Below are 144,179 nucleotides of genomic sequence, written 5' to 3' on the forward strand. Positions count from 1 at the left end.
CTCTTTTTAAATGGTGGTGGGGTCTATATCTTATCTTGGTAGGGATATTAAAACACCACAGTGGGTTATATAACACGTGCAAACACATGATGTTTTTTTGGTTTGATTGCACTATTTTTATCCCCCTTTTTCTTTCTGGGTTGACAGTGGCCAATGATGAGAAGTGAGGAATCAGGCGAGTACCAGTCTGTCAGATCCTCCCCTTTGGTGTTGCTTCCGTGAGGCACTGTCAACCTCCCCTGCCCCTTTTTTCTTCACAATTGGAGAACACAGGGAGGTGTTAGAGTGGTGGTGGACTTCTTAGACACACACATATAGTTATGACAGTTGATTTAGGCAGTGACAACGTGCAGCACATTCAGACAGAAGTTGTAAATATTCCCTCTATCTGAATAAACAAAAGAATACTTGGTCTTTAACCAAAGAGTGTAAGAAGGGGCAGGCCATTGCTGATGATTTAAGCTAATCATGTTGCCTAGTGTCTTGTGTACTTCCCTCCAGTAGGAGTGTACATGTGGGCGGGTTCATGCAAGGTGAGTGAAGTCCGCATGCGGGGCATCACATTTACGGCAGTTGTGTGGTTTGGGGGGGTCTATTCTGTGGACTCTAGCAAAGCAGGGAAAAGTGGCGCGCAGTGTAGAGTGAATCCGCAATAGCACAAACTTATCCTTAAACGTGGCATCGTGCAATCGAGATATGTCATCTGTGTCAAAAGCATGCCATCAGGGAACAGCTTGCCAATTTTAGTAATGTCAAATTTAGTGAAAGTGCGTTGTATGAGTCTCTCACCTGTGATCGGTAGCCATCAGACGTTCGGGAATGGGAGAGCTGTAGAATAAAGGATAGGCGTGTTTGTGATTCGCCTGAGTTTCGCCCAGGCCCAGCTGGTAGTGGAGACCGTTTGAATGTCATTCGAGTCTCGGGGAAGGCCCTTGGGGAGAATGATAGCCAGTGTCTCAGGAAGGACAAGATCAGATTCCGGTCGTAAGTAAGAGATTCTGGCATCAGGGTGATACCACACCTGTGCGTATCTGCACTGAGCAACTAAAAATATAGCTGTAAGTCGGGGACTCCATATCCCCCTCTGTCTTAGGGAAGAGTCAGAACCTGCCAGCGAACCCGGGCCCGCTTGTCACCCCAGACCAAATGTATCAAATGTGAACGGAGTGTGAGAAAAAACTATGTGGGAGGGGGATAGGAATGTTATCAAAAAGATATCTTGATAAGAGCCACCCGGCCGACTATGGAAAGGCACAGTCTGAGCCACTTGTCAGTTTACGCCTCCGGGGCATGTACAGCCTGGCCGTAGTTGAGGCGGATGATCTGCTCAGTGTCAAGGTGTATGTGTATACCCAGATATTTTATGGATTCTGTGCACCACTCTAGTGGGAACTACCCAGGCCTTTTCAGTGTCAAGTAGTATAGCGGCAGCCGGCACCTCAGGGCTTATCCTGTGAAGGGTGGAGAATAATGTTCATAAATTGAATGCTGTGGAGCGGTGGGGGACAAAACCCGATTGGGCATGGGAAATTATGAATTCCATTAGCAGGGACTCGAAAGAACCGTGGCCAGAATTCTGTAGTCAAGATTCCCTAGCGAAAGGTGCCTGTATGAGCCACAAAGCAGCGGGTCTTTATCGGGTTTTGGGTAAGTGTGGGCGTAAAATCCGTTTCGCGGGTGAATTTGTGGATTTTTGACGATTTTGCGATCCGCGAATCGCGCGAATGTACCCAATAATCCGCAAATTCGCAAGCAACGAATTATTTTGCTTGCTCGCGCTTGAAAAATACAATATCGCACCCGTGGCGTTGACTTACCGTGATTCTGAGTCCACCGAGTTTTTTTTTGTTCCCGATTTTTGCGTGTGCTGCGCCATTTTCGATCTTGCTGCGTGATCGCCCGAGAGTTTTTAGAACGCAATTATGTTATCGCGGCTTGCCATCTTGCACGGCGAGAGTTTGACAACGCGAGTATGTCATAAAGGCCGCGACGGCGCGCAGCTGACTTCCGGCGGGAGGTTTGAACAGCTCACGGTCCCAAAATTGCAAAAATTGCAATTCTGCACAAGAAATCCACCGCAGGAAGCATAAACCTTGTGAAAATGATGATTTTGATCAGAATAACTCCTCAGATTGACATTTGGCTGCACTTTTTGGTGCAGGAGTCCATTTTTTGGGGTGGGGTGGGAGGAAGGAAGTGCCCCAGAGTCTCCAACTTCCTGTTCCTGTCCAGCAGGCTCCTCCCAATGCTTTGTCCATGTCCTGGTCACTTTTCATTTGGCAGTGGAGCTGGAAGGATTACTTTTTGTGGCTGCTTTTGGATATTTGTATTTGAGGACTTTTTGAGTTTGGATCACTTTTGGACTTGAGATTTTACAAGTAAGTTAGTGTTGTTTGTTTGGGGCATTGCAGTTGAGGCAACTCCAGTTCTAAAACTTTTTTCACAACTTTAACAAAATATATATTGTGGTGGGTAGCTAGCCACAGTATCCAGTAGGCCCAGGGTTAGTCATGGGTGCATGATACAACTGTTTCTGTGATTTTTTTTTTACTTAATTCTCATTTATGTCATCAAATTTTAGCTCACTGTTATATGTTATTTTTTTTTAATTTTGGGGTGCCTCTAAAGCCTCACTAGCCAGTAGGCCCAGGGGTAGTGAGTGGTGCATGGACCAAGTCTTTCTGTGGGGTGTCTTGAATTTAAACATCATTGAGGGCATGGATGGCATTGGATTGTGGTGATTTTTATGTGTTTTTTTATTTTTCGGGGTGTTGTGGGGACTGGCCATGTGGGTGGGGGCCATTTTGAGGGCTGGTACAGACAGGGCCTAGCTGGCCATGTGGTGAGGGTCAAGGGACCATTTTGAAGGCAGGCAGTGTGCTCAGGCCTGCACCCATTTTGCCTTGCTTTCATCCATTATGCCCAGGGGTACTCAGTGGTGCATAGACCAAGTCTTTCTGTGGGGTGTCTTGAATGTAAACATCATTGAGGGCATGGATGGCATTGGATTGTGGTGATTTATATGTGTTTTTCGATTTTTTGGGGTGTTGTTGTGGCCTGGCCGCGTGGGTGGGGGCCATTTTGAGGGCTGGTACAAGCAGGGCCTCGCCATGTTGTGGAGGTCAAGGGGCCATTTTGAAGGCAGGCAGTGTGCTCATGCCTGCACCCATTTTGCTTTGCTTTCATCCATTATGCCCAGGGGTACTCAGTGGTGCATGGACCAAGTCTTTCCGTGGGGTGTCTTGAATGTAAACATCATTGAGGGCATGGATGGCATTGGATTGTGGTGATTTTTTTTATGTGTTTTTCGATTTTTTGGGGTGTTGTTGGGGCCTGGCCATGTGGGTGGGGGCCATTTTGAGGGCTGGTACAGGCAGGGCCTGGCCATGTGGTGGGGGTCAAGGGGCCATTTTGAAGGCAGGCAGTGTGCTCAGGCCTGCACCCATGTTGCCTTGCTTTCATCCATTATGCCCAGGGGTACTCAGTGGTGCATGGACTAAGTCTTTCTGTGAGGTGTCTTGAATGTAAACATCATTGATGGCATGGATGGCATTGGATTGTGGTGATTTTTATGTGTTTTTCGATTTTTTGGGGTGTTGTTGGGGCCTGGTCATGTGGGTGGGGGCCATTTTGAGGGCTGGTACAGGCAGGGCCTGGCCCTGTGGTGGGGGTCAAGGGGCCATTTTGAAGGCAGGCAGTGTGCTCAGGCCTGCACCCATTTTGCCTTTCTTTCATCCATTATGCCCAGGGGAACTCAGTGGTGCATGGACCAAATCTTTCTGTTGGGTGTCTTGAATGTAAACATCATTGAGGGCATGGATGGCATTGGATTGTGGTGATTTAGATGTGTTTTTCGATTTTTTGGGGTGTTGTTGGGGCCAGGCCATGTTGGTGGGGGTCAAGGGGCCATTTTGCATGGACCAAGTTCTGTAAGGTGTCTTGAATGTAAACATCATTGAGGGCATGGATGGCATTGGATTGTGGTGATTTTTATGTGTTTTTTGACTTTTTGGGGTGTATAACTGATGTTCCTCTGGCTTCCATTGCTTTTAGGTGCACAAGAGAACCACCAGTGCCAGGAAGAAGTCCTGCAGCGGTGTGTGCAGCACAACGTCACGTGACATCACGTGTGGCCACAGACAAGACAACTCTGCAACTCGTGCAACTGCGGCCTGCTGTTCTGACATCTCAAGAAGATGGCACCAAAGAAAGTTGGCCGTAGCGCCTCAGCGAAAAAAGTTTCCAGTGCCACTGCCAGTAAGAAGGAGCAGAAGAAGCAAGTGGCACCACCTACCAAGGAGACTGGTGTGCCCACTGACACCTTTTTTGGGGGGAAAAAAACTACGCCTGCAGCAGTGTCCGCCGGGGACCAAGCTGGAAGCAGCACCTCCGCTTCATTGGGCTCAGTGCCACCACGCAAACTTAGGTCCAAGACCATGAGTGCTGCTGCGGCAGCCACTTTGATTGTTCAATCACCATCGACCAGTGATGTTGGCTCATCACAAGAAAGTACCATCCAGTGAACGCCGGGTGTAACTCAGCTGACGAGTGTTCAACAACCACAGCCGCAACAACAACCACACGTGCAACTAGTCAGACGAGGATTTCGCGATTTCGCGATTTGCAAAAAAATCACGAAATCGGCCGTTTTGTAAAAATGCCGCGATTTTTACAAAACGGCCCGCGAAATTTGAAAAATGTGAATCCATGCTGGGATTTATTTCTGCGTTCTCGATGGCACAGAAATGTTAAATGTGGGGAAACATTTTGCTCGTAATCTCTTGGTCTTCCTTCCATAATAGATAGTAGTATATTGCCCTCAAGTGGTTATTTATGGAATTACGCAGCAGATTATTCTGAGAGGAGTTTAAAAAGTGCTCAGACCTGGAAACGAAGCACACTGCGGCCAGCGAGGGACAACAGCACCAGCCAGAGAAAAAGGACAGGACAAGGGGGCTTTGGAAGTGGCAGGTTCATGATGTAAATCTTTGAGGCAGGAGGGGGCACAACTCATGAGGGAATGAGCACAGACATTCAGTGGCATAACAAAGCTTGGGGGGCCCCCTGCAAAGTAATCGGAGGGGGCCCCCTCACCCATGGACCCAGTCAGGAGCTGCCAGGCTAGGGGCTCGCTGTCCATGTACTGTGCTGGTGGGGACCCCTGGTGCTCAGGGACCCGCGCCACAGGGGCTCCTTGGGCTTATGTTACACCACTGAGTAGAGTGAGGTCAGGTAATGAGAGGAATGAGGTAGAGAAAGGTGTAAGAAAGATGGGGAGTGACGAAACAGAGAAATGGCTGAAAGAGAGATAGAAAACAAGATAAGGTTGTAGCGAGAAAAACAAAGCAATAAAGAGTTGAGGTAAAAATAGAGATGAGATTCTATTAGAAGAGAAGTAGATGGGGAGAGATACAGGGAAGTCAGGCTGAAAACGAGCAGCATGTCACAGAAAGAGGAATGAGGTAGAGAGAGTTGAGGTAGAGAGAATTGAGAGTGACAGATCAAGATGTAATCACAGAGCGATGGTGAAAAGGTCAAGGTCATAGAGAGGCTGAAGGAGTTAAAGTCGATTGCGGTATATTGAGAGAGAAAGGCGAGGTAGAGAACGCTAAAATAGAGAGGTGGAGAGGATGAAGGTACATAGAGAAAGAAAGAGAGAGGTTAAGGAGAGTGTTAAGGAGAGGAGAGGTGAGGTGAACTGAGGCGAGAGAAGTGACACAGATAGATTCATTATCAATCGGATAGTCACCATCTGCTTGAGAGTGCAAGGGTTAAGGGTTGCAGGCCAGACATGCAAACTAAGGGGCAGATTGTTTTATTTTTTAGCACAGCAACCAAAGTTACTAGCACTGCATTACACACGGGAAGAAAGCACCCTAGAGCTATATTCACAAAACAATTGCCTATTGCTGGTGCACATACAGGCTGCCTAACGCAGTGCACATCCTTTGAGCATGCTGCTGTCTCGCATTGATTTGCATTGAAAGCACCCATTTTCCAGTACAAAACTCTATACATAGACCGTTCTTAACAATTCCACACATTATCTGTGTGCTATGCTGTGCAGCACACATTAAATGTGTTTAATGTTTAGAGAAATTAATATATTTTTTCATGTTAGCATATGCTTCAAGGAGGTGTTAAGTTTTTTTGTATGCAAAGCGGACCTGCTTTTTAAACTTCAAAACGTCTTGGCAAAAACTATTATGAACTCATTTAAAAGGAATGAAGACCTCAGGGTCTCTGGCAAATTTGTTTTTGACGACGATCCCAGGAGGTGACATGAATATGGTATGTATGTTCCATATGAGACATCAGCCTACTGGGATGCTGACACTGTCGGTGATGTTGCAAGGCGTATTGCATTGGAGAGACCATATTAGGCACTCTAGTGAAGTGTGGGGCCATATAGTAACAAGAATTTATGATCCCCCACATTAAACTGTATAATTCTCCCCACACTGCAAGAATCATTGGGCGTCTATTACTGTTGCCGTGAATCCACTGTGAAAAGGGAGGCACGGGCCCTGGAGACTCAGAGAGTTCCGAAATGCAATATGTGCAGGCCAACACCAGCAAGAGACCTGTCCAATGGCCTCATGCACTAATGCACTAAAAGTGGCTCAGAGCCAAATGAGGGAAGTGATCCAGGAGAAAAAGTCTGGTATGCACCAATACACGGTTGACGGCCGGGGCCCCGGGCCGCACCATTTTGAACTTGACTCTCAGGGGCCCCGGGCCGCACCATTTCGAAGCATAGTGGTAGGGTGAGCGAGGGGATCGAGAGTAGAAGGCAAGGGTTAAGGTTGTCCGGCATGGCAAGAGTAGGACCGGACGTATGTTAAATCTACATTTCAATCAAACCAAACAAAGTGTCTACATTGTAAATAAACCAAATATACATAGCTTTGTGCTGTTAAATAACTAAAAAAACAAAGATATATGTGTTTGTTGTAGGAAAAATGGCCAAATAAAATGCCGCAAAATTGCTGCTAAATTTCCATATTTGTGCCGCTAAATTTTCATTTTTGTGCCGCTAAATTTGCTAATCCATGCCGCTATATTCTGGGGGGTCTGACTAGTACAAGCGCAAGTACATGGGCAAGGAGAGGCGCAAGTAGAGGCGGAAGTAGAGCCGCAAGGAGAGGCGCAAGTAGTGCCGCAAGGAGAGGCACAAGTAGATGCGCAAGTAGAGGCGCAAGGAGAGGCGCATGGACAGGTGCATGGAGAGGTGCAACGAGAGGTTCATGGAGCGGCACAACTGCCTACAACGCTTGTTCCTCCAGAAGTAGGGGCACATCAGGAAATTGATATTCAAGAGGAGGTGTCATCCGAGGAAGCAACTCATCCTGATGATGATTATCCATTGTCTTCCAGATCCCCAGTAAGAAAAAGGTCAAGGAGGGATACTACTTCTACTACAAGTTCTTCTTCAAGCCCCCTTCCTTCTGATGACCTTGATCATGATTGGAACCCAGCCATGCAGTCTGAGAGTGAGTCACGCCATGAGCCGACAAAGGTAGCTATGCCTAAAAGGAAGGCTCCCGCAAAGCTTCCACTTATTGGTGATGACGACGAACAAGAAGTGGTGTCTTCAGCTGCTGATGAACAGTCTGACGATGACCCAGTCATCACAGTCATCACTCTAACCCCAGCAGGCATGCAGCAGACAGACATTTTCACCCTAGCCCGAATGGCTGCTGAGCGGGATATGGGCGGCGTGGCACTGGTACCACCACCGTTAACTACAACTCCAACACGACCTACAGCTCACATCTTTTTTAGTCAGAAGGGCCGGCATGGACCTCCATCCAGCTCGACCTCAAGTAGTGGTACTGTAAGTGAACAACAGAAACGAATTCAGCCACGCACATCCTCCACTTCATCTGGCATTGAAAGTCAAAGTAGCACCTCCACCTTCAGCAGACATCACCAGTCCCCAGTTTGGGACTTCTTTACTGTTAGCCAAAGGTCGGAAAACATGGTTTTTGTTCGATTTGTAAAGTATTAGTTAGTCGGGGTAAGCTTGGTACCAACTATGGTACCGGAGGCCAGAGAGGTCATCTCAAGCAACACCACACTATCATTTGGGAAGCACACATGAGGAAGATCGAGGAAGGCAAAAGAAAAACAAATCCAAATGTATCCCTTGATATTGCATCTGATGATGACGAGAGGCTGATCGTGCAGGGGGGAAGTAAAGAAGCGACAGACATTTTTTCTGGTACACCCAGTTCTGCTGGCAGCAGCACCGCAGTGGTATCACCCACACCCTCTACCCCTGCAACATCTATGAGGCACACTAAGAGTGTGGGAGAGACACCTATGCAAAAAACTACATCAATGGGCCTAACTGGTTTGAAGACGTCATCATCATCATCATCAGGTAAAATGATCCAGCCCACCATTCGACAAATGTTGTGGTCGGAGACGCCATTTGAACGCAACCACCCAACGGTACGTCTGTATAACGCAAAGCTGGCTAAAATGCTAGCGCTGGACCTTCTCCCTTTTTCTTTCGTGGAAGGGGTGGGGTTTCTAGAATTAGTGGCAACAGTCTGCCCTAAATGGAAGGTTCCTAGCCGGTCCTATTTTGCCAGAGTTGCGGTTCCAGCACTACATCAAGATGTGCTGGAGGTGATTGGGGCAGCTTTGCAGAAGAGTGCTGTTCACACTATCCACTTGACAACAGACATGTGGACCAGTTGCCAAGCCCTTGATTATATTGTGCATCACTGCACACTGGGTCTCTTTTGCAGGGTCTTTGGCAGGGGTTAGAGACAAGTCAAGTGCAGTTGTTGACCTGGACACAGTTTTTCAAGCTACTCGGAAACATGCAACATTAGCCATGTTTGCCATGGAGAAAACTCATACTGCAAAAAACATTTTGGAGGAGTTTAACAGTAAGGTCTCTGAATGGCTGCAACCAAGAAATGGCATAGTTGGTTATGTTTCCACGGATAATGGCAGTAATATAGTTAAGGCCGTGCAGGAGGGTCAATATTTCAGAGTGCCGTGTTTGGCGCACTGTATAAACCTGGTTGTGCAAGATTTCTTGAAAACTGAAAACACAGTGAAAAAAAAACTGACCACCTGTCGAAAAATCTGCACACATTTCAGCCATTCTTTTAAGGCCCGGAAGGAGCTGAGGAGCATTCAACATGAACGTAAAGTGCCAGTCAAAGGACTCATCCAGGAGGTGGCAACACGTTGGAACTCAACCTTTTACATGCTTGAGCGTCTGTCTGAGCAGTGCATGGTAATCAATGACTATGTCTTTAAACTAGGTTCTGATCATAAAGACAAGAGGCTAGAGTTGGAGGAATGGAAGCTAGTTAAAAGCCTGACAGACATGCTTCGTCCTTTTGAGGTCTTCACGCGTGAAGTCAGCAGGAAAGACTGTTCTTTGAGCAAAGCTATCCCATTGTTGGTCATGCTACAGCACCAACTGAAGGACGTGTCTTCAACGTTCAGAGATGATGTTGGAAAGCAAGATGCATATCGGTTGGCGGAGAACTTATTAAGCTGCCTAGTTGCCAATGAAAGGCTTCAAAACATACATACAGAACAACATTACACTTGTGCCACTATTATGGATCCACGGTACAAAAAGGCAGTGGTCAGCAAAGCATTCATTCCTTTTGATGAAGCAGATGTTTCAAAGTACAAACACTGGCTAGCTGTGTCAGCCAGTCGGTTCGAAAAAGATCAGCAGAAAATTCAAGGAGCCGTCAGAAGTCCAACTGAATCAGCAGGCCATCCAGCGTCAAGTTCCACTTCTGAATCTGTGGGCGAACGGAGTCACTTTCCCTCACAGCCGTTAACGACACCAGCAGCAACCGTATCATCATCCTCACCTGCACCAGGCCCAGCCATAATATTGTCGGACACGGATTGGCTAACTCATAAAGGGTTTCTTTGTTCCAGTGCTGAGAAGGCCACAGATGGTACGCAAAGTGGAGCAACCGTGGAGAACCTTGAGTTGATGGTGCAGGCCTATTTGGATGAGCTAACACAGGTCTTTGCTAATACGAACCCGTTGCTGTATTGGTACAGGAAAATGAATCTATGGCCACTGATCACCAACCTGGCTATAAATTATTTGTCTTGCCCACTCGCAAGCGTGTCTTCTGAACGTGTTTTCAGTGCTGCTGGTGCCATTGTAACTTCATAAAGGACCCGCCTCCCGGCCAAAAATGTGGAGAGGTTAACAACACTGATCAAGATGAATCAGCACTTCATACCACCAGATTACAAAATACGTGAATCCACGCACGCAGGAAGAAGAGGACACCGACTTAGGTGACGGAAGTTCTTCTCTGTTACCTGACCTACTCCTGTCTCAATTCATGGAGTTTGAGGACGAGCTCTACTTCCCTGACACCGAGCCCTGAAAATGACTTCCTTTTTTTCGTCCTTATTCACTTTTATTCCTGTGTGTCTTTCTTTGTTTTGCAACTTTTACCACAACAAAACTCTAATCACCTAATCACAATAAGTCCATCAGCAGCACTGTCTTCATCCTATATTCCTTATTGATTTGAAGGTGCCTCAGTCTGCATTCCTGAGGTTCACAAGTTCACAACTCAATCATGCTCCTTTATACTCCTCCTCCAGACTCCACCTATCCATTTCCCTCAAGGCAGATGGATGGATTACGACGAGTCCCCTCAAGTGGGACTGAAATTACTGACTGACTATCATGCTTGCTGATTGCTGACAGAGTTACTTCTGATATTGACAGGAGAGGCTGCCCCGTGGGCCCTCACTTTCTGAAGAAGATGCGGACAAAAAGTAGAGCAGGTAATGAATAATTGAGAAGATGGCATGCAGTGGACAGCAATGGCTCTGATGAAACCAATTGCTGTTTGTTTTTTGTGCATGAAATGATGATTCATATGTCTTGTCTTAGTTATTATTTAATCTTTCACACAGTAATTGTACCTCATGTCAACAACTCTGTTTTTTTTTAACTTTATTTGATTAAAATTGTTCTTCAAATTCAGGGGCCACTATATTGCATTTCACAAAATATGTAAAATGACCTTGGAGCGGACTCACTTGCCAATATACCATGATGATTGATTAAATAATTTATCTTTTTTCTTTACAGTCACTCACTGGGATGGATGGATCATCAGCGTCGATTTACGGAAGAACAATGGCCAATTCTTGAGTGGCAAACAGGTAAACCAGTCTACAACAACTACTACAGCAGGTCTACATGTCTGTCCATTCGTGGTATGTATTGGTCGAGGGTGAGGCAGTGTACTGTTGTTGTTATGCCAGGCAGAGTCCATTCCAGAAAGCAGTTCATGTAAAATTGGGGCTATGTGGCTTGCTGCATACAATTAGATATGCTTTGTCTGTCTGACAAAGAGCCTAGGTATGCTACATCAGGTTGCTTCACTCAGTGGTGCCTGCCTTGACCCTCTGCATGGCACTACCTCAAGCTTGGGCCAAACATCCGTTATATTTGCAAAACTGGCTGTTTTTCGGTATTTTGCAAATCTCCCGAAAGTATCGAAAAATCGCAAATTCTTGACCAGAACGGATTTTTGGGACATGCTTGCGGCAGGGCCATGCAGACGGTCAAGGCAGGCACCACTGAGTGAAGCATCCTCCTGATGTAGCATATCTAGGCTCTTTGACACAGACAGACAAAACATATCTACGGTTTAGGGTTCAGTAAGTGCGATTTACTAGGGTTTTTGGGATTTAGTTGGTATGGTTCACGCTGATTCTAGGGCTCGGGCCCGATGCAGGCTCATTCATAATGATGTTGACAATGTTTTAGGGGGGTTTGGTGTTCTTTGGTCCAGAATTGGCAGAATTTTGCCCTCTTTGGGTGTTTTGTGGGCGCGTGTGTTTGGGTGAAAGCTAAGTGAAAACTAGTCGTAGACCTTCTTCTTCTTCTTCTTCTTCTTCAAAGAGCGCAGTGGTTCGATTTTGTTCTGCCTTGCTGAGATTCTTGTGAATCACTGGAACAAGTGACTGTCCAGGTGAGTTTCAAGAGGATCGAAGTAGTGGAAGTGCTGAAAACAGCAATGTTTTGTGAACAGCGCAATTTGCCATGTTTTGAATATACCAGTATTGCATGTTTTTGAGGGGCTGTTTGGGGGGCTTCTAGGGTTTTGGGGTCTGGGAGCACTGCTGGCACAGTCTAATGTTGATTGCACTTGTTTTTCAGGAAATACATGGTGGAAAAGGGGGAGTTAGGGCCCAGCTGCAGAGCGTATTTGGACTGAATTGAAGGTAGGCCCATTTTTGCTATTTGCCGGTTTGGGGGTGTTCTGCTTTTTGGCGGGTGGCTGCAGGGGTCTGGGGGCATAGCTCGGAAGGTCTAATATCGGATAAAAGTGTTTTGGATAAAATCCATGGTGAAAAAGTTTTTGCGTTTTTGCTCACTTGCCTGTCTTTGGGGTGCTGTTTGGGGGGCTTCTAGGTTTTTGTGGGTGGGTTTTGGGGTCTGTGAGCACTGCTGGCACAGTCTAATGTTGATTGCATTTGTTTTTCAGAAAATCCATGGTGGAAAAGGGGAGTTAGGGCCCGAAATTTGCTAATTCTCACTTTTTGTGGTTTTGCTTTTTGGCTGTTTGGGGGTGTTAAACTTATTTCCGCCTGGGTTGACGGGTCTGGGGGCATTGCTGTGAATGTCTAATACCGGATAAAACTGGTTTGGAGAAAATCGGAGGTGAAAAAGTTTTTCTATTTTCAGGCATTTCGCTCACTTTAGAGTTTTCGGGGCCTGTTTGGGGGGGTTCCTGGTGTTTGGGGGGATTGGGGGGTCTTGGAGCAACGTTGGGTATGGGTAGTTTTGATTGCAAGTGGTTTGAAGAAAATCCTTTGTGGTAAAGGTGAGTTAGGGCCTAGTTGCAGAGCTCGCATGGAGTGATTTTGGATTGAGGCCAAAATAATTCTAAGTGCCCATTTTTGTATTTTTGCTTTTTGGCTGTTTTGGGGTCTTCTACTTGTTTTCGCCTGGGTTGACGGTCTGGGGGCATTGCTGGGAAGGTCTACTACAGGATAAAAGTATTTTGGATAAAATCCGTGGTGAAAAAGTTTTTCACTTTGCAGAGTTTTCGCTCACTTTCGTGTTTTCGGGGGCCTGCTTGGGGGGGTTCCTGGTGTTTGGGGGTCTTGGGGGTTCTTGGAGCAACGCTGGGTATGGATACTTTTGATTGCAAGTGGTTTGAAGAAAATCCATGGTGGCAAAGGGGAGTTAGGGCCTAGCTGCAGAGCGCGCACGGAGTGATTTTGGAAATGTGCCTAAAAATTTCTGTCCCCATTTTTTTATTTTTGCTTTTTGGCTGTTTGTGGGTCTTCTACTTGTTTTCGCCTGGGTTGACGGGTCTGGGGGCATTGCTGGGAAGGTCTCATACCGGATAAAAGTGTTTTGGATAAAATCCGTGGTGAAAATGTTTTTCACTTTACAGAGTTTTCGCTCACTTTCGTGTTTCGGGGGCCTGCTTGGGGGGGTTCCTGGTGTTTGGGGGGTTGTGGGGTCTTAGAGCAACGCTGGGTATGGATACTTTTGATTGCAAGTGGTTTGAAGAAACTCCATGGTGGCAAAGGGGAGTTAGGGCCATGCTGCAGAGCGCGCACGGAGTGATTTTGGAATGAGGCCTAAATATTTCTAAGTGTGAGTTTCTCCAGTTTTGCTTTTTGCCTGTTTGGGGGTCTTCTACTTTTTTTCGCTTGGGTTGACGGGTATGTGGGCATTGCTGGGAAGGTCTAATACTGGATAAAAGTGGTTTGGAGAAAATCCTTGGTGAAAAGCGTTTTGGCACTTTTTTAACTTAGGGCTCGTTAGGGTTAGCAGCAGTATTGCATGTGTTTGGGGGTGTTCTACATTTTTGCAACTGGTTTATGGGGTCTTAGAGCACTCTTGGGAATATGTAATTTTGGTTGCAAGTGGTTTGAAGAAAATCCATGGTGGGAAAGGGGGGATTTAGCCTAGTTAAAGAAAGCGTTTGGCACTATTCTTAACGTAGGGCTCGTTAGGGTTAGCAGTATTGTATTGCATGTGTTTGGGGGTGTTCTAGATTTTTACGACTGGGTGGGGTCTTGGAAAACTTGTTGGAATGTCTAATTTTGATTGCAAGTGGTTTGAAGAAAATCCATGGTGGGAAAGGGGGGTTTTGGACATACTTCTGAGTGCGTTTTGGCACGATTTGAAATTAGGCCTCTGCGAGGTAGCAGCAGTATTCTGCACGTTTTTGGGAGGGTAATGTGGGGTGTTCTAGATTTTGGGGATTGTCATCTCTGAAAGTGAAAGTGTAATTTTTGCACTGCACAGCGTGCCTTATATATTTTTTTCTCCGAGGTGTATTTATCACTTACTGTTGTGTTTTTCCATCATCAATTACAGGCAGGCTTTTACCCTGTGCCATCGATGTACTACTCAGGCTTACAATTAGCGATCCGCAAATCCGCATCAGGCAGGCAGTGGACAGGAGCATCGGATCAGACGGAGCATCCGATGGAATGAAGGAGTACCGCGAATAAGAGGAATGGCTGGATGCATCATCTTCACAAATTCAACGGGACAACTACAAAAAACAGTAACACTTTCCAAAATTCTCCTTATCTTTTAATTGATATTCTTGTGAACTTGAACTTACTTCTACGAGTGTAACTCTGTGCGTTTATTTGATCTGTGCTTCAAATTCATCCCTCCAGCTATTTGATACGTCTTTGCTATGTTTAACACTAATTTAATGTTCTAAGTGTTTATTCTCTCTGAGGGCAGAGAGGCTAGTGAAATTGCGTAATGACTGCAGCGCTGCATTGTCAACTTGTTTCTTCGTAGTTACTAGTAAGTTGCAGTAAGTAGTAGTACTACTTTTCAGTAACCTAACCATCCATATAGTAAACAACTTCTGGCATGCAGTAGTGCACTTCCCTTATGTCCCTTTAAAGGTTTATCAATATCTTCAAATCCAAAGATTTGTTTCTCTTCATTTGTTGTTTGACTGTCCATGGTGTGTTTTTTTTTCTTCCTACCAAACTTTCCCAAAAACCCCCATTCCAATCCAATTTTCAAACCCTAACCTTCTTCCCCCGGGCTGTGTGGTATTTCATTGAGGTGTGAATGACAACAACAATAAATTCCACACACTTGCTGGGGAGGATAAGGTCATAGCAACAAGAGGTTCATGTGCACCATCGTGGATTGATAAGAACATCCTCCTCCTACACGACGAGAACAATCAAATGCGTAATGCTTACCTTACGTTGGCACTGCCTAGGCTACAATTTAGGGCACTATTCTGTACCGTACTATCTATTGTACTGTTTCTAATGCTACGCTCAGGCCACTCAATGTTTAATTTCCTCCTTTTTTCATATGGTGATACTGCCAGTGTGTACCACAACTGCTACCAGCACAACAATGATATTGCATCCGTCGAGGATTCAAGTCAACAACCAACCTTAACCACCATTTGCAATGCAGCCAGCCCTGGGGCTACCCCGATTCTCAAACACGAATCACAGGTAAGATAAGCATATTGGAGAGGTAGTAGAATAATGGGCTAGGAGGACTAAGTTGGGAGGAGAGCAGAGACTGACAGTACTACTAGTAAAGTACAGTAGTAGGGCTACTAAATGTACTAACTCGATTACTTGCATTTTGGTACATTTCAGGACTAGATGTTTCATTCATGCTGGTAAGTTTGAAGAAAACAAACGTCCAGTAACCACCGCCAACCCCCACACAAAATAATATATGAACGTGTTGATCCAGCGCTCCTAATGAAAAACTGTCTCACCAACGCTACCTAACTTCACAATACTCACCAATAATCAAGAATCACTTACCAAGGCCCATAACTAATGAGACAATTTTTGAGCGACTGAATCATGTGACCTAATTGAACAGAACTATTCACAAAACTATTTACACATTTATATACAACTGCAGTTTATCATTTCTTACCATGGTTTTAAAACACTTATTATTTAATTAAGTCACTAAAGGCAAATGGATCAACTGATGGTAACAAGACCATGAATAAACAAGACCAGTTTGTTGTTTCAAAATCTTATTTATTAACTATTTATTCAAAGAAAGAGCATTTTTTGATTAAATCTTTATTCATCAGTGATTTATTAGCAGCCTTTTATTGAGGTAAAGCATATTAGACTGGCAATTTCAAAGCAAAATCAGTTAGCATGATTTAAATAAAATAAACAGTTTCCATCCCCTAAGAACTATTTATTTATTTATTTTATTTATTTATTTTATATACTTATAAAGCGCCAGACTAGACTCCCGAAGGGGTATCTCTGCGCTATTGCTGTACCACGAGATTGTGCTAGTTACGAGAGCATGATTATTAAGGAGTGCCGAAACTGAAGGGTAATTTATTTATCGGGATATAGGTAAGTCTTTAAATTCTTCCGAAAACACAGATGACTGGAGATTGATCTGAGTTCTGGGGGCAAGGAATTCCAGAGTATTGGGCCGGCATAAGCTAATGCACGGCCACCTTGTCTGGTTTTTTTTTACTCTTGGTGTCTGTAGGAGCTGCTGATGACTGGAGCGCAGAGAACGCCCCGGGATGTAGGGCTGAAAGATCTTAGTCATGTACTTCGGGCCCTCCCCTATCCTGCTCTTATGAATTGTGCATAGGGTCTTAAATTGGACTCGCTTCCTCACTGGAAGCCAGTGGAGTCTCTTCAGCAGGGGGTTTGAAGGAGTCCTAGCTGGAACATTCAGGACAATCCTTGCCGCTGTGTTTTGGATTACTTGCAATTTACTGAGCTGCTCCTCGTTTGCTCCGAGGAGCAGCCCATTGCAGTAATCCACCCTGCTGATGACCAGAGCCTGCACGAGCGTTTTTCTGTGATGGTCTGGTATATAGGGGAAGACTCGTCTCAGCATCCCGATAGCCCGGAAACAGGTACCAGCCACCTGATTGACATGTCCCTTGAAGGTAAGTTGCTGGTCAAAAAGCACTCCCAGGTTCCTAACGGAACTCTTGGGGGTGGGGACAGGGCCAAGCTCCGCGGGCCACCAGTCAGATGACCAATATGTTGCTGCTTGCCCGAAACACATTACCTCCGTTTTCCCCACATTGCACTGCAGACAGTTAGTTGACATCCAGTCTGCAATGGCTCTCATACCATCTGCAAAAGATCTTTTTATTGCAGATGTGAGAGTTTTAAACGGGAAAAGGAGTTGGGTGTCGTCAGCATACGACACCGGGGTGAACCCGAAAGATCTAGCCAGGTTGGCTAGGGGTGCCACATACACATTGAAGAGTGTAGGACTAAGGCATGAGCCTTGTGGCACTCCCTTATTGAGCTCCCTTAGTGTGGATTTGTGGGAGCCCAGCCTAACTTCTTGGACACGACCAGTCAGAAAGCTCTTCATCCAGGTCAGAGCCTCTCCCTCCACACCCACCTCACCTAGGCGGTCAAGGAGCACCGTGTGAGACACCGTATCGAAAGCGGCGGAAAGGTCCAACAGCACCAGAATCAGGGAGCTGCCCTCATCCAGTGCCATTCTGATGTTGTTGGTCACTGTTTGAAGGGCTGATTCTGTGCTGTGGTTAGGCCTGAAACCAGATTGTGAGTGGTCCAGGCCATCCGTCGCTTCCAGATGTTGAGAGAGATAGGTGTTCACATGTCTCTCTGTAACCTTACCCAGGTGAGGCAGGAGGGAGATCGGTCGTAGATTGGAGAGGTCAGTCCAAGGAGAAGATGCCTTTTTCCTGATCGGGTTCACCACTGCCCTTTTCCAATCTGCAGGGACCTGGCCTTTAGTTAGGGAGATGTTAATCACATCCAACATGTGCGGGCCCAGAATAGAGATCATGGGGCCGACCATTTTGGTTGGAATAAGGTCATTAGGCGACCCAGATTTAATGTGGCTGCAGAGTGAAAGGAGCTCTGTGTTGGTGATCGGAGGAAAGGATGAAAGGGTGGATTTGTTACCAGATACCGGTGTTTGAGGATAAAGATGGCCTGTGTTGGAGGTTTTTATAGCATCATTAGCAGCCACTATTTTTTCGTAGATGTTCTTTATTTTATCCTCAAAGTATCTCGAGACTTCATCACATAGGTCTTGTGAAAAATCCTCGGAGCTGTTTCCCTGTCTAAAACTCACTTCACCTAAAAAGAAATAGTCATTAAGTCTGTTATCCTTACGTGCTCCAACAAGTCCTTCAGCACGTCATGCCCTTCAGGAATCGGAAAGCGAGAAGCGCCCTCCTGCCCACGGGGGCAATTTTTATACCTTTCTGTCTAACTAATCTCACTAAAAAGTATATTTTTCTCTGCCATCCAGTGTTCTTATTGGCTGACTGATGTCAGCTCATATGGTGTCATCATCTTTCTCGAAGCCTAAATCAAACTTTTCTTAGAGACCATTGTCTCTTATTCACAAGTCACGCAGCTTCCTCAAAATGAAACGTTTTGCAAATCACAGTCTGTTACTTCCTTAGCTTGGCAATCTTTGCCGGTTCCCGTCCTTGATTTAGTCCTTCCAAGAGCACGTATAATACAATTTTCAATTGGGTTTCAAATATTTTCAACATGATAAAAGTTTCCATGCAGGACTCTTGCTTTCTCTGGACAGGATTCGACAACACCATCTTTAAAATGCTAGGCCTTAAGCCTCTCTCTTGGAAACTAGTATTCAAACAAACACAGGACATTAATTAATTAGGGAATTAGGATTCATTCTGTTACCCACCCCCTATGCTAAATATTAACCCATTAATTAATGTTACCTAGCTGAAGCACATAAAGCAGCATTTATATTTACTTTCTTCTTTTAGGCCACAGGATCCTCCTCGAGCTTATGCCACATAAAGACAAAAAGACATAACATAAGCACACACAAATAAGCACATGCCATTAGTTAAATGGCCGCATTTAATTCTGACAAAGACATAGACAAGGTTAGTTTATTATTTTTCACGTACTTGCAGTTGCAACATAGAGCACATATGTTAGTTCCTTATGTCGTGTATGCATTTTAAACTAAGTTGATTAGTGCATTTCATTTCATGCTTATTAATACGGTTATAATATTATGAAAGTTTAACTTTGCGAGTCAGAATAAAATATTATTCTGAACCTCGCTCCATCAACTCCCTCATCTGGTGATTTCAAAATCACCAAACTACACCCAAAATGTTAGCAAAAATGTTAACCCTTGAACATGTTTTGACACTCACTGTATTAGTGTTTCTTTTTTTTTTTCTTTTTTTTTTTATATAAATATTTTTTTATTTTCTTTCGCTTTTTCTGTTAATTACAATGCAGCATTTACAGTACAGAATTTTCACGCCGTTATACGTACATATACAGTACAACCAGCTGTATACCCATAACAAAGCCAAAATTATGAAAAAATGGAAAACATAGAGATTGAAAAACAAAACAGATCAAGACATAATCTAGAAAGAAATTTTTTTATGTCTTGCTACTCTTCCACTCTTCTATGGGGCGCCAAATCTTACCACCCAATGATCTTGCCCTTCTGCCTTTCCTATCGTAAATGGCTTTCTCCAGATTATATATGTGTAAAATCTTTGCCATCCATATCTGAAACGTCGGTGCAGATTTGTCTTTCCAAGCTTTCGCGATAATAAGTCTAAAAACTGCTGTGGCCACAAACAAAAATTCTGGATGAATATTGTTATCACCTATACTGGTGCCTAATATAATCAAATCGTCCGTTAATTTCACTTTTAGCCCCAAAGATTTCTCCAGAAATACCTCTATTGCCGCCTTTAAAGTAAAAAGTTGTGGACACTGTGAAAACATATGGGTAATATTAGCCCTCGATGAGTTGCAACGAGGGCAAGTTATTCCAGTGCTACCCCCCCATTGTGCAATTCTAGCTGGTGTGTGGTATAATGAAAAGATAGTCTTATAGTGTTGGGTTTGTAAAGTAGCTGAACAAAGTATGGTTCTTCCTAAGTCTAATGAAGCTTGCAAAGCTTCCGGGTGGGCCCTTACTTGTTCCACCCATTTGTTGCTATATTTCTCCCTATCATCAGATTTGTATGCCTGTAATTCTATATAAATTTGCCTAATTGATCCCCTTAAACTACTCCCTAAATAATCCATAATCCTACAACTTGTCATTCCTACTGGACCCCCCTGTTTTTTATGAAAGTAACTTCTAATTTGTAAATATTTAAAGAAATTGTTCCCAGGTACATTGAATCTATGTTGAATTTCTTGAAATAGTAGGAAACCCCCTTCAACATCCAACAAGTCCCCTAATTTCTTAATTCCTCTACCATCCCACTCTTTCATAACAGCATCCCAAAATATTTCTGTTGGGAGATCGACATTCAAATATAGCCTCAGGTATCTATTATATCTTCCTAAACCTATCTTCTTCATAATGGCCCTCCAAATGTTGTATACTGCGCCCAAAGTCTTGAATCTTGTATGTTTAAAATAAGTGAAATCTACTGTAGTGACTAGAGCGTTCTCTGCCCTTTCCCCCAGTAGTGCTTTATAAACATTCTCTATACCTGCCCCCTCCTCTTGATGATCACTGCCTCCTAAAAGTCCTTTGGAATATTGCAAGACTGCCGCCCAATAGTAAAATCTGAAATCCGGTGCCCCCCAACCCCCCTTCTCCCTTGGTAATGTCAAAAATCTATAGGCTCTTCGTGTCTTCCCTTGTGCCCAGATTAATCTATTCAGTGTTGCTTCTAACTTATTAAACCACGTGCCATCAAATAATAGAGGGATTGCCCTAAACAAATAGAGGAATTTAGGGAAAGTAACCATTTTGATGAAATTAATACGGCCCATTAGTGTCAGATGTAAATTGTTAACCCTCTCCAAATTTATCTTAACCTTCCCTAGCAGTGGCTCCATATTAATCTCTACCAGTTTTCCTAACTCCGCGGACACCCTAACTCCCAAATATGTTGCTTCCGGGACTACTCTTGCATCTACAAATGTAGAGTATCTATTCTGAACTATCTGTGTCTTCCCTCTGTTTATTGAATACCCTGAGAACACGCCAAATTTCCTCGCCTCCTGTTCAATTTCGGATAACGCTCCCGCCGGTGCTGATGTTATAATAGCCACGTCATCTGCATAAGCAAATAATTTAAAATCTTTCTCATGCATTGTAACTGGAGGGATCTTATAATTAGCTGATAATCTTCTCAGGAACGGATCCAGGTAAATGGCAAACAGCAGGGGGGAGGCTGGACATCCCTGTCTAGTCCCCCGCCCGATCTGCACTGTCTTTGAGTAGGATTTATTAATTCTTATCCTAGCAGTAGGTTGTCTATAAAGTGCCTGTATTGCTGCAATGAATCCCTTACCTATTCCTACCCATTCCATCGCTTTCCATAAGTAAGCCCAAGAGACCCTGTCGAAGGCCTTCTCGGCGTCCAGAAAGATCGCTGCGACAGGATCTCCAGAGACCTCAGCTGCATCTAAGACAGTGATCATCTGCCTGGTATGTTGGGTGGTCCCTTTACCAGGTATAAACCCATGTTGTTCCGGGGAAACCACTTTCTCTATGACCTTGCTCAGCCTATTGGCTAAAGCCTTAGCAAATATCTTAACATCAGCGTTTAGTAGAGTAATTGGCCTATATGAACCTGGTTCTGTTGGTGGTTTATCCTTTTTTAAGATCACTATAATGTCTGCGTTGGCCCATGACTGTGGAATAATTCTACCTCCCTGTGCCAGACAACAGATTGCCCACAAATCTTTACCTATAACATCCCAAAAGGTTTTGTAAAACTCTGCAGGTATCTGGTCCTGTCCTGTTGCTTTACCCGATGGCAAGTTAACTACTGCATCTCTTAACTCCTGAAGCGTTAACACCTCGTCTAATTTGTCCCTGTCCTCAATACTAAGCTCTGTCTGTGGTCTTTGTGTTAGATACTCCATACTTTAATCCTCTATATCTCCAGTGATTGCATCTTGTTTGTATAAAGCCTCATAAAACCTCCTAAACACCTCCTGTACATCCTCCACTTTATTTACAATTGTCCCAGTGCTATCCCTGACTTCTTTTATCCCCCTGCTGCTAGCGTTTGTCTAGTTCTAATTGCCAGGAGGTGCCCAACCCTCTCGTTGAATTCGTAGCACTTCTCCTTTTTTGCTAGGTAATTCCTAGCTAGCTTCTGTGCTAATCTAACCCCTGTTTCTGCTTTTTGTGCTTCCAAATCCAGTAATATCTGTTCAAAGGGTTCATGGTTACTTATTGCCTCGACTAGAGCCTCTTCCAGTGCCAAGAGGGTTCTGATCTCCTCTTCAGTTTTCTCCTTTTCTCCTCTATTTCTTGCAATTGTATAGCTTAATGTCTCCCCTCTAATGCCTGCCTTAAAGCTATCCCATACCACATCCGCCGAAGCTGAATACCTATTGATATCCCAGAATTGTATTATCCATGCTTTCATTCTTGTAATATACTCCTCCTCCTTCAGCAACCCTCGTTCGAATGTCCATGTAGATCTTGTTCTTTCTTTATTTTGAGAGGTTTGAATACTTAAGACCAGTGGATTATGATCTGATACTATTCTGGGGAGCCGTTCTATTCTGGAGCTCCCTACGAGCGAACTAGAAATGAAAATGTAATCCAATCTTGCTATAGATTTGTGTGGGGCAGAATAAAAGGTGCTACCTGTACCCAGTGGATTCGTTTCCACCCAAATGTCACTTAATGCATTATGACGAGCAAGATTTTGTACTGTTCTGCATATCTTTTTCTTCCTTCCAGTGTATCTCCCCCCTTTCCTATCGAGAAGACCATTTAAACCATTAATATTAAAATCGCCACAACATATCACAGGTTCTGGCCATAATGCTAATTCTCTATCCACAAATTCAAATACATCGGGTTCATCGTCATTTGGGCCATACAATGAGATAAGTGTGTATCTTCCTGCAGATGTTTCCAACTCAAGCATTACCCATCTCCCATCACCATCTTCCTTTTTCCTTTTAACTTTCGTGCTACCTCTCCTTGCCAACACTGCAACTCCCTTACATCTTTCTTCCTGACCTGTGTAGGCAAGAACCTCAAAACCCATTTGTTCCAACAGGTACTTATCCTTAACAGCTACGTGTGTTTCCTGTAAACAAATTATATCGATTTTCCAGAAACGTAGTAAAGCACCCAGTTTTTGCCTTTTTTCCCTGTTATTTAGGCCACAGATATTCATCGTGATTATCCTAGTTTCCATGTAACATATTTTTCATTTTCCAACATTTCAATTGTCCATACCCACTGCTTCCCGCAATTTCTCTCTTCGTGATGATTTTTTTTACAAAACTGTACTGTATTACTGCTCCAACCAACACCCGTGTTCCCCCCCGCCACCCTCCCCTTTTGTAGCCCCCCTCCCAGACTGCTGACCCACCCCCCCCACGACAGGCAAATAGGTCACTCCTGACCTATGCGTGTCCGCTGTGCATTGCAGCGTCGCCCCCCTCTCCTCCCCTTCCAAAAAAAAAAACTACTACTCCTGACAAAATCCTACCACCCAGGCACTTAAGTGGCATCACCACTTTCTCTTTACCACTCTTTGCTTTTTTATCTTTTTTTATCTTTTTTACCTTTTTCCCCCGCTTTACTGATACACCCCCTTGATTACAACCTTCTAGTTCCCCCTTTCTCTTTTAGCTCTTCTAGATATTCTCCAGCCTTAATCTCTGAGAAAAACATTCTGACTCTACCACCTAGAATGACTTTTAGTTTTGCTGGAAACATAAGATATGCCTCAGCGCCTTGAGTCTGAAATGCTGATATCAATTGTCTGAGCCTCCACCGCCTCTCAACAGTAACATGGCAGAAGTCAGGTCTTGCGAAGAATGTGATTCCCTCCACTGTCTTCTTAGAGTCAGGTCTGGCTTTCTCCATCAGTTCTTGTCTCGCCAGGAAATTTCCAAAGAATACTAGCATGGCCCTTGGCAATACCCCCTCCTCTCTTCTTTTCTTTGCCGTGAGCGGAAACCTGTGAGCTCTCTGCACCTCGTGCTCCCATTGCCATGGCGCCTCTGGGAAGGCACCTTTCAGCAGCTTAATAACGAAGCCTCTGGGGTCTTGCCCCTCTGCCCCTTCCTCTATTCCAAGGAGTCTGGCGTTATTGCGCCTCTGGCGATTCTCCAAATCTTCCACCTTCCATTGAAGGTCCTCCACTATTTTCATCTGCTCCTCTTTACTTGCCTGCCAGTCAGTAACTTCCTCCTCTATTCTGCCCATCCTTTCTTCAACACCTATGACTCTTTCTTCCACTTCCTCACATTTTTTGTTTATTTTCCTGATAGATGCTTGGATTTTTTTGGTGTCATGCCGGGCCCTCCTACTTTCAGTTCTAGCTTCCGTTTGTATTTGCTTTAATGTTGAAAATATCATATCCAGCTTCCCACCCTCACTCTGAGTGTCTTGCCCGTCTTCCTTGTAGAAATTGGAGGTAGCAGAGTAGTCCCATAACAGCTTTTTGTGAGTGTTTTTAAGCAAGCTTATAGGGGAGCCTAATTTTCTGACTGTCTGCTTGCGTTTTTTTTCGTGTTCCTCTCCCTTTGGAGCCTCCTGTGCCGCCGGAGCTAGAGCATGAGTCTACAGATTCTCTTTCCTCTTCGCTGCTTGTTATCGTGGAGTCTGATTCTTCGGGGACAGAGAAAAATCTATCCCCTTCTGCACCCTCGACACCCTCTGCATCTTCTGTGAAATCAGTGTCTAACTGTTCTTTTTGCCCTCGCCGTGGTCTGGGGCTCATAGCCATGTCCTTTTGTGTATTTTTCCCAGATTGTGCTTGCTCCTCTAAGATCTCACCCTCCACCTCCTGAATCGCTTGTAACATTGGGTCTGTGCTCAATGCCTCCGTCATTCCAACCCCACCAGCAGAATCTCTCACCTCATTTTCCGCTTCTGTGTGCTCTGAGTCTCTCTCAACGGTAATCGCCCAGCTTGCCGCTTGGTGTTCCGTGGGAAGCGTAAGCTCCGTTTGTGCTGGTTGCCTGGTTACCCCTCCGCTTGCGTCCTCGAGGACGCTACTCCCAGGACCGGCTGCCGGCAGGATTGCTGTGTTTGGTAATGCCGCTGTGTCTGCTCCTGAAGCCGCTGAAACAACTGTGCCCAGGGGTGCTTTAACACTGAAGACTTCTATCAAGGAGGGCTGACGGAAGGTGAGGTCACCTTTCTTTTTCTCCACTGTAACTCTTCCCGCTTGGCTGTTGTTGCCGCTGCGAATATCTATATTCAATTTGGGTTCCTTTTCTTTTTCGGCGGCTTTTTCGTTCTTCTCCATTTTCTGCTGCTGAGCCCTGGAAGCCGTCGAGGTCGTGGGTGTTGAGCGTTTGCTGGGGGGTGGCATTTTTGTTTTGGGTATGGTGCCGGTCCTTCCTGGATCCTTCTGACACGTTTCTTTAGATGAACCGAGATTCGAGGACTGTTTATCTTTCCCTCGATTTGCCATTTCTGCCTCGATAACCTTTAGAAATGAAATGAACAAAACCTTCACTTTATCGGTAACCCGTTTCAGGCCGCCGCTTTGTCCCTCGAATCCCAGCCGGCAAAGCCTCCGTAGCATACTGTTTTTCCGTACTGATCAGGAGCCTGGCTCATCCATGGGTTGGAGAGGGGTCTAGATGCGACATGCACCTACAATGCTTCAGCGGCCATCTTGCCCCCTGTATTAGTGTTTCTAAAGTTTTGATTCTGCTGTCTGCTTGTAACTATCATATTGTGTTCTACGAAACTCTTCTAGTTCTATTTCCTTTTCTTGTTCCTTTCTGAGCTTATAAATCCTCTTCTTCTCCCTTAGATATTTCTTTCTCTTGTGTAACATGCAACTAATTTTTAACAATAGTTTCACAAAAACTATAACTAATAAAGGAGTCAGTATTTTGCCTAAAATTGAACTACCAATCTCTTGAAACCAGGTTTTGATTGCTGCAAATCTTTTGCTCAAACGTTCTGAAAAATCTCCATCTTCTACAGGTACAATTTCTGAATGTAATTATGTAATATTCTTAATGTACAATTCAATATTCTGACTCTTGTCAGGAATGTATGTGCAGCAATGCTGGACATGTTCTATTCCACAAACTCCTCACTCTTTAGCTAGCAGAATATCAAGGGCAAGACGGTTCTGCATTACCATGGATCTCATGGCAATAAGTTCAGTATCCACTAATTGGAAACCACTAGCTGTATCAGTAGACAATCTGTCAACAATTGTAGACAATTTTCTGATTTTAACTGCATTCAGTATTATACCCACCAAAGGTATTACTGCACCAAAAATATCTCCCAATATTTCTGAAAAACTTTCTCTTTTGAATCTATTCAGATGATTGCTGATTTCAAGATTTGATAAGTATCCTCGCATTGACTTGCACCCACAAAGTAATTGTCAAAAAGCGTATTATCTCTTCTAATACAAAGCTTTTCACTCACAGGTTTATCTATGTGAATAGCAACATTCTCTATTCTACCATTAAGCTTTTCATCTTCAATTTGCCAAAACTTAGATTTGGTTTGTTTCAGCATTTCATTTCTTTTATAAATTGCCCTTCTCTCTTCAACTAAATTCAAGAAAGATTTCTCTTCGGTTCTCAACTTACAAGTTAAATTGTTTTTAAAAGCGTACTCATATGTAAGTTCATTAGTTACAATGAAAAATTCCCTCATATGCTTAGCATGTTTATGTTTATTCAAGCTTTTATCAATTTTTAGATTTGCAGAGATTTCATCATAATTCGAGTAATAGTACTCTAGGCGACCAGTCTGATAAAATAAACTAGCTATCACACTGCAAGTAATACCATAAGTAAGAGGAAGCATATTGTATGTCACCCCCTCTGAAACAGAAGCAGGTCATTTCACACAAATATAACAGTCTTCACTTTAACATATTCAGAAAGAAGTCTTGAAAAAGTATTACTAGAAAAATCACCAACAGATCTATCTTGGTGGATCTCTGGTTTGTGATCAATAACTCTGTTAGTTTTGCCTGCTGCACCATGATTATCTTGTTTAGCCATAGCTTTACTTGTCATGTTAGCTTTGCACATCTCCTTGTCAACTCCAAAAGGGAAAATGACAGCTAAAATTAACCGGAGCAAGATTATTAGAATCACACAAATAGAAGACATTTTGCAACATCTCCTTAGAATAGAACATCTTGAATTGTTATTAACAGAAGGCATCTTTTACTCAGGACAAGAGCCTTACAAAAAAACAAAAATTCAAAAATTACTATATACCCCCCTATTTTACTTTTTTTTATTTTTTTTTAAAAGAAAACCCTACTTTCTAACAGCTTTTCTTTGACCTTGCGTCTTACATCAATGTGTTTTTCCAGCTAACACAATTTCTTCGACCTTGTGTCACCTAACACAATTTCTTCAGCCTTATGCCAAATTCAAATTACAACTTTATATTTAAACAAAATCAGTCATTATCACTTGTGTCATCTATGTCTTCCTGACTACCACTATTCACTTCCACCACAGGTGGGATGATAATATACGTCCACTCAGGGGACTTGTACTTCTGGTTAGGTTTTATCACCCTCTTTGCCCTACTGCTAATCACTTCTATTTTCTTTCCTGCTTCACTTTTCTTTTCAGAGTCACCTCTTTGACTTGAGACTTCGTTCACCTGCTCTTTTGATCTATTCACCAATTTGAATTTTAAGCGTTCATTTTCACTTGGCCAGTTATCACCTTTTCTTGGTAATTTCTTCTTTTGTTCAGTCAGGTTACACTCTGCTCTCCAAGCTCTTTTTCTAAAATTTCTTATTTCATAATCTTCATCACTTTCATCTGATTCAGTTTCTGAGATTTCAAATCTGAATCTTGGTTCTTCTTTACTCAGCAGTTTCACTCTGTTAGGAACATCATCCTTATAGCTGGTACTCGGAATTTCGTCTTCTTCTTCTTCCGCAATGACTTCCAACTTCCCAGTTTCAGAATTTCCATTCCTGCTTTCAGAGCTTCCAATCTGCTTTTCAATACTCTCCTGATCTTGAATAATTTCTTTTCAGAGTCTAGTATCACGATTTCTTCAGTATCTTCATTCAATGCCTCATTCGCATTTGAATTTTCCAGATGTCGACTTCCTTGATGATCTTCAGAATCTGGATCTTTTTCAGGTTCTTCTTCAGAATCTGAAACAGTTGTAGTGTCACCTTCGTCCGGATTTTTAGGTGGTGGTACACGAATGGTGTGACTAGCATGAATCCACCTTTTCAAACCTCTGCACTTTACTGCATTTGTTGTGACAAGTATCACATGTCTTGCCTTTTGCCACCTGGGTACTAGACAATTTCTTCTTCGGTGAACTTTTGTTCTTACCCAGTCTCCTGGTAACAGATCATGAGCTTGCTCCTTTTCTCCTGTTATCACTTCAGTTCCCACCTGGTGGAACACAGAAGTCACGACGTCAGAAAGGTTCCTGCAGTATTCCAAAATGACGCTATCATTTATACTCATTAATTTACCCACTGGTACAAATGCTTGTCTCATGACTCTGCCCATGACAATTTCATGAGGGCTTAGACCTGTCTTGTTATCAGGAGTACTTCTCAGAGACATCTAAACAAGTGGAAGTGCATCTATCCACTTCATTCCTGTAGCTAGACACATCTTAGCTATTCTATTCTTGATTGTGCCATTTACTTGCTCAACAACACCTGATGCTTCTGGTCTATAGGCACAGTGCAGCTTTTGTTTTTTATTCAATGCTTCACAAATCATTTGTAATAATCTGTTTTCAAAATGTGTTCCACGATCAGTTTCAACAGTCGCTGGAAATCCGTACCTAGGTATGATTTCCCTTAAAAGCAATTTTGCAACAGTACCTGAATCATTGTGACGACGTTGGGAACGCTTCTACCCATCTTGAAAACAAACAGATTATCACTAATACATATCTCAACTTATTATGAGGTGGCATGTCAATGAAATCCATTTGCAACCTGGTAAAAGGACCACCCTCCCGTCCTATGGTTCCCATGCTCACAACTGTTTTCCTGTTTGGGTTCATCTGTTGACAGATCAAGCATCTTTGACAAAAAGATTCTGCAATTATTCTGAACTTCGGGTTGTACCATGTTTGCCTGAACAATCTAATCATTGAATCCCTTCCAATATGACCTGGACCATGATACATTCTAGCCATGTCAGCAATCATGCTATTTGGCATTACTGGTCGTCATCTTTGTAAACCCAAATCTCATCTTCTTCTCGCTGTCTGCAACCTGCTCTTAACCATGTGTCTTTTTCCTCATCATCGGCCTCATCTTGTAAATCTTTTACTCCTTGCCATGTCTCAACTACAGATGTTAGCATAAGTGAATTCAAAACATGTTCATTATCTTTTTCCCGATTGATCGAAAAATTATTCTTCGCACAATACTTGGCTATTTCATCTGCATAGGCATTACCCTTTGTTATATAGTCATCACCCCTTTTGTGTGCTGCACATGGCTTGGCAGTTCGGGCTGGACTGTTCCCATGAGGCACAGGGTCAGACTGATTTGCATATAGCCATGTCGGAAATGGGGTGGCTGAGTGGGCTAAAGAATGGTGATGGATTAAACCCAGATCAGTTGACTGGGGGTGAGTGTTTGATTTGCTCAAACGCTCCGTCCATCATGCCCTTTTGTATCGCTTTATTCGCCCTAAGTGTGGCAGGGTATGCTCAGACGTGAGTCCCTTGCTCACTTGGCCACTGGATTCAAGATAGCCTGGCTGATGAGGATTATGAATCCGAAACCGGTCCCAGGATGCTTGTTTCCGGTCCATGGAAGACATGGATTGGCAGTTCGGGTTGGACTGTTCCCATGAGGCACAGGGTCAGACTGATTTGCATATAGCCATGTCTGAAATGGGGTGGCTGAGTGGGCTAAAGAATGGTGATGGGTTAAACCCAGATCAGTTGACTGGGGGTGAGTGTTTGATTTGTCAAACGCTCCGTCCATCATCCCCTTTTGTATCGCACATTTCACGACAGCAATTTTCTCTGGCATCTGAATACCATCGATCAATCTCTTGATCAATTTAGCATTTCTTATTGGTGTTCCCGCAGAAGTTAAATAACCTCTTTGAGACCAGAGCTGACCATAGTCATGGACTACGCCATATTCATACTGACTATCAGTCACTATGGTAATTTTTAACTCTTTTGCTCTTTCACAAGCACGAATCGAAGCAATCAATTCTGCCACTTGAGCTGAACGAATTCCTTCGAGACAGGAATATTCAACTACATCTGCAACTGTACATACAGAATATGCTGCTCTCAGAAAACCTTCATCTGTACTCAAACATGAACCATCAACAAAGTAGACAAAATCTGATTCAGGTAATGGGACATCTTTAATGTCCTGCCTGGGTTTGGTGCAATATTCTAAAACATCTAAACACTCATGGTCAATGTCATTTTTGTTTCTGATTTCCGTTACAGTACCATCAGGCAATAATGTGGAAGGATTTAAATTCACACACCTCGCAATCGAGACGTTATCTGATCCCAGAATAACTTTTTCATATTTGGTCAACCTGTTACTTGTCAAACGCTGTGTTTTGCTTCTGGTAAGAAGAATTACAACTGAATGAGGTACATAAACTTTTACAGGAAATCCCATTATAATACCCTCACTCTGTTCAAGACTTACACTTGTTGCAGCTACTGCTTTTAAGCAGCCTGGTAATGCTTTTGCAACAGGATCTAGAACTGCTGAGAAATAAGCAATTGGCTATCTCAGTTTTCCATGTCTTTGGATTAGAACTGATAATGCACATCCTTCCCTTTCAATGCAGTACAGCTCAAATCCCTTCTCATAATCTGGCATACCCAAAGCTGGAGCTTCACACAAACTTCTCTTTAACTGCTCAAATACTTCTAACTCAGTTTCAGTTAGAGTGATTGGGTCTTTTATATCTGCTTTTGTCAGTCTCTGCAGTGGTTTTGCAATTACTGAAAATCCACTAATCCATAGGCAACAATAACCAACCATTCCTAAAAACATTCTGACCTGTTTCTGCATTTTTAGAGGTTGCATTCCCTGAATCATTTTTATTCTCTCCATTGTCACTTGTCTGATTCCTTTCGCAATTCTGTGACCAAGATATTTTACCTCCTGTTTGCAAAACTGTAATTTTGCAGGAGACACTTTATGTCCCTCATCTGCCAGGTGATTCAAAAGAGTAATGGTATCTGTCACACAGTTATCTCGTGTTTTTGCAGCTACAAAGAGGTCATCTATGTATTGCACTAATGTTGATTTTCCAGGCAAATCTAAATTTTCTAAGGATTTCTTTAGCAACAGATTAAAGATAGATGGACTCTCTGTATACCCTTGAGGGATACGACACCATGCTAAGATATGTTCTTGGAACCTGAACGCAAAAATTTGCTGGCTATCTGGATGCAATGGAAAAGTAAAGAATGCATTACAAAGGTCAATAACTGTATACCATTCTGCATCATGCGGAATCTGATAAAGAATTACCGCTGGGTTTGGAACAACGGGGCAACATGGAACAACTATCTGATTAACCCTTCTCAGGTCTTAAACAATCATGAAAGTTCCGTTTGGCTTTTTAATTCCCATAATCGGTGAATTACATGGACTACTCTCAATTTCTTTTAGTACACCTTGTTTTATGAATTTGTCAATAACAGTTATGACACCTTCAATAGTATCTGCTTTCATTGTATACTGAGGAATGTTTGGAAAATCTACTCCTTGTTTCATTGTAATTTTAACTGGGTCTACATTTTTCATCAAACTCATATCATTTCCTGTCAAATCCCAAATTTTAGCATTCACTGTCTCTTTCAATTCTTCTGGAAGATTATCTTTATCAAATGCAGGAAATAATTTACTTTCCTCTGCTTCAACCATTAACATTGTTAACTTATAAAGCCCATCTTCCTCTTGAGTTTGAAGCTCTATACCATCCGGTGAACAATATATTTTACAATTCATCTTACATAAAATATCCCTCCCTAACAAGTTTACAGGACTGCTGTTACAAACTACAAATCTATGTTTGTCTTTAAATTGACCAATTTCAACTTTGACTGGTTCTGTTAAATCTGTTTTAATTTGTTGATTAGCTACGCCAACTACTTGGATGGTATCCACAGAGATAGGCAGGTTTTCTATTTCCACTGATCTAGCAGTAGATCGGGTAGCACCTGTGTCCACAAGAAAAGTGATTTCTACATCATTCACTTTACCATTTAGAAATGGACCAGACTGATCTACCTCAAGAGTGGCTCCAAGCACACACTCTTCCTCCTCTCTCAGGCACCGTCATAAGTAAACTTCAGAATCACTCCCTCCGTTTTCTTTCATCCAAAATTGTTGAGAAACATTTGGCACATTCACTCTTTGCGGTCTGTTTACCTGTTCACCTCCGCAGAATCCCGTTTCTGTACTGTATCTCTGCACATTCACACAGTTTGGAAGTGGCGGTTGTGGAATCTGACTCTGCTGATTCACTACCTGTCGCTGTAGCTGTTGCTGCAGATTTATCTCATTCTGCATCTGTGGATTTAATGATACATTTTTAAAATTTCTGGGCGGATTTTTACATTCACGCTTCCAGTGTCCAATTTCGCCGCAATTAAAACATGGGAGTTTTTGCTTTAACTCTTCAATATTACCCATCAATCTTGGTTTATTAAAATTACCTTTAAATTTGCCTTGATTCTGATTAACATTTTTATTTTCCAAATTTGCAATTTGTTGTTCAGCCACTTTTACTTGTGCCCACATAGCTTTTACTTTTAGCTTTTTCTGTTTGGCATCAATTTCATCACTACAGTATTTTGCTTTTCCTAAAATATCATCAACTGTTAGTGATTGCCAACCAACAATTCCGTTTCTAATCATTTCACCAATTTCAGGTCTTAAGCCATAAACAAACCTATATATGAAGTGGCTCATATCCTTTTCACTTAATTTTTCATAGCCACTGTATTGTTTAAATACCAGCAGTAATGTTTCATAAAATGAATGTACTGATTCTTTTGGCTCTTGATTTGTTCTGTCTATTTTAACCCAATCAACTTCTTTAGGGGCAATCTTGTTTTTCAACCACATAATTACTTTATCATACAGATCCATAACATCTGATGATGGAGCACCTGTTATTCTATCTCGAGCAGGTTCTTCTTTTGGCCAACTTACAGAAATTTTACATTCTGTCCAAAGATCCGATGGAACAACAATGTCAAAGAATCCATCAAGATCAATCCACAGAACTTTTGAGACTTTAATAAATCTATCCACCTGTCGATACCATTCCACAGGCTTTTCTCTCAGCCGAGGGAAATCATTTGTGAACAATAAGATGTCCTGTCTTGTCCAAGGAACGTGCACATACCCACCTCCTGCTATTTCTCTCATCAGAAACTGATTTGCTACTTCACCTCTTTCTCTCCTTTCTTCCTCTCTTTTCTTTGTCCATTTTACTCTCCATTTACTTATTTCACCCAATCTTTTTAGAAACCCAATCAAATCTTTTATATGTAATATTCTTCCGATAGAATTCATGTTTTCAATATCTTTTTCAGTAAAATCTACTCTGTAATGTTTTCCCAAAATCTTCTGCCTGCTCAAATCAACTTCTAATTCAGTAGCAAATTGTTCATACTTGGTTTTCGTTTTCCATTGTATGCTTTTACAAATAAACAATAATTCTTCATCCTGATAATGCTTTAAATTGTCAGGCGCAATTGTGCCAATAATCAATTCCTCCAAATCTGCTTTTAGTTTTGCGACATCACGTAATTTAAATTCTGGGTTTTTCGAAGTTTGCGTTGAATCTATTTTATCAATGCTCTTTTCTGGAGAACCAGCATCAGATTCTGCACCAGCTGGAGTTCTACATGTTGGACTTTGATTAAAAGTTAAATCAGGCATCATTGTTTTCTCTCTGTGAATTTCGGATAAATCTGAGTAAAAATTTTCAGCCACTTTCTGAATTTCCGCATTTAACGGAACAGTTAAAGCTGAATGTCTAACTTCCCTTTGATCAAAAACTGGTTGAACAGGTCCAATTGTTACTGGTACTGTTACTGCTTCCATGCTTTTAGTTAACTGTTGTATTAATTCATCTTTTGATCAAAAATATTCTGAAGTATTTGGTGTTTCCTCACATCTTTCTGTTCCCATTACATTTCTTGAGGTTTAATTTCTCAAAACGGGGGTTTCAGGATAATTTCTATTTTCTCCTGATATACTAGAATTAGTTCTGGTTTCTACTCTTTTGGGAGTTTTTGCATTATTCTGATTTAATCTAGGTGGTGTCTCATCAATAATTTCTCTAGGAGGAGCGCTTGGAGAAGTTCCTGGAGGAACTCTCAGGGAAGACCATGAACAAACTGGTTGATAAGGTGGTGGTTTCTGTTTTGTAATATAAATTTCTTCTAAAACTGGACCTTCTATTTCACTCTCTTCTACATTATTATTTTTCTTTTGGGCACTTTTTTGACCAGTAGCCTCACCAAATCTAGCTGGATACAGACCATCACACATGTCTTCACGTCTCCATCGACACATTCTATCCTCATGAGTTTCCCTGTTAATGTCTAATCTGGTACCTCGTGTTACACCTCTGTTTTCTCGTTCTAATTCAAACATCTCATCCTCCCATTCAGCTAAAGCCTCAAATTGAGTAGGTCTAGGCTTTGGAACAAGACTCATCATTTTTTCTCTTAAATTTTTTAGAACCTTAATGTTAAATGATCCATCACCAGTGCGAACCCTGTGATGTATACTGCTGCTGCAGCTTCGGGGAGAGAAAGAGTCTCTCTGTAACCTCACCCCTCCTTTACAAAATATTTTCACAGCGCCATTTTTTATAATTCTTTTCAATGGAATTCAGTTAGTAACCACAGAAAAACAAACCATTTGTCTGTTTCGCTAAAATAAAGTGATAGCTTTTACAGTGATTCAAGTATTCTTTGCATGAAATAGACGACGCTATTCTCACAGAATATTCATTCGTTGATAAAGTAAGTCTACTCTACCCTTCTAACAGGTAAAAATGAACTCGTTTCCCTATGAATGCACATAAAGTGACAATTCAAAGTTTTACTCGAACGTAATTACTAAACCATTTACACACATTCAAACGAAGAAAACACTAAACATACATACATGAATCTTGGTAGGACTTTAACCCACATAGACCCTCACTCGCCAGTAAGAATAGACGACGCTTCCTTACCCTTCACTCAAGTTTAGATATATTCTACTACTCTTTTCGCAGTGAGTTTTAAAACAGGCTCCAAGTCCCTATACTCGAAAGCTATGATTTCATAGACAATCCTCACTATACATTCTACCTTGCACACCTAAAATCCCTAAACTTGTGCTGTACGACCACAACACTAGTGATATATGACAATACCACTATTTTGAAACAGAACAAATGCACTGTGTAACTTCACTTGTCACACTACACTTTTGCCGGCAAACCAGGAATTTTCACACTGCTGGAAAAATCCTTTCGACTACATATAACAACTTGACAAACTTAACATGTTTAGTCATCAATCCTATGTAACTACCATGTAGCATGTCCGGTACCATAGTAACCGTAACTCTGCAATTTTTATACCTTTCTGTCTAACTAATCTCACTAAAAAGTATATTTTTCTCTGCCATCCAGTGTTCTTATTGGCTGACTGATGTCAGCTCATATGGTGTCATCATCTTTCTCGAAGCCTAAATCAAACTTTTCTTAGAGACCATTGTCTCTTATTCACAAGTCACGCAGCTTCCTCAAAATGAAACATTTTGCAAATCACAGGCTGTGACTTCCTTAGCTTGGCAATCTTTGCCGGTTCCCGTCCTTGATTTAGTCCTTCCAGGAGCACGTATAATACAATTTTCAAGTGGGTTTGCAAATATTTTCAACGTGATAAAAGTTTCCATGCATAACTCTTGCTTTCTCTGGACAGGATTCAAACGCCATCTTTAAAACGCTAGGCCTTAAGCCTCTCTCTTGGAAACTAGTATTCAAACAAACACAGGACATTAATTAATTAGGGAATTAGGATTCATTCTGTTACCCACCCCCTTTGCTAAATATTAACCCATTAATTATGTTACCTAGCTGAAGCTCATAAAGCAGCATTTATATTTACTTTCTTCTTTTAGGCCACAGGATCCTCCTCGAGCTTATGCCACATAAAGACAAAAAGACATAACATAAGCACACACAAATAAGCACATGCCATTAGTTAAACGACCGCATTTAATTCTGACAAAGACAATAGACAAGGTTAGTTTATTATTTTTCACGTACTTGCAGTTGCAACATAGAGCACATATGTTAGTCCCTTATGTCGTGTATGCATTTTAAACTAAGTTGATTAGTGCATTTCATTTCATGCTTATTAATATGGTTATAATATTATGAAAGTTTAACTTTGCGAGTCAGAACAAAATATTATTCTGAACCTCGCTCCATCAGCGTATACTGTGTTTTTGTAAGAAAAATAATTATTAAGAAATATATATTCATGTTGTTTTCAGCACAACAATAAAATAAATTACCCGAACTCACCCCCCCTCCCTACCCAACCAAAGTCAAATAGTCCAAAAGTCCCCTTTCCCAAACACCCAATTCCCACCTCCCCCAACATTCTTTAAAAAAGGGGCAAGGGACAGTCACTTTCTCCGGTGGCGTAGTTTGGCAAGCTGTTGCTGCATGTCTCGCTGCTCTTTGCGGAGGTCCCGGAGCTGGCGCTGATGTTTTTCCGCCAACCTCTCCAGGTAGTCCACTCTTCTACGTAGCCGGCGCACATGAACCATCCAGGATCTGGGGGGGGCTTCTGATTTTGTTGCTGCTGTGCGGCGGCGGCGGGAGGCTGTCGGACCACGGCTCCGTTTGGCTGGAGGCATCTGGCTGGTAGACCCGGGGGCAGTGGAGGAGGATGTAGAGGTTGATGTCTCCTCATGCTCCCGAGCCCACAACCGCCGATACTCGGCACAAATAGCCTCCAGCTTATGGGCCCTGGCCCAGAAAGCCATCTCCTTGCGGGTGAGCTTTTTGGGAGTAGCATCTATGAAGAAAGAAAGAAAAATACTGTAGCCAATAGTCTTTAACATAAAGTCAAAATAATTCAACGGAAAGTTGACACTCAGTAACACCAGCAAGTAGAAAACACAGTATAACATTTTGGCATGTATCTTTACGCCGTCTTTGTAAGCCTGTGACATTACTGTGAGTTTCAGGAATTCCACTAGCAGCACTATGGGTGGACTCACTACTACATACATAGTCAGAGAGTACTAAAAAAAGGCCTTTTTTTACTTTTTGTCTCTTGTTTTGCAAAAGAAATTACTGGTACGTGAACTTGTGGTAGCCGCCATAATGGCAGCTCACTCAGCTTTCACCCAAGAAATACAGACACAGGCCATGATGATGCAGACTCGCAGTACTTTAAGCAGTACATGCAGGTGGGGATAGGAATGTCTTACTTTTCTATAGGGGTGGCACTGCCACTGGCTATACTTCATCCACTCAGCGTCTGCTCTACTACATCATACACCTCTGCTATCGACGAGGAGGATAAAGAAGATAACATCCAGGCTTCCAAAGTATGTCTATGATTCTTCTTAATGTCTCAAATGTACCAAAATTTCTGTTTGTCAACAACCAACTAACACACTTTTCATTATATTTTGGAAACCGCCGTCTTCTTACGTTGAATTGCATTCAACAAAACCATTCTTTACAGTCATAAATATTAAGACTCGCTCGTTCTTCTTTTCACCGTTCTTTAACTTTTCGTTCTTCACATCCCTAAACTACATTTGATATGACTTGGCTTCACAATAAAAATTTGCCAGCTGAGTTGAAGTGAAATAGAGGGGGCCATTGGTTACCAGAGAAGTACCGCTGCTAATGCTATTACAAGTCAAGGTTGACTGTCTTCTCCGTGATAGCCCAAAAAGTAGTTATACAATAGTAAATGTTCTTAACAGTACAGTGTACTTATACTAGTGTACTGTGTACTACTGTACAGTACATCATACACTCCTTTGCCAGCCTACTCAAACAAATTTAAATAAGTACGGAGTGTAATAACTTACCACCGTCCGCCGCCACTGAGTCTTCCCCCCCAGCTCCTCCTGTTGGCGCCGCCGCATCCAGAGTGGACCCCTCCACACTGCTGGCCCCGGCACTGGTGGTCATCTGTGCCGCATCAGATGTTGTGACGTCTAGGAAAAACATGTCATATTTTCAGATGCCATACACAACCCCCTATTTTGTCTCGTAATGGAAGAAAATGTTACATAACACATTTTTTATTATACTGGGATTGAAAAAAAGTAACGGTTTTGGGGAGGGTGTTAACCTTTTATATGCTTATTCCATTAAATGCTACACTTCTTCTTATGACAACTGATGAATGCTTGCTTAACGTGCACCATTTTTCTCATTACAGAAAAAAGATTCCATTGCCCTTCTGTCACACGATTCACCAACTACTAGTAAGTCATCACCAGCAGTACTTTAAGTACTTTAAAGAAGGTGGGGGCTCCCGCACAGTTATTCTAATAATTTCGTATGTCTGTTAAGTAATATTAAGTTTGAGTCATACTAATTTCATTCATGGGAATGTTGTTTGAACTTTAAGGTCATCTTCATCCATCACCATTGCCTGCTCAGAATACTACGCTATTAAAAATAAAGAAATAACGTTTTCATTTCTTAATTGAAAATAAAACTTTAAAACTAACAAACACTGTGTGGTTTTTGTTCACGAGTGAGTGAGCGGAAAGGTTTGAACTACTGCACTTGGCAGTCATGTTTCTTTCAGTGACTCAGATAGGCCGGGACTCGGCGATAGTCTTCTTCTGTTCTTCTGGGTTGTGAAATCATTGGCCAGACACACTAGATAGTCGGTCAGGGGATTGGGAGTTCAACTTCTGTTCGGACTGAGGTATGTCGAAAGTCGAACTGCACCTATCATCAACAATGTCCTATTTATCTTGTCCATACTTCTTTGTGTGCCGAATAGTCCCTGAAACACTAGCGGTATGGGATGTGCTCCTCTCAAATCAAAAAGGCAACTGCTACCTTTTACTTGGTGTAAACAATGACATTTTGTTGTTGGAAATTGTCAAAGCACTTACATTAAGAAGACTGGAATAGACAGCAAGGGCAACCCAGAGGATTGCACTCAGTGCCTAGAGCTATTGCTGTATCAGAGTTTTTTTCACACCGTTTGCCGAATGGGCAAGCTTTGCTACCTAGACAGACCGACTCATAATCGTAAATAGTAGTAGCACAGAGAGTGATGGTAGAGGCAGGATAAGAATGTAGAAAGTAGTCTACATTAGAAGAAGATCAAAGACCTTTTTGTAAAACATAGAATTATTAGGAAACAGTTTGTAATGAATAGGAGCTGTAAAAGTTAGGGAAGTGTAAGTATTGATATAACAATAGAACAACTTACTGGGGCCAGCAGAAGAGCATGCAAGGGACTGATCCTGTCCGCCTTCTGCCACTGGAGTCTCAGTCACCGCCGGCGCCTTGCCCCTGGGAGTTGCTGGTGATCATGAAATAAAGAAACACAACTTGGATGATTATTTTTTGGGAAATATTTGATTTCTTTGAACACAATCTAAAATTATGTCGGGGAAACAAATTAACAACAATTGCATCTGAGCTAGTCAACTAGGAGGATAGTAGTACAGTATTGCAGGATTCGCAGACCGTCTAATAGGAAAGGTATGTAATTCACTAACTACATCAACAACAAAAAGGTTCTACTACGACTGCCATCACTCAGCAGCATGAGACGTCGCGTGACAGACACAGTCCATCATCATGATTGCAGACTACTAACAAATGTCCTATAACAAGTAATAAATAATATACTCAACGTATCAATCCACCACTATCTCTTCAAAGTGGCAGCAGCTGGAGTACAAAGAAGGACTAGACTTGAGTCTATTGTCTCTAGCATTATGCAGTAATGCTCTCAAATGACTAAAAAGTTGCAAACAAGTAAGCATAGTAGCAAAGCCAATAACCAAGCGAGCACCTGCAATGACAGAAGCTATTTAAACATTAATTTACCTGCAATGTAATCGAATCAGCAGCATTCATACTCTTCAGGAAAAAAATAGATTAGCAATATAACAGCAGAAGGAAAAACAGTAGTTATTAAATAGCTACTTACCAAGGCCAGGGATCTCCAATCCTAGCAGGTCGAGCATGTCATGCTCCCGGTCCAGGATGTCATTCCACCGGTGTGTCACTTGCTGGTAGGTGCGCCGGACCCCATACTCCTTACACATGCGCCGGCACACCTTCTCCCACAGCTGGCGACGCTCCCGGAGGCCTTAACCGGAAGCAATCCGCCCACCTGCTGCCACGGTCTTAGGGAGGTGGACTTGAACAAAAACAATCAAGGCGGCCACCTCCACCGCAGAGAAGATCTCCCTGGCCTGGACTTCCTCCCCCCTCAAACGCCTGCAAGGGGTGCTGGGCCCTTCCCCTTGCCCTTGTCGCCTCCCTTAGCCATGGTCCTGTGCACAAGAAGAAGGAAAGAAGAATAGGTGTGAAAAAAAATAAGAGAGAGAGCGAAAGAAATAAAGTAGGTAATAAAGTAACAAAAAGTTAAAAAAAAACCACAAAATATAGATGTAGGAAATTGTAGAGATAGATAATAAGCAAAAAAAAGCAAAAAAAAGTTTAGAAAAACATAGGATTACAAAGATGTAAGATGGATAGAAAGGTAGCATGCCCAAAACCATAGCAGTGAATGAAAAACAAGATGGCCGCGCCCATAGAGGACCGCGTGGGTAAGTTTGCGCGATATTTCCCCTGCGAGCACGCGAAAACGCCCGCGAACACGTAATCACGCGCCGCATACGACGCGAGCATGCAACTAGCGCCCGGAAACACAAGATACTGTGAAAACACATTAAAGCTCCAAAAAAGGAAGACATATCCGGTGAATATAATTCATTTATTGAGGGAACGGCGGGTAACAGACATATTTGAATTGTAGAGATTGCTTCTAGAATAAGAAATAGGATCAGATAGGTAATTTATAAACCTGTTTGAGCATTGTTTGAGATAAAATTGGTCCGATAGCATCATATTTTTGCTCGTGGAAACGGAAACACGTCACGCAAACAAGATGGCCGCGCCCATACACGACCGAATGGGCAACCTCGGGGTCGGTGCGCTGCAAGCGGACCGCGAATAAGCAAAAAACTGCGCGAGCATGCAAAAAAAAAGAAATCGGCAAATTCGCACGAATTCGCGGATTGCAAGTTCGATTTCGCACGGATTCGCCCCCCGCGAAACTCGCGAAATGGCAGAAAAACGAATTTTGAAAAACTGAAAGCACTCCCTGTAGTGCTTCCTGAGGGGCCCCTTCAGAGTTCAGTTGCCTACTTGCAACTATTCTCTGACCCTGCTCTGACCCTCAAGCAGGGTCAGAGAATAGTTACAAGTATGGCACAATGCTCCTGTAAAAAAAATAACTGCAACAGGAAGCACTTACAGCTAAGGAAGCAGGTGCCGACTTGAAGCACAAATTCAGTGACACATTAACCAGCCCCAAATTAATTCATCCTAGTTGAGGCTGGGCAGGTGTGCTTTCCCCTCATAATCTACAGTGGTGAACAAGAGGGTGGTGGTGAACCAGAGGGTGACAGTGGTGAACCAGAGGGTGGCAGTGGTGAGTGCTGAACCTGAGGGTGGCAGGGGTGAACCAGAGGGTGCTGTGATGAACCAGAGGGTGTCACTGGTGAACCAGAGGGTGGCAGTGATGAACCAGATAGTGGGAGGGGTGAACCAGAGGGTGGCAGTGGTGAACCAGAGGGTGGCAGTGGTGAACCAGAGGATTGTAGTGGTGAACCAGAGGGTGGCAGTGATGAACCAAAGGGTGGCAGGGGTGAACCAGAGGGTGGCAGGGGTGAAACAGAGGGTGGCAGTGGTGAACCAGTGGGTGCTGTGATGAACCAGAGGGTGGCAGTGATGAACCAGAGGGGGACAATGATGATCCAGAGGGGGGCAGTGGCAAACCAGAGAGTTGCAGTGATGAACCAGAGGCTGGCAGTCATGATCCTGAGGGTGGCAGTGGCGAACCAGAGGGTGGCAGTAATGAACCAGAGGGTGGCAGTGATGAACCAGAGGGTGCTGTGCCCATACATGACCGCATGGGAAACTTCGCCGTGCAAGCAGCCCGCGAACACGCAAAAAGCCCCGCAAACACGCAAAAAAAACATAAATTCGCAATTTCGCACGAATTCGTGAATTATGCGGATCGCAAATTCGCTTTCGCACGATTTAGCGGACCGCAATTTCGCAGATTTTGCCCATGCTTAATATATACCAGGAAACATGGTATACCATCATTAGCAGTAATACCAGACTTATTAAGACAAATACAAAATGAGTACGGAGCAGAGCCTGCTCTGAACTTAGCGATGAAATTACTTGGTAATTTTGTCCAGGTATCAGCTATGATATTGGCAAATATTAAAATGGAGGCAGCATCAGTGGCAATCCATCATTGTCTAAAGTGACAGTTTGGGTTGGAAAGCATTAAAACCACAACTGATGGACAGTAGTGGTGGAAATGGGGTATCCCTAGCCCCAGCCTTATACAAAAAATCATGTTGGATGGGATGAGAATTCAACCCACCACTCAGTTCCATTAAAGTATACTCCAACTCCACAGAAGCAGTATCCAATAAATCAAGAAGCTAAAAAACAGGTCAGGTAGATCTTAGATCAACTTGAATATCAAGGGTTAGTTGATACTTGCACCACTCAAATGAAATTTTTTTCTTTTCCGGTCATGAAACCTGACATCTCTTATCGTCTAGTTTTGGATTACAGACATTTAAAGACTTGCACAAAGACATTTGCAGTACAAAATGCACACAATGCCTCATTAATGAATACCATTGTGCAGAAAAAATACAAAACAACACTAGATATCTCAAATGGATTCTTCTGCCAAAATATAGCACCTGAAAGCAGGTCCGTGTTAGGCTCCCCGGGGCGATTTTGTAGACTTTCCCAGGGGTATAAGAACAGCCCGGGCTGTTTTCGGCCAGAATAACTGAATTGCTTCAAAATTTGGACGAAGACTGGAGGCATTGTCCTATGTAGATGATATTTAGCTGACGAATGATGACCTGGAGAAACACTTGAACAGAGTGAATACCATAATGTTGGGATTTGCCTCTGAGGGCTACAAATGTAACTTTAAAAAATCAAAGATAGCCCATCTTAATGTCCTTTTTCTGGGATATGAGCTTTCAAGTGAAGGGAAAAGCCTTGCAGCTAACTGTTTAGAAATATTTGCACTGCTCCAACCTCCAAAATCATTGAAAAACTTACATTCAATCCTGGGATTCCTGAAATTTGGCAAGACATACATTTTGGATTACTCAGAAGGGTTAAACCTTTCTACGATTTAATAAAGCTTGACTTTTCAGTAAGACAATAGACACAAGAACACACTGATATCCTTCATTCCCTACAAGCTGACATGACAGCTTCAAAACACTTAATAACACGTGTGAATGTAAGCAACCTGGTGATCCATATAGTTGCGGGTCAATTAGGGTACACCTACCTAACTTATAATGAAGGTGAACCAATACCAATATCAGTCAAATCACATTTGTAAAAAAAATGCTGAGATGCATTTTGCATCAACAGTAAACATTCTGACAGCGGTACAGACTGCCGTAGTGAGAGAACGAGCACTAGCTCAGGGGAAATAAATAATTGTTGTGACTCCAGTACCAGCCTTAGAGGCTGCGACAAAGGCAAGCGTTCCTAATGCTAAAACCTCACATCCGAGACGGATACAATGGGCTAACTCTCGCACTGCAACAGACGAAGAATATAGGTACGACCCAAGTTTAAAGACACAAGCATTCCTCCAATGCAAACAAGAACATCCTCTCCCGAATGAACTAATGCCTCTAGATCAGTATGAATATATAATTTACACTGACGGATCTGCTCAGCCGGCCACTGGAAGTTAATAGCAATACAGTGCCGCATGCACAATTGTTAAAGGTCACTTGCAGGATGGAAAATTTCATCTGAGTTGTACAAAAACTCAGTTTCTAGGAGATTGCATGGCACAGCTGGCAGAATTAAAAGCTCTGTTACTGGCACAGATAAATATGGATCGAGAATTACCCACACTAATTGCGTGTGACTAGTTTTACTGTGTACAATCATACAATGAGTACTTGCAACACTGGGGACCGAATGGATTAAAAAATGTAAGAGGTTGCACAATTAAGCACAAAACGCTATGGGAACAGGTAGTGGAGTTGAAAAACGTACTACCAAGGGCTCACGTGATACACACACTGAGTAATCAACATGATGGCTTTAATGTTGAGGGGAATTCATTGGCTGACAAAGCTGCAAAGGGGACTGTACGCACAGCTTCCGTAACTGCAATAATTTGTTCAAAAACAAGAATAGATGGTGAGATTATGGTTGCAATTATTGCTACATGCAATAAATCGGCACTACTGAAAACATTTCCACTCAAATACTCCTACAAGTTAGATGCCAATAACATTCCATTTGCTCAGATTCCTGGAGTGGGAGATCGAGTAATAGTAAAAATGGATTGCAGGTTAGGTTTAATTCCAGCAGCACACAATTGTCTAGGTTCTGCACATGCAGAGGTCATGGTGACTGTTTCATTATTGAAACAACGCTACTGATGGCCTAACAACGCAAACTAAAGATTATGGGCCAGATGTAGGTAAATTCCATTTACCGATTCTAAAATACTGAATTTTACCGATTCGGTATTTTAGAATCGGTAAATGGTATGTAGGTAAGTATTCAGTAAAGTATATCGAATCGGTAATATTCGGTAAAAACCGATTCGGTAAATACAGAATCGGTATTTCCCATTCATTCCTATGGGCCTGGAGGCCCATAGGAATGAAAGGGAATTACCGAATCGGTATTTACCGATTCGGTAATGGGGGATCACATTCAAGGGTGACAGGGTGTCACATTGATACCCTGTTGCACCCCTGAATAGTGCATGGGTGCACATGTGGCACACATACATGCCCTAAGGGCATGAATGTCTGCCACATGGCACTTTTGAAAAAGGCACATATTTGCTTGTTCAAAGGTTTTTGATATTTACCACCAACTTTTATTTGGTGGTAAATATCGAATCCTTAACCATGCAATGCACTCATTTGAGTGCTCCCTACATTTCAGATTTGTTAATTTACTGATTCGGTATTTTAAGGAATCGGTACCGAATCTGAAATGTAGACACCTACATCTCAATAGCCTAATCCCAGTCGGTAACAGACAAAATTCGGTAATTTTGGCCGTTACCGACCGGTATTGGGCTACCTACATCAGGCCCCTATGTCTTGAAATGCGACATCTGCCAGCAGATGGAAGGCTCCACCATTACACGACCAGCACAGACACCTCTATTAATATCAGACAAACCTCTGGCTTGTGTTTATTTGGACCACGGTGGCCCCTTATAAACAGATGGGGCCTACATATATATCATGGTTGCAGTGGATTCCTGCTCTAGATTCCTATGGGTGTGGCTCCAGCGCTCGGCTCACGCTCATACTGTTATGAAAGATTTACGAGTCTTTATAGGGACATACGCAATTGGCACATTACATTCTGACCATGGCCCCGTGTTTAGCTCTAGGGCTTACAAGGAAGCCATGGGAGGTTTGGGTGTAGCATTGCAGTAGTCCTCTACGTACCATCCCAGAGGAAATTCGGTAGTGGAAAGGAAAAACCAGGACTTAAAGCAATCTCTTACAGTTAGAGTATTAGGTTCGGGTGGTAGTTGGGTAAACATTTGTATGGAGTGCAAAGAGCATTGAACAACATGCCAAGACGTTCCATAGGCGGTGTCACTCCTTATGAGGTCCTATTTGGGACAAGAATGTGGGTACCGGATCTTGATTGTGAAGGCACAGTGTCGGACGAAAAACCTTTTGACATCCATAAACGTTTGGCTGTTTTACAGGATCTAAATGAATCCAGGGCACTAGAAAGCAATGTCCAAGTAAAGAGGACCGCCACTGGGGAAGTCAAGACAGTAACAGCAAGACCTGTCTGGGCCCGTAAAGTAGCGGATCTGGTCAGAGAGAAAATAGCGGACAAAAAGGCATTTGGGCCATCGTATAGGAAACCTGTGCCTGTTCTGGCCATTTAAGGAACAAGAACTGTACTTCTGCCGCCTCTCGCCGGAAAAAAAGGAGAAAAGATTTGTCTCCATCGACCTGATCAAACCACACTATCTCGCCGATACTGAATAGTAGGCCTCATGGGCTCCTGGGTAACCAGCGCCCTCCTCTCACTACTATACAGGAAGTTCAAACAGAAAGATTCATCACATTTGAAGAGTCCCCTGCACGGAATGATGGACTATACAATAATGCCATGGAAGTCGTTCCTCTTGAAACTGAAGTTCAAACTCAAATTCAAAATCAAAATGAAAGACAAATTTCTATTTGACCCAACACTAATGTCTATATCAACATACCACAACAAGAGCCATCTACAAGTTCAACAAAATTTGAGGAACTACCCAAAATATATCGAACTGCATATGGCTATTTCATCGACTTCGATACCTTTTCATTGGATCCAAGTGAACCTGAAACGATGTCAACCCAAAAAACTTGTCAGTAGCAAATCAAACACTTCTTCATCTTTCTTAAAAAGACTTACTTGGTATCACCTTGGCTAGAACTTTGGGTAATCACAGGGATACTTTTCTGTCTTTTCTGGATAGGCTTAGTAACTGTTTTTAGCATGCTTCTTAATGGAACGTATCTCAAACAAAGCTCTGCAGCATCAAAAGTGAATCTGAACCTGAAACCTCACCTTTCATCACATCTTGAACAAAAAGACTAGTCATCGGTGAACATTACAGCGGTTCCTATACCTGATAGTATGGTGTGGACAAGGTTGATTACAATATATTTGGTCCAATCAAAGTTTTAAAAATACCACATTTATTTAAAATATCAATGAGTAATATCATTACTTCCAGTACATTTTCCGTTGATTGGGATTATGAGATTGTAAATAATATGTTTTCTTATTTAGAAAAATCTGCTGCCGTTTCTAATAGTGAAATGTTGGAAGACACATTAGATTTTGAAACAATGTATTGATATCAACATTATGGTCATCATTTTCCGAAAACAGTTCTAAAACATTTGTACAGAAATTTCCATATTTTTCAGGGTTTCACACGTCAGACCCAGCCTCATATTATTATAAGGTTACACCAACACCAGCGCAGAAAGGTATGTTGACAAACACCAAACAGAATTACTCTGCTTCTTTTATTATCCAGTTGTCTGAACAAGCTTTCAACTTATGAAAGGACACTATAGACTTAAAATCTGCCTGGGGTACTAGAGACTGACAGGTACAGGGAACAGAAGCGCTAATTCAAGCATGCCTCATTCCTCAGCAAATCATGTTTTTGAATGAAACTGTGCAACAAACTACTTGTCTTAGAATAGCCATGAAAAAAGATTTGAACTCACCTCGGTTGCCCACACTATCACACACCAAGTGTAACAATACATCACAGGAAGGGATTACGCTAGAGGACATCATGCAATACAGTAGATCAAACCCCAATTGGAAGGGTGGTTGATTTTGCCCACAGACACTAATAGAAATCTAGACAGGAGGCAGTGGAGAGGTTACGAGAAATAGATAGGATCAATTTAGAGAAAGCTTTAGCCGTAGTTGACAATGGTATGACTATGTTACGTTCTAGGATATATTCACTGGGTAACATTGTATCTTCTGCTATTGATGTACTAGAACAAGATCTGTCCATACTACAGCACAGGCAATCACAATTGCATTCTAATATGTTATTAAGCTGGACACTGAAATATTTGCGCGCAGGCTATATGTCCTGGCGTTTTATCAACAGTACATCTCTGTTTTCCACATACAATCTGACAGAAAAACAGACAAAAATGGCACAAAGGAGAGCAAAATATACACTGCTGCATAATGAAGAACTGGACAGTTTAGCTTTTACAGTGGCAGAATCACCGTTCACAGAATGGTTAATCCATGACCATATAACTCTACCACCGGTCACAACTTTCCAATTCCAGTATTGTCTAGAACAACATCAGGCAGGCAGATATGAAGTAATTGGTTGGGAATTCATCAAGGAATCTTGGGAATTTCCGTAAGATCTCGATACAGGAGTGGGGATCTAGTAGTGTTTCTCGGCGATATAAACTGTGAGAATGCTTTGAGTGGATCTTTCACATTCCAGGATGTAATGCTGCACCGGGCCTGTAATGGATGAGTTGCTAACTTATCCTGTCATTTGAGGGGTACACCGGCAGGCTTGATTACACCAGTGTTCAGGCTACTTTCGAGTGGGAGTTACTTGATGCTGAACGATCAAGGTTGTTGTGGGATACTTCCGGGCATCGTATATCTGGTAACAGTGAGCTCCAGGGTTACTTGCTGTATGCAAGTATTGTTTCCACTAACACATACAGTCAGGGAGGCGCGGTTATGGCCTTCACTAAATGCTTCTTTAATACGGTTTGATTCTTTGAGCAGAATGAAAGCCATGCTTCTACAGAAGATCGTGCCCTTATCCTCCGCTCGACAGACTATTGATCTCCAGATCACAAGGTCTTCAGCCGAGATAGAGACACTCATGCATACAAACTGCCACTTCCATTTCGCATAAATGGTAAATCGTATCTTTAACATGTCTGATACGACGGGTATCATCCACCTATTTAAGAACTTAGGTTCAGGACTCTTAAGTACCTTTCAGACGGTTCTCGGAGTAATACCAAACTTTATACACTCCGTATTCTGAAGCATTTTTGGAGGACTTCCACTGATCCTGTTTCTAATAGCAGGTATCCTGATTGTAGTTTTTCTGCTAAGCAATGGACGTCCCAGTCACCAAGGAGATGGAAACAGTACTCCTGGAGCGAAGATACTGGGATCGCATGGTACAATATCTGGGCACACCTCGCCTGAGAGAACTAAGTGCATCTTGGTTCTTGTCATTTAGATCACTCTGGATGGACTTCATCTTACCTGTCCTCCAAGGCCTGTTTTGTGGAGAAGAATGCACAAACACATGACCCATCACCTACGAGATCTCCACTGGCTCCCCGTTGAGAAGAAGGTCAACTTCAAACTCCTCACTCATGCTTACAAATCCCTCAACAACATCGGACCCAAATACCTCAACAAGAGAATATCCTTCCACATACCCAAGAGGAACCTCCGCTCTGCCGACCTCGCCCTGGCAGAGGTCCCCCGCATCCGCAGAAACAGAACAGGCCGGAGAGCCCTCTCCTACAATGCAGCCAAGATCTGGAACACGCTCTCTGTGAACATCAGACGCTCCCCGACCCTGCACACTTTCAGGATGGACCTAAAGACCTGGCTCTTCGACTGAGCCAAGCTTCTCCCCCCCCCTGCACCTTGAGACCCGCACGGTTGAGCAGCGTGCTTTACAAACCCTGATTGATTGATTGACTCAGTGAATTTGTTTACCCCGTCCGTTGATCTAATGTACAGGTTTTCACCTCTCTCAGATTTGGAGCTGTGTGATTGACTGCTGGAGAGTTCTTCAGGCCCTGGGGGTGAGATAGAATCTAAAAATTACATAATCTGCCCAAGCTGCCCTGTAGACGAGGTTAGTATACTAACAGTACTTCAGAGGCAACAAACCTCTAATATTATATCCTGGAATATTGCTGGTCTGGCAAGTAAGTTCACAGACCCCTCGTGGCTATCTTTCAATAGGCAATTTAAAATCATCTGTCTACAAGAAACGTGGCTTGTGGATCTGAGCTTACTATTGGAAGGTTATAAGGCCTTTTTTTCCTCCAGCAACTCCCTCAGTAACAGGGAGATCAAAGGGAGGATTGGTTACCTATATTTCGCTGGCCCTAGAATGCTGTATCCAATCATTAACCACCACTGTAGTTTCACAGACTCTGGTTCTGAGAAGAAGGGCCCATGTATTGGGTTTAGTTAATTTCTATAACTCAGCTACTAACAAACAAGAGTGTGGAAATATCCAGCAGCTGGGATCTTTACTACACTTGCTGAGTAGCAAAGTTGGGAGTAACATTCTAATTTTCGGAGACGTCAATATCCACCCCTGTGAAGATCCTAGGGTATCTTGCCTGAGAGAGTTGGGATGTTCATGGGTGGAAGGGATCCACTTTGAACATAGAACCCCAAGGGACAGTTTGTATACCATCATGCAGGAATTTAATTTTTTATCTGCCTGGTCCCTAGTAGATGAGTGCCGTCTCATGGAAGTGCCAACATTTAAGGGGAAAGGGCGGGGAACGATTATTGATTATATTATATTTTCATCTCCCCTATATCATTTTTTTGATAATTTTGCAGTGAAGGAGAATGTTCACAGTGATCACAACCCTCTCAGTATATTATGTTCTAGTCCTGCCCTACTTGCCAAAAATGTAGTTGCACCAAGTGGTGTTGCTCGACCCACAAGTGGAAACAGGCGACTAAAATGGTCACAGATATCACCGGGAGGATTCTATGAAACTATCGAGGAGGTCTCTAAAAAGGACATAGCGTATTGTAACTCTGCTGGGGCTAGCCCGGATTCTATTATGAGTGCTTTTGGTAATATTTCCGGCATAATAAGGGATCTACTAACTGCCCCATGAAGCAATAAGGTAAGCCTCAAACCAAGATGGTTTGATGCTGCATGTACACAGGACTCTAATAACTTACATATGGCCCTTAAAGGAATTCCTAGGAACCGGATCCTGATAAAGGACATGCGAACTGCCTATAAAAAAACACTGGCAAATAGGAAATCTAGTTTGAAAAAGATGGCCTGGATGGAGTTGATCGAGGCATCTACAATTAAAGATAGTGCTAGGTTCTGGGGCATAATCAATAAACCAATAGTAGATAATGGGGAGGTAAGCACTCTGGGATCATATATTGCTGAGGAGGAATGGGTCTCTTACTTTACAGCGATGTTTGAAGACCCGAATCCCGTTACTTGCTCCCAAAACAATTCTGCTGGTGACCCAATCTTAGTTTTTACACAGGGAGAGGTTGAAAGGGGTACTGTTGGCCTAACTTGCAAAAAGGCACTGATTGACTCTGTTTTTTGGGCACCAATCTTAACCTCTGTGCTACAGAGTGACCTCTGTCCCACTGGGCCGGTCACCCCCACGCACCTCGCACACTCCTCGTGAGTGAGCCCAGGCTGCCCCTTGTTCCCGCCTAGTGCCGCCGCTGCCCGCAGCTGTGACCCTGTGACACCGCTGACTGCTGCTCTTGCCCCGCCTGCGCCGCGTTCGTATTTGCGAATCCGTTTGTCTCTTTCCCCCGGTGTGTTCTCTGCTCCTTGTTACTCTCTGCTCCCCGTGTTGATTAACATTGTACCTCTGTGATTCCGATTGTTCTATCCCCCGGTGTATTTTCAGCTCCCTGTTTATTTTCTGTATCCCCGTATTGTTTATTATTGTACCCCTGTGATTTTGGCGCCCCCGGCCCCTGCCGCGCTTCCCGCCACCTCCCCGCTCCCCGCTGCTGACCCCTGCGGCCCCGCCCCTTACCTCTGCAGCCCTTCCCATTCGCCTCCCCGCTCCCGCCTCCCAGCTGCCCCTCCCTCGCTCCGCCCCCCCACTCTCCACATATGGCAGAGTGGCCAACGCGCAGCGTGCACGCGCAGCGGGCGCGATGATTGAGCGCCGAAGGTGCGCCAAAGGTAAACCCGTCTGCGCCCATCCGCGTCTGGACCGCGCCCAATGCCAGGACCCCTGGCTCCCGCAGACACCAGCCAACCCGCCGGACCTACAACGCCACCGAACTCTACGCACTCAACGCCGGTCGATTCCCAGGCTGCTACCGGGCCACCCCGAGACTCACCCACGGACCCTTCGGCTGCAACTCCTGCAAGTTCTCCTGCTCCCGGACCTGCACTACACCTGCATCGATCAAACCGACCCTCAGCAGCAACCACCTCAAGTGCATCCTGCTCAACACCCGCTCCATCCACAGACACGCCGTCGAGCTCTGGAACCAGCTCGACACCACATCCCCAGACGTCGCCTTCCTCACGGAAACCTGGATGAACGCTTCCTCAGCGCCCGACATCGCCATCGCCATCCCGGACGGCTACAAGATCATCAGGAGGGACCGCGTCAACCAGACAGGAGGAGGCATCGCCATCATCCAGAGGAACACCATCCTCGTCACGACCAACTCCGACGACACCCTCGCACCCGCCGAACACCTGCACTTCCAGATCCACATCAACCCCAGGACCACCCTCAGAGGCACCCTCATCTACAGACCCCCGGGACCACGCACACAATTCAGCGAAGACATCGCCGACTTCATCAGCCCGCACGCCCTCCCCTCCGCCGACTACATCCTCCTCGGGGACCTCAACTTCCACCTGGAGAACAACAAAGACCGCAACACCACCACCCTGCTGGACAACCTCGCCAACCTCGGCCTCAAGCAACTGGTGTCCACCCCCACCCACTACGCCGGACACACACTCCACCCCGTGTTCTCATCCAGCAAGGACATCACCTTCAGCCACACCACCGGACTCCACTTGACGGACCACAGCTGCGTCCACTTGAGCTTCAGAGGGACCACGATCCACCACCACCAGCAACAGGTTGCACGCAGAAACTGGAACAAGATCACAGCCGACCAGCTCGCGACTTCCCTGAGAAAGAACCCTCCCACCACCGCAACGAACCCTAGCCAGGCAGCCACCAACCTCGCCAAGTGGATCAACGACTGCGCAGACGACCTCGCCCCTCTGAGGACCCCGCCTAGCAGACCTGGCAGCAAGAAAGCCCCTTGGTTCACCGACGAACTCAAGAGCTCCAAGAAGAACTGCCAAGTCCTCGAGAAAGCCTGGCGCAGAGACCCAACACCGAACAACATGGCCGCCCTCAAGCTCGCCACCCGAAATCACCACCAACTGATCCACACCACCAAGAAAACGGCATTCAAGGAACGACTGGACAACAACGCACACAACAGCAAGGAACTCTTCAACATCATCAAAGAGCTCTCCAACCCCAACGCCAGTAACAACGACATCACCCCGTCGCAAGACCTCTGCAACTCCCTGGCCTCCTACTTCCACAACAAAATCGCGGACATACACAACAGCTTCAGCACCCAACCGACGTACGCCATGACTGAACCACCGCCCCCCACCACCACCCTCCGCGCCTGGACCCCGATCAGCACCAAAGACACCATCCGCACGATGAACTCCATCCACTCCGGATCTCCGACCGACCCCTGCCCTCACCACGTCTTCAACAAAGCCAACGCCGTCATCGCACCCCACCTGCGGGACATCATCAACCCCTCCTTCGACACCGCGACCTTCCCGGAGAGCTGGAAGCACGCCGAACTCAGCGCCCCACTAAAGAAGCCATCAGCCGACCCCACCGACCTCAAGAACTACCACCCCATCTAGTTGCTCCCGTTTCCTGCAAAAGTCATCGAAAAGACCGTCAACAAGCAGCTGGCCGCCTTCCTCGAGACAAATGGATCCCTCGACCTCTCTCAGTCTGGCTTCCGGGCCAACCACAGCACCGAGACCGCCCTGATCGCAGCCACCGATGACATCCGAGCCCTGCTCGACAACGGAGAAACAGCGGCCCTCATCCTCCTGGACCTCTCCGCGGCCTTCGACACTGTCTGCCACCGCACCCTAGTGCAGCGCCTCAGCAACATCGGAATCCAGGAGAAGGCTCTGGAATGGATCATCTCGTTCCTCGCAGGAAGGACACAGAGAGTCCGCCTCCCCCCGTTCAGATCGGAAGCCACCGAAGTCATCTGCGGCGTTCCTCAAGGCTCCTCGCTCAGCCCAACCCTCTTCAACATCTACATGAGCCCCCTCGCGGCCATCGCACGCCAACACAACCTCAACATCATCTCCTACGCCGATGACACCCAACTGATCCTCTCCCTCACCAACGACCCCGCAACCGCCAGAGCCGACCTACACGAAGGGATGATAGAGGTAGCCAAGTGGATGATGAACAGCCGCCTGAAACTGAACTCGGACAAGACGGAAGTCCTCATCCTGGGATCCTCACCCTCCACCTGGGACGACTCGTGGTGGCCCCCTGCCCTGGGCAGCACACCCAAACCAACAGACCACGCACGCAACCTGGGCTTCATCCTGGACTCCTCCCTCTCCATGACCAGACAAGTCAATGCCGTCTCCTCATCGTGCTTCAACATCCTGCGCATGCTACGTAAGATCTTCCGGTGGATCCCCACCGAGACCAGGAAGACGGTCACCCAGGCCCTCGTCACCAGCCGACTGGACTACGGCAACTCCCTCTACGCCGGAACCACCGCCAAACTCCAGAAGAGACTCCAGCGGATCCAGAACGCCTCAGCACGACTCATCCTGGACATCCCCCATCGCAGCCACATCACCGAACACCTGAGAGATCTGCACTGGCTCCCGGTCAACAAGAGAATCACCTTCCGTCTCCTCACCCACGCACACAAAGCCCTGCACAACCAAGGACCAGCGTACCTCAACAGCCGCCTCAACTTCTACGCTCCCACACGCCAGCTTCGATCAACCAGCCACGCCCTCGCCGCCGTCCCCCGGATCCGAAGAGCCACCACAGGAGGAAGGTCCTTCTCCTACCTGGCCGCCAAGACTTGGAACTCTCTCCCGACCCACCTCCGCCTGACCCAGGACCACCTTGCCTTCAGGAAACAGCTCAAGACCTGGTTGTTCGAGCAGTAGCGGACCCCCCTCCCCCAAGCGCCTTGAGACCCTCCGGGTGAGTAGCGCGCTATATAAATGTCTTGATTGATTGATTGATTGATGATGCGGCTACGGTGGGATGTCCTGGATCCTGGGCCACTTCCACCATAGTTCCCATATTTAAGAAGGGAAGCCGGGATAGTCCCCATAGCTACCGCTCGATCTCGGTACTTGATTCAGTGGTTAAGGTGGTGGGGCGGGTGCTTTTGGAAAGACTTACTACCTGGGCGGAGGATAATGATATTTTAGCAGACATTCAATATGAGCTCCGCCCGGGAAGGTCTACGGTAGCCCAGTACTTCAACCTCACAATGGTTATTAGCAAATACACAATTGCACGGTCAGGAACCATCTACCTGGCCTTCATGGATTTGTCCTCGGCATTCGATTGTGTAAATCAGGAGAAGCTGTGGCAGTCGATGAGGGCCATGGGAGCTGACTGTAGCATTGTGAATTTCCTACAGGATTTACAACATAAAACCATTGCTCAGGTGCGGTACTCTGAGAATTTGGAGGTTTCCAGGCCGTTTGCTCTATGGAGGGGGGTGCGACAAGGATGTATTTTACCACCCTTCCTGTTCAACCTCTACATCAATGATCTCGACTAGGTTTTATCAGCTGTAGCTGTTGACTGTCCATACATAGGGATACGTCCACTTCCAATTCTTTTATACGTGGACAACGCGGTTTTTATTTCAAGAACTGCTAGGGCTCTTCAGTCACTTTTGGAACTTTTCTCCACTTTTATGGGCGAGGTTCGGAAAAATAAATCCCGCTTTCAGTTTAGAGCAGGCGCAGCTAGGATTCCACGCACAGATGTTTTTTCTTACCTGGGCGTGGTTCTAGACGATAAACTTACCTCTGGACGTTAAAACAGAGGAAAGAGGGAGACTTGATGAGACTGAATGGTGCTACATTTGATTTCGCATCGAAATTAGGTAATAGACCAATTGAGGAACTAATGAAAATATATAAAGCAAGAAGTGTTGCAACTGGTGCTTTCGGGAGTGAAATATGGGGCTATAGTAGTCTGGACCGATTGCAGGTGATGGAAAATACATTTTTAAAGCGTGTGTTAGGAGTGCTTGGAGGTACAGCTAACTTGAAAGGGCACAAAGAACTAGGCATGCCATTTTTGTGTGATACTCTGGCACTGCATCCTATTACTTTTTGGTTAAAGATTTGGACAAGCGAGCTTCTGTTGATGACGCAGCAAATTTTAAAAGATTGCATGAACCTTGACAATATGCTGAGAATCCCGTGGTTTCAGTATATAAAACAAATGCTGGGAAAACTTAATCGCCCACATCTTTTTAGCAACCCCGATATTATTTGTAAAAAAGATATAGGATTAATTAAGGAAGCTTCCTTACTCTGAAATCACAGGAAAGGGAGGAGATTGAATTGTTTAAACCTAGAGTGCGTAAATTTGTTATGTTGAAAACCACACTAGGGGCTGAGCCATATTTATTGGGGACCCTTACCAACTATGATCGCTATCTGTTGACCAGATTTCGTTTAGAGTATTTCATCTCCTGCTTGCTGTACCAAGGGGCAGCAGGAAAGGGCAACATTTAGCACCCTGTGGTTGCGATGGAATGTCCCCACAGGATATTTTACACTTTATGTTTTTATGTAAGTTCTATGATGTCCCCCGGAAATACTTTTTAATTTCTGTTTTAAAAAAGAAGAATTTTATACAGACCCAGCCAGCTCTCCTGTTTCTTCAGATATTGAGGGAAGACTGTGTCCCTTTTATTGTCGGTTTTTTAAAGTCTGCAATCAAGTCTAGGGTCAGGTATGTTTAATTATTTTTATATTTATCTCTTGTTTTTAAATTTGTAAATAATAAATGTGAGTACAATGATTATGTAGTAGGGCTGCTAACGTTTATATGTTCCCTGTTTTTTAAATGATGCATTAATGACTAAATCTGTACTGTAGGGCTGTGTTTTAGTATACTTTTATGGTTTAATTGTGAAATACCGAATAAAGTTTATTTTGATTGATTGATTGATTGATTGATTGATGTTGGCTCTCTGTCTGACACTCCCATCATGTGCGCAACCGGACGTTGATGCTTTTCTGGACCCGATAACAACCCATGTTCTGCAGTGTCCCCAGCGTTTTCCAATGTTGATGGCAGCATTCCTAGAGCCTCCACAGAGAGTCACAGCTCCTGTTAGAATGGATACCGGCTCCTCCACTGACACCTAGGCCTTGGAAGATGCACAGGCTGCTCAAGCATCAGCTGCAGACAGTACAGAAGATCATCTGTGCGCAATTGACATAATTGGCGTGGTGTTATAGAGATCGTCATCTGCGAAGGAAGGCAACAGTAATGTTGTGTCTACCAGCCAGGAAACATAAACAATTTGCTCATTGTGTACTGGAAGAAATTTGGCCTTTTTAAACAAACTAAGATTGGAACTCAGAAACAAATTGACACTTTTTATGGACTTGCAAGGCTTTCAGATGCTTGAAGTAGTTCAAACTATACATACGGACCCATTAGAACTATGACTTAAGTGACAATTATCTTTTCCCCCACTTATTAAAGACTTTTTCCATAATTTTTAAACATTTTAGAATCCTGACTATTTGACTGACGCGAGACCCTGAGCATCCTTCATGCAGGCACTCCAGCTCGCAGTGGTCTAACATCCCTCGCGGGGTGTCCAACCCAAGACCAAGACGGGGTCCTACAGTCTTTCAATTCAGGTAATGGGGTTGACTATATCCTAGAGGGATTCTTGGCTTAACACCTACACACATGCTAGCTACACTTAGGTACATCTAGTTAGGGAGGCATCATAGGAGTTCGCACTTTTATTGTCATGTATTTTTATACAAGTATGTATTCATCATTATCGCAAGATGGTAGACCGCTATCATCCTTTTACTTTCATAGTGCTTCTGATCATTTGTATCTGTTACTGTCTGACGGTTTTTGCAGCTCATCTATTTTACACCAGAATAACAACTGTACAATAAATACTTATTGAAAACGCCCAGACTGTTTATTCTTTGTATTTCTCGGAGACAGACTAAGTAAGCATGAGTGACTAAGCGAAAGGTAGTATATTGTTTCCACGGTCCTGAGGGATCAGGGTTGTCATGTTCGATGGTTACCAAGAACTATTCTCTCTTTGGTAAGAGGAGATTCTATTGGCACTGTGAGCTAGCTGATACAGAATCAGTCTGACACCAGTTCTACAGTGTTTGTTGTCTGAACGCGCAGATCCTGTATACGTTTTTATAGGAACTTCACAACAGTTAAGAACCCAATCATCTGTCATGTTAACAAGTTCACTGGCAAGCACGGTAGGCAATCTCTCCGCTCTCCCCATTAGGATCACATGAGGGAACAAAGCAGTCCTCATATCAGGGGTACTGTGTAGACTCATCAGCACTAGAGGAAATGCATCAGGCCATTTCAAGGAAGTGGAAGCACACATTTTCACCAATCTGGACTTCAGGGTGCTGTTGACCTGCTCAACCATTCCTGATGCCTCGGGCCTATAACTGCAATGCAATCTTTGTATCATTGTCAAAGCTGCACACAGTAGTTTTAGTACCTCATTATTGAAATGTGTCCCTCTGTCTGATTCCAATGTCGTTGGAAATCTGAACCTCCGAATGAGTACCCTTGACAATAGCTTAGCTACTGTTAGACTATCCCTCCTCTGTGTTGGATAGGCTTCAACCCAATGGAAGAATAGACACACCACAACCAAAATGTACCACAATCTATTGCACATAGGCATCTCAACGAAATCCAACTGCATCATGTTGAAAAGACTTCCTGACCTCCCTATGTGACTTAGTGTAGCAGTTCTTTTCATAGCATTCATCTGGTGGCAGATCACACATCGATGGCACAAAGCCTCTCCAACCACTCGAAACTTGGGGTTACACCAAGTCTGCCTGAACACCCTTACCATCGCATCCCTGCCTATGTGTGCTATACCATGAATCTGCTTTGCCATTGGATATAATTAGGGCTACCAGTTTTGTGGTATTTAGTTTTGGAACATTTCTGTCTGTATTTATCCATTTTTATTTTTTGCCCATTTATTGGTATTTATCCATATTTATGTTGTGTTTGTAAACAGGTGATGGTATTACTCGTATATTTCTGCATTTATTTAATGGGTAAATGTGGTCTCATACTTTGATGCCTGTCAGGTTTTAGCACATTACACAGCCAAAAATAATAAAATAATAAACCCACAGTAAAAAAATAGTGTAATAGCACATATACATGTTGAGATATGTGGTAATGTAAGTACATCTCATTGAGCTTTGTAGCTACCCATGCTAACATTATGTAAAGCTACTGGCCTGACAATCATTAATCTGAGCATCGCGAATCACTCAAAAGGAGCTAAATTAGCTGTATTTTTCCACTTTTAAAAACAAATACAGTCAGGAGAGACAGTGTTTTCTGTCTGTATTGATCTGTAAAAATCAACAAAAATGGAAAACAGGGAGCCCTAGATATAATAAACAATCGGGCAGAACCACTCTCTCATTTGTCGACACCCAAATGTCATCATCTCTCTTCACACACCCAGACCTGATCCATCCTGACTGCTCCACCTCAGATAATTCCTCCTGCAAGCGGCTCACTTCAAACCAAGTATCAGCCACAGGGAAAACATCACGTTGAAATCGGTCACTTTCATTTCCGCATTTTTATATTCTCCATTAAAGGTAAAAGTATTCAAAGGACAGTAACATATTCAGTCCCTTGCAGTGCGCAGAACACTTCACAACTGAAACTTCCTTTGGCAATTGTAATGCTTCCAACAGTTTTCTCACAACCTCCCCATTTCTGATTGGGGACCCAGATGAGGTCATGAATCCCCTTTGAGACTACAGCTGTCTGAAGTCATGAACAACTCTGAACCCATATTAGCCATCAGTGTAAATCGTCACTTGAAGGTTCTCGGAAAAGCAACGTGCACAAGTCAGAGCAACACGCTCAGTCACTTGCGTGGAGTGTACTCCTTGCAACAAAGCAGCTTCCACCACTCTGGTAACTGTATAGACAGCTAAAGCTGCCCTCGAGTTTCCTCCATTGTCCCTTAAACATGAGTCATCAACACATAGATCATAATCAGAATTGGGCAGTGGCTCATCGACAATGTCAGGACGTGTTTTGGTACATAGTTCAGTGGCATCAAGACAGTTGTGGTCTTCACTTTTCTCCCTTCCTGGATCAGGTTTAGACAGCAAGGTAGCAGGGTTCAATACAGAACGTTTTGTGGTTACATTTTCAGTCACCAAAATTATCTGCTAATATTTGGTCAGCCGGTTGTTTGTCAAATGTTGTGTCTAGGTTTTGGTCAACACACTTTCAGCTGAGTGGGGAATGTATACAGTTAGTGGGTGACTAATCACGATAATCTTGCATCGCCCAATACTGACCCTGATTACAGCAACGGACTTGAGACATCCAGGCAACGCTGAAGCCAAAGGATCCAGAGTAGCAGAGAAACAGGCAAGTGGTCTGTGCGCATTACCATACAGCTGTGTGAAGACAAAGAATGCACACCATTCTCGTTCATGGCAGAACAGTGAAAACGCTGTATTGTAATCAGGCATTCCTCGAACAGGAGCATGACACAGGCTTTCTCTCGGCTCCAGGAAAGCGAGCAGGCAGTTGTTATCACATGATACGGGATTCGACATATCCTTATGTGTCACAGTCTGCAAAGGTTTAGCCAACCTAGAGACATTTGGGATCCACTGTTGACAGTAGGCCACCATTTCCAGGAACATCTTGATTTCCTCCTGGGTGTTGTGGTAAATAAAATATTACCCTGGCTGAATTTCTAGGCATTAACAAAGTAGCATGCATCAAGTGAGAAGCAGAGTCCGTGGTATCTGAGTTAAAATGGGCTTTATTCCAATAACTCGAGTCAAAGGGAGAATATGTTCCATCACCTCTGAGGTTCAGGAAGAGTCTTCTAATCATTAAATAACAAAACATCATATATATACTTTTTACTCCTTGTACATAGGGAGCTCGAGGCAGAGCAAGACAGAAAAGGAGATAAGAACATGTGGGTGTACACTTGATGAGTCATAGGTGTGTGATAGGTAGGTGTCATAGGTGGGTGGGTACTTAGAGGAGGAGTTGGCATGACCAGCTCGAACTGTGCCCTAATTGTGCAATTTGAGCATGACGTGCAATTGACGTGTAACTGGGAGGAGGCTGACTTTCAACCTAGCAGAGAGATCTCTTATGTCAAGGCGACCAGCACATCTAGTACAACTGATATCTAGAGTCAGGGGATGTATTATCTGAAGAAAAGGTTGTTCGTCACTAAAAGACAGAGAGGGCATATTTATTCGTTCATTGCATGAGCTTTCTATGGGTGCAAGCACTGTAATTCACTTAAATGGAGACAGAATGGCTATCGGACGTGTCTGTTTACTTTTCCTCACCGGGCAGGGATGCCACTCTGTACAGCAGACGGATAACTGTTATTCATAATACTGTCTTGGCAGACTTCTTGCTGACGTGACTGCAGCTCAGTATGCCAAGAGTCATGTAAACATTAATTCAGAAAGTGGTTTCAGGCTCAACCAGTACGATATTTATTTAAAAGAGCACAATGCAAAATGCAAATACATGGGCCTTCATTTTAGCTTAACGTTTGGGAGACTTGATGACTTGACTTGCAGGACATGTTTGCAGAGGCCTAGTGATTCAGGCCACTACGGGAAATATGCATGGGTGACATGCACATGACATGTAACATAGGGTATATGTAGTGGACATATTTGGTCAGGCAAAATATCATTTTCCTCATTCCCTCCTTGTCACCTACATAACCCTTCAGGATACATCTATATTCATGAGACCGTATAGTTGATCATACAGCATCATTTCTTCATCTTTTATCCTTTGTTTACGTGGATGTGGAATACAGGCAGTAGCACACAAGCCGCAAATGGCCGGACCACACTGCAGACAGAGACAGCAACCAAATACCATAAGTAGGGCCATTCCTAGGAAGGACATAACTTTCCATCCCCATGCAGATATTACACCCCAGAACCAACTGGACCAAGTCCATGTGCCTGGATCTTGATGTATGGCATTAGCAATTTTGTGGAGTCTTGTTATTGCTTCGTACACAGATGGTCCATTATCTGGGATGAAAATGCAACAACTAGATCGGATGACTCTACAAGCTCCGCCCCTATCCGCCAAGATGACGTCTAGAACGAGGCGGTTTTGAAGAACGACAAGTCTAATAGCAGACTGTTCCTGGGTCAAGTTCGCCAGGGAAGATGCAGTTATATTTACAACTGTTTCAAGAGTCCTTGTTAACCTGCGTATCAGTTTACTGTTTTGGACGGGACCTATGAAGAAAAAGAATCCTTTGTTGAAATCTGTATATTGCTCCAAAGCTGTTTCAGTCTGATCGATCCCTGCGGAATCTGTCTCTCTCTTTTGTCTAACATGTTCTAGTCGTGAATCTCTATGATAATTTGATGGGGCTAGAAAAACGGGTGGCAATAAGAATGCTATATAACAAGTCCCACCCCAGTCTAAGGGCAGATGTACATAGGCTGTCTGACCGCAAATGAAATAGGTATGGCGTGATGTTTTGAAAGAAGATAGTCCTTCATCATTAAACTCTACTACAGTGTTGCACTTGCTGTGTCCCATATGTACTGAGCCTTTCTTACTAACACATAAATCACCTTTTGCTGGCAGGACTGATATAAACGGTGGACCTGTGTTTTGCTTGGGCTGAACGTTTAACATTATAAAATTAACAGATGCATTTCCCTGTTCGTACTCTTCATTCTCTAAATCGGTTCCCTTTCTTTGGGGGAATCCGTCTTTGTCTGGAAAGCATGCTTCATTCATTACTTTATTCAGGTTTCCATATATCCAGCCACCTGGATAAGCTATGTACCTTCTATCTATTGATGTCATTAGAGCAAACCATGCTCCACACGAACCATTGTGTGAGAACGGTAAAGGGTAGAAGGGCAAAACTCCCTTCGTTTCTTGATAAGGAGGCAGTTGGCCACATACCCAGCAGTCAGTTGCATTGCTGGTCTGGTGAGAATGGTGTAACATACGAATAAAAGTATTGTTACGCAGTGCAAGTCGATATGACAATTCATGGGGAGGCAGGTCACTAAATGTATGCTCTATGGTACTGTTACTGGAAGAGTGTATATGTGAGGAAATGGGAAAGAAAACATGTAGCAATAAACTGACACCAATTACAACAATGCACAGAATAAAAAGGATGATCAAAGTAACTATACATCTACTGCGTAATACCTTGCAGTACTTTTCCTTCTTATCTCTCTTCTTGCTATTCTCATATGTGATCTTATGCATGTCAGAATCGAGTCTAACCGATTCACCACCGGGTGGGCTTAAACAATTAAACTACGTCTGACTTACTAGTTCTTAATCTAGACCTATACTCTTGCTGAGGGGTATTTTCTAGCAAAGGTCAGTGTTCTTTATTAAAAGTTTCAAAGTTCCAAAGTTCCAAAGTTCCAAAGTGTCTTTTGTAGTGATGAAGGTGAGTTCGGCCTTTACGTCCTTCCGCCAACTTCGGCGTCTTCCAACGTGGCTCAAGGGGACTTGAACGATCAAAAATCCGGACACAAGTATAGAATCCTCTGGTGCTATGGCATGTTCCTTGACCTGGGTGTTGTCAGGGAAGGCGGCAGCAACCTGTGAATGAAAAGAGAGTAGTGCAGAAATCAAGGAAGCCAGGTAATCTGTCAGCATGTTACTGTCAACATCAGTAATTTTCTTTGGCATAGGCGTACCTCACATATGGAATGAGCTACCATTCGCATGTAAAAGAGGGCAACCGGCAAGGCCACCATCCAATCCACGCCTTTGTCTGTACAGATCTCAGCAACTTTGTCTTAATTGTCTGATTTTGTCTTTCTACAAGGCCTGCGGCTTCTGGGTGTCTGACACAATGGAATTTCCATGTATAACCTAACAGAAGGGACACTTGTTTCATTAATTCAGAGGAGAATGGCTGACCGTTATCAGAATAGATGACACGGGGCAATATCTGGGGAAGAACTCGCGCACTAATTGTCTGGCTGTTGTAACAGCAGTATAATCTGGAACTGGATATGCTTCTGTCCATCTAGACAGTGCACACACAACTAATAGGACATACTTGTTAAACCTCTACATCTGTCCATTTGGATATAATCCATCAGGAGAACTTCAAAGGGTGGTCAGGAGGATGAAATCCGCCTTGTTCCACCGGGATGCCTTTACCTGGATTGAACTGACAACAGATCATACATGTTCACAGATCATACATGTTCGCAGATCATACATGTTCGCAGATCATACATGTTCGCACTTTCTGCTTCGCTGCTGCACGTAGGTGCTTGTTAAACCAAATGTTCTGTAAGCTGTCTAGCATTGCCTTCTCTCCTAAGTGTGCGGGACTATGTGTTGTGTTTATGATTACTTGTACCATAGAATCTGAAACCATGTGCTTTTTCCCTTAGTCATCCAACCTTGGTTAGTCTGGACCCCTCCTTGTTCAGTCCAATTCTTTATCCCATCTGTTGTGGCATGTGTCTGTATGTCAAGTACATCTTGAGTGGGATCCCTGACTGTCATACTTTATATCAGTAATGGTACCTCTGTCCTTGTCGTGTCTGTTGGTGTCTGTGCTGTCTGAGCTGTTCGGTCTGCCAGGTCATTACCCTGGGAAATGGTGTCTGTAACTTTGGTGTGAGCTTTATATTTCAGGATAGAAATGGCTGTAGGTAAATGTATGGCCTCTAACAGGGCCTGAATAAGTTGGCTGTGCTGAATCTTGGTCCCATGGGAGGTCAAGACTACGCCAAAGGCATATTGTGAGTCTGTATAAATGTTTACTTTCAAGTGCTTAGCTCTTATGCAGGCTTGTGTCAGAGCAATGAGCTCTGCTGCTTGTGCAGACAGGGTGTCTATTTTCTGTGTCTCTATGACTTCTGTGGTCACGGCATACGCTGCTACTAAGTCTCCTGTACTTGTTCTCATGCATGATCCATCTACATAGAGTGTCAGGTCTGGGTCTAGAAGTGCAATATCTGTCAGGTCTTGTCTTGGTTTATTCATTACTTCCACACAGTCATGTGGTGATGCATTTACTGTACTTGAGGGCAAAAGCGTTGCAGGATTCAGAATATTACAACGTCTGATCTCTATGTGTGGTTGAAATAATGTCAGTTCATGTCCTGTCAGTCTTGCTACAGTCAAGTGTAAAAATAAATAAAAATAAAAAAGCATAAAATGTTTACTGTAACATGGAGTCGCTTAAAACTGGCGCTTGACATAATGCTCTTCTTATTTCCTCAAATGCCAAGGTGTGTTCTTGTGTCCTAGGGAGAACAGTCAAAATGGCTGCCTTCTGTGTAGTTAACTGTATGAGCGGTTTGCTAGATATGCATACTGGGGAATCCATTGCCTACAGTAAGAAGTAAGGCCAATAAATGGTTATGTTAGCTGTATACCTGGTGTACCCTCCTTGGAAAGCAAGTGTTGTACACCACTTGCTTTACACAGAAAGTGCAAGACTGTCAGAGATGCAATGTCACAGTCTGGTTCTGATCTTGCTGTAATTAGAATGTCGTTTATGTACTGTATCAGTGCTGTGTTGGAAGGCATGTAAACACTGTCCAGCCGTTCCTTTAGTGTCTGACTGTAAATGCTAGGGCTCATCAATCTAGCAAAAATAAATGACATAGAAATAAATAAATAAAGAAAAATGAATTTTCAATTCAAAAGCTCTGCAGTTTTACAATAAATCCTACTCTAAATCCTGGTAATAGTATGACCATACTACCTACAATATGTTCTCTGAATGTATCTGAATAAATCCACATTATTCTTGTCATAAACAGAAAGCCTAGAAGCCTCGATACTCCTCACTCCTTTGAGAAGCAGCCCCTCCCTCTAGAATTATGTTCGCGCTCGGAGTTTTGAATCAACTCCAAGCCGGGCTACACTGAGATCTACAATTGAATGACTGCCAGATGCTGAACTCATTGCAAGAGCAAGACTCCTGCCAATTATTCTGTTTACACTACTGAGGGACAAACTATTCATTTGCAAGCGTGACTTATCTGTAAGGAAGAGCAACTATTTGTACACAAGTCAGAGGGGCTGGGGAGGTAACTTCGCTACGAACTCACTCCTTGCTAACCTACCCCTCCCCTCAGAGCCAGGAGCTGGCTCAGTGTCAAACATCACTAAGAGGAGACAAGCCTCTCACTCGTCTCTGCTTCTCTAAAATTGGGTCGCTGCCAACGCTGAGCTCATTGAAAGAGCCAGGCGTCTGCCAAGTTTCTTAAAGAGTGAGCTCCAAGCCTCCTCCCTCCACATGCGAAGGAAGCTAGTGTAAGTATGATGAGCAGTGGCACTCCCTTTACATAAACAAAGGGTTCGCGGAAAGAATTGGGTTATGGCCAACAAGACAGGCACTGCTCGCTCCAAGAGGGAGTAGCCCTCCCTTTACATAAACATTTACTGGGAGCCAGGCCATCTCGGTCTCGGACGGACTGTCTCAAGGTTAAAAAAACACATTCCTTGTACTTCAAAACATATCTGTTCCCAGGCCAGAGCTTTTCTAACTTTAACTGAAGCAAAATTTAAAACGTGGTAAAAAGTAAATTAATAAAGACATATATTTTTCTGTAACTGAGTGACATGCTAGCATTTTAAAATAATTCTGTACTGCTACTAGCTGCAAGGGAAAAAATGAACAGAACAAAACAATCATGGCATGGAAACACACCATATTTTACTTTTTTGAAAATAACATGTCGAACTCCTTAATTCTGCATTGCATAACCAATATTTTCATAAGTAAGTGTGCAAGCTTTTCTATTCTACCTATTAAAAGGGCCAGAGTCATACTTTTTCAAAAGGCCATCTTTTCTAATTTTAGTGGGGACTGTTCTCTGCACATTCTCTCAATTGAAGCAGCCTGTCATCACGACATACCTATTTTCCAAGTCTTGTTTAATGAACACTGCTTTTACCGTGCAATATATCACCATTCTATCAGCAGCCTGTCAAAGTACATAGGTGAGCCTTGAAACTAAATGAATGCAAACTAAACTAATGTAGGGGACTCTTAGCAATGCACTAACATGGTAGTGTATTGTAGCTATCAAAAAGGGCCATGTTCATTAATTTCACAAATAGCCACTTTCCTAAATGAGTGGGATAACTGTCACACGCTAAAGGGCAGCTTGCATTGGGAAAAATAATAATTCATATTTTCTAGAAACATCCCTATTTAAACAAAAAACACTGTTGCATTACACTAATTTAAAGCACATTCTCTAAGATCGGTCTGTTCTATAATTTCTTCTCTACCGTGAAAACATTAAAGCACTCTTCGTGGTGCAAACCCTTATCTCACATTTCAGAAATACGCCCATTGGATAACATGGCAAATCGCACCTCCACACAAAACATGCTTTTTCCACCACTTCCACAGCTCAGATCCTTTTCAAATTTTGCATCACAGTAGTCCAAGCTATTTCCTAAATACGCACTAAAAAGCAACTAAATCCCTCCACTGGAACGGGTACGAATTTCCGCTCAAAAGCACGCCCCCCCCGCAAACACCAAAAAAAACCGCCAAAATTCCTCAACACCTTGTTAAAACAAATACTGCCTTCTCAATAAAAGATATTAACTCTTTGGCAGCCGAAGCACAATCATTCCCCAATGACTGCAGTACATGGGAAAGTCATGAACTCATCTCTCCACGTTATCACATAACACATACGCACATCTTCAAAACATTTTCTCTAAGCACTTGAAAGAGATCCAGCTCTCTCCTGACTAACGTAATGGCTAGGGACCTGATGATAACATGCTCTGCACAAGCCATAACTACATGGCGCTATTCACAAGCCATATTTACAAGAAACTCAACAAGTCACAAAAATGACACGCTATTCACAAGGCATATTTACAAGGAGCTATACTTAGGAAAATTCAACAAACTACTCACAAGTCTTAATCACAAGGCGCTATGTACAAGGAACTACAAGCCACTCACAAAGCGTTACACACATGGATGTAACAAACTTATTCACAAGTCTTAAGCACAAAGCGCAATTCACAAATAAACCAACTAGTTACTCACAAGGCACTTGCGCAGTCCAGAAGGGACTTGTCTAGATACAAGGAAATGAACGCTTCAGATGCTGTCGGCTTATTTCTACATACTCTAAAGGGTACAGGTGGTGGCGTTCTCTACCTACTGGGTCTTTTTGAGGTGGTCACTTGAACTAGTTCTTCTGACAGGGTGGGATAAATACCAGTAATGACGGAATTTCTTTCTCTAACAGTCTGTTCTGTCTTGACCTGTTCCCCCTTATCCCGTAGTTCTTTTTCTTTGGCTTTATTTTTTCTCTGCTTGTTTTAGTTCTCTCTGCTTTATTGAATTCTTTCTCTGTTCTCCTATGTCACTCTTTGCGCCATAACTCAATGGCATCTTTCTGAGAGGGTCTTGACTTCTTTCTCCAAATGGCGTTTAGCCCATGCTTATTATACATAAAATGACCAGGTGTGTCTCTAGGCCGGATATTAACTGTCTATTCTAGTAAACCTCTTCTGGTCCCTATCTGACGTAATTTTGAAAACAGAAACCAATACAATGGAAACACAATACACAAAAATAGACTGTAACAATCAACAATCATTCACACTAAAACAACATAACATTGAAACACTAAAACAGATACAATTACAGAGAGTTAAACATGTACTTGAAAAACAGTTTTGTGCACTGAAAATACAGTGCAATCATACCGGTCTCAAAAAATTGAGACACGTCTTTACCGGGCCCACTGTGGACACGTCTTGACCGTTCTCATCTAAAATGAGCCAGTCTTGAAACTAGATACATTCCCCATAGTGGTACTCACCGGGAAAGCAGAACTTGAAACTTGAAGGCCTCGGAAACTTGACTTGACTACGCTTGCGCCTTGGAACAGGTGGACCTCTGGAGACCTCGGACCTTGCTCTCTCACGGGCTGGGCCTCTGGTTGAGATGATCCACGATTCTCACCACCTCACATGGATGCCTGGTCGCAGTCCGTCCTCCTCCGTGGGCCTGAGGGAGTGGCAGGAAGTCCTGCTGGTGCGCTTTGAAGTCCGTCACGGCTGTAGAAGGGGGCAAAGACTAGACCGACAACTCCGGCGAGTGGGGAAAGGGATATGTCCCTGTAAGGGCGCCAAATTATGTGGTAAATAAAATATTACCCTGGCTGAATTTCTAGGCATTAACAAAGTAGCATGCATCAAGTGAGAAGCAGAGTCCGTGGTATCTGAGTTAAAATGGGCTTTATTCCAATAACTCGAGTCAAAGGGAGAATATGTTCCATCACCTCTGAGGTTCAGGAAGAGTCTTCTAATCATTAAATAACAAAACATCATATATATACTTTTTACTCCTTGTACATAGGGAGCTCGAGGCAGAGCAAGACAGAAAATGAGATAAGAACATGTGGGTGTACACTTGATGAGTCATAGGTGTGTGATAGGTAGGTGTCATAGGTAGGTGGGTACTTAGAGGAGGAGTTGGCATGACCAGCTCGAACTGTGCCCTAATTGTGCAATTTGAGCATGACGTGCAATTGACGTGTAACTGGGAGGAGGCTGACTTTCAACCTAGCAGAGAGATCTCTTATGTCAAGGCGACCAGCACATCTAGTACAACTGATATCTAGAGTCAGGGGATGTATTATCTGAAGAAAAGGTTGTTCGTCACTAAAAGACAGAGAGGGCATATTTATTCGTTCATTGCATGAGCTTTCTATGGGTGCAAGCACTGTAATTCACTTAAATGGAGACAGAATGGCTATCGGACGGGTCTGTTTACTTTTCCTCACCGGGCAGGGATGCCACTCTGTACAGCAGACGGATAACTGTTATTCATAATACTGTCTTGGCAGACTTCTTGCTGACGTGACTGCAGCTCAGTATGCCAAGAGTCATGTAAACATTAATTCAGAAAGTGGTTTCAGGCTCAACCAGTACGATATTTATTTAAAAGAGCACAATGCAAAATGCAAATACATGGGCCTTCATTTTAGCTTAACGTTTGGGAGACTTGATGACTTGACTTGCAGGACATGTTTGCAGAGGCCTAGTGATTCAGGCCACTACGGGAAATATGCATGGGTGACATGCACATGACATGTAACATAGGGTATATGTAGTGGACATATTTGGTCAGGCAAAATATCATTTTCCTCAGTGTGGTGTGGACTCATTTTGCATGATCACTGATACTCACTCTGGTGACACCTTCCACTTGCCCCTCTCGATGGCCCAAGTACTGCACCTCGATCAGACAACACTGAAGCTTCCTTGGGGACACCTTATGCCCTTTCTCAGCCAAGTGATTCAACAGTGCAATAGTATCATCCCTACAAACTTCTCTTTTATTCGATTGAATCAAAAGATCATCAATGTATTGAACCAGAGCTGAGCTGCAAGGTAGGACTGAAGACTCAAAATTCTTTTTGAATATCTGATTAAAGATTGACAGGATCTCGGTATACTCCTATGGGATATGAGACCATGTTAAGACACAATCTCCCAACAGGAAAGCAAATCTAAATTGGCTTTCCTCATGAGGTGGGATCTATTAAAAGGCCTGACATAGATCAATATCTATGAACCACGCAGCTTCACATGGGATTTGGAACAATATCACTGATGGATTCGGTACCACAGGACAACAAAGAATCACAATGTTGTCCTGAACAATCTAATATTTGCCTCTAGGTTTCTGCAAGCCCATAGGAGAGTTACATGGACTCCCCAAAATCTCCTTCAGAATGCCTTGCTCAATCATAGAATTGATGATTGGAGCAATACCCGCTACAGTTTCAGGAGTCAAGTTATACTGTGGAATTCTTTGGAATTCAGAATTAGGTTTAACCTGTACGCGAACTTGTTCACCCCCCTAGATGAGTCTTGTCTCCTCGCCTGAGAAATCCTACGCCATGAGGAGACAGCATCTCTGAGATCTATAGGCAAATCCTCCACCGTCAGTATGTGAAACATGGCCAAATAGAAATTCTGATTTGCCAAATTGAAAGCAAGGCCCTCATCATTGTTTGCATGCATATTCTCTTTGGGATGCAATATATGGTACAGTTCAGTTACACAAAAGGTCAGGAACCAATAACCATACAGAACTTGAATCGCACACCACAGACTGGTGTTCATCCACAAAGAACCCAATCTTCACTGGTACCTCTTCCATCAGAGGGTTAGACATGCTCTTGTTCGCAACACCTCAATCTTGGATCGATTTTCCAGAGAGGGGTAGGTTTGGGACCTTTGCTGTTCTCACAGTAGAGCAGGTAGTACCAGTGTTGGTCAAGATGTAATTGGGTGGCCATTTACATCTGTGTCAACGTATGGCCCTAGCTGGTCTACCTCCAAGACTGAGCTAAGTGTACACTCTTCCTCCCCTCTCAGGCACCGTCATAAGGACGGGTTCAAACCGAAGTCGTCAATCAACTCCATCAAGGGCATCTGATGGTGAGTTCAATTTCCCTGGGACACCACTGGAGGTTGCGGTACAAGTGTGATCTAGGTCTAGTTATACTCTGTATTGGTGCAACGTCATTCTGTCCCTGACCAAATCCCCCAAATTGCTCTTAATTTGCAGGTTTAGGCGACATTCTCCCTTCCAATGCACTGCCTTGTTACAAAAATGATGCGCCGTGGACCTTATCAGGGTCACCAAATCTATTCCTTTTTTGGGGTCCATAAATTTAGACCCCCTCTGACTCTCCCCTGGCCTGGTATATCTCCATTTGGCTGCGTCTGAACTCCAGCTGGATTTGTTCCTTGCACCCGAGGAGCATTTCAAGCAGGTGCCTGTACCTGTCCACTTTCAGCGTTCTGCATCTGCACTAACATCAGCTTCCCCTTCAATCTCTTATGCTTCTATTAACCTTGTCACTACAATAGCTGGCATAGCTCAGAATTTCATCCATGGTCAAGGGTTGTTGTATCATGAGACTGATCTCAGGCCTAAACCCAGTTACGGACTTGAATACAAACTGTCCCATGTCCTTGGGGTCAAGCATGTCCAACTCGCAGTATTGTTCGTATTGCCTGCAACAGCCTTTCATAGTGATCAAGGAAAGTCTCCATGGGTTCTTGGGTCGTCCTATCAATTTTGACCCAGTCAATATCCTGCGGTGCTATTTTAGCTTGTAACCACGTGATCACCTGACTACATTTATTTATCAACATCGGTAATGGACCATAGGTCACTGGGTCCCTATCTGGTTCCTTCTCAGGCCACTCTATGTTAATCTTAAATGTAGATCACAAGCAGTGGCGGCTGGTCCATAGGGGCGCCGGGGGCGGCGCCTCACTAGGCAAAATCAACAGAAAATCTGCTCACGGGCAGCAAGAAATGTAAGCAGACGGCAAGTCGTCTGTTTACATTTCCGGCCTGTGCTTCACAGCCTAAAGTCAAGTGCGCATGCATGAGTCATTCAACAAGCGCACAGTGCATGCACGCAGGCGAGAGCAGCAGGAGTCCAGAACTAGACTCCGACTGCGCATCTGCGAGGGGCGCTTTTAATTTCAGCACTCGACTCCATTGACATTACATTAGGCATGCTGCGCATGCCTAATGCTGTATGGCAGGGCTGAGTGCAGTCTCTAAACTGGTTCATTAATAAAACATGTTGTGGCAATAACTTAATGGTAACGTGTTTATACAGATGCTGCCGGGCCCTGGTATTGATTTGTTAGGCACTTTCTTTTTATCTTTGAAACGTTGAAACTTCAAAAACGAGAATAAGGTGGTTTAAATTAAATCACGCATTTCTAATTTGGTAACTATTTTTGTCTGCGGCTTATTATTTCTTTGTTTTATCCCACACATTCTCACAGGCTGTCTCGTCTGCTCGCATACATGCACAAATACACGCACACACACACACACACACGCACACACACACACACTAACATACATTAAACCACCACCTACATACACACCTCAACCCTCGCCCACCAAACACGCATCACTGAATAGTTCGACCTTCCACAAGCTTTAAGGGGAAACACCAGAATTGAAGTTCTTATTAAAAGTCCCAATATGTTGTAACTTGTTAGTACATGTCACACATCGAGTACTTTGAAGGGTGGTGAAACAACGATATTATGTTCATGGTTTAGCTGGATACCGAATTATTACTAGGCCTGGGTGGTAAATTCCGCTCCGCTCGTGGAATTTGCGGAATTTCGCGTTCCGCGAAGAACGTGAAATTGCCCAAATTTCTGCATTCCGCGACTTTGCGAATTCTTTTGCTTGTTCACGTTCTCAAATGCGTGTTCGCGAGATATTTCGCCTGAGCACGCAAAGAGCAATTGCGAACAGTAAAAAAGCATCGCGAACAAGCAATTCCGCGTGTTCGCGGAGATTTTTTACCGTTTCACGGAGATTTGCATAACACGATTACGCAAATTCCACCCACCCCTAATTATTACCTGCTGAATTAAATAATAATGCTCTGTTTCAAAAATCTCCCTCAGCTACTGTATGCTTAACGCAGCCTAAGCTTGTATGGTGTTAGTATTTATATAGTGCTGTGCAGAGTGCATGCTTGCATGTGTGTGCTGTGAAGTATGTATGCCTTTGAGTGCCATAGTGCACCAAGGTCTGTGAGTTCCATATTGCAATTCCACTCCAGCTGTTGTATCCAGCGTGCTGTCTGCCGTACTCATTTCATTTCATGTGCGTGCTGCCAGGTTTCAGGCAGAGCACCTACCTCCTCCAGGTTATGCATCTGGACTTACACCACCTTGTGAGGCTCACACTCTGCTTAAGGCCTAAGAATGATACAAGACTCAAGTTACAAAAGGAATCCCACAGCTGCCACTAGGCGCTGGAGATGAGGGGGGATAACACCACTATCACCACTTGCATTTTGACGACAGCCACGCAAAACCTTTGGAGTTTGAGCTTGAAAATGCACCATTTACCCACTCTTTTTTCAAAATTTTAGATGTTCGGGCTCGCTCGCTGCGCTTGCTCGCCACGGTGCCCTCTGACAGAAAGTTTACGCCCACCACTTTCAAATGTCACCAGCCGCCCCTGATCACAGGTCACTCGGTACCACAATCTCAAACAACGTATTCGAATTGATCCACTGCACCTTCCAGATCTTTATAAACAGATCAACCTGTTTATACCAGCTGGTTTCTCCTTCAATTTTGGGAACTCATTAGTGAAAGTAGCAAAATAACCTGGACTCCAGGGCACATGCACATATTCCCCACTAGGCACTTCCTGTAATGGGTACGCCTCAACCCCTGCTGCCCCTCCCTTCCCCTGGAGGAGGCAGCTCTCCTGACTAAGCATGGGCGTAAAATCCGTTCCGCTCGCGGATTTTGTGGATTTTTGGCAAATTCGCAATCCGCGAACTCTCGCGAACTTGCCGAAAATTCGTGAATCCGTGCGAAGCGGATTTTTTGCTTGGTCGCACTTGCCAACTAGAATACTATACAATTTCGCTGGAGTAAACACTTGCGAACACGTAGATACGGCGAGCAGCGACAATCTCGCAAGTGCGAGATTGCAAAATTTGCAATTTCGCACAAGAAATCCACCAGCAGGCAGCATAAACCTTGAAAATTATGATTTTTATCAGAATAACTCCTCAGGTTGACATTTGCCTGCACTTTTTTTTGCAAGGAGTCCATTTTGGGGGGGGGGAGGAAGGAAGTGCCCCACAGTCTCCAACTTCCTGTTCCTGTCCAGCAGGCTCCTCCCAGTGCTTTCTTCATGTGCTGGTCACTTTGATTTGGATCTTGACCTGGAATGATTACTTTTTGTGGATGCTGCTGGATATTTGGATTTTTGCAAAACTGAAAGCACTCAGCAGGTGCAAAAGTTCAATCTTATCATTAGTAACCATTCCCTGTAGTGCTTCCTGAGGGGCTCCTTCAGAGTTCAGTTGCCTACTTGCAACTATTCTATGACCCTGCTCTGACCCTCACAGCAGGCTCAGAGAATAGCTACAAGCATACAACAAAGGTCCTGTTAAAAAAATTACACTGCAACAGAAAGCAATTACAGATAAGGAAGCAGGTGCCAGCCTGGAAGTTCAAATTCAGTGACACATTAATCAGCCCCTAACTCATTCATGTCAGTTGAGGCAGGGCAGGTGTGCTTTTCCCCCCATAATCTACAGTGATGAACTAGAGGGTGGCATGGGTGAGCCAGAGGGTGGCATGGGTGAGCCAGAGGGTGACAGTGGTGAAACAGAGGGTGGCAGTGGTGAAACAGAGGGTGCTGTGATGAACCAGACGTAGAAACAACATGGTCGCGACCGTTGCTACCCGACAAGTAAGTTCGCGTTTGCGAACTGGTAAAAAACCCTTGCGAAATGGCAGAAACACTTGCGAACACAAAAAAAAAGGAATCCGCAAAATTCGCGAGAGTTCGCGGATTTTGTGGATTGCGAATCCGTAAATACGCAATTTCGCGGATTGCCAATTCGCAAAATCCGCCCATGCTTACTCCTGACACCTTCTTTGCATTCTTCTTTTTTGACCACTTCTCTTCCCATTTGTCTAACATACTCCATGCACTCATTTCTACCACCAGTTTCTGAATGTAAGTCCTTAATCTAGGCACCCTCTTTTCCTTTATCTCCTGATCACTGAAGTTAAGCCTGTGATTCCCTTGTTGCATCTTCATTCAGGTCAAGTCTATGTTGTACCTTTGAGCAAATTCGGTCAACATTTCAACTTTTCATGCGCCTGCCTTGCCCTGCTGGTAGCATCTTTCACCATGAACAGTAATTTGCCAGGTTCATATGTCTCTACCCGATCAAGTGCCATATTTCCGTTCATTATCTCATACAATTCAGCTTTCATTCTCACCACGTCTACCAGCTTAGCATTTACGGCTAGCCTTATGGCAGTGGTTCCCAATCTGTGCGCCACGGCACCCTGGTGCGCCCCCTGAAATAGCCTGGGGCGCGGTGACACAATAGGTCAGTATCCTGACATGTGCAATTACTTGCATTTTGTAAGCTCGCTACCTAAAATATGTTTTGTTAAAGGTAGCTGAAACTCCCTCTTGTACCACTAGATGGCAGTGCGACATGTAAAATAGCACATTAACTGCTCCTGTATGTCAATTTTTGACGCAGTGTAAGCACTCATGCTGCTCAATTACAATTATATGTTGTGGTTCATTTTTCTTTAAATTTGATTATAGACATATGGCAGCCCTGTTTGTAACATATGGTTGCAACAAATGAAAAAAACACACCCACTGCCTCTTCAGTACCTTGAAGGTAGACCAGCTAGGGCCATACGTTGACACAGATGTAAATGGCCACCCAATTACATCTTGACCAACACTGGTACTACTCGCTCTACTGTAAGAACAGCAAAGGTCCCAAACCTACCCCTCTCTGCAAAATTGATCCAAGTTTTAGGTATTGCGAACAAGAGCATGTCTAACCCTCTGATGGAAGAGGTACCTGTGAAGATTGGGTCCTTTGTGGATGAACACCAGTTTATGGTGTGCGATTCAAGTTCTGTATGGTTATTGGTTTGTGACGTGTTTTGTAAACTGAAGTGTACCATATATTGCTCCCCAAAGAGAATAGACATGCAAACAAATGATGAGGACCTTGCTTTCAATCTGGCAAATCAGATTTTCTATTTGTCCATGTTTACCATGCTAACGGTGGAGAATTTGCCTATTGATCTCAGAGATGCTGTCTCCTCATGGCATGGCATTTCTCAGGTGAGGAGATAAGACTCATCAAGGGGGGTGAACAAGTTCGCATACAGGTTAAACCTAATTCTGAATCCAAAGAATTCCACAGTATAACTTGACTCCTGAAACTGAGCAAGGAATTCTGAAGAAGATTGTGGGGAGTCCATGTAACTCTCCTATGGGCTTGCAGAAACCTAGTGCAAATATTGCATTGTTCAGGAACTTTGGAAGATTAACAACATTGTGATTCATTGTTGTCCTGGGGTACCAAATCCATCAGTGATGTTGTTCCAAATCCCATGTGAAGCTGCGTGGTTTACAGATATTGATCTTTGTCAGGCCTTTTTCTTTATCCCACCTCATGAGGAAAGCCAATTTGTATTTGCTTTCCTTTTGGGAGATTGTGTCTTAACATGGTGTCATAACCCATAGGAGTATACCAAGAGCCTGTCTATCTTTAATCAGATATTCAAAAAGAATTTTGAGTCTTCAGTCCTACCCTCCAGCTCAGCTCTAGTTCAATACATTGATGATCTTTTGATTGCATCAAGAAAGAGAAGTTTGTAGGGATGATACTATTGCACTGTTGAATCACTTGGCTGAGAAAGGGCATAAGGTGTCCCCAAGGAAGCTTCAGTGTTGTCTGATCGAGGTGCAGTACTTGGGCCATCGAGAGGGGCAAGTGGAAGGTGTCACCAGAGTGAGTATCAGTGATCATGCAAAATGAGTCCACACCACACCCAGGAGGAAATCAAGATGTTCCTGGAAATGGTGGCCTACTGTCAACAGTGGATCCCAAATGTCTCTAGGTTGGCTAAACCTTTGCAGACTGTGACACATAAGGATATGTTGAATCCCGTATCATGTGATAACAACTGCCTGCTCGCTTTCCTGGAGCCGAGAGAAAGCCTGTGTCATGCTCCTGTTCGAGGAATGCCTGATTACAATACAGCGTTTTCACTGTTCTGCCATGAACGAGAATGGTGTGCATTCTTTGTCTTCACACAGCTGTATGGTAATGCGCACAGACCACTTGCCTGTTTCTCTGCTACTCTGGATCCTTTGGCTTCAGCGTTGCCTGGATGTCTCAAGTCCGTTGCTGTAATCAAGGTCAGTATTGGGCGATGCAAGATTATCGTGATTAGTCACCCACTAACTGTATACATTCCCCACTCAGCTGAAAGTGTGTTGACCAAAACCTAGACACAACATTTGACAAACAACCGGCTGACCAAATATTAGCAGATAATTTTGGTGACTGAAAATGTAACCATGAAACGTTCTGTATTGAACCCAGCTACCTTGTTGTCTAAACCAGATCCAGGGAGGGAGAAAAGTGAAGACCACGACTGTCTTGATGTCACTGAACTATGTACCAAAACACGTCCTGACATTGTCAATGAGCCACTGCCCAATTCTGATCAAGATCTATGTGTTGATGGCTCATCTTTAAGGGCAATGGAGGAAACTTGAGGGCAGCTTTTGCTGTCTATACGGTTACCAGAGTGGTGGAAGCAGCTTTGTTACAAGGAGTACACTCCACGCAAGTGACTGAGCTTGTTGCTCTGACTTGTGTACATTACTTTTCCGAGAACCTTCAAGTGACGATTTACACTGACGGCCAATATGGGTTCAGAGTTGTTCATGACTTCAGACAGCTGTAGTCTCAAATGGGATTCATGACCTCATCTGGGTCCCCAATCAGAAATGGGGAGGTTGTGAGAAAATTTTTGGAAGCATTACAATTGCCAAAGAAAGTGTCAGTTGTGAAGTGTTCTGCGCACTGCAAGGGGGCTGAATATGTTACTGCTGGGAATAACTATGCAGTTGAAATTGCTCGTTACTGTTCCTTGAATACTTGTACCTTTCATGGAGAATATAAAAATAAAGAAATGGAAGTGACCGATTTCAACGTGCTGTTTTCCCTGTGGCTGATACTTAGTTTGAAGTGAGCTGCTTGCAGGAGGAATTATCTGAGGAGGAGGAGTCAGGATGGATCAGGTCTGGGTGCGTGAAGAGAGATGATGACATTTGGGTGTCGACAAATGCGAGAGTGGTTCTACCCGATTGTTCATTATATCCAGGGCTCCCTGCCTTCCATTTTTGCTGATTTTTACAGATCAATACAGACAGAAAACACTGTCTCTCCTGGCTGTATTTATTTTTAAAAGTGGAAAAATACAGCTAACTTAGCTTCTTTTGAGTGATTCATCATGCTCAGATTAATGGTTTTCAGGCCACTAGCTGTACATAATGATAGCATGGGTAGCTACAAAGCTCAATGAGATGTACTTAGCTTACCGCATATCACAACATGTATATGTGTTATTACACTATCTTTTTACTGTGGGTTTATTATTTTATTATTTGTGGCTGTGTAATGTGCTAAAACCTGACAGGCATCAAGTATGAGACCACATTTACCCGTTAAATAAATGCAGAGATATACGAGTAATACCATTACCTGTTTATAAACACAAAATAAATATGGATAAATACAAATAAGATGGGCAAAAATAAATATGGATAAATACAGACAGAAATGTTCCAAAAATAAATACCACAAAACTGGTAGTCCTAATTATATCCAATGACAAAGCAGATTCATGGTATAGCACACATAGGCAGGGATGCAATGGTAAGGGTGCTCAGGCAGACTTGGTTTAACCCCAAGTTTTGAGTGGTTGCAGAGGCTTTGTGCCATCGATGTGTGATCTGCCACCAGATGAATGCTGGGAAGAGAACGGTTGTTACACTAAGTCACATAGGGAGGTCAGAAAGTGCTTTCAACATGATGCAGTTGGATTTTGTTGAGATGCCTATGTGCAATAGATTGAGTTACATTTTGGTTGTGGAGTGTCTATCCTTCCATTGGGTCAAAGCCTATCCAACACAGAGGAGGGATAGTCTCATAGTAGCTAAGCTGTTGTCAAGGGTTCTCATTCAGAGGTTCGGATTTCCAACTTCACTGGAATCGGAAAGAGGGACTCATTTCAATATTGAAGTCCTAAAACTACTGTGTGCAACCTTGAGGATGAAACAAAGATTGCATTGCAGTTATAGGCCCGAGGCATCAGGAATGGTAGAGCAGGTCAACAGCACCCTGAAGTCCAGAGTGGCAAAAATGTGTGCTTCCACTTCCTTGAAATGACCTCATGCATTTCGTCTAGTGCTGATAAGTCTACACAGTACCGCTGATAGGAGGACTGGTTTGTTCCCTCATGGGATCCTTATGGGGAGAGCGATGAGATTGCCTACTGTGCTTGCCAACGCACTTGTTAACATGACAGATGATTGGGCTCTTGACTGTTGTGTAGTTCCTATAAAAACGTATACAGGATCTACGCGTTCAGACAACATACACTGTTGGACAGGTGTCTGACTGATTCTTAACACCCCCGCCGGATATGTTGGCCTTCTGTATCAGCTAGCTCACAGTGCCACAAGAATCTCCTCTTACCAAGGAGAGAATAGTTCTTGGCAACCATCGAACATGACAACCCTGATCCCTCAGGACCGTGGAAACAATATACTACCTTTCGCTCAGTCACTCATGCTTATTTAGTCTGTCTCCGAGAGATACACAGAATAAACAGTCTTGGCGTTTTCAATAAGTATTTATTGAACAGTTGTTATTCTGGTGTAAAATAGATGAGCTGCAACAACCGTCAGACAGTAACAGATGTACATGATTAGAAACACTATGAAAGTAAAAGGATGATAGCGGTCTACTATCTTGCGATAATGATTAATACATACGAGTATAAAAAATACATGACAATAAAAGTGCGTACTCCTACGATGCCTCGCTAATTAAATGTACCTAAGTGTACCTAGCATGTGTGCAGGTGTTAAGCCAAGAATCCCTCTAGGATATAGTCAACCCCATTACCTGAATTGAGAGACTGTGGGACCCTGTCTTGGTCTCAGGTTGGACATCCCACGAGGGATGTTAGACCACTGTGAGCTGGAGTGCCTGCATGAAGGAAGCTCAGGGCCTCGCGTCAGTCAAATAGTCATGAGACTAAAATGTTTAAAAATTATGTAAAACACCTTTAAAAAGTGGGGGGAAAAAGAAATTGTCACTTAAGCCATAGTTCTAATATGTCCGTATGTATAGTTTGAACTACTACAAGCATCTGAAAGCCTTGCAAGTCCATAAAAAGTGTCAATTTGTTTTTGAGTTCCAATCTTAGTTTGTCTAAAAAGGCCACATTTCTTCCAGAACACAATGAGCAAATTGATTATGTTTCCTGGCTGGTACACGCAACATTACTGTTGCCGGCCTTCGCAGATGAAGATCTCTGTAACACCAAGCAGATTCTGTCAATTGAGCCAAGATGATCTTCTGTACTGTCTGCAGCAGATGCTTGAGCAGCCTGTGCGGCTTCCAAGGCCTGGGTGTCAGTGGAGGAGCCGGTATCCATTCCAACAGGAGCTGTGACTATCTGTGGAGGCTCTAGGAATGCTGGCATCAACATTGGAATACGCTTGGGACACTGCACAACATAGGTCGTTATCGGGTCCAGTAAAGCATCAACGTCCAGTTGGCAACATGATGGGAGTGTCATACAGAGATCCAACATCAATCAATCAATCAGGGTTTGTATATCATGCTACTCACCCGTGAGGGTCTCAAGGTGCTGGGGGGGAGCGGCTCCAGATCAGTCGAAGAGCCAGGTCTGAAGGTCCATCCTGAAAGTGTGCAGGGTCAGGGAGCGTCTGATGTTCACAGTGAGCGTGTTCCATGTCTTGGCGGTGATGTAGGAGAGGGCTCTTCCGCCTGTTCTTTTTCTGCGGATGCAAGGGACCTCTGCTAGGGCGAGGTCGGCGGAGCGGAGGTTCCTCTTGGGTACGTGGAAGGATATTCTCTTGTTGAGGTATTTAGGTCCGTGGTTGTTGAGCGATTTTTAAGTGTGAGTGAGGAGTTTGAAGGTGACCCTCTTCTTGACGGGGAGCCAGTGGAGGTCTCGTAGGTGATGGGTCATGTGTTTGTGCATTCTTCTCCACAAAACAGGCATTGGAGGACAGGTATGATGCAGTCCATCCAGACTGATCTAAATGACAAGAAACGAGATGCACTTAGTTCTCTCAGGCGAGGTGTGCCCAGATTTTGTACCATGCGATCATGGTATCTTCGTTCAAGGAGAACTGTTTCCATCACCTTGGTGACTGGGACGTCCATTGCTTAGCAGAAAAACTACAATCAGCTATTAGAAACAGGATCAGCGGAAGTTCTCTAAAAATGCTTCAGAATACGGAGTGTATAAAGTTTGGTATAACTCTGAGAACCGTCTGAAAGGTGCTTAAGAGTCCTGAACCTATGTTCTTAAATAGGTGGACGATACATGTCGTATCAGACATGTTAAGGATACGATTTACCATTTCTGCAAAATGGAAGGGGCAGTTCGTACGTATGAGTGCCTGTATCTCGGCTGAAGACCTTGTGATCTGGAGATCCAAAGTCTGTCGAACGAAGGTTAAGGGCACGGTCTTCTGTAGAAGCATGGATTTCATTCTGCTCAAATTATCAAACCGTATTAAATAAGCATTTAGTGAAGGCCATAAACGCGCCTCCCTGACTGTATGTGATAGTGGAAACAATACTTGCATACAGCAAATAACCCTGGAGCTCACTGTTACCAGATATGGGATGCCCGGAAGTATCCCACAACAACCTTGATCATCCAACATCAATTAACTTCCATTCAAAAGTAGCCTGAACACTGGTGTAATCAAGGCTGCCAGGGCACCCCTCAAGTGACAGGATAAGTTAACTACTGAACCATTACAGGCCCAGTGCAGCATTATATCCCGGAATATGAGAGATCCACTCAAAGCGATCTCACAGTTTATACCGCTGAGAAACACTTCTAGATCCCCACTCCTGTATCGAGATCTGTACGGAAATTCCCAATGTTCCTTAATGAATTCCAAACTCATTTCTTCATATCTGCCTGCCTGCTGTTGTTCTAGGCAATACTGGAATTGGAAAGTTGGAACCGGTATAGTTATATGGTCATGGATTAATCATTCTGTGGACAGTGATTCTGCCACTGTAAAAGCTAATCTGTCCAGCTTTTCAATACTCAGCAGTGTATATTTTGCTCCCCTTTGTGCCATTTTTGTCTGTTTTTCCATCAGATTGTATGTGGAAAACAGAGAAGTACTGTTGATAAAACGACAGGGGACATAGCCTACGCACAAAGATTGCAGCGTCCAGCTTACTAACATAATAGAATGCAATTGTGATTGCCCGTGCTGTAGTATGGACAGATCTTGTTCTAGTACATCAACAGCAGAAGATACAATGTTGCCCAGTGAATATATCCTAGAAGTTAACATAGTCATACCTTTGTCAACTACGGCTAAAGCTTTCTCTAAGTTAATCCTATCTATTTCTGGTAACCTCTCCACTGCTTCCCGTTGGGAGATTTTCCAGATTTCATTATAGACAGCATATAAGAAACGTTTTAAACGTGGCTTTCTGGGACCCAACAAAAAATTGCGTAGGTCCACATTCTCTGTAAGTAAGGATAAGTGTTGTTTCACCTATGTGAGTGTTGAGGTTTTTAGCCAATTGAGGCATAACTTCCCAACACTGTATGACGTCACTACCCCTGGATGTTCTCTTTCTACATAGCGTGGGTATGGCCGGTGGATACTAAACCCTTCGTTTGTACCCTTGAATCTTTACTAACATCTATTAGTGTCTATGGGCCAAATCAACCACCCTTCCAATTGGGATCTGAACTATTGTGTTGCATGATGTCCCCTAGCATAATCCCTTCCTGTGATGTATTATTACCCTTGGTGTGTGATGGTGTTGGCAACCGAAGTGAGTTCAAATCCTTGTTCTTGGTTGTTCCAAGACAAGTAGTTTGTTGCACAGTTTCATTTAAAAACATGATTTGCTGAGGAGTGAGGCATGCTTGAAATAGCGCTTCTGTTCCCTGTACCTGCCAGTCTCTTGTACCCCAGGCAGATTTTAAGTCTATAGTGTCCTTCCATAAGTTGAAATCTTGTTCAGACAACTGGATAATAAAAGAAGCAGAGTAAATCTGGTTGGTGTTTGTCAACAGATTTTTCTGCGCTGGTGTTGGTGCAACCTTATAATAGTATGCGGCTGGGTCGGATATATGACATTACAACGCATGCTTTTACCACACATGCCTTTATAATGCGGTTTTTACAACGCAAGCCTTTACAACGCATAGTGCTTTTGGGCGCTGGATAGTGAATTGTTTAATTTACTATTCCAACTCCAGTCCCCGTGGATAGTAGGGAAGGTGTTGGAGAGTAAATTAAACCTATTCCCTATCCTAGAGCGCCCCCCAGCGCAATGCGTTGTAATGGTTTGCGTTGTAAAAGTTGCGTCGTAAAGGCACTGCGTGGTAAATGTTGCGTTGTAAACGCTGTTCCCCGGCTGGGTCTGACGTATTAAACCCTGAAAAATATGGAAGTTTCTGTACAAATGTTTTTGAACAGCTTTGCTGAAAATTATGACCATAATGTTGATATCAATACATTGTTTCAAAATCTGATATGTCTTCCAACATTTCACTATTAGAAAAGGCTTCAGATTTTTCTAAATCAGACAACATATTACTTACAATCTCATAATCCCAATCAACAGAAAATATACTGGAGGCAATGATATCACTCATTGATATTTTAAATAAATGTGGTATTTTTAAAACTTCCGGTGGACCAAATATATCGTAATCAACCTTGTCCACACCATACTATCAGGTATAGGAGCCGCTGTAATGTTCACTGAAAACAAGTCTCTTTGTTCACGATGTGATGAAAGGTGAGGTTTCAGATTCAGATTCACTTTTGATGCTGCAGAGCTTTGTCTAAGATAGGTTCCATTAATAAGCATGCTAAAAACAGTTACTAAGCCTATCCAGAAAATAATGAAAGGTATCCCTGTGATTACCCAAAGTTCTAGCCAAGGTGATACCAAGTAAGTCTTTTTAAGAAAGATGAAGAAGTCTTTGATTTGCTACTGACAAGTTTTTTCGGGCTGGCATTGTTTCAGGTTTACTTGGATCTAATGAAAATGTATCAAAGTCGATGAAATAGCCAGATGCAGTTCGATCTACTTTTGGTAGTTCCGCAAATGTTGTTGAACTTGTAAATGGCTCTTGATAAGGCATGTTGATATAGACATTAGTGTTTGGTCGAATAGAAATTTGTCTTTCATTTTGATTTTGAATTTGAGTTTGAACTTCAGTTTCAAGAGGAACGACTTCCATGGCATTATTGCATAGTCCATCATTCCGTGCAGGGGTCTCTTTAAATGTGATTAGTCTTTCTGTTTGAACTTCCTGTATAGTAGTGAGAGGAGGGAGTTGGTTACTCAGGAGCCCACGAGGCCTACTATTCAGTGTCGGCCACATAGTTTGGTTTGATCAGGCCGCTGGAGACACATTTTTTCTCCTTTTTTTCCGGCGAGAGGTGGCAGAAGTACAGTTCTTGTTCCTTCAATGGCCAGAACAGGCACAGGTTTCCTATACGATGGCCCAAATTCCTTTTTGCTCGCTATTTACTCTCTGACTAGATCCCCTACTTTAGGGACCCAGACAGATCTTGCTGTTACTGTCTTGACTTCCCCAGTGGCGGTCCTCTTTACTTGGACATTGCTTTCTAGTACCACGGATTCATTTAGATCCTGTAAAACAGCCAAACGTTTATGGATGTCAAAACATTTTTCGTCAACCACTGTGCCTTTTCAATCAAGAGCAGGTACCCACATTCTTGTCCCAAATAGGACCTCATAAGGAGTGACACCCCCTAGAGAACTTCTTGGCATGTTGTTCAATGCCTTTTGCACTCCAGATAAATGTTTTACCCAACTACCACCCGAACCTAATACTCTAGATGTTAGAGATTGCTTTAAGTCCTGGCTTTTCCTTTCCACAACCGAATTTCCCTCGGGATAGTATGAAGAGGAGTACCTCAATGCTACACCCAAACCTCCCATGGCTTCCTTGTAAGCCTTAGAGCTAAACACAGGGCCACAGTCAGAATGTAATGTGCCAATTGCGTATGTCCCTATAAAGACTCGCAAATCTTTTATAACGGTATGAGCGTGAGCCGAGCGCTGTGGCCACACCCATAGGAATCTAGAGCAGGAATCCACTGCAACCATGATATATATGTAGGCCCTATCTGTTTGTCAGGGGCTGCAGTGGTTCAAATAAACACACGGCAGAACTTGTCTGATATTAATAGAGGTGTCTGCGCTGGTCGTGTAATGGTGGAGCCTTTCATCGCATTTCAATACATAATCTTTAGTTTGCTTTGTTAGACCAGGCCACCAGTAGCATTGTTTCAGTAAAGAAACAGTCACCATAACCTCTGCATGTGCAGAACCTAGACACTTGTGTGCTGCTGGAATTAAACCTAACCTGCAATCCATTTTTACTATTACTCGATCCCCCACTCCAGGAATCTGAGCAAATGGAATGTTATTGGCATCTAACTTGTAGGAGTATTTGAGTGGAAATGTTTTCAGTAGTGCCGATTTATTGCATGTAGCAATAATTGCAACCAATATCTCACCATCTATTGTAGTTTTTGAACAAATTATTGCAGCTACGGAAGCCGTGCGTACAGCCCCCTTTGCAGCTTCGTCAGCCAATGAATTCCCTTCAACGTTAACGCCATCATGTTGATGACTCACTGTGTGTATCACGTGAGCCTTTGGTAGTACGTTTTTCAACTCCACTACCTGTTCCCATAGCGTTTTGTGCTTAATTGTGCCACATTTTGCATCTTTGAATCCATTCTGTCCCCAGTGTTGCAAGTATTCATTGTATGATTGTACAGAGTAAAACGAGTCACACGCAATTAGTGTGGGTAATTCTCGATCTGTATTTACCAGTGCCAGTACCAGAGCTTTTAATTCTGCCAGCTGTGCCATGCAATCTCCTAGAGACTGAGTTTTTGTACAACTTAGATTAAATTTTCCATCCTGCATGCAACCTTTAACGATCGCGCATGCGGCGCTGTATTGCTGTTTACTTCCAGTGGCTTGCTGAGCAGATCCGTCAGTGTAAATTATGGATATTCTTGTTCGCATTGCAGGAATGCTTGTGTCTTTAAACTTGGGTCGTATCTATATTCTCCGTCTGTTGCAGTGCGAGAGTTATGTTATGTTATGTTAATAACACTTCTATAGCGCACAGCTGCCCCAGCCAAGGGGCGTCCCGGCGCTTCAGGAAGAGTACCCAGACACAACACAGCAGTACAGGGTGGAGGCGCAAGAAGCAGGAGCCTAAGAGCTATGAGAGAACAGATGGGTTTTGATAGCCCTCGTAAATTTCAGCCGCTCATCAATTGCGCGAATGTGAAGTGGAAGAGAGTTCCACAGTTTTGCAGCCAAGACCCGGAAGGAGCGACCTCCCGCTCTACATAGTCTAAATCGTGGGACCATAACCAAGTTTTCGCCCAGAGATCTCAGAGGTCGCGAGGGCACATAAGGCCTCACAAGATTGTCAAGAATCTGTGGAGAGGCCATCTTGAGGATCTTGAAAGAGAGGCACAAGGTCTTAAAGTGAATCCTCTGTGCCATAGGCAGCCAATGTAGAGAACGGATGGTACTCTCAGCAGAACAGAACCTAGGTAGTCCCACCAGGGCTCTGGCTGCAGCGTTCTGAATACGTTGCATCCGGGCGATTTCAGCCTGGTTGGCCCCTAATAGAAGTGATGTGGCGTAATCAAGCCTCGATAGTATGGATGCTTGTATAACCAGCTGCCTAGTCGAGGCATCAAAAAACCTCAAAATAGGTCTCAACCCTCTTAGGATGCCAAAACAGGTGGCCGCTACTTTCTTTGTATGGTCACAAAAACTGAGGGCTGGATCTAACCACACCCCCAAGTTTTTGACCTCGGAGACTGGAATAGGGGTTGTACCTAGCTCGGGGGGGCACCACATGTCACCCCAAAGATCCGTTCGCTTGCCCACTATCATGACCTCCGTTTTTTTGGCATTAAGCTGGAGACAGTTGGAATTCATCCAGCTGGCCACTGCCAAGAGTCCATCCCGAAATCTGGGGGCGTCAAGGTCGGAGTCCCCACTCAAGGCGACCGCCAGCTGCGTGTCGTCAGCATAGGAGACCATAGTCATACCCCATTGCTTGACGACAGCAGCCAGCGGCCTCACATATAGGTTGAATAATGTGGGGCTCAAAGACGAGCCCTGGGGCACACCCAGTTCCAGGGGATATAGAATGGACGCAAACGGCGGAGTGGCCACCTTGAAGGTCCTATCAGCAAGGAAGGAACGGAACCAGTCAAGGGCAGTGCCCTCAACCCCCGCTTCACGAAGACGTTGGAGTAAAATTCTGTGCGAGACCGTGTCAAACGCGGCACTAAGGTCGAGTAGTACTAGTGCCGCAGTCTGACCAGAGTCAAGCACAGAACAAAGATGTTCCATCATCGAGAGCAGGGCAGTTTCCGTACTGTGACCAGCACGGAACCCATTCTGGGAAGGGTCCAGAATGCAGGCCCTCGCAAGATGTTCGGACAACACCCCATTCACATGGGCCTCCACAATTTTGGCGGCCCAAGGAAGGAGAGAAATCGGACGATAACTCTCAAGTTTAGAGGGGTCCAGAGTCACCTTTTTAAGAATAGGTGTAACAACCGCCTGTTTCCACTTAGTAGGAACAGCACCCGAGGCAAGAGAAAGATTGATAAGATGGCACACTGAGGGGAGGCAGACAGCAGCGGATTCCCTAAACTGAGTAGGCCTTAGGGGATCATCCGGCGAGCCCGATTTAATTTTAGAAGCCAGCTTGTAAAATGAGTCCATCGGCAGGCTAGGCAGTGAGTCTAAGACTACATCAGGAACTAGGGTAGGACTGGAAAGTTCAGCTACCTGCTCAACAATGGGAAAAGCACGATAAATCGGTAGAGCTTTATCAATGAAAAAAATCAGCCAGCTTTTCACAGTGCTCAGCAGAGCAGATTTCTACCGCAGTAGCTTTTTTTGCCGTTAGGTCCTTGAGAACTTTAAAGATAAGCTTGGACGGATTAGAGCTGTTTTGAAATTCCTGGGAGTAGTGGGCTGCCCGAGCTCTACATACCGCTCTGTGATAGATTTTAAGTTTAGAGAAATAAACAGATTTTTTCCCAGCATCATAGGATTTCCGCCAGCCCCTTTCAGCCTGTTTACAAGCTTTTTTTAACAGCACCAGGGAACTGTCGTACCAAGGGCTGGGTTCTCTAGAACGGCATTTAGTCCAGGTCACAGGGATCAAAGCATCTAAAGCGCAAGAGACCCAATCACAAAATGCATCATACCCAGATTCTACACTGAGGTGAGAGCCTTGTGGGTTGACCTCCAGGAGATGATGAAAGTCCTCCAAATTGAGTTTCTGCCAGAACGGATGCTCTTTAGCCACGAGAGAAATTTTCACTAGAAAGTGATTAGTCCAAGCAACTGGACTGGGCCTGGCAATCTTGGCCCCAGTTAAATTTGTAAAGAAAGGATCAAGAATATGGCCACCTACGTGAGTGGAAGAGGTGACCAGTTGATTGAGCTGAAGAGCCTCCAAATCAGCCAAGGTACTGCTGACAGCGGGCAAATGGCCACAGTCAAAGTGCAATTAAGATCGCCCAGGATACAAAAATTGGCACAGCCCAAGGCAAAAGAGCTGACACACTCCATAAGAGCCTTTCTAAAGGACGTGTCACAGCCAGGGGGGCGATAAATTAAAAGACCGGACAACGTAAACTGATTGCTGATGGAGATTCTGAAAAAAGCGCTTTCACACCCTGCAAGATCCACCACCCTCCATTCACATGGGTAGCAAGATTTAACGGCAACAGCAATGCCACCACCCCTAGATGCCCGATTGTGTGTGAAAATGGAGTATTGAGGGGGGAGTGCAAGATTCACAACTGCTGAGTCGGCTTCTTGAAGCCATGATTCCGTCATAAAGAAAACATCTGGTAGCTCATCACTTATAAGATCATAAAGTTCCGCATAATGCTTCGGAAGGGATCTAATATTTAGATTCCAGATAGTAATGTCTTGTGGGACCAACGGTCTGCTACGACGGGGCTTTACCGGGGAAGACTCCGTTAGGGTAGAGATCGAAAAGGGGACGGAAAGAGACCAAACCCCACAGGCACAACTATAAGGGCCGCAGAGAGGACTGACAGGCCCATGTATACAACATGGAACAGTATGCCTGAGACCGAAAAACTCATCCCGGGTATATACGTATGACGGCGGCATTACCTGGAGATGATCCCGCCAAGCAGAGTACCGCCACGCCTAACGCCGCCTTAGCGCGGACAGGCGCAGACAGGCAGGACACTGGCTTGACTCAGGCGCGATGAGGGCGTTCCCGCTGCGCGATACCGCTGCGCGCGGAGAACTGGTTTATAAAGGGAGAGCGCGTGACTACAAACCACTAGACCGCTCCCAAAAGCGCCCTGAAGCGTCACAACCACATCCAATATGGCGCCCGATTCCCCCAGGCATCGGAAACCCCAGGACCGGACCCGCTAAAGCAGCGGTGATTCCACCATTAAGATGCAGGTATGGGGAGATGATACACAAAATTTTAAAAACAAGGGAGAATAAAATAATAACAACTAAGATAAAAAAAGGGTGATTAAAAGCACGGCGCGGCGCGCCTACAGCACCTACAACACAGCGCTATCAAATACGCGTCCTCTTAGTTAGCCCATTGTATCCATCTCGGATGTAAGGCTTTAGCATTAGGAACGCTTGCCTTTGTCGCAGTCTCTAAGGCTGGTACTAGAGTCACAACAAATATTTGTTTCCCCAGAGCTAGCGCTCTTTCTCTCACTACGGCAGTCTGTACCGCTGTCAGAATTGTTTTTGTTGATGCAAAACCCACCTCAGCATTTTTGTACAAATGTGATTTGTATGCTATTGGTATTGTTTCACCTTCATTATAAGTTAGGTAGGTGTACCCTGATTGACCCGAAACTATATGGATCACCAGGTTGTGTACATTCACACGTGTTTTTAAGTGTTTTGAAGTTATCATGTCAGATTGTAGGGAACGAAGGATATCAGTGTGTTCCTGTGTCCATTGCCTTACTGAAAAGTCAAGTTTTATTAAATCGTAGAAAGGTTTAACCCTTTCTGCGTAATCTAAAATGTATGTCCTGCCAAAGTCCAGGAATCCCAGGATTGAGTGTAAGCTTTTGAATGATTTTGGAGGTTGGAGCAGCACACTCTTTTTTAAACAATTAGCTGCTAGGCTTTTCCCTTCACTTGAAAGCTCATATGCCAGAAAAAAGACATTAAGGTAGGCTATCTTTGATTTTTTAAAGTTACATTTGTAGCCCTCAGAGGCAAATCCCAATTTTATGGTATTCACTCTGTTCAAGTGTTCCTCCAGATCATCGTCCGTTAGATAAATATCATCTACAAAGGACAATGCCTCCTGTCTTCGTCCAAATTTGGAAGCAATTCAGTTACTCTGTCCGAAAACAACCCGGGCTGTTCTTGTACCCCTGGGGGAGTCTAACACGGAGAATGCTGTTAAACACCTGCTTTCAGGTGCTATATTTTGGCAGAAGAATTCATTTGAGATATCTAGTGTTGTTTTGTATTTTTTCTGCACCATGGTATTCCTTAATGCGGGACTGTGTGCATTTTGTAATGCTAATGTCTTTGCGCAAGTCTTTAAATGTCTGTAATTCAAAACTAGCCGATATGAGATGTCAGGTTTCATGACCGGAAACAAAGGATTATTCATTTGGGTGGTGCAAGTTTCAATCACACCTTGATATTCAAGTTGATGTAAGATCTCCTTGACATGCATTTTAGCTTTTTGCTTTATTGGATACTGCTTCTATGGAGTTGGAGTATACTTTAATGGAACTGTGTAGTGGGTTGAATTCTCATCCCATCCAACATGGTTTTGGTATAATGGTGGGGTTATGGCTACCCCCACTTCTATGCATATGTGTATTTTAGGTATTTGGAAACAGGGTTGGAAAAGGCTGGTAAAATTACAGTTTCTCCCCTAGGGCAATCCATGACAAATGCTGGTGGCCAATCTTGTTCTGCTAAAAGGATGTCCTAACCAAACGTCAGGTTCTCCCAAGAGAGACCTTTTACTTTCCTGGGCTTGTCCCCCTCCATCTGGGGTGTTATTTCATATAACTTATGTGGGACGCTTACAATAGTATCAGGTATTTCCACCATGATATAATCATTCAAGTCTGCTGTCACCAGAAATTCCATCAGGTTCTGGTGAGCTATTGTTACTTCTGCCGCACTGTCTAGCATCGTCAGAGCCCATTCCCCAGTAGTTGAGGTCCTCAGAATTCTGGGCATGTCTCATCTATAGACCTGCAACATTCCTTCTTTTTGAACTGAGGTTTTGGTTTGGATTTTTTTTCTTTTTTGGAAGTATATTCCTGAGCATGCTACTTGTCTCTAGATTTTGTATGCTCTTCTTGTTTGTCTGACCGTCCTTCCCTCTCCAAGTTTTTCATCTAACCCTGAAAAGAACGAGAGGAACTTGTATCAGTATCCTGATACCTGTCAGGTTTTTTAATATTGTCCCTATTCCTAAGGTTATACCTCCTTTTGGAGGGTTCCTGTGGAGGAGATCTACCCTTGGATTGAGATCTATTTTCATTATTCTTTTGTTTTTTGTTGTCCCACTTCTTCTTTGAAGAAGCAGGTGCCTGCTAAATGGTGTCCTTTTTGGGACTACCCATCCGTTGTGGTTTTAATGCTTTGCAACCCAAACTGTCTCTGCCTAACTCAGCATAAGCAGTCTCAATTATTTTAGGTAATTCATGTTCCCGTTGTAAAGGACTGAACTCCCTTAGGCGTTGACGGATTGCCACTGATGCTGCCTCCCTTTTAATATTGGATGATATTATAGCTGATACCTGGGCAAAATGACCAAGTAATTTCATACCTACGTTCAGAGCAGGCTCTGTTCCGTAGTCATTTTGTATGTCTTAATACGTCTGATATTACTGCTAATGATGGTATACCATGTGTCCTGGTATATATGGCAGCACAAACTGTACCCCAAGAGGTACAGTCCTCTATCTGTGGTGTTATCCCCATGGGCAAGCAGATTGTTAGCATTCTGTGTTTTTCATTAAGGCTGATATTTGGGAATACTGCTTCTAGCTGTGTTATTTTCGGAGCTACCCAGAATGTCATTTGTTCACGTTTTACCCATTACTCCATGTAAGGTTTGTGGTGGGATTTTAGTTGCTGTATTTTGAACTGTATTTATGATTGTTGTAGCCGTAGCCGGCTGAACCATAAGTGTCCTTATGACAAACTGTGTCATGTTTCTGTAAAGTTTTATCAATTCTTTGTGAAGTGTAAGTAAGTCTCCTCCTGGCATTGTTTCAATGTCAGGATGTGGTGTGTAGGCCGCTAATACTGGCCATGTCGTTTTTTCTCTTCAGAGTGGACTGAGATTTACTTTATTTCTTGTATGGCAGAGGGCATCTTTAAACCAGAATAAATGTTTCTGGTAGGTTAGTGGAACTTCAATGTCCTCATAGGGACAATATTTGTCCGGTATTCCACTTTCTGTGTAGAAATGAAATGTTTTTGTTCTTGCATTTGCAACCGGGAATGTAACCCATGAATAGAATGCCTCTGTTCTATATGATTTATGTGCCTCAATCACAAAAGCTTCCGGTCCACTCCTAGATGTTAGATAGTGTGCACCTAGTTTTATGGTGATGGCATTCTTAACATTTTCTGCAATGTGACATGCATCTGCATCTTCCTCATCTGCTGAGAGATTTAGTCCTTGCACAACTCTATCCCCTTCCTCAGTCATTGATTTTGAAAAAGGAAGAGCTTTTCAGGGAACTAAGATAAGGTGTTTTGCACAATTTTAGGAACAATGTGTCCTTCAAACTTGATTAACCAACAGCCAATAAATAGAATTTTCCCTACTCAGCTGTGGCGGAGTTTGTGCCTATCCACTCCAGATGTCTCTGGTGAATTGTGAGTAGGTGTCTCTGAGACTAGCATGACTGAACTACTCAAATTATACTGTTAAATAAATACCCAACCAACATTGGCAGCGCCATGTCATGTTGTTCCTATAAAAACGTATACAAGATCAGCGTGTTCAGACAACATACACTATAGGACTGGCGTCAGACTGATTCTAAACACCCACACCGGATATGTTGGCCATCTGCATCAGCTAGCTCACATTGCCACTAGAATCTCCTCTTACCAAAGAGAGAATAGTTCTTGGTAACCATCAAACATGACAACCCTGATCCCTCAGTACGGTGGAAACAATATACTACCTTTTGGTCAGTCACTCATGCTTACTTACTCTGTCTCTGAGAGATACACAGAGTAAACAGTCTGGGCATTTTCAATAAGTATTTATTGAACAGTTGTTTTTCTGGTGTAAAATAGATAAGCTGCAACATCCGTCAGACAATGACAGATATAAATGATTAGAAGCACTATGAAAGTAAAAGGATGATGGAGTTCTACCATCTTGCGATAATCATGAATACATACGAGTAAATAAAATACATGACAATAAAAGTACGTACTCCTACGATGCCTCCCTAATTAAATGTACCTAAGTGTACCTAGTATGTGTGTAGGTGTTAAGCCAAGAATCCCTCTAGGATATAGTCAACCCCATTACCTGAATTGAGAGACTGTGGGACCCTGTCTTGGTCTCAGGTTGGACACCCCACGAGGGTTGTTAGACCACTGCGAGCTGGAGTGTCTGCATGCAGGAAGCTCAGCGTCTCGCGTCAGTGTGTTGGGTGGGAAGTCCTGGTCTCCTCTGGCTATCTTAGCAAGATGTTATGTATATATAATCATAGGTCTCCCTGGGGTTCCACCTCGCTGTATTACTTTGTCGGACTTAGGATGACTTAGTACATAGGTATTATACAGGAGATGTTAGCCCTGCTGTGCTTCCAAGAATCCTAATGTATAATGTATGAGGTTTTTGCCAGGGAAAATCCTGCGTTCTAAATGCAGTGTTGTATCTAGGTAAAAAGTCGGTCCCTAAGAACCGTTATGTATGTAATGTAGGGAAGCATATAGGTGAAGGATTACGATATTACCTGAGCCTATATTAGGGTACCTATATGGAATTTAACGTGACTACTATAAAGGATTGGCTGATGTTGTTTGTTCTGGGTCTCATCAGGTTGAAGCAGCGACTGTACCAACAACTAGAGACCATTGTCACGATCTGGCCCCCGGAGACTTAGTACTTGTAAAGAGAAATGTGAGAAAGAACTGCCTCAAACCCCACTAGGGTGGACCATACCAAGTGATATTGGTGACTATCACTGCCGTAAAGTGTGGAAGAGTTCCGAATTGGATTCATACCTCTCACACGCGAAGAGTGCCAAGTCCCTCTGAAGAGAGAGCTCCTCTGTGTGAAGAACTGATGGACGTGACCGAAGGGTCACCTCAGAGGGTGAGCCAAGCTGCAGAGGAGTCAGAGGGGGCTGAACACGATCCAGAACGACCAGAGAGGGGTCCAGTTGAACAAGCTGCTGAAGCTGCCTCTGAAGGAGGCATGACCGTGGTGTCTGGAAAGGAGTTTGATCTTGACGATGGAGTCAGCGAAGGAACGGGGCAAGTGCCGAGAACGGACCTGATAGAGACCTGGCCAGAAAGAGGGCCAATCAATGATCTGATGCTTGCACCTGAAAGAGGACTTGTGCCTATTGCTGAAATGTCCGAATTTGAACTAAGTGATGTTGAGGGTGAGGGTCTGATTTCCAGAAGGTTCAAAAGAGTAAGAGTGCCTTGTCAGAGTTACTCTTCACCTGAGTGGACCTATCTAGCTGCCATTGCAGACGAGGGCGAGCTCGAGAAGTCAGTGCTGATAATCTAAGTCTTGTTGAAGATTCCTGGGACTGAAGTAAATGCGCTCCTTTCATTGGCCATCCCCTATCCACCAAGATTGAGTGGCCTAGTGATCTCTAATTCTGAAGGATGTCACTTTCCCTCCCCGGGGCATAGAACTAGGATTGGTGGGAGAAGCAGAATTGAGAGCTGATTTATAGCAACTGATTGAACTACATTTGGGTTTGGTGCTCATTAGAGATGTTGAATGAAGTTTATGAACTGGGATAAAAGCAGCTAAAGAAAAAAGATTACCTGTACCCGAGTGGCTGAAAAATAAAATTAAGAATTACACCTAGAAGAAGACAGAATAGGGAAAAAGGGTCTTACAAACTTGCACATAGAGGGAAGATAATAAAGAAAATCAGGCAGAAAATGGACAAGAGAAAAAATGTCAGAGAATCGCTTGAGAGATATTTGTGATTTCTGCCTTGTTTGAGTGGAACCTAACTGAGAAAAGAGACTCTGTGGTTGCAGTGCTCTTATTCCAATTTGAGTCTGCGACTGTTTAACAATGGAGTCTAGAAATGCTACCCGAAACTGCATGTGTATTATAGGCATACTAATAACTGTTGTAGTAGTGATAATAGCACTAAGAGTATACTTCCTAGGTTGTTAGAAGAGGGATGAAAATACGTTGTCCCTGAAGTGGTTACTCCTGTACCAGGGGTTCCAAAAAGAGGTACTTTAAGACCAACTGACGATTTTGCTGCTAAGGGAGAGCAAAAACGACAATTGATGGACAGAATGCAGAACAATGTCATACATTCACCCCAATACAGAGATCTGGGCCTAAATCCATCGTTATTTTGCTCACCATGCCATTCCAGTTTGGACCCAGCCAAATGCAAATCAGTCTTGACCCTGCACCCAATGGCAACAGTCCAGCCCGAATTGCCAGGCCTGGTAATCCTTGGACTAGAAACAAGCATACTAGGACCGGTTTCGGGCTTTCAGCCCTCATCAGCCAAGATAGCTTGACTCCAGTGGCATGAAGAGCACTTGACCCAGGTCTGGGCATACCCGTCCCACTCGGGGTGACTTATGCAAAAACAACAATTGATGGACAGAATGCAGAACAATGTCATACATTCACCCCAATACAGAGTTCTGGGCCTAAAACCATAGTTTTTTTTATCACTATGGCATTCCAGTTTGGACCAAGCCATATGCAAATCAGTCTTGACCCTGAGCCCAATGGGAATAGTCCAGCCCGAACTGCCAGACCTGGTCCTCCCTGGACTGGAAAGAAGCATCCTAGAACTGGGTTCAGGCTTTCAGCCCTCATCAGCCAGGATAGCTTGACTCCAGTGACATGGAGAGCACTAGACCCATGCCTGGTCATACCCGTCCCACTCGGGTGACAAATGCAAAAACAACATTTGATGGACAGAATGCAGAGCAATGTCATACATTCACCCCAGTACAAAGTTCTGGGCCTAAATCCATAGTATTGTTGCTCACCGTGCCATTACAGTTTCGACGCAGCCATATGGAAATTAGTCTTGACCCTGCACCCAAGGGGAACAGTCCAGCCCAAACTGCCAGGCCAGGTCCTCCCTGGACTGGAAGCAAGTATCCTGGCACTGGTTCTGAGCTTTCAGCCCTCATCAGCCAGGATAGCTTGACTCCAGTGGCATGGAGATCACAGGACCCACGCCGGGGCATACCTGGCCCACTCAGGGTGACAAATGCAAAAACAATTGATGGACACAATACAGAACAATATCATACATTTACCCCAGTACAGGGATCAGGGACTAAATCCATCGGTTTTTTGCTGACCATGCCATTTCAATTTGGACCCAGCCATATGTAAATCAGTAATGATCCTGCGCCCAATGGGAACAGTCCTGCCCGAATTGCTAGGCCAGGTCCTCCCTGGACTGGAAACAAGTATCCTAGGACCAGTTTCGGGCTTTCAGTCCTCATCAGCCAGGATAGCTTGACTCCAGTGGCATGGAGCGCACGGGACCAACGTCTGGGCATACCCGTCCCACTTGGGGTGACAATGCAAAAACAACAATTGATGGACAAAATGCAGAACAATGTCATACATTCACCCCAGTATAGAGATCTGGGCGTAAATCCATTGTTTTTTTGCTCACCATGTCTTTCCAGTTTGGACCCAGCCATATGCAAATCAGTTTTGACCCTACGCCCAATGGGAACAGTCCAGCCCAAACTGCATGGCCAGGTCCTCCCTGGACTGGAAACAAGAATCCTAGGACCGGTTTCGAGCTTCCAGCCCTCATCATCCAGGATAGATTTACTCCAGTGGCATGTAGAGCACGGGACCCATGTCTGGGCATACACATCCCACTCAGGGAGACAAATGCAAAAACAATAATTGATAGAAAAAATAAATGCAAAACAATGTCATACATTCACCCCAGTACAGAAAACCGGGCCTAAATCCATTGTTTTCTTGCTCACCATGCCATTCCAGTTTGGACACAGCAATATGCAAATCAGTCTTGAGCCTGCGCCCAATGGGAACAGTCCAGCCCGAACTGCTAGGCCAGGGCCTCCTTGGACTGGAAACAAGCATCCTAGGACCGGTTTTGGGCTTTCATCCCTCATCAGCCAGGATAGCTTGACACCAGTGGCATGGAGCGTACGGGACCCACGTCTGGGCATACCCGTCCCACTTGGGGTGACAAATGCAAAAAAAACAACAATTGATGGACAGAATGCAGAACAATGTCATACATTCACCCTAGTATAGAGATCTGGTCCTAAATAAGCATGAGCGTAAAATCCGTTCCGCTCGCGGATTTTGCGGATTTTCGGTAAATTCACAATCCGCGAACTCTCGCGAACTTGCCGAAAATCCGTAAATCCGTGCGAAGCGGATTTTTTGCTTGGTCGCACTTGCCAACTAGAATACTATACAATTTCGCGGGAGTAAACACTTGCGAACACGTAGATGCGGCGAGCAGCGACAATCTCGCAATTGCGAGATTGCAAAATTTGCAATTTCGCACAAGAAATCCACCAGCAGGCAGCATAAACCTTGAAAATTATGATTTTTATCAGAATAACTCCTCAGGTTGACATTTGCCTGCACTTTTTTTTGCAAGGAGTCCATTTTGGGGGGGGGTGGGAGGAAGGAAGTGCCCCACAGTCTCCAACTTCCTGTTCCTGTCCAGCAGGCTCCTCCCAGTGCTTTCTTCATGTGCTGGTCACTTTGATTTGGATCTTGACCTGGAAGGATTACTTTTTGTGGATGCTGCTGGATATTTGGATTTTTGCAAAACTGAAAGCACTCAGCAGGTGCAAAAGTTCAATCTTATCATTAGTAACCATCCCCTGTAGTGCTTCCTGAGGGGCCCCTTCAGAGTTCAGTTGCCTACTTGCAATTATTCTATGACCCTGCCCTGACCCTCACAGCAGGCTCAGAGAATAGCTACAAGTATACCACAAAGGTCCTGTTAAAAAAATTACACTGCAACAGAAAGCAATTACAGATAAGGAAGCAGGTGCCAGCCTGGAAGTTCAAATTCAGTGACACATTAATCAGCCCCTAATTCATTCATGTCAGTTGAGGCAGGGCAGGTGTGCTTTTCCACCCATAATCTACAGTGATGAACTAGAGGGTGGCATGGGTGAGCCGGAGGGTGGCATCGGTGAGCCAGAGGGTGGCAGTGGTGAAACAGAGGGTGGCAGTGGTGAAAACAGAGGGTGCTGTGATGAACCAGACGTAGAAACAACATGTTCGCGACCGTTGCTACCTGACAAGTAAGTTCGCGTTTGCGAACTGGTAAAAAACCCTCGCGAAATGGCAGAAACACTTGCGAACACAAAAAAAAAAGGAATCCGCAAATTCGCGAGAGTTCACGGATTTTGCGGATTGCGAATCCGTAAATACGCAATTTCGCGGATTGCCAATTCGCAAAATCCGCCCATGCTTAGTCCTAAATCCATTGTTTTTTTGCTCACCATGCCTTTCCAGTTTGGACCCAGCCATAGTTCAAGTTCAAGGATTTATATAGCGCACTACTCACCCAGAGGGTCTCAAGGCGCTTGGGGAGAGGGTACATTATTTATCGAATAGCCAGGTTTTGAGTTCTTTTCTGAAGGAGATGTGGTTCTGTGTAAGGCGGAGGTGAGTGGGGAGTGAGTTCCAGGTTTTGGCCGCCAAGTAGGAGAAGGATCTGCCTCCCATGGTGAATCTTTGGATACGTGAAACTGCGGCGAGGCCTTGATTGGAGGATCTTAGTTGGCGGGTGGGTGTGTAGAAGGATAGTCGAGTGTTGAGGCATTCGGGCCCTAGTTCGTAGAGGGCCTTGTGCGCGTGGGTGAGGAGACGGAATGTTATTCTCTTATTGACGGGAAGCCATTGGAGGTCTCTCAGGTGGCCGGTAATGTGATCTTGACGAGGGATGTCCAAAATGAGTCTCGCCGATGCATTTTGGATGCGTTGGAGTTTTTTCTGTAATGTGGCTGTGTTTCCGGCGTAGAGGGTGTTTCCATAGTCCAGTCTGCTCGTGACCAGTGCGTGGGTGACGGTCTTTCTTGTCTCGGTGGGGATCCAATGGAAGATTTTTTTGAGCATACGAAGTACGTTGAAGCAGGAGGATGAGACGGCGTTGACTTGTCTGGTCATCGAGAGAGAGGAGTCTAGGATGAAGCCTAGGTTACGTGCGTGGTCTGTGGGTATGGGTGCTGAACCCAGATCCGAAGGCCACCATGAGTCGTCCCAGGCAGAGGGGGATGATCCTAGGATGAGCACTTCCGTTTTGTCTGAGTTAAGTTTTAGGCGGCTGTTTTTCATCCATACGGCTACTTCTTTCATGCCATCGTGAAGGTTGGTTTTGGCGGTGTTGGGGTCTTTGGTGAGGGAAAGGATCAGCTGGGTGTCATCAGCGTAGGAGATGATGTTCAGGTTGTGTTGACGCGCGATGGAAGCGAGTGGACTCATGTAAACGTTGAAGAGGGTGGGACTGAGTGATGATCCTTGTGGTACACCGCAGATGACTTCGGTGGCCTCTGATTTGAATGGGGGGAGTCGGACTCTTTGAGTTCTTCCGGCAAGGAATGAGATGATCCAGTCCAGGGCTTTTCCTTTTATGCCGATGTTGCTGAGGGTGTTGTGACAGACAGTGCCGAAGGCGGCGGAGAGGTCGAGTAGAATGAGGGCCACTGTTTCTCCGTTGTCCAGTAGTGTTCGGATGTCGTCTGTTGCTGCGATGAGGGCGGTTTCGGTGCTGTGTTTGGCTCGAAAGCCGGATTGTGAGGGATCGAGGTAGTTGTTGCATTCGAGGAAGGCGGCGAGTTGGCTATTGACGGCTTTCTCGATGACTTTGGCCGGGAATGGGAGGAGGGATATGGGGCGGTAATTTTTAAGTTCAGAGGGGTCTGCTGTGGGTTTCTTCAGGAGGGCGCTGACTTCGGCATGTTTCCAGCTATCTGGGAAGGTAGCAGAGTTGAAGGAGCAGTTGATGACATCGCGGAGATGGGGTGCGATGATGGAGTCTGCTTTGTTGAAGATGTGGTGGGGACATGGGTCGGTTGGCGAGCCAGAGTGGATGGAATTCATTAGGCGGATGGTGTCTTCAGTGGTGATTGGGTTCCAAGCGCTGAAGTTGTTAGAGGGCGGTTTAGGTTCTGAGGGGGGTGGAGAGGATTGTTCGTTGGAACTGTTTTCGAAGCTGTTATGTATGTCGGCAATTTTGTTGTAGAAGAAGGAGGACAGCGAATCGCAGAGGTCTTGGGAGGGAGTGATGTCGTTTGAGGCTGCGGTGGGGTTGGTGAATTCTTTGACGATGTTGAATAGTTCCTTGCTGTTGTGGGCGTTGTTGTCGAGTCGGTTCTTGAATGCTGATTTCTTGGTGGATCGAATCAGCTGGTGGTGTTTGCGGGTGGCTGCCTTGAGGGTGGTCATGTTGTCGGTGGTTGGGTTTTTTCTCCATGTTTTCTCGAGAGTGCGGCATATCTTCTTGGATTTCTTACGGTCATCGTTGAACCAGGGGGCCTTTTTGCTGTCTTGTGTGGTGTGATGGTTTTTCAAGGGTGCTAATTCATCAGCGCTGTGAGTGATCCATTGTTTGAATTTGATGGCAGCTTGGTTTGGGTTCGATGATAGGGCGGGTGTGTTTTGGTTGAGCGATGTGAGGAGTTGGTCGGTGGTGATTTTGTTTCATTTTCTTCGGGGAATAGGTTGTGGGGGGTTGTGGGTTGAGGTGGTTTTGTAGCTGAAGTGAACACAGCTGTGGTCCGTCCAGTGGAGAGCTGTGGTGCGAACGAAGGAGATGTGTTTGCTGGAGGTGAAGATTGGGTCGAGCGTGTGTCCGGCTACATGGGTGGGGGTGTCAACAAGTTGTTTGAGGCCGAGATTGGCCAGGTTGTCAAGGAGGGTGGTGGTGTTGCTGTCGTTTTTCTTTTCCAGATGGAAGTTGATGTCTCCTAGTAGAATGTAGTTCTCGGAGGCCAGGGCATGTGGACTGATGAAGTCAGTGATGTCTTCGCAGAATTGTTTACGGGTTCCTGGTGGTCTGTAGATGAGGGTGCCTCTAAGTGTGGTTCTGGGGTCGGTGTGGATCTGGAAGTGGAGGTGTTCTGTGGTTGTGAAGTTATCGTCGGAGCTGGTCGTGAATTTGATGGTGTTCTTATGGACGATGGCGATGCCTCCTCCTGTTTGGACGGTGCGGTCTTTTCGGATGATCTTGTAATTGTCCAGGACGGCTATGGCGATGTCGGGTGTTGATGATGCGTTCATCCATGTTTCAGTAAGGAAGGCGACGTCCGGTGATGTAGTGTCGAGTAGATCCCAGAGTTCGGTGGCGTGCCTGTGGACCGAGCAGGTGTTCAGCAGGATGCACTTCAGGTGGTTAGTGTCGGAGCTGTGTTTGGGGTTAGTGGAAGTGGTATGGTTCGTGATGCTGGTAAATTTGCAGGAGTGGCAGGCGAAGGAGCCGTGGGTACGTCCCGGGGCAGCTTCGTAGCATTGGGGTGAGCGTCCGGGGTTAAGGACCGAGAGGGTAGCGGCGTCATACGTAATGCGGGTGGTGTGGGTTTTGCGAGGACCAGGGGGTCTAGCGCTGGCCGCGGTCCAGGCGCGGACGGGCGTAGACGGGCTTACCTTTGGCGCACCTTCGGCGCGACCGCTGCGCGCGGACGCTGCGCGTAGGTCCATCTGTCTGAAATGGACAGTGGAGGGGGACGGAGCGTGGGAGGGTCAGCTGGGAGGCGGTAGCGGGGAGGAGAGGCGGGCCAGGGGAAAGCACAACAACAAGATGGTGGTCAGAAAGAGAAAGCGAAACAGGGGTACAGCCAAAATAATAAACCCCAAATATGCAGCAAATATACCAGCAGGCTTGCAGAATGTCTCAGCAATGTCGCGCTAATTATCAAAGCTGAAAGTGCGACGCTCCGTTGTTATACGCTATGTCTGGTTGAATGGGCTAATAATATAAGTTGAAAACAGGCTACGATACCAGTCGCGGAAAGCAGGGCAATGTGCTTCAGCTGTAGGAGTCGCGGAAAGCAGGTTGATGCGCTTCAGCTGTAGGCGCTAGGTTCTGGAGTCAGGAAGCGTGGGGAGCGACCGCTTTGGAACAAGTCCAGACGGTCACAGCGTTGTGTAGGAGGAGGCGAGTCTTCTATCCGTGGGTGGGAGGGTCAGCTGGGAGGCGGTATAGGGGAGGAGAGGCGGGCCAGGGGAAAGCACAACAACAAGATGGTGGTCGGAAAGAGAAAGCGAAACAGGGGTACAGCCAACAATAATAAACCCCAAATATGCAGCAAATATACCAGCAGGCTTGCAGAATGTCTCAGCAATGTCGCGCTAATTATCAAAGCTGAAAGTGCGACGCTCCGTTGTTATGCGCTATGTCCGGCTGAATGGGCTAATAATATAAGTTGAAAACAGGCTACGATACCAGTCACGGAATGCAGGGCAATGCGCTTCAGCTGTAGGAGTCGCGGAAAGCAGGTTGATGCGCTTCAGCTGTAGGCGCTAGGTTCTGGAGTCAGGAAGCGTGGGGAGCGACCGCTTTGGAACAAGTCCAGACGGTCAGTCTTGACTCTGCGCCCAATGGGCACAGTCCAGTTGGAAATGACAGGCCAACTCCTCCCAGAACTGGAAACAAGCATCCTAGGACCAGTTTCCGGCGTTCATCCCTCATTAGCCAGGATACCTTGACTCCAGTGGCATGGAAAGCACGTGGACCACGTCTGGGCATACCCGTCCCACTCAAGGTGACAAATGCAAAAACAACAATGGATGGATAAAATGCAGAACAATGTCATACATTCACACCAGTACAGAGATCTGGCCCTTAAACCATTGTTTTTTTGCTCACCATTCCATTCCAGTTTGGACCCAGCCATATACAAATCAGTCTTGACCCTGGGCTTAATGGGGAGAGTCTAGCCCGAACTGCCAGGGCAGGTCCTCCCTGGACTGGAAATAGGCATCCTAGGACCGGTTTCGGGCTTTCAGCCCTCATCAGCCTGGATAGCTTGACTCCAGTGGCATGGAGAGCACAGGACCCACGTCGGGGCATACCTGTCCCACTCGGGGTGGCAAATGCAAAAACAACAATTGATGGACAGAATGCAAAACAATGTAATACATTCACCCCAGTACAGAGATCTGGGCCTAAATCTATCATTTTCTTGCTCACCATGCCATTCCAGTTTGGACCCAGCAATATGCAAATCAGTCTTGATCCTGCACCCAATGGGAACTGTTCAGCCCGAACTGCTAGGCCAGGTCCTCCCTGGACTGTAAACAAGCATCCTAGGACCCTATTTCGGGCGTTCAGCCCTCATCAGCCAGGATAGCTTGACTCCAGTGGCATGGAGAGCATGGGACCCATGTCTGGGCATACCCGTCCCACTCAGGGTGACAAGTGGAAAAACAATAATTGATGGACAGAATGCAGAACAATGTTATACATTCACCCAAGTACAGAGATCTGGGCCTAAATCCATCATTTTTTTGCTCATCATGCCATTCCATTTTGGGCCCAGCCATTTGCAAATCAGTCTTGACCCTGCACCCAATGCGAACAGTCCAGCCCGAACTGCCAGGCCAGGTCCTCCCTGGACAGGAAACAGGTATCCTAAGACCGGTTTTGGGCTTTCAGCCCTCATCAGCCAGAATAGCTTGACTCCAGTCGCATGGAGAGCACGGGACCCACGTCTGGGCATACCCGTCCCACTCGGGGTGACAAATGCAAAAACAAGAATTGGTAGACAGAATGCAGAACAATGTAATACATTCACCCCAGTACAGAGATCTGGCCCTTAAGCCATCGTTTTTTTGCTCACCATTCCATTCCAATTTGGACCCAGCCATATGCAAATCAGTCTTGACCCTGCACGTAATGGAAAGAGTCCAGCCCGAACTGCCAGGCCAGGTCCCCCCAGTACTGGAAACAATCATACTAGGTCCGGTTTCGGGCTTTCCGCCCTCATCAGCCAGGATAGCTTGACAGCAGTGGCATAGAGAGCATGGGACCCACGCCTGGGCATACCCGTCCCACTCGGGGTGACAAATGCAAAAACAACAATGGATGGATAAAATGCAGAACAATGTCATACATTCACACCAGTACAGAGATCTGGCCCTTAAACCATTGTTTTTTTGCTCACCATTCCATTCCAATTTGGACCCAGCCATATGCAAATCAGTCTTGACCCTGCACGTAATGGAAAGAGTCCAGCCCGAACTGCCAGGCCAGGTCCCCCCAGGACTGGAAACAATCATACTAGGTCCGGTTTCGGGCTTTCAGCCCTCATTAGCCAGGATACCTTGACTCCAGTGGCATGGAAAGCACGTGGACCACGTCTGGGCATACCCGTCCCACTCAAGGTGACAAATGCAAAAACAACAATGGATGGATAAAATGCAGAACAATGTCATACATTCACACCAGTACAGAGATCTGGCCCTTAAACCATTGTTTTTTTGCTCACCATTCCATTCCAGTTTGGACCCAGCCATATACAAATCAGTCTTGACCCTGGGCTTAATGGGGAGAGTGCAGCCCGAACTGCCAGGGCAGGTCCTCCCTGGACTGGAAACAGGCATCCTAGGACCGGTTTCGGGCTTTCAGCCCTCATCAGCCTGGATAGCTTGACTCCAGTGGCATGGAGAGCACAGGACCCACGTCGGGGCATACCTGTCCCACTCGGGGTGGCAAATGCAAAAACAACAATTGATGGACAGAATGCAGAACAATGTAATACATTCACCCCAGTACAGAGATCTGGGCCTAAATCTATCATTTTCTTGCTCACCATGCCATTCCAGTTTGGACCCAGCAATATGCAAATCAGTCTTGATCCTGCACCCAATGGGAACTGTTCAGCCCGAACTGCTAGGCCAGGTCCTCCCTGGACTGTAAACAAGCATCCTAGGACCCTATTTCGGGCGTTCAGCCCTCATCAGCCAGGATAGCTTGACTCCAGTGGCATGGAGAGCATGGGACCCATGTCTGGGCATACCCGTCCCACTCAGGGTGACAAGTGGAAAAACAATAATTGATGGACAGAATGCAGAACAATGTTATACATTCACCCAAGTACAGAGATCTGGGTATAAATCCATCATTTTTTCGCTCATCATGCCATTCCATTTTGGGCCCAGCCATTTGCAAATCAGTCTTGACCCTGCACCCAATGCGAACAGTCCAGCCCGAACTGCCAGGCCAGGTCCTCCCTGGACAGGAAACAGGTATCCTAAGACCGGTTTTGGGCTTTCAGCCCTCATCTGCCAGAATAGCTTGACTCCAGTCGCATGGAGAGCACGGGACCCACGTCTGGGCATACCCGTCCCACTCGGGGTGACAAATGCAAAAACAAGAATTGGTAGACAGAATGCAGAACAATGTAATACATTCACCCCAGTACAGAGATCTGGCCCTTAAGCCATCGTTTTTTTGCTCACCATTCCATTCCAATTTGGACCCAGCCATATGCAAATCAGTCTTGACCCTGCACGTAATGGAAAGAGTCCAGCCCGAACTGCCAGGCCAGGTCCCCCCAGGACTGGAAACAATCATACTAGGTCCGGTTTCGGGCTTTCAGCCCTCATCAGCCAGAATAGCTTGACTGCAGTGGCATAGAGAGCATGGGACCCACGCCTGGGCATACCCGTCCCACTCGGGGTGACAAATGCAAAAACAATTCATGGACAGAATGCAGAATAATGTCATACATTCACCCGAGTACAGAGATCTTAGCCTAAATCCATCGTTTTTTGCTCACCATGCCATTCCAGTTTGGACACAGCCATATGTAAATCAGTATTGACCCTGCACCCAATAGGAACAGTACAGCCCGAACTGCCAGGCCAGGTCCTCCCTGGGCTGGAAACAATCATCCTAGGACCGGTTTCGGGCTTTCAGCCCTCATCAGCCAGGATAGCTTGACACAAGTGGCATAGAGCGCACGGGACCCACGTCTGGGCATACCCGTCCCACTTGGGGTGACAAATGCAAAAACAACAATTGATGGACAGAATGCACAACAATGTCATACATTCACCCCAGTATAGAGATCTGGGCCTAAATCCATTGTTTTCTTGCTCACCATGCCATTCTAGTTTGGACCCAGCCATATGTAAATCAGTCTGGACCCTGCGCCCAATAGGACAGTCCAGCCGGAAATGCCCGGCCAACTCCTCCCTGGACTAGAAACCAGCATCCTAGGACCAATTTCCGGCATTCAGCCCTCATCAGCCAGGATACTTTGACTCCAGTGGCATGGAAAGCACTTGACCCACGTCTGAGCATACCCGTCCCACTCAGGGTGACAAATGCAAAAACAACAATGGATGGACAGAATGCAGAACAATGTCATACATTCACACCAGTACAGAGATCTGGCCCTTAAGACATCGTTTTTTTGCTCACCATGCCATTCTAGTTTGGACCCTGCCATATGCAAATCAGTCATGACCCTGTGCTTAATGGGAACAGTCCAGCCCTAACTGCCAGGCCAGGTCCTCCCTGGACTGGAAACAGGCATCCTAGGACTGGTTTCGGGCTTTCAGCCCTCATCAGCCAGGATAGCTTAACTCCAGTGGCATGGAGAGCACAGGACCCATGTCGGGACATTCCTGTCCCACTCAGGGTGACAAATGCAAAAACAGCAATTGATGGACAGAATTCAGAACAATGTCATACATTCCCCCCAATACAGAGATCTAGGCCTAAATTCATAGTTTTTTGCTCACCATGCCATTCCTGTTTGGGAGAGCAACATCTCCACTTTGATATGACTAAGGGCGATTACACTTCTAATACTCATGCTAGATTGATGTATGAATACGTAGACACTATGGGAGCTAGTGATTGCTATGTACGAATGCAGCTACCCGTATCTGTAGAGGAAGGCTTCACCTACCATCAATTCCACATGACCTATGGCATCAGTTGTAGTTTTCTTCTTAGTATGTTTTATAAGAAGGGCTATTTTTTTAATGTTACTTTTCCAATTATGATGTAGTACTTTCTGAAGTGCCAGTTTGGAAGCATTTGAACAGTTTTGAAACCAAAATGACTGTTGAGATGATAGGGAGTTAGTTGTACCCCTTAATGCTTTAGGCACTGCTTATGGTCATAGACACAATTTGACTAGAATCCTAACAAATGAAGGGAAGAAATTTGAAGCTCATTTAGAAGATGGGTTTCGAATCTTAGTAAAGGACATGCATAAACCTTACAAATCCCCTAATTGGATAATGGAGGAGTTGAACCATCGTGCAAAAGGAAGTTCAAGGCCATTAGCGTTAGAATGGGAACACAAGGGAAGGCTGTGTATTAAGCAGGCTGAGAATGAGTAAAGTTCTATATTTGTGGGAGAGAGTGAGTGGGATCACACATTTTTGGATCATGGTCTGTGGAAGATGTATTTGGATTATAATGTATAGCCTATTCCAGTAGTCAATTATGTATGTGTCAACAAGGCATACATGCGGTTACCTAGTAATTGGTATGGTACTTGTTATCTGGCTGTTGTATTCCCAAAGATATGGAGGAATGGATGTAGAGGAACTGGATGTTTTGAGTGGCGTGACAAATGCTAGACAAAAACATGGAGTGACAGCTGGAGTGGGTATAGGAGACATCGTTGGAGCGTTGATACCTAGTTTGGGTGTGGTGTTCAATGATATTAAGATTAGGACGCTATTTGCCATAGTTAAAAAGCTATCCACAGATATCGCCAGATCTTTGCTGTTCATAGTTGGTAAAATGCTCCTGATCAGGGCTGTGGTAATGCAGAATTGAGTTGCTCTAGATGTTTTGCTTGCAAAAGAAGGTGGAGTTTGTCATACGCTGAAGGTCCAACAATGTTGTACTTATATTCCTGACAGTAAGGATTTGCAGAACTACATTAGTAACGGTGAACAACACTTACAACGTAACTTTTACATCGCAGAGCCTTTACAACGCAACCATTACAACGCAAATTATTACAACCCATTGCTCTGGGGGGCGCTCTAGGATAGGGAATAGGTTAATTTACTATCCAATAACCTTCCCTAGTGTCCACGGGGACTGGAGTTGGAATAGTAAATTAAACTATTCACTATCCAGCACCCCAAAGCACTATGCGTTGTAATGGACTGCGTTGTAATACTTGCGTTGTAAAGGCATGCGATGTAAATGCATGCGTTGTAATGTCATACATCCATTAGTAACATAACTGACTTACATCAGGAATTAAGGGATCTGGGTGCTGAGGGTGTTTAGGACAAAGTGGGATTAGGATTTTGGGCTGTTGGGAAATGATTTGCGAATCTGGGAAGGGGAATAATGGGATATGTTATATGGCCCATCTTGATTGTTATCATATGTGTCATTGTGTTGGTTGGATTGGTGAGGGAATACAAGTCATATAGAATGAAGCAAAGAGAAAGAGATCAGAAGGAGAAGGATAGATGAATAGAAAGGCTGCAGGACAGCTTTTTTGAGTTGGATGGAGAAGTTCAGGAAATGGAGAATGGCAACACCATCTGTTTAGATCTCTCCTTCTTGCTGATTACTTCCCTAGATGATCATCGATAGGCTTATCCAATGAGATGGGATAATTTGTGATGACTCAATGTCATTGGGGGGAAGTTGATAGAGCGAGGAACTCATATTCTACATTGGGTACTTGTTAGGAGTGCAGTGTAATTGGTGTAAACCACACTTACCTATTATTCAATGTTGTGAATAAATTGGATTTTGGGAGAAAGTGGGAATCAATTAACATGTTATTGTATAAATTAACGCAATCAAATGTAAGGTTTAATGTTTAGAAATGCTCTTATCATGCTAACCAATGTAAAACAATTTAGGTTTCATTAACACATGTGAATCAGTGATTTATTAATGACAATGATTGGTTTTCTAGGTTGATGTTGAATGTAAAATGTATACTAATGCAGTCAGGTGATGTATGTGCTAGCCTATCTTGCATGGTGAATTTATTAACTTAGCTTGATTCCTAGGCCTCAATTTGTATTGCATTAGACAAGTCTTCATTTCTAACAGTGATGTTTAATTTTGTATGTGAAGTTGCAAAATGTTTCTGTCTCACGTTTGCATTGCAGGTGGACGTTTATTAGGGAAGAGTCAGGTCACAGTTTCATTAGGCAAGGTTGCAGAATGAAGGAGTTACAGTTAGCTCAGTCGCAGGAGATAAGGCGGAGGGAAGTGTTTTCACACGGGAGATGAAGAGTAGACCAAGGACGAGCTGCTACAGAGGGGTGTGTGCATGGAGAAGGCCGAGAGGGGGTCGATGTCATGGAAAAGATCGTGGCTGAGCCCAGTGTACTGCTTGTGAGACGAAAGCATTGTGGTTGATTTGATGAATATTATCCTATGTATATACAGATTTGTAGAGAGGGATAGTTACCCCAATCACGCTTGGGCACCTGACAGGGTACACCTATGCACAGATGTGCACTTTCTGTCGCTTGTGACTTCATGCCTCTGACCCATTTCATGGGGAAGTGACTACTTAGCAAGACTTTGTCCACTGGCACCTTTTTTTCCATCTTCTGTATCCCCCTCTGGTGAATTAGTTTAAGGATATCATTTTAGAGTTAGAGTAGGACCAACACTGCAGCATTTTGACTTGAATGCTGCATCAAGAAGTGCCAATGTTAGGAGACTTAAGCTTTTGTTTTCTCATCTCATGCATAATCGTAATTGAGCTTCTTGTTTAACTTATGCTCCAGCAGGTGAACCTTTTTAGAAGGATAGATTTCATTTTGTTCCCTTTGTACTTCTACACCCTCATGCTGAGATGTGTATATCATCAACTATTTTTGGATTTGTAATAAATTGACTAACCTTCTTTAGGTTGTCTGTTTGTGTTCTTGTGTGACCATTGGTGTGACATCGAAGTTCAGTTGACTTATGACCATTCTCCCCTCTACGCATTCATGCTGCTGAAAAGATCCATCAGAGATCCACTATTGAGCTGAATTAAGCAGGTAGGCCAAAGGTTCTTTCACCCTTGTCACATCTGCAATAAGATGTGGGATTGGAAGAGGAAAAGCTGCAATAAACCAGACCAAATCATGACCGAACCCCAAGTTGTGAAGTGAAGTGAAGTGAAGTGAAGGGGTTTTGTAGAGCGCGGCTGTTGCCCGAAGGCGTCCAAGCGCTGGTAGTGGAAAAAAAACAGATTCTGAGGAAGGGAGGGAGCATGGAAGGATTAGTTTCTGAATAGGAGTGTTTTAAGTTCTATGCGGAAGTGTAGAAGGGTGGGAATGGCTCTAAGTGAGAAGGGGAGCGAGTTCCAGAGTTTGGCAGCGTTCAGAGAAAAGGACCTGCCTCCTGCTCTGGCTTTTTTGATTCTTGGGACTATGGCGAGAAGTGCATTCGTGGAGCGCAGGGTTTTTCCAGGGCAATAGGGGGAGAGAAGTGAATGGTTGATTTCCGGGCTTGCTCTGTGAAATGCTTGATGTGATATGCAGAGCGCCTTGAATTTTATTCTCTCTCTGACTGGGAGCCAGTGAAGGGATCTGATCCCTGCCTTGACTGACTCTCTGCGAGGGATCTGTAGGAGAGTGCGGGCGGCACAGTTCTGTGTTCTTTGCAGTTTTTCCAACACATACTCTGGGGCTCCTAAGTATAGAGCATTGTTGAAGTCCAGCCTAGATTGTACCAGACCCTGAATGACCACTTGCCTGGCTTCGAGGGGTAGTAGTGGCAGGATTTCTTTCAGCATTCGGATAATCCCGAAACAGGTTGCAGCTGTTTTGGTTGCTTGGGTGTTTAGTGTGAGTTTGTTATCTAGCCACACTCCTAGGCTCTTTATATTTTCCTTGGGAGATGGCATTGGTCCCAAGCTTGAGGGCCACAGCTGGTGATATGTGGTAGGAGGAGAGGGGCCGAGGATCATAATCTCGGTCTTATCACCGTTGAGTTTTAAGGATGACATTGTCATCCATCTTTTGACTTCCTCCATGCATGCTGCCAGATTGGGTTGAGGGGGCAGCATGCTGCCTTTCTGTGTCAGGGAGACCACCAGCTGGGTGTCATTCGCGTACGATATGATTTTGATACCGTATTTTTGGACGACACCCGCCAGTGGCCTCATGTACACGTTAAACAGCGTGGGGCTCAATGAGGAGCCCTGAGGCACACCGCAATCTAGGGGTCGGTTTTTGGAGTAAGAGTCGCCATCGAAGACCTGGAAGGTTCTGTTGCTGAGGAACAAACTCAGCCAGTCTAGGGCGATTCCTGATATGCCAAGATCGAAAAGTCGAGCTAGTAGAGTTTTGTGGCATACCGTGTCGAATGCTGCGCTTAGATCGAGGAGGACCACTGCCACTGTCCCTCCTCGATCCAAGATCTTCCTAGCTTCCTCTGTGACGGCTAACAGTGCCGTCTTAGTGCAGTGTCTGGGGCGGAACCCTGTTTGGGAGGCGTCCAGTAGGAGGTTCTCCTCGAGGTAGTTAGTGAGATGGAGGTTGACATGCTTCTCCAGGATTTTGCTTGCCCATGGTAGCAGGGAAATTGGGCGGTAGTTATTAGGATCTGCTGGGTTGAGATTCGGCTTTTTTAATAGTGCTTTCACCATTGCTTGTTTCCAGGCGGGGGGGACCACCCCTGATGAGATTGAACTGTTGAGTAGATCCAGGAGAGTGGGAAGAATGATTGGATTGACCATATTCATCATCTTAGGGGGTGCAGGGTCGAGGGGAGAGCCAGATTTTACCTGAAGTGCAAGAACTTTGAGTGATTCCAGGTCTAGTAATGGGAAATCATTCAGGTGAATTTGCGCAGGGTGTTCAGTTGCGCATGTGAGTCGTGGTAAAACAGTTTCAGGGATGGAGTTTGTAAATGAAGAGTATATTTTATTTATTTTTTGGAAGAAGAATTCGGCTAATTCGTTGCAACGGGAGATGGAATCAAGGGTTGTGATTGTAGGTGGGGAATTTTGGAGAGGGTTTTAACTACCTGATACATTTCTTTGGGTTTTGACCTGGCTGCCATGATTTTCTCATTGTAGTAGGTAGATTGAGCGGCTTTTATTTCCATTTTGTAGGCTCTGATATTTTCTCTATACCTTTCTCTGTCGGTTAGGGCGTATCCCAGGCGCCACTTTCTCTCCATTTTCCTACACTGTCGTTTTAACTCTCTGAGTTTTTCCGAGTACCAGGGGGCGGTTTCTCGGGCTCTTTTTAGTTTGGATTTTCTTGCAGGGAGGATGGTGTCAATGGAGTCCTCTAACCATTTGTTAAAGGTTATGCTATTTTGTTCCGGGTTTTTGGAGAGGGTAGATTTGGAGTTAGAGAGAAGGCCAGATAATGCCTCTAGCGGAAGTTTCGACCAATTTCTCATCTTCCGAGTTATGGGAGGGGGGGGGTGGCGTTTTCTATAGACCAGTTAAGAAGGATTAGATGGTGATCCGTCCAGGGTAGGGGAGTAATGGAGCCGACTGTTAGTGTGGTACAGTTGGTAAAGACTGGGTCAAGCAGGTGACCTTTGTCGTGGGTAGGCGTCTTTACTAGTTGTAGTAATTGGATTGCAGCCAAACTAGAGGTGAGCTCGCTGGCAGTGCAGTCGGTGCTGACATCAAAATGAATATTGAGGTCGCCCAACAGCGTGAAGTTTGAGGAGGACATGGCAGTTTCTGCAGCGAGCGAAGGTAAGGAGGAGGGAAAATTGTTCAGCGGGCCTGGAGGGTGATAAATTAGCGCACCTGTTAGGCAATCGTTAGGAGTGAGCTTGAGGCAGAAGGACAGGCTTTCACAGTCGGGGATAGGGTCGCAGGTGCAATAGCATTGATAGATAGACTTATAGATTATGGCGAGGCCTCCTCCTTTCCCGCATGGGCGGTCCCGGCGTTCGATGTGGTAGTCCTATGACAAGGCTTGAATTATATCTGGGTCACAGTCTGGGGTTAGCCAGGTTTCGGTTAGAAAAAGGACATCAGGGGATCGTTCATCTAGAAGGAGTGAGATTTCTATTTGATGTTTCGGCATAGACCTTCAATTTAAAAGCAATAGGGTGAAGTTTTGCTGTGACTGCTTGGGTTGAGTCGTTTTGAGGTTAGCATTACAACGTTGGCAGGAGGTGGGAAGGTTAAGGGGATGATATTGGTGGAGACAGTTATCCTTCAAGGGGGGTCTCAATGTAAAAAGGGTGGCAGAGTTATATTGCGTCCTGTGAGAAGGATCAAGGGAGGTGGCCCCTGTCCCCGGCCGGACGCGGACGGGCGCAGACGGGCTTGCCTTAGGCACGCCTTCGGCGCGCAAATGGCGCTCCCGCTGCGCTCGTCCACTGCGCTTCCGGTAGATGCACATTTTATCGAAGAGGGGAGGGGGCGTGGCCTCGAAGGGGCGTGGCCAGGGTGCACGCCTGCGATGGCGGCAGCTCGGGATTGTTTTGCTTCAAGTCGCAACAGCGTTTAGATCGGCTGTGCGGGTGAGTGAAGTTCGGGCTTCTGCCCCAAGAGTGCTTTGAGTGGTGTGGGTTTTAAAAACACAGATAAATCGAGTGACATTCAATTTTTTAAAAAAGCGAGACAACTGCTGCTCCCGGCTTCCGCCTCAGGAGTGAGTCTTTTCCAATTAGGTGCTAGTTCTCAGCGGCCTTTTAACTGGGCGGGAGGGAGCGTGGCCTCGAAGGGGCGTGGCCAGGGTGCACGCCTGCGATGGCGGCAGCTCGGGATTGTTTTGCTTCAAGTCGCAACAGCGTTTAGATCGGCTGTGTGGATGAGTGAAGTTCGGGCTTCTGCCCCAAGAGTGCTTTGAGTGGTGTGGGTTTTAAAAACACAGATAAATCGAGTGACATTCAATTTTTAAAAAAAGCGAGACAACTGCTGCTCCCGGCTTCCGCCTCAGGAGTGAGTCTTTTCCAGTTAGGTGCTAGTTCTCAGCGGCCTTTTAACTGGGCGGGAGGGGGCGTGGCCTCGAAGGGGCGTGGCCAGGGTGCACGCCTGCGATGGCGGCAGCTCGGGATTGTTTTGCTTCAAGTCGCAACAGCGTTTAGATCGGCTGTGCGGGTGAGTGAAGTTCGGGCTTCTGCCCCAAGAGTGCTTTGAGTGGTGTGGGTTTTAAAAACACAGATAAATCGAGTGACATTCAATTTTTAAAAAAAGCGAGACAACTGCTGCTCCCGGCTTCCGCCTCAGGAGTGAGTCTTTTATGAATGTGAATCTAACAGGGAAGGGAGAGCTTCCCCCAATACCTAGACCCGTCATCCCTGATGTCCCTAAGTCTGGCATGCTGCCAAATTCTTTCAGTCCCCATCAATGTTCCCTCTAATTTTTTTCCTCTGTGTCCTGCACACAATTTATGTGGTTTATATGTTTTATGTTTGTTTGGACAGCAAAACTAATGTTTTAATACAATTCAGAGAATATGAAAGTATATGACTAAAACTTTACTTTAATTTTCATTGTGGTCAGTGTGTTTTGTTTACATTGGTATAAGTACCACTGTCTTTATACCCTTACAGGGACGGATGTTTTAAAATAATACAATAAGAAATACTATATCACTGTGTATTTTGGTCCGACAGAACCATTAATATTTGTTCTATTACCCGCCCAGGTTGTGAGGGTTAAAGGGTCACCCCATTACATTTAATGGCCTGTTAATAATCGACAAAACAAAACAACACTTTAGCAGAAAAGCAGAGGTTATGGGTTTTGAACAACTTCCCATGCCATTATACTTTACTGTTGTCTACTATGGTGGAGTGCATTCTGCAGGAATCTGATTAACGCAGGGCAGAGTCTCTGTGGACTGAGAGTATTATGTGACTCACTTGATTATCACTTTTCAGCATGCTTTTTCTTGAGCTACAAAGTGACAGTACTGAAGTTCTTCGGCTGGGCTGGGGATTGCATCAGAAAGTGGCAGCTCAAGACTGAGTGTTCGAATGGAATTTGTATGGACAGTCATAGGCAGCTCTCCGCTCCTCATGCAGAAGTGATTCTGGCTGACCGGCAGCAGTCATACTAAGTATCTGAATAATCCCTAAGTGAACAAGTCACGCTGAAATTTGAAAGTACAATGTGACATGCTCACATAGGTATTATTCAAATGTCTAGTGTCAATACTGATGCCCTGCAAAAGAAGCCTGCCACCACCTCGATCAGGAGACCACCAGGGGCCAGGACTCATAGCCCCACAATCCTTCGTACTCCTGCCTCAGCGTGCAACGTCACTCTCACACTTGGAGGCGCTGTACTTAATCGCCAGCGGGCTCCCGCAGCGCGGGACACGCGGGGCAGCGCCTGGGCAAAGCCCAGGCCAAGGGCGGGCCGGTCTGCGCCCATGATCAGCTGGAGGAGACTGGGCTGGGCCACCCCTCTGAAATCTACATCAATATTAGACTGTGTGGTAAGCATTTTGCAAGTAATACGGGACTACGCACCTCTAGGCTGGGACTCGAGAACTACCAAGTGTTGACCCAGCTTTTATATAACCCAAAAACTAGAGAAGCATGAGCACAAGTAGACGTAGAGGGGCTGCTGGCACCCTGGATGATTTTATCTTCAGAGCTGAGTTTGTTTTAACTCGCGAAATACAGATAGCAGAGACGCACTTGTAGCTTGACCCCGTCAAGCAAGCTACATATAGACAAACATGCTCACCTACTATGAATGTCGTACCACAGCCACTCAGGTTAAGCCCAACAGTAGCTGTTCACAGTGAGCAAAGATCTCCAACCCTGCCAATGCCACCTTTTGGTCATTTGAGTGATGTGGCATATGGCTTAAATAAAAAGGGCATGCCAACTAGGTTGTGTGCTCCCAGGACAACTGAGGAGCCAAAGGAGAAGGGGCAACCGGCAAAGCAGAGGGAAATAAATGGCTCCAGGAAAATAAAAACAAAGAAAATCGGAGGGTCTGGGTTCATGGTAAATTTAAATCACCATACTGATAAACAAGTTGAAATCCAGAATAAAACAGTTAGCACGGAGACAGACGCAGATTTTGGTATGCACCCACTTTTACTAGAAGAGAGTAAGAGGAACCTCGAGCACTCTATAGCATTAACACTAAAAGCTGCACTTGAGTTAACATTAACGCAGATCAACGACCTTATGGACAAGGAATTTAGTTCAATGGAAATAAAGATAGAGCTGCTGAATACTGTAATAGAACTACTGAAAAGTAAAAAGCACTGCCCCTATGGGGGGGAGAATCAAGATGGCGGATTGACGCCGCCTAGCAGAGGAAGCAGCACCCGGAGGCTCCCGATTCCCTGTTATGAGGAGAGAGCGCTTTTCATGAACTAGAGAGCGCTTTTCATGAATTAGAAAACGCTACAGGAAAAGAGAAAGATTTTGGCGTACCTGGGCTTACTTTGTTTTAGTAATCTCGCTGGACGCGGACGCAGGACGCCGGATGCTCCATTTCTCTAGTGGCTGGCACTGGCGGCGGCTGCTTGTGTGGAGGTTGCCGAGCACCCGGCCATTCCTCAGCCTGGCGATGCAGTGGGCGGGCCTCACGCTGCTCTCGGCTCAATCAAACACTGACTCGCTGGAAAAGACACCATGGCTGGGGGATCTGAAAACTGGATTGATGCTAGAAGGGATGATGGCTCCGAAATTAAACACTAGATCCACTCATGCTGGAAAAGCTGCTAAAGCAGATTCGCCAACATCAACACCAGCATTGAAGGTAACGTCCGGCGATATCACCGAATCCTTTGTTGGGGTTAAAGCGCTGGGGGCTACAGCTGCGGCCGCAGCGGTGGCTAATGCTGCACGTAAACAGCTGATTCGGCCTCCGGTGTTTGTGGCGGATTTGAATGCTTGTAGCAATTTAAACAAAACTGGCTCTAGCAGTGTATTTAGCAAGGGGAGCGCTGGCAACATTGTTTCCACTCAGGCTGATGTAGTAAATATTAAGGCTACAGGAACTGTAGGACCGTTTGGAAGTGCTAACTCTAATGATAGATGTGGGATACACCTACCGCCTTTGAGCCAACTGGAGAAGATGTTGAGAAAAGCAATTTGGTGGAAGGTGCTGATAAATTAGATATGGACAAAGAAACACAAAATCAAACTGACTCAACTACTGAGGACAGAACAAAGGTCTGTCCGGATTTGGCTTTGAATCTAGAAAGTCTTGACTCATCCGACTCAGTTGATACAGCTGATGCATCTATAGATATACTAAATGAGCCTTTGGTGCCGCCAATATCAGCTAATCCTGGGAGGGAGGAACAAATTAGCGAAACAATTGATATTCTAGACACTGGTGGCCTTCTCTTGGAAGGGACAGAGAAGACAGAAGAAAGTCTGAGTGCCGAGTACGAAGAGATCCCCGATGACGAGGTGGAGCTAGGTAGTGCTAATGCCAGAGCAGATACTACTAAACCTCCTGGTCTAAAAAAGGTGAAAATGAAAGCTAAATCCAAACTCAAGAAGGGCAGTGGCAATTCTTCGATCTTGGGCCCTTCACCAGGTAATCTTCGTAAAAAACTAAACAGGGATGAAAGTCCTATAAGAAAGTGGATTCAAGCGAAGGGCGGTGTCAAGAATATGGCGTTGAGATTATCGGGTGCTAGCCCTGTGGAAGATATAAATACAAGGGACAGCGTGAATTCTTCTTCGAGATCTGGGAATCTGAGCTCCCCAATCCCAGCCCTGGATGAAGATAGAATGGGGGACACAGCCACTGCCATAGCCACTATCCGTTCTGACATGAACCCGCGTCCTACCACCGCCATCTCCACTGTTACTGCCACTGCCACTGCCACGCCCACTGTTCCTGTTCCTACTGTTCCTACTTTGTCTTCTATATCTGTTAATGAGCTACCCGCTACTGAGGAGTCATTGGGGCTAGATCACTTTTTCTGTTGATTTAATTTTGAAGACTTTAATGGACCCACGACAAGAAGGGCTTCAACATTTTCTACAGCTAAGAGAGGACAATACTAAATTGCAGAACTCTTTGTTAGAAGTATCTAGCAAACTAGGTGGGGTGATGCAAGATATCGAGGAGCTAAAGCAGAGAGTAGTTGAGGTGGAGGAAGGAGCTGCACGAACTGAATCTTTAACCCACCTACATTCAGAACGAATAACCAGCCTGGAAGCCAAATTGGAGGATATGGAGAATCATGCGGGAAAGCAAAATCTCTGACTTTTTGGGATCCCTGGGGGATCAGAAGGTGCAGACCCCAGGGCCTATGTAGTCAAGCTGTTTCAGAAAGCTTTCTTAGAGCTTTCAGACTGGGATTGGGACTCGCAATTACAACGTGTACACAGATTACCTCTTGTTTAGAGAAATAAGGGAAGCAAATTCCCACGCCCTCTTTTGATAAATTTCAGAAATTTTCAGCTGAGGCAAGCTGTGTCTTTAAAAGCTAGGCTTAATACCCCTGTAACTGTCGATAGTGTAAAAAAATAATTTACGCTCAGACCTGAGCAAAAGTACAATGGATAGGCGATGGCAGCTACGCCAGGTAATCAATTCTTTCAAAGCTACTGGCTGCACTGTATATTTACAAGAACCAGCACGTCTTAAAGTGATCAAGAGTGGCCATGTATATTTCTTCACGGATCTAAAAGAAGCTGAGCAAGCATTAGCTAAATTTAGTACTTGAGTTAGGTGCTGGATATCTGATATCTGATAAATCTATATATATATTTTTTGATAATGCATACGTAAGCAGTAAAGGAATGTTTACTATATGACTCGATACTGTTTTGTCTCTCTCTCCATATTGTTAGGGGTATTCGGTTGAAGCCTCCCGGCTGCTACTTTGCGGTGCTGCCACTCCAACGGCAGCAGGGTATAGAGGGGTGTTCTCCCTGCAGGGACTAGAGGGGGGGTGGGTCGAGCTCGGGGTGAAGGGTGAGTGGGTAAATATGGGGAAACATTTTATTGCAAGAGGTAGAGACGGTCAACAGAAACAAAGCAAAGCATTTCATTTTAGGGGTTTAATAATACAGAGGAAGGTTAGCCATGTAGTTTCCAAAATATGTCTTTTATTAGATGCTTAGCTTGGAATGTAGCTGGTCTCAACAGCAAGCATAAGAGGAGACTTGTTCAGGAAGAGCTTAACATGTATAAACCACATCTGGCTTTGATTTCTGAAACTCATATTGGGTTTCAAGACAGAAAACTGCTCGGACAATTGGGTTACAAACTTATTGTTTGTTCTACCTTGGGAGCCTCGATCAGGGGTTGGCAATATTGAAGCAGAAACATTTAATGATTGAAATTATCAGAACGGCTGTAGACCCGAGGGGGAGATGGGCGATTGCTCAAGCACAATTTGAACACTGTAAATATGTATTTTGTGTGGTTTATGGGCCCAACATTGATGAACCAACAATGTATGATCGGCTAAATATTGAGTTGCTAGATTGGGAGGGAGAATTACTGATTATGGGCAACTTCAATTGTGTTATGAACTATGACATAGATTCTACTAGGCAAGGTGCTTCACAACGGATGCTTAAAGTTAGAGCTGCTATATTGGAACTAAGTTGGCTGCCTAATGGAAGAGGTGTGGCGCCGCGGCCAGGGCGACTGACTCCGGAATCTGGGGATCACGGTTCGATCCCCGGCTCCGGCGGCAGGTTAGCCCAGCACCATGTGACTCTGGGCAATAGCTTGCTTAATCTTCCCGACGGCCCCCAGCGCCTAGAGACCCTTACGGGTGATTGTGCGCTTTACAAATGCGGATTATTATTATTATTATTATAATTTGAAGGATGTTTGGCGTACCATACATTCTAATATACCAGGATTTACCTATTATTCAGCACCTCACAAATTATGCTCCCGGATAGATATGATATGGGCCACAGATCGAATTTTGGAAAGCTGTAGCATAGAATTATGTCAGAGAGTAACATCTGATCACAATCCTATACTGGCGGAATTTAATATCTTTACCATGAGGCAAGCGGTTCGGCAATTCACATTTCCTAGACACCTTTTTTCAGATTCAATATTTATTACACAACTTAAAGGACGGACGCGCCTGTGATACGAGGCGCCGCAGCAGCGTTTGTGTCTGTTTTATTCTCACTTCCATGTAACTGTGCACTGCTTTTAAAATTACGGTATTGAGTTGCTATACTCACTGTTTTCTGTGGAAAAACCTACTCGCCTTTCATCGGGTCATCGCCTCGTTCCACCACGGCTGGTGCCGCTTGAGTGGAGGGCGTTCCTGACCTTGAGACCGGCCCCCAAGGGCGTCATTATTCCGCCATAGGCGGGACCGGTGATTATTTAGGCTGCATCTCGAACACACGCGCAGCGGACGCGCGCGGCGGGTAGCCGGCGGGTCGCCGAAGGCTCGCCAAAGGCGAGCCCGTCTGCGCCCGTCCGCGCTAGTCCGTCGCCAGTCGTCCTGACCCCTAGCCGTTTAGCCAGCCAATGGCCCCCTATGCCCGGGAGGAGCTGATTACTATCGGAAGACAGGCAGGATGTACACCTCATTTGTGGTCCCCTGGCTCTCTCTGCGCTCAATGCGACCAGTGTGGCTTCAAGGCTTCAGGGACTAGCCAACTAGTAGCGCCTGCAACCTTAGCAGCTAAGTCCCCTACAAAGTTAAGCTTAGTGAGTCTCAACTGCAGGTCATTAGTGAAACATCATGAGGACATCCATGAGTTCCTCGTAGACCACTCCCCTGACTTCCTATTTCTGACGGAGACATGGTTAACCGATGACACCATGGCCATTTCCACCTTGGCGCTACCCCTGGGGTACCTCATATGCCATATATCAAAAACAAGAGGGGGAGGTAGAGCTAATCGTTGGATTTATGCTCCACTGGGTATTCAAATAAACAAGAGAAATCCAACATTAAGTGGGAAAAGGAGAGTGATCAATGGATATTGAAGCACTCAGTGTTTGTGAAAATACCCCTCACACACCAAAAGGCCCCTTGGTGTCATGCTTCATCATCGGGGTCTTCGCACCCCTCTATCGGGATGCGGCGTGCTGCGACCGACGACTACGAGGGAGCACTTACAAAGTTGGCTATGTGTGGTGTACAGTGTGTGGGTTGTGTTACAAGTGAGTAGGGAGTGTTGTGAAAAGTTTTAAAAGGTACCTGGCACTAGAGCGGAAAAGAAAAAAAGTTTTATTCTGTGCTCTGGCTGGTACCGTTAAAAAGAAAGTGCAGGGCGAGGTCAATCTGTTGTATTAATGAACAGGACCTCTGATGTGCTTATGTGTCGACATGTTTCGGAGACAGGCTCCTTCTTCAGGACAGGGGCACAAACTCCCTTCCCTACTCACGTCTTTGGCTACGTAAAACTGTGTATTTACAGAAAAGTGAATTTTACTTTAAATAGGCTAAGTGTGCCTACAGCGGTCTGCTACAAGCACAATGACTTTTGAAGCTTGGTTGTGGGCTTCATGAGCAAGATAGGAACGTCGGGGTGTTGCTCCAATGGCAATATAGTAAGGACGCTCAGATCGCCGCCTTACCCCGTCCGCTGCTCCGCGTACCTCATATGCCTCCAGAATAGACCAAAAGGTAGAGGTGGTGGTGTAGCAGTGATATTCAAAGATATCTACTCCTGCACCCTTAACCCCACAACCATAACAAACTGTGAAAGTGCGGTATTTAAGGCGAGGGTTTCTGACACCTTCACCCTTACGGGGCTCCTAATCTATCGCCCCCCCGGCTTAGCCACTGCCTTTCAAGAATCGCTGGTGGCAACTATCACTGCACTGGCCTTACAGCCAGCTAATTTCAGTGTACTGGGGGACCTTAACCTTCATCTTGAATGTCGAGACTCGCCCACTATATTGAAGTTTCTGGGCGATATGGAAGCCTGCCAGCTTATCCAGTTGGTCGAAGGGCCTTCGCATCAGGCAGGCCATTTATTAGATCCGGTGTTCACGAACATCCAGGAAGCGTCTGTCTCCATTCTCGGTCCTCTTACCTGGACAGATCATTTTCCGGTTTTTACTACTATCCAGATTCCTGCTAGATGTAGGGAAAAGCTACCACCTCCGTTGCAGAGACGCCCCTGGAACAAGCTTGACTATGCAGCGTTCGAAGCTAGACTCCATTCCTCCTGCCCCACTTGGCCGAGCAACCTGGACGAGGCCGATACAGCCTATAGGGAGTGGATAAAAGAATCACTCGACCATTTCATTCCTATGAAATGCTCTAGGCCCAAACGGGGCCAAACTCATCCGTGGTACTCTGAGGCCCTTACATTACAGAAAAAACAATGTAAGCAGTTGGAGCGCCTCTGGAGGAGGTCGTATGATCATTTGGCTAAAATTAACTTTAGAGTAGCTACTAAAGCTTACCACAAACTTATAAAACTATCTAAAGCCAAATACTACACAGAGCTGATCAACTCCAGCACCAATCGCTCCAAAACCATTTTTACCCTAGTAAAAGATCTGACCAAGATACCAGTAGGCCCAGGTAATTTAATTGCGTCTGATGCCCAATGTGAAGAGCTGGCCTGTTTTTTCGTAGACAAAGTCAAAGGGATTTATAACTCTTTAACCTCAGATAGACCCAGTGCTAATTCCAACCTTATGGGGTCCATCGACTCGCCATTCCTACTACAATGCTTACCATCTATTGAGCAAACTGAGATGGACTCTCTGATCAAAAGAGTCAAATCAGGTTCCCCGGAAGACCCTGTTAAGCCAGAACTATTCAGACTATTCCAGGATTCCATCTTACGAGAAGGGCGGATGCTAATTAACAACTCACTTCAGTCTGCGACCATTCCCCCATCCTGGAAACACGCTAAAGTTGTCCCCCTTCTAAAAAAGCCATCACTAGATCCCACTAGACCTGACAGCTTTAGACCCATCTCCTTGCTCCCCTATCTTGCCAAGGTGATGGAGGCCCATGTCAACTCCATTTTAACCACCTTTTTGGAGTCGAATGGAATATTGGACGAATCTCAGCATGGCTTCCGTGCTAAACATAGCACGGAATCTGCTCTGCTAGCCGTTACGGAACATCTGAGGGAGGGGCTGGACCAGGGTGAGACATCTGCCCTGGTTCTGCTGGATTTGAGCGCGGCCTTCGACACGGTCTCCCACAGGATCCTGCTCGCGAGACTGTGGGAGATCGGAGTCAGGGAGAGTGCCTTGGGATGGTTCGCGTCGTTCTTATCCGACCGCTCCTTCCAAGTGCACGCCCCGCCGTACTCATCCAGCATATATCCCCTGGACTGTGGAGTCCCGCAGGGCTCTGCGCTCAGCCCCACATTGTTCAATGTGTACGTCCGCCCCCTGGCCATGCTGGCCAAGGATCGTAACATCAAATTAACATCATACGCGGACGATACACAACTCATTTTCTCCTTTTCTAAGAACAGTGGGGCTGACCAAATTAAGTTCCAGGAAGATATCCTGGCTATATCGAATTGGCTGTCACAGAACTATCTCCAGCTAAATTCTTCCAAGACGGAGATACTCATTGTAGGTAAGGATACCGAGAAATGGGATGCACACTGGTGGCCTCCTACTTTGGGACCCTCTCCTGTCCCCAAAGAGGTTGTTAAAAACCTGGGTGTGATGTTGGACAACTCACTCTCCATGGAAATTCATGCCAAGAGAGTGGCAGGCACCTGTTATGGTCGCCTGCGTTCCCTTAAACCTATCCTTGGATTCTTTGAGCCATGCATCCGCCAGACTATAATTCAGGCCCTAGTCTTATCCCATCTAGACTATTGCAATGTCCTGATGCTAGGTTCTAACTTGACGGTGATAAACAGACTTCAGAGAGCTCAGAATGCCGCGGCGCGCACTCTATTCGCTCTGCCAAAAAAATGCCACACCTCCCCTATCCTCCATCGGTTACATTGGCTTCCCGTTAAACAACGTATCCAGTTCAAAAGCCTTTGTCTAATTCATAAAATCCTGTACAATACTGCCCCTCAAACCTTGCTGGGACTCTGCTCCTTCTATGTCCCCTCGCGCGCCCTTCGTTCAGCCGACCTGTCACTGGCACGTACGACTAAGATCCGCAGGTGCCGAGCTGGTGGTCGCTCTTTTAGGCATCTGGCGCCGAAGCTGTGGAATTCGATTCCCCTTGGGGCTCGGGCCACTTCTAACCACTTGCTGTTCCGCAAACAGATTAAAACTTGGCTGTTCTCTTCCATCTAGCTCCACCTTCTCTGTTGTGTTGCACTGCTTCTAGGTATGTCCGCAGCGCTGGGACGCCCCATTGCTGGGGTAGCCATGCGCTATATAAGCAGGATTAACATAACATAACATAACATATCACTGAATTTATAGAAATTAATGTGAACTCTGCAGCAGTAATATCGGTTTGGGATGCTTGTAAATCCAGTATCAGGGGCTTTGCCCAACAATATGTCCTAAAAAAGAATTCTGAGTGTCGAAACGAGACAAAACGTATGACTTCCAATACTCTATCTGTGGAACAACAGTTGGCAGTGGCCCTTACGAAAAGAAAATCAAATATTGAGGAGTTAAGAACCGAATTAGTGAAATTACAATCAGATACTAAAAAGATGCTAAGGGAGAAATACAGTGTGAAACTTCATAAGTACCATCTGTCACAGTACGAAAGTGGGGATAGAATCGGGAAAGTGTTAGCTTATAAAGTCGCAGAAAAGAAAGCTAGAACTACTATTAAAGTAATTAAGGGCTTAGATACAGTCATTTACAACCGTCCAGATCAGATACTTGATCAATTCGCTAAATACTATCGTAAGCTATATACTCCTGAGAACTACCCCACCAATGATAATATATTATTGTATCTTAATACTAACCTGAATAATCAACGAGATAACGAAGGTGTTAGACAACTGGGCTCTAAGATTACAGCTACTGAAATAAAATCTGCAATCGTCTCTCTTCCCTCGGGTAAGGCAGCTGGTGAAGACTTACTTCCCATCGAACTTTACAAGACCTGCATTCAGGAGCTACTTCCCCTTTTTAGGCTAGTAATAGATTCAATCGGGGAAACTGGGAAGGCCCCCTTGTCCTGGAAAACTGCTAAAATTGTATTTTTTCTTTAAAAAAAAAGCCTGCGGATGAATGTGGGTCATATCGACCAATTTCCACTGATTAACGCTGACGCCAAGGCTTTTGCTAAAATTTTGGCAAATCGACTAGCTCCCCTTATGCCTGAGCTGGTCAACACTCAACAACATGGATTTGTCATGGGGAGAGACACTACTGCCCATATCAATATGGCTATTACAGCCTTTGATGTAGCGGAATGGTTATGCTAGATGCTGAAAAAGCATTTGACCGAGTGGGGTGGGACTATTTATGGGCCGCTCTTAAGGCCTTTGGCATTCAGGGACAATAACTTGGATGGATCCGGTCACTGTACGATCAGCCGATGGCTAAGATAAGCTATGCAGGAATTAATTCCTCCAACTTCCCGATAGAGAGGGGAACACGGCAAGGGTGCCCTCTGTCACCCTTGTTGTTCACCCTCTCTATGGAACCATTTCTAAATTCACTCCTTAGTCAGGATGAGATTGTCCCTTTTAGACATGCTGGGAATATCTTAAAAATAACCGCATACGCGGATGATATTGCGATATTCACTACTGATGTAGTCAAGGCCATCCCAGGAATAATAGAGGAAGCGAAAAGATTTGGGGACATATCAGGGTATAAACTGAATATAAATAAAACTCAGGTCATTGTCAATTATAAACCTGCGGTTTCGGTACAAGGTATGTGCTCAAATGCTATTTATTTGGGAGTAAAAATAGTGGCAAATATTGATGAAATAATAGCAATGAACTATGATTCATTATTGAAGGAAATAACTCTTTCACTAAAAAGCTGGCATAAGATACCACTTAGTCTGGTTGGACGCATCAACCTAATCAAAATGAAAATTGTGCCTAAATTTCTTTATTTATTTAGATCAATTCCATCAAGACTCAATAATCTTTTTTTTTTAAAACTAGATGGAATCTGCAGTAGTTTTACATGGGGATACAAAAAAGCTCGCAGATCGATTCAGCTACTGAAACTCCCAATTGAAAAGGGAGGTCTAACTTTCCCCGACTTTAGACTATATTTTTTCGCAACTTTTTTTGGTCGGATCCGCAGCCTTCTTAAAAATGAAAGTTCGTTATTTTTCCATCAGCTCATGTTAGGCCCTGATAGTAAACAATTTCTGGCTCGAACCCACGGTCCAAATTACTTTAAACGAGTTAAGTTTAAGACTGCTAGACATATAACAAAAATCTGGAATCAAATTATGATTTTTGATAAGACTTCCTTTTTTAATGCAGAATTGCAATTGTGGGGGAATCCCGAACTGCCTAGAATTTTCTCAGATGGTGCAGGGATTTTGTGGGCAAGGTGTGGCATCAAAACTCTGGGGGACCTCTATGGCTCTGCTGGATTATTAGGATTTACATCACTTAAGCTTCTATATAAAGTGAATGACGGTATGCATTTTAAGTATATGCAAATTCAGGATTTTCTAGTTCGGAAAATGAAAATCATTGAGGTTCGCCACTCAGATACTCTAAAATGTTTGTATTCGGACCAGACCAAATCACAAATCATAGTGAAAGCTATGGCTATTTAAATCAAGGTAAGACGAATGATTGTGGAAAAATAGCAGCTAAATGGTCGAATAGATTGAAATTAAACATCACTTCTAGTCAGATCTCTGCCTCTCTCTGTCAAATTAATCAGGTGGTCCAGTCCTCTAATCTAAGATTACAACTATATAGAACCATTTGTCAATTATACTACCCTCCTCAAAGAATTTCTAGTTGGTCACTAAATAATCGATCTAACGAACGCACGAAGTGCTCCAAATGTGATCTGGAGGCTGCTGATATAGAACATATGCTCTTCTCCTGCCCTGCGCTATCTCAGTTTTGGAAGGGAATAGAAGGCGTTCTAAATAAGAAACAAATCATATTCCCCCCGCTTTTATCTCATTTGATCTTATTAGACCTACAGGATGTAAATAGTGTACATAAAGATTTGAATTCTATTTTATTTGCTTGTGCAAGATTAATAGTAGCTAGGTCGTGGATCTCTTTAGAACCTCCACATGTTATGGAGTGGTGGGCTTTAGTCAATGAAATCTATACAATGGAACTAGCACTAGCAAGGCTAAGGGGGCCTCGCTCACTGAGAAAAAGGGAGAAAATTTGGGGAAAGTTCATTTGATTTACTAAATATTGTTTAACTTTATAAGACTGATGAGACCATGCAAATCTACAGTCATCTTAAATGTTTATCATCTATTTTTGTACTTATTTTTTTCCTAATGAATTCCTCTGTAATAATAATTTGTGGTAAAATTTCTCTTTTTAATGTTATGTTATGAACCATCATGCATTTGTTTCATTATCCTCTGCCAATAAAAAAAAAAAATATAAAAAAAAAAAAGAACTCCTGAAAAGTAGTAGTAATACCATGTATACTGAAAATATTACAGGGACATACCCGTTATCACAAGCACAGGGTTTTCCAATACACCAAGCCAAAATGAGTAAGTGGGCAAGTAGACATTATTAGTAAATCCTACGCCAATGTTGATCAATAAGGACAGAGACACACGGGGTAGAACCTGAAATACACAAAACTCAGGAGGGTTACAAAATAGTCACACCTCATAGGTAACCCCCAGTGCATCAGAAACGCACACTGGTCCAGGCCAAATATATAGTCCTAAAAGTACTGACCTTATTCCTAATAAGGATGTCCTAAGTCTACCAACTGCCTGGTGCCCGTATGCGTTAATTCTAGCCGGTGTCCCAGCTCTTAAACGAGAGCAAAAAGAGTCATGGCACTACTTGCGAAATAAGACCGTTGATTGGTTAACTAAACATAAAAGAATTCACCCTTCAAATATGAAAGACATTCTTATGATTCGTAGGGTAGGGGGGTTTGGGAAATCCCCAAAGAATATGCTAGTGATTGTGTAGTAGTAAACTTCCGGCGATCACAGCTGGTTCGAAAGATACTAAATATGCATGAGGAGATTTCCCCCCAAATAGCTGTTTTACTGCCCTTCCTCTAGGATATTTCTACAGGCCCCTAATTGTGAGAGTCCTATTAATAATGATGGTACCCAAGTAGAACTTTCAAACAGGTTCCGGGAATTATCAGGCATAGATGCACTAGATTGACAACAAAAGATACTATATCAGGGAAGTATTATACCTGTGACTACCCAGCCAAACTGCAAAATGGCCCAAACTTGCCTAACAAATGTCCATAGTCCAAAAGTGTCACAGCATATCCTAGATTTTACTAGGACCCAGGAACAAAAAAAATAGCAAGTGGAGGAGGATATAAACAACTGCCAAGGCATTTTTCCAGAGCCTTCCCTGATTCTATGACTAAAAGTGCAACAGTAAAAAAACTAATCATAACACGAGAAATAGTTTACACCTAGATGTTGGACCAGGTAAACGATTGGAAGTACGACTTTCTTCATGGAACATAGCGGGACTCAATAGGAATCTTAGAGATATGGAATGGCATGAGAATATAAAGCAGAGTGATATCTGTCTCCTTCAAGAGACCTGGGCACTAGAAACGCCACATAAAATAGGATACAAGACATTCAATGTGGACCCCACCCCGTCGGCTAGAGGCAGGCCATCTGGTAGTCTAGCTATATGGGTAAGGATTAACCTTGAAGTCTATTCAACGCAAATATGTTTACCATCACAGTATATGATTGGGATTAAAATAACTGCTAGGGATGGAAAAGAAATATATCTAATTAACATCTATAACAGACCAAGCCCACATCAAAGGAATCATTAGTGATAGAACAACTTGATTCTTTCCTAAATACACTAGAGCCGAAGGCACGGGTAATTGTTTGGGGGGACCTGAAAACTGCAGCTTTGAATCAGTGGTGGGTTTTGATAACCTTTTCGAGGATGAAGATGTAGCAAATAATTTTCCTAGTATAGAAAGTGATAAGATAGTGCTGTGTACCGTGGCAGTTGCACAAATTGTGAAATTAACCATAGGGCATGGACTAAGAGTGCGCAATGGCTGTTTACCCTCGGATAGACCCAGCGTGTATACATTCTGTAGAGGTAACTCTAGGAGTAATATAGACTACATAATGGTATCGATGGAGCTCTGGCCTAATGTCCTTGATCTAAAAATAGAGCCTAGAACTGAGAGTGACCATAGAGCCTAGAACTGAGAGTGACCATAGATCCTTAAAATCCTTAAAATTGACATTAGCAGCGCAGCTATTTCTCCCTACCACTTTATGTAGGGAGTAAAATAATTCACTTGTGGATGATACCCTGCTAAGTAATAATCGCCAAGCCCTTAAATGGCCCCAGTATTCTAGGGAATAGTCAGTCTTTGGAACATATTTATAATACCTTTGCGTAGACCATCGCGCCCTATATTGATAAACTACCGGATTCAATTCCAATGTTAGTGCTACATAATGCCCTTGTAGATGCATTAACTCGGTTTGTGAGTAATATACCAAAGGAAGGCAACGGAGGAAAGAAAGATGCAAATAAAGGAATTAATCCCTGGAATACCAATGAGCGCGTGAAGCAAAGGCTGAATTAATATTGGCAATAACAAGCAATAATGTAACTTCCATAAGGAAGAATATAATTAGGTATAAAAGAATCCTAACTAACACCAAAAAAACTTGGGATGGAGATATCTGGTCAGACTTAATAAGTGCTGCAAAAACTAAGGACCAGCTAGGCTTTTAGAGATTAACAGCAAAAGGGAACAGGTCAGGTAGGGACACTAAGGATCTTTTCCTCGATGCTAATACCTGGGTCAACCATTTCACTCGTCTATATGCAGCGGCTGAAATTAACCAGTCTTATACTATTGATGACTTAGCTCTTAACCCAAAGACTGCTAACCTACACTTTAGTTTGAAGGAAACTATTATGGCAATTAATGCAGTAAAACCAGGGAAGGCTCCAGGTCCTGATAAAATACCAGGAGACTTGTTGAAGCACGATATTGGCATCTGGGGTCCATATATAAATTGCCTATGTAACGCAATAGCCTCAGGAACTCCAATGCCCAAGACATGGAAAGGGGCGGAAATGGTGAAAATTTTTAAAAAGAGCAACCGCTATGACCCCGCAAACTATCGCCCAATCAGTTTAATAGATATTTTACAAAAGATTTATGCTAGGCATATTTTAAACAGATTAAATCACTGCATAGAAGAAAAAACGTGCTTTCAAAATTCCAGGCAGGATTTAGAATTAAAACCAGCACAATCGATCAGGTCTTCAGATTTATATGCCTATGCTGGAAATATATAAATTTAAGAAAGGCCCATTTGTACATTGCTTTTTTAGACTTGAAAGCAGCATTCGGCTCAATACCTCGGAATTTACTCTGGGATTTGTTAAAATGTCAAGGGGTGCCTGGCAAATTGCTTGTGCAAATAATGAGACTACACAAGGACAATTTCGCAAAAGTGAGATGGGGCCCACGGGGTGAACTCACCAATCAAATCCCTGTAAGAAGAGGTGTGCGCCAGGGGTGCGTACTGGCACCCACCTTATTTTCTCTATATGTAAACAAAATCCCTGAGTTCTTGTATGGATGTGCGAATGATGCTCCTAAGTTAGGGGAAGATTTGGTGCCGGCATTATTATTTGCTGATGACACCATACTAATATCACAGACCCCCAAAGACTACAATGCTTAATAGACCGTTTTGATACATATTGTACTATTAAAGGCCTTGAAATAAATTCCAGCAAAACCAAGTATATGGCGATAAACCTGCATAGATCGTTTAAAAAGAATTTAGTATTAAACAATCAGAAATTAGAGTATGTGCAGAGTTTTAATTATTTGGGTAGAACTTAGACACAATATTGTGTTGGAAGACACAGCTGGAAAAAAATAAGATCATTTTGCTCCAAAACACAGGACCGATAATTAAAAAACACGGAAGTAGTATCTCGAAAGCGGTTTCTCCCGCCTTGGAGGTATTTAAACATAAATCACAATCAGACTCTCTTTATGGGGCTGAAATTTGGGGGCCTTTCTGTAATTTTGGGTTAAGAGAAAACACATTTTTTAGAAAAATATTAAGCCTCCTATTACAAACACCCCTAATTCTGATTATTATGGATCTGAAAGTCAAATGCACTGATTATTATGCCCTATTAAGACTTCTCTTATTCTGGGTGAGACTCTGGACAACCACAGAATTGAACACTATAGGGAAGGCCTAGAGGAGATTTTGAAGAAGGATCAGAGCAGGAACATGTTATGGCTTAAGAACGTTTCTTCTTGGTTCATGAAGCTGGGTCTACCCCACTTTTGGGAAGATCCGATCCAGCTGGTACCTTCCTCAAAGAAACTGCTAAAATCAACTTTTTGGGCTCATACCCAAAGTAGTGTGTTACATAGCTCTACTACAGGGACATTAACAACTAGGTTCCTTCTTTTTAAAGATGTTCCAAATTTTGAGCCATTCATGGATGAGGTGCGTCCACAATTAGCTACATTTTTATATATAAAGTTTAGATATGGTGTGCTACAAACAAATGCTGATAAATCTAGATGGAGTAGCAACCATGGAAGTGAAAATAATGATTTGTGCGTATTATGTCAAGACGAAGCTAAAGAAAATGATTTGCATGTACTATTTTTTAGCCCACTGTATGACAAACCTAGGAAGAAATGGATTATACCCATTTGTAAAAATATGAATACCAGGTTCTGCAAAGAGGCAGAAAGAATCCTGAAAGCTGATACATCCCAACCAATTGTCTTTAGCGTAAGCAGATACTTAGTTATTGTAAGTCTTATAAGAGCTAAAGCTGGGCTAAAGCTCTGATAGCTGATACTATGGTAATCAAAGGTATAATCCAAATAGAATTTGCACGTGCACTTTTTGAACTTGCACATAGCATTTTATGACTTTGCACATAGCGCTTTGTAGCTGATATAGGCACATTATGATCAAATTATGGAATATGGGAACTGTGATTTTAAACCTGCAATGATTAAATTTGAAGGACCATGAAGTTATATAGGGATCCCATGAGGAAGCATAAATAATGGAATAAGGTCATTGGATTAGCAACAAATTATTTTATGATTATTAATGTCTATATTTCAGATATTTATTGTATTATATTTGGTTTTAATAGCTATAGTGGGGGTAATTTGCATCATCCACATTCCTCTCTAAAAAGTCCTTATTGCGATGTATAGCATTTGTATTACCATTAACTGTATTTGAATAATTGAAAAGTGATTTTATATGTATCTTTTATGGTTCTAAATGAATCAAAATAAAGAATTTGAATTGAATTTAAAGTGTCAATACTGCTGGCTAGCCTGTTTCCGATGCTTACAGGATCCCCAGCATGTCAAAAGACGCTTGTGGGTGGAAACCTGCTCCTATGTTCGCTTCTCTGAAAGGCCACCAGCACCAGCCAGAGCCCCCACTTCCATGACCAACAACTTAGCTGCCCTGGATGAGCAGCCGACACACGTGTGTCTCAGAGAGATGCCCGATGGGGCCACTAAAGGAAGCATAATTTGGTGGAGGCAAGATGGCGGCCGCTGCAGTGGCCGAGTGAGGTGCCTGCTCTCTGCTCCTTGGCTGGAAGGAAGAGGAGAAAAATTCTGATGCTATACCGCCGTTCTAAATGCCGGAATTTGTCCTGTGAGAAGCTCAGAGTGATACCCGATTTGAGCATTGATGGACATGCGACTGTGTGGCTTTATGGCTGTGCGGTACACCGTCGGACAGTGAAAGGATTACTATCAGCTCTTATCTACTCGTTACTCACGACCGGCGGCTGTATCCTGTAAAGACCGGGGAGCGTTGATCTCTCACTGCTCCATGATTACCGTCCTCTTTTGTTCTCTCTTTCCCCGAATATCCGTTTGGCGGTTGATTCCCTTTTCCCTCGGAGTGTCAGCATATTTGTGCAGAGAAACCAGCTCACGGTCGAGGATGCCGCCGAAACCTCCTGTGAAAGCTCCAGTCACCAGTAGCTGTAAAACGAAGGTGGTTGCAGAGGAGGCAGCCGTGATTGAAAAAACTCCGTCAAGCGGATTGCAGCCAGAGATGGAGTCGAATTCTAAAAAAGGAGGTGAGCGCAAGAAAAATGTAACCTCCACAACGCTAACGCTTCCCGAAATGTTTGGCAAACAGACGATGCGTACTAATCCACAAGAGCCCTCTAAGGATGTGCTATTGTGTCAGCAATCTCAGGGTGATAATGTCATTACTGTACCAATAGATTCCGCTGCTCCTGAAACTCCTATATTAATCTGTGAAAACGCCGAGAAAAGCCCGAGTGGGTGCATTGTGTGAGTTGGAGTTGGTATTCAAGGTAATGATGATGCTATTACACCACCAGTTGTTACCGGGATGGGAGAGCAACCAGCGGTTAATGACAAAGCTAAAATGAATCGGAGTGGGTGCATTATGAGAGTTGGATTTCAATCGGCTCCAGGTTTGAACCTTTCCAACCCTGTTGAGTCTAATGAGATTACTGAGGAGACAACAATACTCCTGGCGATTGATGTTGTATGCTCCGATTCATTAGCTCCCCAAGAGGCGGCTGATAACTTTTACTCCATGTCAGATCATTCTTCAGATGAGGGTATTGACAAGGCTTGGGCAGACTATCTAGATGATAGCAGCATAGATGAAGATTCCAGAGCAAGCTAAATTTCGCCAACGTCAGTCATAACTATCAGGAGGCACAAAGCTAGGAAATCCAGCTCAAAGGGTAAAACACCAGAGGCGGGGGAGGCAAGGATGGAAGCTGAAACGCAAGTGGTGAACTCGAATACCAGTCAGTTCCATGAGCCACATAATGCCTCAGAAGTGACATTAGACATGATTTATAATACGATGGTTGCTCATCGGGCAGAAACAAAAATGGAAATCTCTCGCACACAAGCTACATGCAGGAAGGTTCAAAACGCTGTCAGACGAGTTACTAAGATCTGCTCAGATTTCTCCTCCAGAGTTACAGAGGCTGAATCAAGAATATCTAAGCTAGAGGACGTTGTAGCTGCGCAAAAAACAGAACTTAATGCTATCAAAGCTCAACGGGACAACATAACCTTTAAACTTACTGAATTAGAAAATCAAGCACGAAGGGGTAATTTGCGTATCTTAGGGGTCCCGGAAGAAATGGGGGGGCTTGAAGTACGGAAATTTGTGTGTGATCGTTTTCAAGACGCTTTTCCAGAACTCACCTCTTGGGATTGGCCCACTGTCATTGAACGGGCACACCGCTTCCCCTTTCTACTCTGGAAACCAAAACAATCGGAGATTGAACGACCTAGAGCAATTCTAGTCCCTTTTAATAATTTTTGGGCTAGGGAGGCGGTTTTCGGCCTGGCTAGGCCCGACAAATTGAGGTCAGCAAAGGGCTGTAGTTTTTTCGTACGGCCAGATTTTTGCCCTGCCACTGTTTCGAAACGTTGGCACTAGCGCCAACTCATTGCTGGCTTTCAAGAGAAAGGAGCTACTGTGTATCTTCAAAACCCGGCAAAGCTAAAAGTAACCATTAAAGGACAAACAAAATGTTTTGTTTCAGAAATAATGGCCAAGGAGTATCTGATGTCACTATAGAATGGTTATATGTATCTAACAATCCTGTGTCTATTGTTTATGTTATTTTCCTACCCAAGACGGAAAAAAAAAAAATATCTTAATGCCATTGTGGTTTTCCGTTCCCCTTAGTCTGAGCTCGCTGTTAATGATCACCAGCAATTTGGAGATGAAAAAAAATGTTTTTTCTTTATATTATTTCTCTTTTTTCCAACCTTAAAAGGAGCAGAGGGGCACCTAGGTTTCCAAGGGACTAATGGTCCCAATGCCTCATTTGATGGGATGGGTGGGTAGGGTGGTTACAGGTCAGGGGGTGGTGGTGGGTTTGTGGTGGGTGGAGGGGTGTGGGGTGTAAGACAGTGATAGTTATTTCAGAATGTATAGTAGAGCAGATTAATGTATTAGTAGGCCTGTGTGGTATGTGTGAAAATAAGGAAGCTCTAATTTTGCTATTTCTAAAAGCATTACAATGAATAGGAAAATTAAAATATGTACGCTGAATATTAATGGTCTAAATGATTTTAAGAAAAAAGGGATCTTACGTAATATAATTCAGCTACTACAAATAGATATTTTGTGTCTACAAGAGACACATATCTCTTGGGACAAGAGGAATCTGTTGAAGCACTTGGGTCTGGAACTTATAATTTGTTCAAGGCAGACTGGGATAAAAAGAGGAATCGCTATTCTTACGAAACAGGGATTGGGGAACTGTGTCAGAACTCTAGCGAATAAGTGGGGTAGATGGGGTTTAGCAACATTAGATATTGAGGGAAATAGGTTTACTGTTTGCTCTATGTACGGGCCAAATGTAGATGATAGTGAGGTATTGAATGCAGTTAACCTAGAGCTTGCCACCTGGTGTCAACCTATAATTTTTTGTGGTGATTTAAACGTGCATATTGATGCTGATATCAATATTAGGACAACTTGGAGCTATAATGGACGTAAGACTAAGACTTATAAAGCCCTCAGAGAACTTGTTCTGGGGAACAGTCTGATTGATGTGTGGAATAGGTTGCGACCGCTTGAGTCTGGTTTTACTTTTTATTCGGCTCCACACCAAAAATGTGTGCGTTTAGATTATTTTTTTATCTCTTCAGAACTTCTAGAGAAAGTAAATATTGATATAAAGCCACAATTAGTTTCTGACCGTAACCCTGTTATTTTAGAAATGCAATTAGTCTCTCAACACAAAAAATGTAGCCGACAGTGGTAATTTCAAAGAAATCTGCTGTTAGATGAGGACTACCTACAACATATGTCCAATATTATTATTGAGTTTTTTGCACGTAATAAGTAAGTCAATCATTAGGGGGGAAACCATTAGCTACTCCAATTTTTTACAGAAAAATAAGCTAAATAAATTTGAACAAGAATTAGATAAAGTGATGAAGGCAGAAATAAAACTTGCTTCTAATATTAAAACAGGTTATGGTATAGAAGATGCTCAACGTGCTCTAACCATTGAGCGCGCCGGTGTGTATTCTTACTTAGCTGATCAGTTAGTACTTAAATACAATCAATATAAGACTGAATGCTACGAGTTAAATGAACAAACGGGCAGAATGCTAGCACAAAGACTCAGACAAAAAGCTGCTTCTAATGATATTATAAAGATTATAGATCAAAATGGAGTAATTCAGGAATCTAAAACTGGGATCTTAAAGGCGTTTCGTGAATTTTATTACTCATTATATAATAAGTCAAATGACTGTCCAGGTATGGCAAGTGATGTATCGGCATATTTAAATAGCCTGGATAAGCTTGAACTTTCAGAAAGCGATAAGGCGATACTCGCTGTTCCCATCGCTTGGGAGGAGATCGAATCAGCTATCTTAGGTCTTGCTTCGGGTAAAGCGATGGGTCCCGACAGCATACCACTGGAATTTTATCGCACTTTTCGTAATGTTCTGAAACCAGAATTACTCAAGTTGTACCAACAGGCTTTTCAGGGTCACCCACCTGATTCTTGGTCTTTGGCCACCATAATTGTGTTTAGGAAAAAAGGCAAAGATGGTACTGAATTAGGATCATACAGGCCAATTTCTCTCATAACAGCAGATAGCAAGATCTTTTCCAAGATTCTCGCCAAAAGGCTAGAGGATTTTATGCCCATTCTGGTTTCCAAGTTTCAACATGGTTTAATTAAAAAAAGAGACACGACTGACCATGTCAGATGAATCATCGCCCTGCTAGATTGGGCGCAGGCCACGGGATCCCCAGTCGGACTAACCCTACTGGATGCTGAAAAAGCATTTGATAGGGTCAACTGGGGATTCCTGTGGTCTGTTCTGATATGGAAAGGATTTCCTATTGAATATATAAATGCAATAAGGGCGCTATACTCCAATCCTAAAGCTGTTATCCGGGTCGCTACTGAGACTTCCGAATCTCTAATGATAACAAGGGGACAAGGCAAGGGTGTCCTTGTTCCCCCTTGTTATTCGTGTTACATATTGATCCTTATTTGAATAGATTAACAAAAGAAGTCGCCATTACTCCTGTAAAAATTCATCAAGTAGAATACAAAGTTTTCGCATATGCCGATGACGTTGCGATTGTCACTTCTAACATTCAATCGGCGTTACCTAAAATTATAGAACTAGCCCAAGAATTTGGTGAATCGTCTAGATATAAATTGAATATTTCGAAAACCCAGGTGATTCACTCTACTAAGGGCAGACCGGATGGTATGATGATCTCGTCTGAAGCATCATATCTTGGTGTAATAATATCAGCCAAAGTGGAAGATATTGTGCGACTTAATACAGACCCCTTGTTAGACACAGTGAATAGGACCCTGGAGAGACTGAATAATTTGCATTTATCTCTGTACGGTCGTACCAATGTACTGAAAATTATGATATTCCCTAAATTTCTTTACTTGTTTCGCACTATACCTTTATTGTTCCCTTCTGTTTTTTTTAGTAAACTAGATAGAATTGTCTCCAGATTGTATCGGAGAGCCAGAAGATCTCTTAAATGGTGTACTTTACCTAGGATTAGGAGAGGCTGGAGGGTCCCAAATTTTCGGCTATACTATTGGGCAGTCTCTTTAAGATACATGGGAATTGTAATTTTTCAAAATTATCCTATGGATGATTCAGTTAGACCATCAATTTACGAAATGGTTCTGGGCTCTGAAGCACGACAATGTTTGCTTAGATTAATAGAACCCAGTTACTATAAAAAAACTAAATTTAAAATTATGATTTCAGTGTTTCAAATTTGGAAACAGTTTAAAAAGAACTTCAACTGCTGCTTAGATTTAAACTATTTTACACCTCCTTTGCTTAATCCGGTCCTACCCGAAATTTTTAGAGGACTTATAATTCAGAGATGGCACACCAGTGAGCTGTGTTTATTAGGAGATTTATATTTAACGGGGCAATTTGCTTCATATTCCGACTTACAGCAAAAATATAATTTAATGAAAACTGATTTTTTTAAATATTTACAAATATGGAGTTTTTTGGAGTCCACAAATTTATTAAATACTATTACGATGGGAAAAATAGATGTATTAGAAGGTTGTAGGAAAAGAAGCAAAATTGGTGTAATATATCAGATGATGATAAATATAACACAGGACAATTTGTATGTATATACAGATAAATGGCAAAGACATTTTGGAATTGGAATTATTGATCTATCCAGGTCAATTGAACTGGCTAGCAGGGTACTATTTAATGGTTCGCTCAAAAGCCAACACTTTATGTCCGCTTTTGATTTATATTACACCCCAGCAAAGCTCGCTAAATGGAAAGCTAACAGAGGAGATAAATGCAGCCGATGCAACCTCTTTGCGGCGGACGCTACTCATATGTTTTTTAGTTACCCCAAATTAACTCAATTTATTACTGACATACAATATTTTCTAAACAATATTTTGGGGACATCAACTCAACTATCCGCAGAATTAGTAATATTGGGCATACAATCGGATCAAATTGGTAGAAAAACAATGGAAGAAGAAGGCCTGATGTTTATATGTATGTCTGTATTTCGTTAATGTATAACTTCACGCTGGCTAGATGTTGATCCACCAACTTTTCAGCATTGGCAGTCTAAATTATTAAACATCTATCTTCTTGAAAAAGCGATTTATAAACTTAAGGGACGGAGAAGAAAGTTATTTGGTCAAAAACTCTGGGCTCCTATTTCTAACTGGATTTAACTCAGCTAATTTGGAATCAATGTTATAAATTATTTTCCTTGTATTTTTTGCAATACCTTTGCACTACCTTGGAAAGGATGTTATGCTGGAATGACTTTCTCTTTTTTGTATGGTTTTTTGTATCTTTTTCCTTCTTTATGTATCTGTTATGGACTGTACCTTGAATAACTATCTGCTGTCATAAAATCAATAAAAAAAAAAAGGAAGCATAATTTGTTTTTGTTGGTGACTGTAAAAAAATGTATCGGACTGTGCTGGCCCACATCACCCTAACAGCGTGTCGGAGTACCTGAGGCCAGCCTGCAGGCTAAATTGCTTTGCAGGCTGAATGCAGTGCTGAGTGCAAACATTAAGTACTTGGTGCAACTCTGTTTTTTGGAGTACTGAATGATCCCCAAAGCATGTCAGGGTGCTTTCTATGCATGACTAATGCATTTTAATGTGGTAATGTGGAAAGCAATATTAAAATGTGCTAGTTCAACCCCTGATGTGTGGTACTTGCCAGGGCTGCATGGAGAGACTAAGTGCCTCATGGTGTATTTCACAGCTACTCTTGATCCGGTGGCAGCAACGTTGCCTGGTTGTCTCAAAGCAGTTACAGTGGTAAGCGGTAGCATTCAGCAAATATAAGGGATAGTGATGGGTTACCCCTATTTGTAATGGTACCTCATTCCATTGAAATTCTGGTGACCAGTCCCGAACTCAGCATCTGATGAATAGTTGCTTAACCCACTACGAGATAATCATAATGGCTGGGCAAAATGTTTCCATCCGGAGATGGAACACACTAAACCCTGCTTCCCTGTTGCCAACCCAGAGGGAAATGATGAGGGTGAATTTTATCATGACTGTGTTAGTGTTTCCAAGTTTGCATAAAACTGAAACCCGACATACTGGATGTACCCTTTCCTGAATCTGACCCTACCCTTTTTCTTGATGGGTCCTGCCTGAGAGACTGACGTTGTATTTTAAGAGACGCTTTTGCTGTGTACACTCATCGGAGTTGTGGAAGCATCCTACTTGTGCCACATAACATCGGCTCAAGTAGCTGAACTGACTGCCCTTACCAAAGCCTGCTGCACTTCAGAAGACTTGCGAGTCACTATTTACACGGACAAACCAGTATGGTTTGGGAGTTTTGCACAACTTCGGCCAGTTGTGATTACAACAGGGTTTTATGACCTCAGCTGATTCTCCCATCTGGTATGGGTCGTATGTTTCAGATATGATGGATGCTCTGCAATTGCCAAGGGAAATTGCTGTGGTAAAGTGTGCTGCAAGCAAGAGTGGCTGTGATTCTGTCAGCAGAGGTACCCGTTATGTGGATGAAATTGCCCGAAATTGTGCTCTTAAGTCCAGCACCTTCCATTTGAATCAACTATGTAATGCAGAGAAAGAAACTGTTTCCAACATGCTACTGAATACTGTACATACTTTTAAAGAGCTAAGGGAATTGCAACATACTGCCACAGAGCTAGATTAAGCCAAGTGGTAAAGTATGGGATGCTTGAAGGATGGCAGTGACATCTAGGTGTTCAGTGCTGGCAAACCAGTTCTCCCTGATTCCGTCTTCCCCTCGATGGTGCTGTACATGCATAGTCCAAAACATGTGGGTAGATGGGCTGGTGTCTCTACTGTTAAAACACCCATTCCTGATTTATGGCAGAAAACTTGTGCCAGTGTTGCCCCACTTGCCAGATACAAAACGTGGGCAAAGGAGTTGCTGTGACCATGAGCCACATTGGGAAGTCTGATGGTCCCTTCAACCATCTCCAGATCAACTTTGTCGAGATGTCAAATGTAACCAACTGATGTGCATCTTCGTCATTATGTGTTTGATTTCACAATGGGTTGACACATATATTGCTGCGGGAGTTGATACCGCTATTCGGGATGCCAGTTTATCTTGAATTGTATGAAGGAACACACTTTAAGAGGGAGGTAATGAAATTGCTGTGAACAGCCTTAGGGATTGACCAGATATTCCACAGTAGCTACAGGCTTGAGGCATTAGGCATCATAGAGAGGTCAAATGGAACAATCACAGCTGGTGTTCTCCTTTAAGGACCTGTCGGCAAACTCCTTTGAGAGGTTATGGGGCTGCCTGTGTGACGTCTCCAGATGGATGAATAACAACAAGCTAAAACTGAACACAGAGAAAACTGAGGTTCTGTTCTTTGGCAAGAATTACCCACCCTGTCCGACTTCTACGGTAAAAAACCTGGGTGTAAAATGGGACGCTGATATGACATTAGAATTAGGATTTTTCTCAGTTTAGTAGTAGTAAAATTGAGAGAAATCCTAATTTTAAGCATTTCGGTATTCACAGAAGGCATTTAGGAGTTCTAAAGTTAGGAGTCCTAACTTTACTACTACTAAATTGAGAAAAATCCTAACTTTAAGACTTTCGGTATTCACAGAAGGCATTTAGGAGTTCTAAAGTTAGGAGTCCTAACTTTACTACTACTAAATTGAGAAAAATCCTAACTTTAAGACTTTCGGTATTCACAGAAGGCATTTAGGAGTCCTAAAGTTAGGACTCCTAACTTCTGTGAATACCGAAATGAGTAAGTGCCTTCTGTGAATACCAAAATGAGTAAGTGCCTTCTGTGAATACCAAAATGGTAGTAAGTTTAGGATTTTGTTTTAAGTTAGTTCTGTGAATCGGGCCCATGGCTTTTTAGCCGTGATTAGCTCGAACCCGTTTCGTTTGGAGATCCTCTCTCTCCCATGTTTGCCGGATCACGCCTGCGCCAGGACACCTCTGTTTGAGGTAGCTGTAGCGCTTTACAAATGTTGGTTTATTGTATTGTATTGTAAACTGGCTAAAGCCTGTGCCTCCATGACGCTCAAATGCCCTGACGCTCTTCATTTGGTGCTAATGAGTATTAGAAGTACTCCTTGTAAGAGAATAGGATTGTTTCCTCATCAGGTGTTGATGGGGAGAGCCATGCAAATACCTTCTGTCCCAGCAGCCGCTCTTGTGGCTATCACAGATGACCTGGTTCTGAGTGCTGCAAGGGATTATCAATGGATTATCTGATGTGGTGCATTCTATCTCTCTGCAGGTCAATGCTGCTACTCCAGCAATATGAGAGTCTCCAGGACATAACTTGAACCGTGGTGATTGGGTTTGCAACAAAAAACACTTCCACAAATCTTCCTTGGAGGAGTGCTGGAGAGGCCCTACCAGGTGATCCTGGTCACCAACACTTCGGTCAAGCGTGCTAGTCTGCCGAACTGGATACATGACTCCTAAACCAAGAGAGCAAGACACAAAGAGGAAGCAACAGAGCCAACATCCACTAATCCCCGAGTATTCTCAGGCTTGAGGTGTCCAAAGCTTCAGAAGAAGAGGAAGACCAGTCTGAGGGTCCACAGTCCCCATAAGACAAGCATTATCCAGGATGAGAGAGCCAGATGAAAACACTTTCATTCCAGTGACCACTGTGATACCGACAACTGGATTGAGAATATGCATTCACCGGACAGTGAGAACTCATGAAAGGTTGAAATTAACCTGCCACAGCCAAAGATGCAAAAAGCAGAGGTTGGTGCGGGACAAGGAAGTTCAACCTCAGAGACTAAATCAGCTTCGTAAGAACCAGAGACCTCAAGCATCTCTAAGGATCGAGGTTCATCTGAGGAAGGCTGCCTGAGAACTACAACTACCTTAAAGAGACTGTTACTGGTTAAGAAAAGACCAGAGACGATTAAGGAAGATAGTGAATTAGCGTAGCCTGAACAGATTGACCAGAACGATGTTATGGAGGCAAGCCTGCACTTGACCAGCATCAAAAGACCCAAAAGGGAGAGAAAGATGAACCGGAAGTATTCAGTTCCCGATTGGACATATCTTGTTAAAATCAAATGTGTCTCTGATGATTGCCTGACTGACAGAGGACTGTAGCTCTTTTAAGCCTCCACTTGATGCAGAATAAAAATTCCAGTAGCTTTTGTGTTAGGGTAGTGATGTTAGGACAGTACCTAGAGGACTAACCTTTTTAATCAGAGATTCTGAGGTTTCCTGGATTTAATTTAAGCTAACATGATGCAGCAATGCTGCAAAATGTGCTTGTAGGTTCGGCCGTTGACATTTCTGTTTCTGTTTGGATGGCTGTTAGATGTCTATATGCTGGGAGGAGCTATCCCTCATATTTTGACAAACCCACCCTTGAATCTGTAGTCAAGCCACCTGCACAAAGGAGTAAAGTCTCACTTGTCCCACAGAAGGAGAGCGTGTAGAGTTATAATGTGTATTATCTAATGTTAGCCGAATATGTGAAGGTTATGGAGGTGGAGCAGAGCATTGTATGTCCCTAGCTAAGGGGTCAACATATTTCCAAATACCTTTGCCCGACTCTTTTTCTTGTTCTCTTTTCTTTAATCTCTTTTATCAACAATATTCGAGTAATCCGATGTATTCTGACATTGATGACACATTAGAAGATGTAATTGATTATCAAGGAGAGAGAGAGGACTGG

This window comes from Lissotriton helveticus, chromosome 5_1, assembly GCF_964261635.1.
Source record: "Lissotriton helveticus chromosome 5_1, aLisHel1.1, whole genome shotgun sequence".
Taxonomy (NCBI): domain Eukaryota; kingdom Metazoa; phylum Chordata; class Amphibia; order Caudata; family Salamandridae; genus Lissotriton; species Lissotriton helveticus.